This window comes from Thermobia domestica, chromosome 4 (assembly GCF_964235325.1).
Source record: "Thermobia domestica chromosome 4, izTheDome1.hap1.1, whole genome shotgun sequence".
NCBI classification, from domain to species: Eukaryota; Metazoa; Arthropoda; class Insecta; order Zygentoma; family Lepismatidae; genus Thermobia; species Thermobia domestica.
This window is the reverse complement of record NC_137457.1, coordinates 279,439,930-279,569,005: the sequence shown is the minus strand read 5'-3', so window position 1 is coordinate 279,569,005 and position 129,076 is coordinate 279,439,930. Positions and strand designations below refer to the sequence as shown.

The window sequence follows — 129,076 nt, the reverse complement described above, 5'->3', positions numbered from 1 at the left end:
TTACTCGACCCCCTTTGCTATTTGAAATGTTTAGAGGGATGGGTTTGGGGTGGAACTTTTACAACACACAATTGCAACTCCTTTAAATAATGACGGACGTGTTTTTGCGTTTTGTCATATTCCCAGTCGTTTCGAAGATACATAGGGTGGCAACGACTTTATGGACATCCTGTATATTATATTGTTCTACAGATCTTGGTGCAAGTTAGTTGTAAACTTGGGATTCCACAAAATGTTCCCAACCGGGCCCCGCATCTCCTAAGGCCAGCCCTGCATGTGTGGTGTGGAAAACATAATCAGATGGACGTGCTTTATGACGTGACTGGCTGGACTTTGTTTTTTTTAAAGGAAACACAGAGGCCAAGTGTCTAATTTCATTCTTAAAAGCCAAACAATCTATAAAGAACTTGGACAACACGTGATATGCGCTTGTCGTGTTAATCTTGATATTGCTGGATTCGAATCAACATCCATCAGCTTCAATAGGTCCGTTCCCATGGTTTCAGTATTACTTTGTTTCCCGCTTTTTTTCATTTTTTTGTTTTCTCGCTCGAGTATTAGATTTTTCTTTTTTATTTGTGTCTCAGTCGTTGGTGTATTTGATATTTCGTTGCATTTCACTGTAATTGCTTTCAAAGCTTCGGTTTCCCTTTGTTTACTTTCTGGTGACTGTGACTTCGAAAGTATCACTGGAAACTTTTATAATATCCACAAATGCACTTTAATTGAAGCTGTCGTTGCTACTTGTCCCTTCCATAGCGTTTAGGATGCTGCGCCATAGGTTAACCACAACGAAATGACCGCCCGACAGATGGGAGAAATGAGTAATCACTCTTTATATTGATACGACTCTCGGCTACGCACAGAGGAAACTCGCAAGTAAACATTCATAAATCTGGAGCAGTCTCGACCTGAGTAAAGACTTGTTTTATTGATACGAAATTGAGGGAGGAGATTACTCCAGTTGTAGTTACTCCGATTCTCGAGCAGGACTTCTCAGGACTCATTTTATTGATATCACCCATCGTCTCCCTTGCCTAAAGGGCATAATCCTGGGACGTTAAACTGAAAGATTTGATTTTTTTTTTACTTATAAAACAAACATTTTCTAAAAATATAAAAATAAAATGTAATTATAGCATACATAGTAATTAAGCCTTATTTTATAATCAATTTTTTTCTAATATGCAAGTTGGTTGATGGTCTCATTTTTTAAATTACTAATTTAAATAATTCTAATTATAAAAGAAAGAACTGTCAGTGCCGCACACAAATAGATGTCGCTAGCTTGCAGGCAATTTACTGACAAAATAATTGTGACAATTAAGTTGAAACAATACTCTTTTAAGTTGCAATTAAATTATTTCAAAGTGGATACTGATGATACTGAGCATATTTTGTTTGCTGTTTATTGTTAGGTCAAAGATCATAACTATTATCTAGATTGGAATGTGAGCGTTTTTATAGCTGAATTTTGGTTGGTGGGCAAACTAAAAATAAAAGTTAAATGTAACCAATTACAGCTCTTAAGTACGATTTTCACCTATAATGTACAGCGGGCCGAAGACTCGGGCGCAATAACTATGCTAAAGGGTGGCGTTTATAACGATTGAACGCGGCATTCCGAGTTCCTTTTAAACAGTGTTAGAAGATGAGAGGGCTGCGATGTTGCCACGTATTTATCTACCTTACTTTGTCAAAACAAAGAACGAGATATATTTGTCACCTGCTCACATTGTAGTGTAGTGAGTCCGCTTAGCCGCATGGCAACGTCGCTTTACTTAAGTAGTTCGCACACCATTCAATGTGTCCCACGCTTTAGTATCTACAAGATAACCAGAAAAACTTCTAGCCTTTTTTGACATTCCATTAATGATGCACTCACAGAGAGGACGAAATGAGGCACGTATCTGCCAAGCCATCGGATGCTAGTCCGACCATCGATCTTCTGTAATACAGGCACGTTACGCACACACAGCAATCATACCTCTTCCAGTGACGAAGAGAAATGGCTGTATCGAAGCAGCTTGTTCGCTTGTATTCGTTGTATGACTTTAAAGTGGGCCTGTCAGTTACTGCATGAAGTCGCCGCACATGCCAAACATTTTGGGAAAAATGCCGTGAACAAACGCACCGCCAGGGATTGGTTTCATAAATTCTGTTCGGGAGATGTAAACCTTTCGGATGGCCTCGCAGTGGACGACTACATATGTTGGATGACGAGGCCCTGAAAGCAGCTATCGAAGACGACAATGGTCTAACATGTGATGAACATGCAGAAACGTTTCATGTTTCGACTGAAACATTCAGACTGCACCTGCATGGAATAGAGAAGTCATACAAGTTAAGCAAGTGTGGTACCCCACACACTGTCGGCAGCCAACAAGGAACAATGAGTGACAAATGGCACCTGAGCACCTTACTAGGCACCTGAGCACACACATCTTGGATCTCTTGCTCACTGGTGACGAAAAGTGGATTTCTGCGACACTCCCAAGCGTACCAGACATTGATGTCGCACGTGACCCCGTTCCTCACACCTCAAGACCACCTCTGCACCCACGAAATGTTATGCTATCAGTATAGTGGAATTGATGGCAAGTTGCTTATCACGAGATCCTTCCACTTGAACAAATCATCATTACTGAATTGTACTCTCAGCAGTTGCAAAGGGTGCACCGTGCATTGCGGCACAATGAATCGGTATTGGTGAATCGCCAGTATGTTGTTCCTGCACTACAATACCAAACCACATGTGGCAAAATGGACACAGGAGACTTCTCACCAACTTCGCTGGTAGATACTGTGCCATGCTCCATATTCACCGGACCTTGCGCCAACAATTACCACCTTTACATTCTCTTGACAACCACCTCCGTGGGAGATCCTTCGCAAATGAGGGAGAGTTGCAGGATATACTCACGGACTTCTTTGCATCCACAACCGCCGAGTTTTATCACCAGGCAACCCCCCCCCCCCAGCTTGACGTGTGGACTTCGTGGTGGACAAACATCGTGCTCGTGGGTTTTCTCGGGGTTCTCCCGTTTCCTTCCACTTTCATTCCACCATTTCACTCATCATCGCCGTCTCCTTTAGCCTAACCGGCATAAGCGTGGGACGTAAAACTTAACAGGCCCGTATTTATACATTGTGCACCCCAGTGCTCTAAATAATCCCCCCCCTTGCACAAACTTATGTCTCAAACAAGGAAACAAACCGTGATTTTGCAAACGTACCAGCTCTTATTGATTAGCAGTTGAGATATTACAAGCTACAAAAGTTACAACGTAATTTTAAATGGCCTAATTCTGTCAGTAATGATTATGATGTGGGTTCTGACTGAAGGTCCCTGGGCAAGTGAATCCATGGTAGTTTTTCCATTGCCTTGCATGAGATGATGATGACATACTAAGGATGGGACCTACAGCTTGAGATCCGAACCACTTGTATCCCCAAGGGAAATCAAACCCCAGGACCTCTTGACTACTGGAGATCTAATATGGGCGTGGGATTGGCTGACATCCATTGGTGGACGTCACTGTGAGGCACCAATAACTATTGATGATAACTGATAAGAAAAATAATTGTTTACATTATTCACCGTCAGTAATGGTTTGATAGCATCTATATTAATAATACAATAATCTGTCTGTCTGTAGCGCTTTTTAACTCGAGAATCATAATATAAAGGTAACTAAGAAAGTTATGTTGCTTTCACCCATCACCTTTGAACATCGATATGTCACCTAACACGTACCTGGAACATCAAAAATGGTCCCTATCAGCATCCACGACCTTCTGCCAACTGCTTCTAGAAGGCCATGGATTCTATAGCGGTAGAGCTTGGTGGGCCGTGAAGCGAAGAAGCTATCAAGTGCATTTTGCACCTCTACTAGGGATTTGAACTGGTGTCCTCTAAGGTGATTGTCCACGGAATGAAACACGTGATAATCGGAAGGTGCAATATCCAGGGAGTATGGCGAATGCAACAATGTTTCCCATACAAGGCGTAGAATGGTGTCCTGGATCATCCTAGCCAACGTTTTCCTGTAACATGAGGGCCCTTTTTCGATTCAGAAGTGCTGACTCCAGAGTTTTGAGTTTTTCTAGAACACGGCTTAACTGCTGACAGTACACAGTAGCATTAATGCTCTGACCAGCTGGTAGCAGTTCACGAACACACAAGAGGATCTTCTTCTGGTGTAGTGCTGGTTTCGGCTGTTTTGGAACCGGTTCATAGGATGCTAACCAATGATGATGGCGCTGTGGAGCTTCGTTCAAGACCTACTTCTCATCCATGTCAACATCCTGTCCAGAAATGGCTCCTTCCTCAGACGAGACAGGAAAGAAACACAGGTGTCTGCTCGCGTTGCCTTCTGGCCCGGAGTCAAATCATGTGGGACCCAACTTGCAGTGCTTCCGAAGTAAATGGAGGTGCTGCCGACTGGTTTTTCCACTCACATCGACTTCCTCACATGTGTTGGTCTTCCGGCACGTAGTGCGTCTTCGAGTGTTTCGTCACAGTCTTTAAACTTGTTAAACCACTGCTTCACTGTCCGCGTAGTCGGGACCCCCTCACCAGACTTGGCATATCTTTCGCCCCGCTGCAGCGGCGTTTGATCCCAGTTTGAACTCGTACAGCATTCATGTTCTTATAACGCTCCGTGAAGGTCTCATGTTCACTCTGTCCTTACGCAAGTTTACGTTGTAACTTACCTGCCACAATCAGGTAGTATGTTGGGTATATCCACACCAACAACTGACCTTTTCCTTATCTCCATTCGCATTTAACTCACGGTGTGAGGGCCAATTAAACACAGGCCTTCACAAAAAGCGAAAATACATTCTTGATTACCTTTATAGATTAAAGCTCTCGGAGAAATGATCCAAATGACCTGTTCCAGGTCCCACCTGAACTAAGATATGGAGGTGCAAAGTACCCTAAGAATAACATGGGAGCATTTTTAAAATAATCGAAAACTACCAATATTGAAATTGAATTCATATTTTTTGGGGTCGCTGAGATGAATAGTGACAGTTTTAACCGACTCAACTTCAAGGTTATACTCCACTCCCCAGGACGGGGACGAGATTTTGAAAGTAATCGAAAACTATACATATTAGCGTTTAATTCATAGTTTTCGAGATCGCTGAGTTTAACGGTGTCAGTTTTGATGTTCAAGTTCATCGTCACCTCTTCGGGTGGGGTGGGAGAGAATGACTTTTTAAAAATAATTAGATAATCTAGCTAATTAGTAACTTCTGTAATCAGAGCTAATAAAACACACCAACATTTTCTCGCGCTTGTTCAGGACTCTGCGGGTTGCTAGTTTTAAATATTACTTTATTGTGAATCTTTTAAAAAAATCCAAAATTTTGCCGCCCGGTGCTCGAGCACAGACTAGCACTTACCTAAATACGGGCCTGTCACCAGGGTATTGTGCTACTGCAGGAGTGTTGGATGGTGATTGAGAATACTTCGAATCCTACAGATATGTACCATCCACTGTATTGCTCTTCGTCTATTACTGCTCTAGAACGGCAAGAACGTTTTTGGTTACGTTGTATTACAAGATGATATATTTAATCCATTTTCTTTTTTATAATACTGTAAGAAATTACTTAAAATATAATAGAATCTTTACGTGTGCATTTACCGAGAGCATCGCGAAAAATAACGCTATTTTTATATAATCCATTTAAATCCAAATTTAAAGAAAACATACGTAAAGTTGACGCATTTAACAAAAAGCAGAAGCATCTTTAGCAAACAGAAAGTATAATTAATATATGTATCGCTCATGGGATGCCATATTTACTAGAATCGGTAAGTCTATTTGTCTATGGGAATTTCGATAACTATCGACAATAGCTTTCAGAGAGTTTATTTACAAATTTGCTACATTTGTTATTATTCTTCGGAACTCAAAAATGTTAATGTTAACAATTCTTTTCCTTCAGATTTTGTTAGTTTTCACTTTCATATGTTTCACCACTTTTCAGTGCGATATTTTTCAGTATTGGCAAAGTGAAATACTGACAGTGTAGATACTTTTAAAAATAATAGGTTAGATTTAGTGGTTTCTCATTTAACAACTTATTTAAACAAACAGAAAAATGTCTTGCTTCAAACACGTTAATCACGTCAATTTTGTAATATGCTTAACTATCTTTAATGTGCAAACCAGAATCATTCAAATCTATTGTTTTAAAAACACAAAATGTATTAGAATACGAATCGTATTTTATACATCTTACTAAAATTCTATTATGCGCTCTTTTTTAATATATTAAACTTTTATTTAGTGAAAACTCATATTTAAGAAAAAAATCGCAAGCAATTCATTATATAAGATTTATACTATTATATATATATATATATATATATATATATTAGTTTAAAAAAAGCTCAAAGCAATTTTGGATAACGATTTTTCTGCAGAGAGCTAATAGTTTAAACATTCTTAGATCTAAGCCAAAGAGTTTGAAGTATGAATGCGAATAAAACCAGTCCATTAAATTCGAATTTTTCTTTACTTTTTATTGACGTAGCATTCCTGGTCTGTACACCACTGGAAAATATACACAAAAATAGGCATACAATTGTACAGTTTTGGTAAACAAAACAAAACAGTATTGTAACAAATACTAACAAAATATTACCCTTATAACATGTGTATTTAGTTAGTTCCTGATATATATAATCCTGGTATTTATAGTGCCTTGTACTTGCTCATTATCTCGTGAAAAATACATGACGAAATTCAAAACAAAGAAGTACATATATATTTCACTTCGATAACGAACAATGATTAAGGTAATAAAATAAAAATTCATGTGGGGTGTAAATAAACATTAAAATGTGGCAGTTTGTTTTTTATACACGTAAGAAACGGTAACATAATAACACAAGTCCATTATTTCTTGAGTAAAAAAATGATTGAAATAACGGTTTTCTTTTAACAAAACTTTTAAGTTACAAAACAAAAAAATATACATATTTAATATATATAATATATAGGAAGGTAGGATTCATATCACTTGGACATGATTTCAGATATCAGGCCACCTTGCCGATTTTTTTTTTTTTTTTTTATGTTAACATTTTATTCTGGTATATACATATAAAACCATTAGGAAACACTTAAAAAAAAATCAGTAGATGCAATCAGACTTCTACCAGTTTAACTTTGAAGTCACAGCAAGGAAAGCAGAAAAGAAAAAGAAAGAAAAAAAAACTACTTATCTGTAAGCAGGCAATTTCATTGCAATATTTTATCACACTTTCAAAAACCAAGACACTGGACCATGATTCTTCCTCACATTACTTTTTGTACCTATTTAATAGGTACAAAACGTTGACAACTATACAGGAAGCATTTAGTTATCTAATAAATGTATTTTTACAATAGCATATAGAATTATTATTATTATTTTTTCAAGAAAAAGAATAAGTTTTCGTTTAAATTATTTGAAACTCATACACGCAGTTTCCACTGCGAGAATACTAACACTGAAAAAGTTAATAAACTTAGCTCAGGAACTAATTAACGATCCAATTAGATTTAAAATAAATAAGATTTGCTCTGTCCCTTCCGTTTGTATGTAAACGACGATGAACAGAAATCGGAAAAATTGACCGCATCATCACCGGGATTATTTTTTTATTTTTAATTTACCATTATATCTATATACAATCGTTCTACAACAATAGTAATAAACAAATATTACTTTCTGCTGTCGTACAATATGTCCGAGCTAAAAGGAGTTACAAATAATGCTCTTCTTTAGTACGAAATACGGTTTGTCATCCCCTGTAATAGTGTTGAGTTGAAAATGTATGTAAATGTTTTTCATGATAAGTGAATAGGGAGGGTGAGGATCACAATGACTTTCAGCGCCTCTCGATTGTCCTCTCAGAAGTCGTGACAGCACGTCTTACGACAACTGTCTGTGAGGTACTATCAGGGAATGTGTCTCCCAAGAACGTCTCTAAACAACTCAATAGTTGGAGGAGGCTGTTAGGTAGAAGTTAAGTTTATTTCGGAATTTTTCTAAATCCCCATCCGGAACCACACACCCAGCAAACAGAAACACTACATGGCTTAATGTTAAAGACCCATTTTATTAAAGTATTCAATTACGGCAAGGTTCAAGAACTCGCGCAAATTTCAAAAGCGGGCAACACTTAATTAGTCAGCAAAAGATCTATTTCAGACTTCTTCCTGCTTGTGGGTCTACCTGAAAATGCGACAGACCATTTCACCATTAAAAATAAATAAAATAAAACAAACACGAATCTGTTTCGTGGGTGTAAGCTAAGACTGTCGCCGAAAATGTGCATAAAATATGGTCATAGGGTCCATTACGTAGTCTCGGACCTCATAATCTTGTATCTTTAGTTGGGTGAATCATTGCACTAAATAATTTTAAATGATTTTCTATAAAGTTAGAAACCTTCTTTTTACCGCACCATGTTATCTGTTGCTTCAGGCAGAGTAACGAGATATTTTAATCTTAACTTACTTTTATATATATATATATATATATATATATATATATATATATATATATATATATATATATATATATATATATATATATAATCCGTTTAACTTTTAATAAGATGGGTTTTTAAATGCAAGGAACTCTTTACACGTAGAATGATTTACACTTGTTTTGAAGGATTTTCGTAACTTGACTGAAGGACACGGAACAGAAACTTGGGCTCTGCTTGGTTAATATTTTATATTCGAAAAAAATGTTAAGCGTTTTCGCTCGAAGCCACTGTTTAAGGGTTAATTCAATCCAACTTTTTGTCCAATCTGTTGTTTTTGACGTGAATTTTTAACTTCCGTTAAACCTTTACTGTACACGTTTTAATGAAAGTGATGGCATGATAAAAAAAGTTTGAGGTAGGTATGCTTAAGAAGTTCATGTCAATCAGTTGGCATGTCAATCGGTTGAACCATTCGGTAATGATACGATCACAATTAACACTACATTCATTTTATTAGTATAGGTATTAATCTATATATTAAAATGCTAGGGTTGTATATTTGTGGTCAAGAAAAGTTCATGTTTGTGGCCAATCCTTTCAACAGAGAGTTCTCAGAAGCCATAGGATCTAGAAAGATGCCGTTTTCAGTGATCGATTGCAAATTTTGTGTAGATTATTCAGTGCTACTTGTAATAAAGAAATAACGGCCAATTTTTAAATATTCAGTTTTTACGTGTACATTGAAAGTATTGAAATTTTAAGCATTATATCCTACGAGTTATACATTCCAACACCACACATTTCTATACGGGGTTAACATCTCTCTCCCCGGTGTTTCATTCATGGCCAAAATTATAATGAAAAACGAAGGACAGCCATTTCCCCAGTTTAAGATGAATTTTAATTGTTTGGAGTGTTTTGCCCAATGAACACCATATATCACTGACATTATAATTAATTGTGTGTGTAATGTATTTGCTTATTACATACTGCGTGCAATACAAAAGAAAACACTGATCATACACGCATTAGAAACAACAACCGGAAGTAGGCTCAAATCTTGCAAACGATGCGAGATATTGAAAAAATAATTGAAAAATATTTCCCCTTTTATAATACCCCTTGACAAGATTTTTATCAAGACGTCCTTCACTTGTATCTGCAAAGGGACATGTACAGATGTTGTGAGAAGTGACACGGAGATTCATGCTCGTATGTGAATGGTACGCTGTGTAGACAGGGTAGGTTCAGCTAGTATTTGTTTACTTTTGGATATCTCTTAGTTCGGACACACATCTGTTTATGTTCTTAGTGCAGAGCATTTTAAGTACTTACTCATCAGGTCTACAAATTTAGAACATAAAAATTATTATTAAAATTTACCATCTAATTGAAACCATCTTTAGACAGAGCTGAAGTTTAGCTTGTAAGAATGCACGGAGTGTGAAGTATTCAACCACACTGCGAACTTAACGATTGTAAATAGATATAAATAAAATATATCCGTAACATAAAACAAGTGTTTCGATTTGTAAAATATGTTTTTTTTTTCTTTAAGTTATCAGTAAAAATAATTTGAAAGCTGCAACCGAATATAATAAAGTAATACTTAAAACGTAGAAGATAATAAATAGTTTCATATATATTGTACGCTACAGCTCTCAATATTATTATACATGGTACTAATTTCATTCGTAATTTAAAAAAAAAAAAAAAAAAAAAAGTGTTCTTGAAAACAAGTGTCAGTATGTTAATGCTGGTTTAACCAGAAACTTTTTCTTTTAAGGAAAAGTAAATATCATTGATTTTAAATTCGTTAAACGAATCTCTGAGGTAGCGATCATTTTTTTATTTCCTTTATCTACAATTCCCGTCCCCGAGATAGATACTCAAAAATAACATTCATCTTCTACAACAGCTTTTTTTCGTAAATAAAAAAAGCACCAATTCTATCAGAAAGCGTACATCAATGCGGGGAAAAAAAAGACACAATTATGCGTTATAAAGTATAGAATTTAACAATGTAAAGCTCTGTTGTAAACACACTGCTTTTAAAATGAAATTCTTAGAAGTTAAAAATTGTATAGAAGAAAGAAAAAAAAAATCTAAAGGAACTATTCGGACCACAAAATTCTCGGTTCACAACAACAAAATGAAAAGATTTCCAATGGATTAGCGCTTATTTCGAACTTTTAATTAAGTCCTTTTTGTGCCTATCTTTACTAAGTCAAATAATACGCGCATAATTTGTGCCATATTCGCAAAACAGAATTATGACTATTATAGACAGTCTGAATTGGCGCGTTCACTTCCTTCTTTTTTTTATCTATTTACTTTCTAGACTTATTATTATTTACATACTCTTTTCTTTATTACCATATTTCTTTTAATCAATAGCGGCTCTCCAGGGAAGTTATATGGTTGGAGATTAAAATTCTATTGCTACACGCTACGAGAACAAAACTCACCTAACGTTCTAATTCTTGAATTAGGGCATTTGGTTAAGTTTTCTTCTTCCCTTAGTTTGTACAGATAAAATTTTAATTTTTACCGATGTTGACTTCCCTCAAGATCCGTCACTACTTTTTAATATCTTTTTCATAATTTATGTGAACTCCTACGTGCACATTTCACACACATTTTGAATTACACTATCCTCATAACACTTTCTTTAAAAAAAAAAAAAGAAAAAAGAATGAGTAATGAAATTGCACATTTGTTACCTAAGAGACCATACTCGAGTATTATTGAAATTATAGTAATAGACAATATTGCATAATATGTAGTTATGTGAAACTGGCAACACTGACGAAGATGCACGTGCACGCAAACATGCTCTAGTATTCTGTGCCTGCAACATAAGTATAATTTTCAGTGTGGAGTTGCGTACATGCGAGTAGCAATAAGTTGAAATGTTTGCCGTCATAGGAAGTCCCGCCAACGCGAGGTGAGATGTGTGATTCAATTTCTCAACATAAAAGAACATAATGCAGCTGACATCCACAGGAAATTGTGTGCCATTTACGGACCAACAGTACCGAATGAAGGGAAGGCAATGATGCCGTCCTTTTTGAGAAAGGTGTTCAACATGTTCATGATGACGAGAGGAACGGCAGGCCTAATGCTCAAACGAACACGATAATTCAAAAAATTCCGATGGAACTTTTAATCACACATCTTCCACGCTAGTATTTATTCCTCCTTTCACTTGAAACGGTGCCTTGCTTCGCAGAGTTTCAATATCAGTGAAGTTCTCAAGACGTCAGTTCCCGACTGGCTAAAGTCTCATGCGGCAGATGTCTACGAAAGCTTGTGCTACGCTACCAAAAATGCTTCAGGCTTCGTAGTGACAATGTAGAAAAATAGATAAGGCATGTACTTGTACAGAATCAACAATGAAATTGTCTCCTTTTATTTTCTTCTTTGCAATAACTAGTTGGCTTTTTTTCTTTGCGCATGCACCTCTTAATTATTTTATAATACTTTTAAATTAAATATTGTTCGGAACTTTACAGTTTGATTTCTTATAAATACTGTAATCTTTGGAACAAAAAAGAAAGAAGAAAAAACTAAATACTTCAATCTAACCGTTCTCCCTCACTCCGTGATAAAAGGTATTTGAAGGAAAAAAAATGTCTATGAAATTTTGTTAAAGCACACATATCTTCGAAGAAATATAAACATAATTTACTAATATTAAATACAATTCTCATCACACTTCCCTGCTCATTTTGAGAAACACGAAGAAAGAAAGACAGAAAGAAAGAAAGAAAGAAAGCAAGTTTCAACTTGCTGATATAAGTTACATTTGAGACAAGAAATTCCACAATCTATCTTTAATATTTGCAGCACTTTACGAGCCCTAGTTATTGAGAAATAAAAATACCGCTATTTTTACAGTAATTATATGATATCTTCAAATAGATAAAAGATAATTGAAATGTTGAACTAGAGCGTGCTAGACAATATTATTTTGCATGACGTACTGTTATCACGAGTCACCTAGTACCTTTCCGTTTGCAGCCATTTAGAAACGCGAAAATAAACGCCGATTTTCTAAATGGCTGGAAATCGAAAGCACATAAGTGACACATGATAACGGTATCTCATGTAAGATAATATTGAGTAGCGAGCTCTTGTTCCACTTTTCGATTATCTTTTATCTATTTGAAGATATCACATAATTACTGTAAAATTAGCGGTATTTTAATTTCGCCGTGATGAGGCCTCTTTAAGTTTTTAGATAATTTTATTCATACATTAAAGCAAGTTAAGAAATATCTTTTCAGCTTACGTACCAAAGGCATTATTATACATTCTTCTTTCTCTTCTGCTTGCGAATATTGGCACTTTTTTTAAAAAAAAAAAGTCACTAGCTTCTTCATTTTTTTAAATGCATATTTCGAAAATAATTACCTGCTGATAGTATGCCAATAACTGAAGTGAAAAATACAGTTAAATTCTTACATTACTCAGCCACTACTTAGAAGTCCATATCTTTAAGTAAGGAAAAACACAAAAGAAAACAGAAAAAAACTATTAGAAAAAGAAAAAAAATGTGGGGTCCGATACTGAGCAAACTTCACCAGGACTTTTAGTTCTAGGTAACATTATTTTCTTTTGTTTTCTTTGTAAAAACTTTTCCGCCATTTCAAGGACCCTATGTCATTTCTTAACCTATATGTTCACTGACAAAGGTACTGTACTCTTTTAACATGGTGGAACAATGCAGTTTGAATGAATGAATGAAAAAAAAAAAAAAAAAAAAAGATGCTGTGGTATAATTATATATCACTGCAGACACTCGTCGAGGTCAAAACAGCAGCAAGTCCGTAACAAGTGTGCTATTCTCACAGTAACGTATTTATCTAAAAGGTCTAAACACCGCGATTCATACTCTGCTTACGCGGTAAGCATTCCAGAATATATATAGATATATATATATATATATCCCTCTTATTTTCAGTGTCTAACTTTTCTTTTAAGTGATGTGGTCACATTTCGTAATCCTTCACTTTTGGCAAAGTCTATTTCGGCGTAACTAAACTTTTCCCCCTGCGCCCCTTCTGTTGCACAACTCTGCGCTGCTTTTAAGCTCCGCGGACTCTTGGTACCATCATCACCTTCTGAGGATGACGGCGCAAGATCTAGAGAAGCGTAATTGAGTTCACGTTCACTGCTAACAGACGGTGGTCGTGATGAAGGGTTGGGTGAGCACGATCCGAGAGAAATGTTTTCGTACGCTGAAAAACCTTCCGCCTGGGCTACATCACTTACTACACTCGCGACAGCACCTTTGAGTTCTTCAAGATCACTTTTCATCGAATCTTGTCCCGAAGACGATGCACCGTCAGTTCCCCTACAAGATTCTGGATTTGGCATTGACAACTGTCTCTGCATATTAGCACTAGATGAAGAAGCGGGAAAAGAAGAAGAATACGGGCTAGTATTCAATCTCTTTATAGCATGTTTTTGATCAAAATCACTCTCGTTTGAAGAAGAAATGTGCAAATCGGCTAAGCGTGAAGCTAAGAAACTATCTACGTTCGCAAGTCCCTCGCGATCTTCGGATGAGTCTTCCTTGGTAACGACTTTCTGAACCTTTCCAGGAGAACTTGATGATTTCTTCGCCGGAGACGGAGTGTTTTTAACCGGTGACATAATAGCATAATCACTGTCCTCTACTACTGTCACACCTTCTACAGATGAAGCTACAGAACTACAAGAATCTTGCGGTGTAAAGTTCATATAATCGTGTTCTGCCGCTTCTTTAGCAGAATCCTCTTTGATCACCGAACTCTGAAGATTCATTTTCCGTGCTTCGATTTTCTGCAACGGTTCCTCTTCAAGAAGAATAGCATTTCTTGCTGCGAAAGATGAGGGAACAGATGTGCTCAGAGGTGGGCATGAGATTTTCACGGTTCCACTCGTTGCATCAACCAAACATTTCGGGGATGATTCATAGGACGAAGGTGGAAAACTTGTCGACAATTTAGTTGGCACTGCGTGAGCTCCTGAGCTTGTAATTACTTTAATTGGCGATGCAGAATTAGTAGGGAATATCGGTGTTATATCTCCGGTTGGAGTGGTTAACCCACTTTGATTTTGCGGCTTCTCTTCGCCTTGTTTCTTGGTCTTTTTGCTCTTATTTCTGCGAAGGGATGAGAAAGGACTTGTTGATGGAGTGTCCTTTGGTGACTGTGACTCGCTTCCCAAAGGAAGGAACGGAATTTTGGGAGGAGTTCCTGAAGAACTTTTCCGCGATATGAAATTGGAAAAGGAGAATACTGGACTAGATTTTGGTCCTTTGCTATCCGAATCACTCCTTCCGGGGCAACTGCTACTAGTACGATCCACCTGTATGGCAATAGGCTGCGACGTTTCAAGCCGGTAAGAACCCCCTTCCGCCGCTTTCTTCCCCTTTTTCCCATCACTAAACTCTTTCTCTGAGCTACCGAACGACATGTTCATATAATCCCCTGGACTGTCCAAATCGTGACACATTGTGCTAGGATTTATTTCCGCGTAACCTTCTACATCGAACGAATCTTTGGCCAACTGTGATGTTCTTCGAGACTTTGAATTCCACGACATTTCGACGTAACCATCCGGCGGCTTCCCTGGCTTTGGTGTATCGATAGGTTTCGTCTTTGCAGTCTTCTCTGGGACAGTCTTCTTGAAATTCATATCCACATATTCTTCTATAATAGGCGACGAAGTTTTTACAATAGTCATGGGCTTCGTAGCAGGCTGCACACTGATATCTCCTCCACCTTTCATTTCCACGTAAGGACCGACAGTTTTCGCAGATGCTAACGATTTCACGCTTCCCGGAGACGACGATATTTTCGCACTCCCCCCACTCATATCTAAGTAATCAGAGTCACTCACAGACAAATCTTGTTCTTTTCTTTGCCTTGAATAGGATTTAGAGTTAGTTTTTACTTGTTGCAGTGATTTCTCCCTATTCTTTGAGAAATCGATTTCCATGAGGTCATCCATAGGCTCTGTAGATGAATGATTGCTCTGATGATGCCGGAGCGATGATGAACCCGACCAGGAACTAGATAGGAGAGGAGCACTTGATGATTTCTTCCCAGGTGGAGGAGCGGTTTCTTTTGAAGGAACAGGCTCGGCGGCCAGAGGACGAGCTCCACTTTTGATGCCAGTTCGGCTTCCCACAGAAAACGCTCGTACGCGAGATGCTTCAGGATTCAGAACCTCCAACCTGTAAGAAGAAACAAGAATATTAAGAGTGCTATGAAACATAACCGGCAAAACAAGGGGAACAAGTAGACATATGTAATATATAATAGCTGGAACGTTTGTTCTTCACATGAATTCCTTTGCGTCTTAGGGTACGTAATTCAATGAAAGCGTAGTGATAAAAATACAGAAGATATTCTACTTTTTGCATAAATTTTTGAAACATCCTAACCCACACAATATGCCCTTTAATTAAACTAATATGATGAAAAACCCCAGTCGATTCCCGGCCAAGTAAGTTCGTGGGTTTTCTCGGAGTACTTCCGCTTCCTCTCAATCTCATTTCACCAATGATTCCATAATCAATTTACGGTCAGACGTTTTCCCGACTCTGAAAACTATGAATTCGGCACTAAGTTTTTTTTACATGTATTTTCACCCCCCTTCTCCCCCTCCCACTCTATCGATAGGCTGAACTCTAACTTAAATGGCATTGGGGGCGTCACTATTCATTTCAGCGACCTCGAAAAATATGGATTATGGATTCCGCACTAATACCAGTGGTTTTGGATTACTTTAACATGTTACCCTTTCTAACTTTTACCCTTTGGAATGTCTTACTCTTACTGTATTTTTTCCAGACTGAGTCATATGTCTACCAAGTTTGGTTGAAGTTGCTTTAAGCAATCCAGAGTTACGCTGGAAAATACTCATACATTCATACACCTACATCCAAATATATATATATATATACTATATATACACAAAACAACGCCTTGGACATTGCCCCTGTAAATTCTCAATCCAGCTGACATGCCCGTTCTTGTTCTTGCCTAAATGTGGGCTTAAATGTAATCGAAACTGTCAGCTAGCAGTTTAGCAACTCCGACTGCAGGACATTCTAGTCTGATGTTTATAATAAGGATTTACTGTGAAAAGTACGAATATGAGTTGACCTAAAATTGGGATTAAATGTATGTAATTACGGATACACGAGTTTATCGCAAGGCATAATTATGGAATATAAGAACAGCGTCTTCGTAGCGAACATCTGAATGTAAAGGGAATTGATAAAGAATGAATGAACAGAATTCGTGACAATGGAGTCACATGATATAAGCATTACTGCTATCATCTCATTGGTTGGTCTGGTCCTCGGTGAAGATCGAACCAGTGTACTTTGATAGGTAATTAGCATTTGCGACACAGAGATAAGCCATTTCGAAGACGAACCGATAATTGAAATAAGTTTAACCCGATACTGACGATTGCATTTTTGAACTTACTCTAATAGGTAAGCTTCAAGTAATTCTTTTTTTATATTGTCGATTGCACTTTTGAACTTACTAATAATATACTCTAGCCTATTATGTATTCTGGAAGAGAAAAAAAGGATTCAACATTTGCTCGATTAACTAATGAATAAATAAATTAATTTCCCTTTCCTTACAATAATCTAATTATTTAAATTAACTTTACTAATCTTGTACCTTGGACTCTTCATGTACCTTGTAAATAAATAGTGGTTTCTAAATATTTCAAAAATCAGCAAGATTTTTCTTTATAGGCAGACAAAGGCTGCTATTCAATCTATAATTGAAATCACTGGTCTACATTAATATAAGTAGTCCACCAGTGATTTCTGAAATGAAAACTAGTCTTCAAACCTAAAAAAATTTACCACCACTGAAATAGTATTATGTGCATGACTTATTATTTTTTTTTTTAATATAGCATAGAAAAATCCATTTTTATGTAACAAAGAAGCTAGTAGCATAAATACTCAATACTGTTACACGTGCATCCATGATATTCTACACTCACAAACAATTTATCATGTGCTGTAAACTCTCAAGGAATTTCCATTTAAATACGAAAATTGTACGTATAATCATCATCATAGGTATTCTACCGTTATTGGCAGGTCACTTGCCGCAACAGAGAAGCTTCCATGCTCCACGGTCTTCCGCTAAACTCTTCGTCTTCACGTACGATTTCTCTGTTTTGATATCGTTCATTAACTGTAGTCTTCTTCGCCCTCCCCTTCTCTTTCCTGCCACCATACCCTGTCAAACGTCCCTCATGGTATAGCTCCTTCTTAGCCAATGCCTTAACCAGTTTCTCTTTCTGTTAATAGTAATATCTAAAATTGTTCTTTTGTCCCCAACCATTTTTAACACCCTCTCATTAGTTTTCCGCTCGATCCAGCAAATTCTTTCTATTCTTCATTTACTTTCGTCCCACATTCTTCAGAGCCCTTCCTCAAGTTTTCTAACGTCTTATTGATTTTCTCTTCAGATTCTGCAACAAGTGCCATATCATCTGCGAATCATATACACCTAATCATTCTACTTCCAACTGAAAAGCTGTTTTTATTTTGTAGGCTCTTTTTAAATAATGAAGGCGAGGGACAGCAACCTTGTCGAACTCCCCTTCTAACTGCACTCCACTCTGTCATTTCCTCTCCTATTCTAACACTTACTTGTTGGTTCATATATATGTTTCTTATGAGTCTTCGATCTTTCCATTCCATCCGAACAACTTCTTTATATGAAAAGTGGATTTTTCTACGACTCTAAAACAATTGTATTCATAATAATCCTACTTGATTAATATTTACCTTGCTAGGCAATTCCACAAGAAATTAATTCAGTACCCCCCCCCCCCAAAAAAAAAGTAATTTTTTTCCATCATAGGCTTGATTAGAAGCCTTGGTCTACTGATAAAGAAAAGTCATGCTGCTTTTCGAAATATTTAGCAGCTATTAATAATTTAGCTATCACAAGGACAATAGGGGTGAGTAAAATAACTTTAAATACAGGTTGCTTACATTCTGTAAGTAACCTAATTATTTACCTGTTTTTCTTCTTGAGGCCATCCGGGCGGGAGCCTACAGAGTATGCTCTGATAGGCCTCTCTAAAGATGACGTTTCATCCTCCTCCGACGGAGTAAAGTATGAGCTCACTTTCTCCAAATGATACTCGGAGAACCTTAGATCTGTCGAAGGAGTACCAGATGTAATGGAACAACTGCTTGCAGGAGACATTTCACTATGGTGATCTGAGTTAAGAAGAGAAAAAAACATCACGGATTAAACACGAAATACTGTATTTTTTCCTATTACGCTCTAATTTAAGCTAACACTTATTTATTCAGATAAAAACTCTTAACCTCGTACACCCATTATAGCTTTGCTTTTCAATTATGATTTCAAGATACGACTCGCCCCTTCGTCAGTGTGACTGATCAAGTCTCGCTCCTAAACGAATATAATAATGAAGAAATTTTCCATTGTCATTATTCCTGAGTTTTTACATTTAACTTTCCGGAATAATCAAAATGAAAAACTTCTTTCTCATGATATTCGTTTGGCAGAGATACCTCACCAGTTACATTGACGAAGGGGCGAGTCGTACCTTGAAACCGTAAGAGAAAAACAAAGGTTTAATAGATGTACGAGGTATTTTTTTTTAAATACGATTAGTATGTTAGTAATTAAAGCTATTAAAGCTTATTTACTTTAACTTAGTGAAACAGTAGCGTCATATGAATTAACTCCCGGAAAGTTTCGACCAGAAGCGTAAAGAAAACTTTTGGGGTTTCAGATATGTAATTATTAAGTTCAAATAATAATAAGTGTTTAATTAGTAATATAAACTTCCCAATTTTTATCTAATAATAAGTATGACCTGAACTTAATCTTTTTATATATGATGATAACTCTTGCCATTCTACAAACATATTTTGGTGAATTCAAAAATTATGTTTTATAAATTTAAACAAATAAATGATTTCTAACAATAAATTAAATTTTCAACAGTATAAATAAAAATAATTTTTTTTAATTCGTATAGTTTAATACTACTGTACTAATTTCATCTACCCTATTGACAAACGGAAGAATGTTTAAAGTTGCTTTATGAGGGCTTTTGTCCTCCCCCCTAACCGAGTCGCTTCCTCATCACCACTACTATCACCATATGCATATATATATATATATATATATATATATATATATATATATATATACACACTTTCACTCACTCACTCACTCACACTCACACACACACACACACACACACACACACACACACACACACACACACACACACACACACACACACACACACTTACTTACTTACTTACTTTCTAAAATGATTCTGCGAGCCCAGTTCGGTGAATTACATAGTCTAATTGATCCAAAAGAAGAAACTGAGCAAAGGGACACTACTTTCGCACATGATTGTACAGTGAGTGACAAAAGTGCTTTCCGTTTGATGAAATTAGTTTCGCAAATAACTTCAGAATGGAAGGATAATTTGAGTACAGTTTTCGATGAATTAAAAAGAATGTAATTTTCTGTACGTTCTAGTCTTGAAACTCGATGAAACTGTGAATGAATTTTACCAAACGGAGAGAACTTTTGTCGCTGACTGTACAGCTGGCAATAAAGGGAAAAACAATGGACTGCACTTACCATCTCCAATACTTCTGTTAGAATGCATAGGATCCATATCGACGTATCCGTCGTCGCTAAGGACTGGAGCAAAAGGAACGTAACCATCAGGGGTTTCCTCTGCAAGGCTGCTCGTCCGACTATGGTTGGCAGAACTTGACAGAGGGATGTGGGAGCTGCCAGTAAGAGACCTTGTGAAGTAAGGGATGCGAGAATTGAGTTCCTTTGGGGGTTCACCTGGAAGAAAGATGAAAAAGTCAATTTTATCTTATAATAGTGAAACCATGGTGTATGCTAGAATAATAGTTACCATTTATCATCTCCAAGAACTTTTATCATGTTTTACATAGAAAAATCAAACACGAATCAATTTAATTACTAAATCAATATTTTCTGTAGTGTCGAATTATATTCAATGATCATCTGGATTCTGCAAACCACATTTTTATCCTTAGCAGCATTTTTCACGGAAGCAGTTCGCGCGACGTTGTTGTTAATACAAGTCGTTTCAAGATATCAACTTTGATTCCTAGTAAGAGCTTATATGGTTCAGATCCTACATTAAGCTGTAGGTTCATGTTTCACATAGCCTCGGCGCTAAATTCCAAATCAATCACCCATCAAAAGGTACTCACCTTTCTTTGCTTTTTAACTGGATACAAAAGAGCAACGATTAGTAAATATATATATATATATATATATATATAAAACTTACTGATTTCAAATGCACTTTAATTGCAGTAATCTGTTTCACCAATCTCTGTTCCCCTCGTCGGCACTCTGAAAACTCACATAAAAGTTTCTTTTACGTCTCAGAACTTTACTTTCTACTTTTTCGTGTGCTCAAGTGAAAAATCGATGAAAATATATGTCCGGCAAATGAGAACAAGTAGTAATAAACTTATATGCACATCAAACTAGTTGTTAATGTGTGGTATTTGACCGTAGTGGCACAGAAAAGGTATGGCAACGATTGCAACCTTGTCCTGGGTTGACATCCCTCTGCTGAAAACAACTGAATAACAGCGTTTCCTTTTCTGTGTCATCTTAGGCAAGCACCACGAATTAACAGCAGGTCTGGTATGCATGCAGGTTTATTACTAATTGTTGTGTCACTCTTCCAGCACACCCTTTCCTTGATACTCACTGGAGTGCGCAGTGTTGCCCGGGTAGGTTTCATTTGGACACGCTTTGTAGCATCGTAGTGAAAAACACTTGTAAAGTTTTTATTATCAACTTGCATGAAAAGGCATAGTAAGGAAATAAAACAACTAACAACAAATAAATGAACAAATCAAAATTATTTCACAACGCTTTCTTGACTTTGAAATAATAGTTCCTCTCACATTTATTCCCCTTTGAGAAACAAAACAATAGTAAGTAAGTTTGATCTCATATATTTACATATTAGTTTCATCTGGATTATATTAAATTATATTACTTACCAGGACTCATTGGCATATAACCTCCAGGCGTTTCAAGAGGAGAGGAACCACACGGACTATACATTTCCATATAAGAACCCTGAAACAATGGAAGAATTATTAAGTAAAATTATAACAATAATACTGACAACAAACCTTTACACCAAATTTTTCACACCCACACAGCTCAAATTTCAACTCAGCCCCTGAAAAGTTTTTAAGTTCCTTTCATTATTCGTTGCTTCAAGAGATTATATTCATATATTAGTCAGTTGATCTACTGCGAATGCTATTTCTGTCTTATTGGATCACAGCTAGTTACCTCTCAACTAGTCAACTCCACATTTAGAAAAAAATCTTACCTCTGAAGCGTCTTACTTTGCAATCTCCGTACAGTTTCAAATACTCCTTTCGAGAATGAATGAATGTGTGATATGAGTAAGTGTGCTTGTGTATAAAACAGTAATTAGTCTCAGTCAAAAATAGTAATTAGATTCGGAATATGGGTGAGAACTGTTTCAGTACCTTATTAATGAGAACACAATACGTGAAAATTAAGAGTTATTCAGCAACTGGTATTTTACGACTCATCAATTTATTTTTAAAATGACCAACAACCATACAGTTTTAATTGTTACTGTTTCACAAGGTGTGGTAAAAGCTACATCAGGCTTTTTGAACCTATTTTACATCACGACCCCTTTCCTTTTATTACATTCTTTTGCCAGAGAGCCTCAATAAGTGATTTCTGGTATGTAATATCATTACTGCTTATCGCTTACAGCTGTGTATGTCTTTATAACAAATAAATAACACACACATACACATAAAGAATAACAAAGGATCTCAAACGAAACCAATCCCTTTTCAACTGTCAACGAAATAATTCCTCCACTGGTGATCTATCTATTTTTGTTGTATTTGCATTTTCCTTGTATTTTAGTATGCAGTTTTTCACTAGTTTTAAACCTCTTTTATTCCAATTGTTTTTCTAAACGATTCTTTGTTTGATCAAAATTTTGTTTAATATTCTTTGTTATGTTTGACAATAAGTATGGAAATAAAATAAGTCGTATGTTAGCAAAATAAGAAATTCAAACGGCATCGGGACTGTCACTAGTCATCTCAGTGGCCCCGAAAACTATTGACTGAACATTATGTCACCCCATCTCATCTCACACCTCCATCCCAATGAAGGATGAATTTAGACTTAAATGGCATGAGGAGTGTAACTATTCATCTCAGCAACTCCCAAAACTACGAATTGGACACTAATATCGGTCGTTTTCGATTACTTTTAAATGTCATCCCTTCCGGACCCAATCTCAATACTCCCCTTGGCGAAAATTATCAATATGTAATGTCATAAGATCCTTAGGAGCACGAAGGTTGATAATCATGCATGCATCATTTAAATTGGTTCAGTAATTATTGCGTAATGATATAACACAAAATTTCGCATTTGTTTCTGAGTATTATATTGTAATGTTCTGTTTAATTTATGTTTAGCACAAACACACAATATATAGAGTTTGCTTTCATTTAAGTGTATATAAATCTTTTTACCGGACTCTGTATGTCTGTTTACTACTTGTCCTTCTAAAGTTTATGTTCGAACAGCAGAACCTCCGCAAGATTAAGTCAATAATGTCCGGGGACTTTTGATTCATCCTGGTGTTACGAAATATAAATCAATGAATAAGGAATATTAAATTTTACCTGGGAAGGTGACGCTGATTTAAACCCACTCGAGTTGAGAATGGGTGAGAATTTGGGCTGCATTTTATTAGCAGTCATGGAGTGAATTGGAAGAGTCAGAACAGTCGATGCCTTGTCCATTCGCATGTAACTGCTAGTGTCATCGACCACCACACTAGACACACCTGAAATAAAGTGCAATGGACGTCAAATTCATGCTGTATTATACTCTAACCATTCAATGATTTTTCTCCCCCTTTTTTTTAAAAAAAAAAAAATCCTTTCTTTTAGCTTTCTTTCTGTAAGAGAGAAAAGTGCCTAATCTTGTGTTGCTTGAAAATCGATGATAAAATATAAGCGATTATTAAAATACTATTGCAGGGTGCAGTGCCCTAGTTTAAACAACCATATGTTTTATACAGAATATGCTGCTTATGTAAATTTTCTTATATCAGGTTGTCTAAAAAGTGATGAACCTTTAGAAGTCAAAATTGAGAATATTCTTATCGTGCTTTGAAAACAACATAAAACCACATATCCACCATTTTGTCCGAGAACCTTCCGCCATTTTTCTGGCAACACCAAAATCCCGTTACTACAAAACTTCTGTGGTTTCTAGAAAAAACATTGTGACGCGTGACTTTCACAGACCTCTCTTGAAACTAACTTAACAACTTCACAGAGTTCTACGGAGATCGAAGTAAGCGAGACCGATGGTGGTACGTCCAGGTTATATGGTGGATATGTGGTAGGTCAAGCTATTTCAACTCCTGACAGGTTTGTTAAAAATATATGCGATCTGGTGTTATCAGCGTGGAAAACGACACCCTTTTTATTGACCAGTTCCGATCGTTTCTTTTGCATTGATAGATTCAGATATGCTAATTCTCGACAGTACAAGTCTGAGTCGATCGTCCCCCCCAGCGACAGCAGCTCGTGATGCACGATGTCTGATCTTCCAGTCTTGGACATCGAAATTTCCAAAATAAAAGAGTCTGAACAATATTTTGGCTATTGCTTTTGATAACGTATCTTGCCCATAAACAGCACAAATTTCCTCATGGGCTGCACAGTATTTACGGCTTTATCGAAATAAAATTGTAAAATGTAGCGAACTCTTGCGGAAAATTCCCTCATCTTTACAGCGCAATACCTTACTCTGATTATAATAATTCCAACACCTTTTAAACATATACTAGCTTCAAGCTGTCATATGATGTTAGGCCTAACCCGATGCGGCTTATTGGAGATACTAACGCCATCTCGTGCGCAAAAGGCTCAATACTTTTTAAACTATCTGATAGTATACAGATGAAACCACTTTCGTTAGATTTTTTTTTTTTTTTTAAGTATTGAGACATTCCATGTCAAATCAACAAGTCATCAGACCTGACCATCTCAGATTTTTGTAAAAATTTGTCCACAGCTTTAGTACAATGAGAGATGAAAAAATCCTAAATATTACCCCTCTCCTCCTGGAAGTGCCCCCATACAGGGTGTTCAAAAATTTCAAAAAAGGCCATTTTTTCAGTTACAGTGATTATTAAAAATTGTCATAAAATGGTTAATATGTGCACTAGAGACATGGAACAAACACTACTGGAAAGCTTAAAGATTGCTCTACAAGTTGTATCATACTGAAAAAACCTGTACAATAAAAAATAACATTTCAAAAATTCAAATTCAAATTAAAATTTCGAATTTCATACAGAAATCTTCCTCTGAATTTGTTCAAAATTGTCCAGATTGTAGTCTTATATGTGTACTAAAACACCACAAAATTGCATTTAGGGCACTCAATGGGATCCGATTCAAAATTCAACATAAACCAAACATTGCAAGATATTGACCATGTGAATATCTGGGTTCAGATCGATAACCATTTGCCTGGAGCTATTTATCTGCAGCATCAAAGGAATTTATATTCAACTTCATTTGTTTCTTGATGTATTCATTTGAATTTACACAATTATCCACCTTTCGATTATTTAGAGAGGTATTACGTTTCCGAACATTACTCAATAGAGGTTATTGTTCTTGTTGGTCAGTATGGATATTTCTAAATTTATATTGGCTACATTGATATATGTTATTTTCATTCCGTTGTTTCAGGATTGCTGTTACAGACATTGGGAGGTGCATCATTGAAATAGGAAAAATAATTTATTCATCAATTGTTTGTGCTGAAAGTGTGTGAAGTGATTTGAACAGTGCCCCTGAGTTTCATAACACATTTGATACAAATATTGTCAAAGGGAAGGAAATATATCCCTCCCTTTCATAATAAGGTTTGTAACAGCAATCCTGAAAGAAAGGAATGAAAATAACATATATCAATGTAGCCAACAGAAATTTAGAAACATCCATACTGACGAACAAGAATAATTATCTCTAACTGAGTAATGTTCGGAAACGTAATACCTTTCTAAATAACTTGAAAGGTGGATAATTGTGTAAATTCAAATGAATACATCAAGAAACAAATGAAGTTGAATATAAATTCCTTTAATGCTGCAGGTAAATAGTTACAGGCAAATAGTTATCGATCTGAAACCAGATATTCACATGGCCAATATCTTGCAATGTTTGGTCTATGTTGAATTTTGAATCGGATACCATTGAGTGCCCAAAATGCAACTTTGTGGTGTTTTAGTACACATACGAGACTACAATCTGGACAATTTTGAACAAATTCAGAGGGATACTTCTGTGCAAAATTCAAATTTTAATTTGAATTTTTGAAGTGGTATTTTTTATTGTACAGGTTTTTTCAATATAATATAACTTGTAGAGCAACCTTTAAGCTTTCCAATAGTGTTTGTTCCATGTCTCTAGTGCACATTATTAACCATTTTATGACAATTTTTAATAATCACAGTAACTGAAAAAAATTGCCTTTTTTGAAATTTTTGAACACTCGGTATCGGGACACTTTCAGGAGAGGGGTAATATTTGGGATTTTTTCATCTCTCATTGTACTAAAGCTGTGCACAAATTTTTACAAAAATCTCAGATTGTCAGGTCAGATTTTGTCATTTTATTGGTTGATTTAACATGGAATATCCCTATTATATTTTGTATGTACGAGGGTATCAAAAATTATCCGCAATATTGACGTAACTCTTCTTACGTTGTTCATACTGACCTCTATCCTCGTTTATTTTATTGTTATGCTGTTGTGGTCATGCTATGAAAGTTTGATCCTAATTCCTCCATTTGTCTTCCTTTTGTTGCAAATATATCATGGCCGCTCCATTAGAAATTTGGAACAAAGAGGAAAAACGAGCAGTGATCCGGTTTTTGTGGTCAGAAGGTGTTTCAGGAACCATGACTAATTTCCAGACGATATGCCACTTCATCAATAGTAATTTGTCTGTCTAACAGAACCATGTCACGTGCACGCTCAATGCTGTCACGATTTGTGGCAGGAGAAGGTCGTCTCGCTCCTTCCTCGTGTGTCACACTTTTGCGACCATTTTCGAAATTTTCAATTCATTTGTAGACACTCTCTTGCGGCAAGACACTGTTCCCGTATTGTGCCGAAAGTCTCTGATGGATGCGGCCCCTGATAATCCTTCCGTCCACAAAAATCGGATCACTGCTCGTTGTTCCTCTTTGGTGCAAACTTGTAATAGAGCAGCCATGATCTACCTGCAACGAAAGGAAGACAAATGAAGGATTTGTGACCAAACTTTCACATGACCGCAACAGCATAACAATAAAATAAACGAGAACAGAGGTCTGTATAAACAACGTACGAAAAGTTATGTCAATATTACGGATAGTTTTTGACTTAGCCTCGTACTATATGTATATAATAAATTTACATAGTACCGTACTATGACTATTTGTGTAGGCGTTGAATTAGGAGCAAGCAACGTAGTCTTAACTTCATCACATTAAACAAGGATTCAATAGGAGTCAGTAGCAATATCTCAAGATAGTTGTCAATAAAATGACGGACACAAATCATTTCCGGTACCAACAAATAGAATATCACTCATTTGCAAAGTATAAAGCACATTACTGCTACTAAGATCCACGAAGAAATATGATTGAGCCATTGCCTTTACATCAGTAATGACACGATGTGTTTGTTTATTTACCTCCAGATCCAGGCCATGGATCATAGTCATCGCTGTTTTCTTCGAGGATTGCCGGTTCATCCGGTGTGAGGGAATGGCCATAGCGGGTTGAGCTCTGAATCGCCTCTTGAGCAACTTCTCCATATACAGCTTCTCCATCTTCTATGGAAAGCGACGAACCGGCTGAATCGGTTGAACAGGGTCCAGACGCTGGACTGGAAAGAACAGAAGCATACATTGAATGAAGATCAATTACGTCACGATATAATCACAACATTGGCTACACCTCATTTAAACTCCAACTTTATCTATTTTCCAATATATCGAGTAAAAGTAGGGGGGCGCGGTGGCTCAGTGGTAGAGCGTTCACCTCCGGTGCTTGGGGTCCTGGGTTCGATCCCAGCTCGCGCCGTGTGGACTTTGTGGTGGACAAACACCGTGCTCGTGGGTTTTCTCGGGGTTCTCCCGTTTCCTCCCACTTTCATCTCTCATCATCACCGTCTCCTTTAGCCTAATCGGCATAACCGTGGGACGTAAAACTCACAGATTTCATTTCGAGTAAAAGTATATATTGTTCCGTTAAATACTAACACATCACAAGCTATCACCACAAGAAAACAGTAAACAATTACTTTCAAGAAATCTTTCACCGAACTGATTTGTTCAAAGGCAATACCACATAAATTTATAAGTGTAGGAGGGGCGTTCATATCAATCCGGGACTTCTACAGTGAATTCGAAAAATCGCTTTGCAGTGAATTATGGCAAAGACATACATAGAAACACTCCACTACAGTAAATGTTCAAATCTGTTTATCTTGCTTGAAGGAACAGGTCAATCAACCCTCCATCTCGACTCGACTTCGAAGTTTGCAAACACTCGAATTAAAGATTGGTGATGGATTAATTGTAATCATGCGGTAGTGTCCCACAGTGCTTTAATACAGTTTTAGCTCAATCCTGATATTGTTCAACAAATACTGTTGAACCACTTTTAAATGAACAGTGTTTCGTATGTTCTTTATACTTGTCACCGTGCTCTATTGTTAACATTGTAATACATACTTGTATTATTCTATGCTCAGAATTTTGACCGACCCTTGAGCACAACAACTGGTTACAAAATGACGCGAACCGTCTTTATTGTAAGTATAAGTCTTTATTAGTTGAAAGTAAAAGTCTAGCTTCTTTCCCGTCTATATCAAACATTTGTGTTACATATACATAAACAAGCAGAAAAATGAGTATTTCAATTCTCCTCGTTCATATTTACTTTCTGCTTCGTTTTCCTAATAAAATAAGGTTCATACACATCTTCTCTATTGAGATGTTTCATAGATATCTTGACTTAACATTATTATTGAACATCTCTAAAGGTTTTGACAAGCAGGAAACAGCACAACTCAGAAAATCTTGTATTATTTAATTCTAGTATTGTTCCTCTTGTTCATACCGATGTATGTACTGCCACACCGAGAAATAGCTTCACAGACTTTTGCATGAACCGAATTATTTACTAAATACTTTTGAAATTCTGGAAACTGTCTCAATATTGAAAGGTAATGCACATATTGATCTAGAATGTGCAAACTGAAAGAAAACTACTTTATAGTTCGTATTGTAGTTAGCGGTTATTCGATTAGGTGTAGCTTCAGCGGCAGAAACGTGAATTACTGGATAAAGATAGTGCGTGTGTTACAGTCGTCTACTTGTGAAGAGCAGAAAGGTGTGGTTCGATTTTTGTGGACAAAAGGACAAAACCCAAGTAAAATTCACAGGGAGTTGAGTTAATTTTAGTTTAGCGCCCCTTTCAGCAGCGAGGCTATATGAGACGTGGACCTACTCATTAACGTGGAATCCGAAACACATGAGCTCCCGCCGGAAATCGAACCCGGATCTCCCACGCCAAAGGCACGTACGCTAACCGCTTAGCCACGAGGGAGCTCTGAAATTCACAGGGAAATGGTGTGCCTGTATGAAGAAATTCATCGTAGCAACATCTCCAGGTGGCGCAAATTCTTTAAAAAGTGCCGTGTGACCTTTTCGGATTTGCCACGTGCCGGGTGTGCAACAACATCATCAAGTGAACTTGAGAACTTTGAGCGGGAGTTCCTCGAACATGTGTCGTATGGTCCTGACCTGCCACCTTCAGACTATCATCCTTTTGGCCTGACGAAGAAATTCTTGTCCGGCCAACGTTTCAATTCTGATGATGAAGATGTGATATTCCCAAAAGGCATACTCGTATGAATAGAATATTTGGAAATTTCTATCACGACGGAAGAAAGTGTTGAGAGACTTGGTGGCTATATTGAAAAATAACCTTATGATCTTTTAATTTGTACATATCCGTGTGTGTTATCCATTACACTTTTTTCTTTATAAATTGTTCTCTCTTACTTGCTCATTTAATCTCGTATAACTAACCTTGAAACCGTACTTTTTGCCAGTTTGTTGATAAAATTGAATTTGAAACTTTTCAAGTTAATGTGTCAGACTTTTTTTCATTATTGCTTAATAACTACGAGGTATGGTCAAAAAATACGGTGAATAATTTTATTCGCAACAAAATAACACGCTTACATGGAATTTGATTTGATCTGCTTCAAAGTACTGTATTTGGCTAGCAATGCACTTATCCCAACGTTGAATCCATGACTGGAAGCATGTCTGGAAGGCTTCTTTTGGAAGGGCATTCAGCTGCTCTGTTGTGGCTCTCTCAACGTCAGGAATGGTGTCAAAATGTTTTCCTTTAAGCACAGTTCTAATTTTTGGAAAGAGACAGAAATCGCGTCATGTTATATCTAAAAAGCATAGCGAATGTGGATAAACAGGAATATTTTTTTCGGCGAAAATCTCGCGAATCAAAAGTAAGGTGTGGCACGGTGATTTTCTGTGGTGAAGGAAGCCATCTGCCCATTTAATCGGCGGTTAAAATGCTTTTTATGGACCCTTGTGGGATGCTTAGTTCTTCGGAAAGCTCTCGAATAGTCATTCGCCTGTTTAAATAAATCATTTGTGACACTGTTTGCATGTTTTCATCTGTTTTTTCACGTCGAAGGACGTTTCGATCGTTGCTCGTTTTAAACCGAGTTCTTGCTGCTTTTGAATCGCTCATACCATTTGTAAACAGTCTTTAATGCCACCACTTCATCGCCGTACACTGATTTAGACATTTTGTAAGTTTCTTTGATTCTTTTTTTGCAGCTTGGAACAAAACTTAATGTAGGAGCGCGACAGACACTCTTAACATGTCCTCACTCTTCTGTCTCTGGAAGCCAACTAACATGTCACAACTTGTTCAAACTCGACACTGCCTGTACAAAAGGTTTAGGCTACTGGGCTTACTAGTTCAAATGGATACAACATCGATAGATGGCATTCTGCAACTACATTCACTGTACTTTTTAATCATACCTTGTATATTTTGTTTCTCATCTAAAATACTAGAAAATCCATAAATAAACAAATATGAACATATCTCTATTTAAGTATAAGACTTACCTAACGGGACTAGATCCCACAGGTGGGGAGTGTGAAATAGTTGTCCTAGAGTACATGGAATGAGGACGACCACAGCCAGGCGTGAGGTGGGTGCTGCGATTCGAGTGCGGTGGAGGGGGTGGGTGACCCTCACTAATTGTTCGAGCTCGAGATGGGAGGCTGTCGCAGCGCTCGCGACTCGAGGAGCCTGTAATATTACAATAACATTGTTATTAAACAGATTTTTACTCATTTCACTCTTATACTACTGTTAGTTCTAAGAACTTTAGTGTAAAATCGTCTTCATGGTTTAATAATACTTAGACTACATTTCTAACATGATTATAATTGTCCACTTAATAAGCAGCAACAGTTCTTTTAAATATAACGCTACGGAAACTATACTGTAAACTGGGGTTACTTGGAAAATCTGGAGCTATTTGGAAAACTGACAATTTTTGTGCTATATGGTATAATACTGAGAGATCTATGAGGGATATGTAGTTTTTTCCAGACCAATTAAAAGTAGGTGCCTAAAAAAATCTATTAATGATCGTAAGTGTTGTGTCTTATTTATAGACTGGTCTAAAAGTTCTCTTAGCAATTGATACTTTTTTGTTTTCTGAATTTTCTGTAAATTGTCCCTGTGTTTCCGTAATGAAAATTGATTTTTACCTGGTTGTGCTAAATATCATTGCTTTAAGAAGCTTCCAAATGAGACGAATTAGGTTTATATTTCCACTTCCTTTCTGGGACAATCTGTGGTCATTTTTTAAATTTCCTTCTGTTTTTCTACTAAAAACGGTGGTATTGATCAGGAAATAGACAACGATGACATTATTGAAGTTTTGCCTGACTACAACTGCAGAGAATAAGTTGTTTTTCCATATGATTCAGCGAAGAATTTCAATATGTGAATTTTTGTCCTTATCGTACTGTGTTACATTATTATTATTATAACAATACCATATGATATTTTTGCAAAGAGTTAACGTAAATGTACACTTGTAAAAATGGTACCAGCTAATTTTGTAAATTAATGTAAGGCAATTACTAATCTAATACATACATAAATTTCATAAAATTATGTAGAGCATGTTTTAGTGTCTTAAAGAAAACTCAAGAGCTTGTGCGTGTGTTGGCATTTGCCAAAATTTCCCTTGCATTGTTTGAAAAACTACCCTTTACAAAAGCATATTGCAAGAAAATAAATAAATAAATAAATAAAAATAAAAAAATACTGGTTCTGTAGGCCTTCAGGAAGACAAGCTTACCACTGTAGTTAGTTTAGATTGGTTCAACAAATTATTGTGTTTACCTAAAAGGGTGTGCAAAGAAAGTATATATATTTTTAATAGCCTAGGAACACATTACTATGAAAGAAACATAGACATATTGCATATCAACCTTCTCAGGAAAGTGTGATCTTGCAAGTGGTTCTTTCTACATAGCCCCCCCCCCCCCATTTTTTTTACATAACTCTTACTATTATGAAAAGACATATTTTCCAATTAGACCACAGCACATTTTGGCTCCTGGGTGGCTTCAGTCTCAGTAAAATTTTGTTATGACTGCAGGAAAAGGTAACATGGACTAAGCTTTAGAAACATTACAAGAAGAAAAATTAATTGCAATAAATAACAAGGGGTAGTATGAAAAAGAAAAAAAGGAAAACTTTCCAAGTAACCCCAGTTTACGGTACAGAGTCAATGCTTCTTACAATAACTAAACGAATCTGCAATTACTGCAAACAAGTCTAAAGAACCGTATCCCAAAGGGAAACTGACCCTTATTATATATTCACAAACAAAAACTGACCTCTTATTAAGTGAAATCTGTTCTAGCAATACAATTAATACTTTAAAAAAAAGTCAGTTATAGCCTCTCTAACATACAGATCAGTGTAACAGATGAATAATTATGATCATAGAATATGTCAAAACTTCGTTATTTAAATTTAGTTTAGAAGGAATAATGCATTATTTACTCGCATTAAAGATACAAATCTTAAACCCATCTAAATTACAAGCATTGAAACTCAACTTACGGAGTTAATTGCATACTGGGATCTAGTTTATACAATCCGTTTAAGATTTGAATATTTTAAGAAGCATACAGAACATCGCCTACCTCATCCCCTACCCTATTTACATTCCTGCTAACCTCTGTATAAAAATTGTGTTATGGCATCTGGTTTCCTGTTATACGATGGAATATATAACATAATACATTTACAATCTTACGACAATAAATGTTAGCACTTAGTTTGTGTCAACAGTGATTTTAAACGCTGCGTATCGAACGTAATTACGTTTCTCTTCTTTTTCGCGCTGAACCAAGATATTTAAAATAGGGGCGAGCTAAAAATAAATAAATAAATAAATAAAATAAATAATAATAATTAAAACATAATACTGAAATTTAGATTATTAGTACATTTTTTGAAATGAGTTATTAAAGAAACAAAGTAATATTAAGGATTATATAGATTAATATGCTAATTTTAAATGATCTATATATAATCAACCTTCGTTATAGTAATTCCTACTTAAAATAACAATTGATTTAATAATATGAAAACATATCCTGGCACTGTTTTAATTATAATGGATTTCACTTCGATACCAAAACCATCTTCACGAAGAAATTAACTGTAGGCAAAAACCAGAGAATTCATGTTATTTTTCAGTTCAAAATCTTTTGTTGTCGCAAATTCTGTCTAGGAATTTAAACCTTAAAATATATAAAACGATAACCATGCCTGTTGTTCCATATGATTACGAAACATGGTCGCTGACTCTCTGAGGGAAGAACGTAGACTGAAAGTAAAATCCTGAGACGAATATTTGGACTCAAGAGGAACGGGAATCGGGAATGGCGGAAAGTTCGTAACGAGGAACTGCATAATTTATCCCGTTTACAAAACAATGTTATGGTCATTAAGTGTAGGAGACTAAGATGTGTAGGTCATGTGGCCAAAATATAAGTAGGAACGCTTTCGAAGTTCTAACTGGAAAATCCAATTGGAAAACCACCATTAGGAAGACCTAGGCGTAGATGCCAGGACAAAATTAAGATGGATCTCGCAGAAATAGGAATACAAAGTACAAATTGGATCCAGTTGGCTAAGGATAGAAATGAAATGAAATCTTTGAGTTTTACGTCCCACGTGGCTAAGGATAGAAGTCAAAAGAGAGGTTTTGCGAGCGCGAAATTGAATCTCGGGGTTTCATAGGTCATAGATCAGTTCAATTAATCAGTTTCTAGTATTGCTTACGAAATAAATGTTACAATTCATATTCATGAAAAAATTCTGAAAGAATAGCATAATGAATATATCACTTTCTTTAAAGATAATAGATTTCGCAAAGTTCAAGAACCAATCGAACTACGAGAAATATACAAAACGTTCGTGGCCTAATAAAGATGGATAACTACTGATTGTGAAATAATTTTTTGTGCTTTCCTACCTGCAATCGAACCCGGAATAACCAAAGGCAAGATCCGTCGACCCTACTGTTCCTTTCCTCTTTTAAGGTCGCGTCATAACTACCCTTCTTTGAAAACCGAAGATGCAGTAAAATTGTGACGTCACGGCGGGAGCAGAAACAGCTTTCGCCCAAGGTCCTTGTCATTCACCCTTGCTTGTTTCTTTGATTTTTGCAGGAAAGTGAGTGATTCTTGCTTTCCTGTATTAAGGAAACATTAATTACTAGACGTGCTCGTGTTAGCCTATAAGCATGTCGAATTGTACACTAAGTACTTGTCACAATTATAGTAGAAATACTACGGGTTCCAAAGTTATTTATCATGTATTTCCCTCGGATCCTTTGCGGAAAGTTTGGCAAAAGAAATGCTATCGGAAAGACATCTTTAAAGTTGAAAACGCCAGCGTCTATTCCGATAATTTTATTCCCGAAGCTTATGGACATAATTTAAAATGTGAGCTTCTAAATATTCTACCCAAGAAAAAGTTTGAACAAGATGTGCCTTCACTAAACTTACCATTACCATACGGAACCGTGTTGATGTAAATAATGAAATAATTAAATGTACGGAAATTAGGTGTTTAAAGAAAAAACAAATCAGACATTGGGGTGCAGCCAGATGAAATAACTATTGTGACTGAAACAAAAAATAACTCTTTGTTTATTTATGTTATTTTCCGTTTGTACTGTGGAGAGTGAGGGGCATAAACCAAAAGAAGAGCTCTCCTTTTTTTTGCGTAAAGAGAATGAAAAACTGAAGTCTACTAGTGTGTACAAAGCCAAAATAATATGTTTACAAACGAAGGTAAAAGAATTGGAAAGCAAATATAATAAAGAATTAATTTCAAAGGCCAGTTCTAAAATATAATATTGTGATCGTTTCAATATAGTGGTTAATAACCGGGTGATTATATATTACGAAAAAGTTTTACACTAGGCCAAGTATATATGCTAATAAATGGCAAGAAAAAACTAAGATGGATTGATTAAGATATCATTCGTGCATTAACGCAATACGCCTCATTGATGAATTATACGATCATCTGCGGTTACAAGTTCGAATCCCCGTACCCAATTTGTCAACATTTCGACGTTGTATGCAGAATTACCGTTTTTTTTTCCCCTGGTATTCTTACCCCAGTTTTGAAAATTTCGACTTAGCAAGGGCACTACTTAAAGAGTGTGGAAACAATTTCGGTGCTTATATTTGATGAATTGAATGTTAATAGGCGCGTATGCCATGACCAAGAGGTTTATTTATTTTTAGGACCCCACAGAAATGTCCAGGTGGCAATGATTCGAGGCTTAATAGATGTGTGGAAACAGCCAGTGCATTATGATTTAGATAAGACTATGAAAAGTAAAAAATTACTCTTCGAAATCATATCGAAAGTTGAAGTCTCAGGATTCAAGATAGTTGCGATTCTTTCGAAGTTCAATGGTGGCAATATGAGGCTATGTGGTGGTCTCGTTTCACCTTCTTCCAGGTGGATGGAAGCAATAAAATAGTATAAAGTTATTTCGAACATTTCACAAAAAACTGTGAATCGAAGAAAAGAAAAAGAATGTGATTGGCCGACCGTTTTATGTCCTAAGAGAGACAATTCGCTCTTGAAACTATTGGACAAGGCTAAGACATACTTCAGAATTCGGTTTTTGAATAGAAAAACACAGGAACTCCGCAGGAGCAATGTTCTTTAAGATAGTGGATGCAAAGCTATTCTTCAAGTGCTACTTAATGCTATAGTGAGTACATATTGCATCTGTATGTAGTCTATTTTTATTGCATTTAAAAATGTGTTTTCCTTTGCAAATTGCTACGGTGGAACATAGGCTTAGCACACGATATTTGTCCCTGCTTCACCGCGGTGACGTCACACTACAGCTGGAGAAAGTGGCTACGCAGAAACAGGGAGTTATGAAGGGACATGTAAAAGCGTGGAACAGTAGGGTCGACGGACCTTGAACCAAAGGCACATGCGATAAGCACTAGACTTGTGGGGAGGTCTTCTCCAGGCACTGTAGAGTGAATTGTTGGGAGGAACCATTTTCCCTAATTTACTATGTAATTAATTCTTCAGTGCGATGTCTTCTACCCAAAAATTTTGGTTCTATTCGCTATGATAAATTTTACTTCTGCCATGTTTTCTAATGGAACAAGAATATGAAGTGAGCCGCGAGTGGGAAAATTTGCTAACTTTTTTTCTTTTCTTACGTCATGCCTTTGTTTTGCTGGTGACAACATGTGAGAACATCCGGGGTCTCATTCCGTATCAACTTTCGCAATATCTGCGGAGCGCAATGCAACGCAATAATGGATAAAATATTAAAAAAAAAAAAAAAAAAAAATTATTGCACTCCCAGAATAAGATTCTCGTAACTCAAAACAGATCTTAAATTGTTATCAATTTTTAATTTGTAATAACTGTAATATGTATGTATTTAAGAAAGGTTTTCCCTACATTAATACTACTATACATATTGAAATAATATTACAATTTCCAAAAACATAAAAGATCAAGTCCCTTTCGATACAGCAATTTTTTTCTCATCTGTAAAAGTGACATTTTAGAGATATGATAGATAATCTTATTCGGGTATATGGTAATATATTAACACAAACTGTTAAAATAAGGCAATTATTTAACTTCATACTAATGCAGTTTTATCAAAACACAATTACGAATTTACACTGAAATTATCATTTAAAAAAAATGAGATACATAATTCGGAGAAAAACTTTTTTCTTCCACTGTTACTCTAACAACTACAACAGTCATTATCATCAGAAAACGTAAAAAGATATATTATTCAGCATAGAAGAAATAGATAATATTTGCCGTACCCCTTTTCAATACTTACTTTGGGATTTTCACTCTTAACACATCATCCTGCATAACAGTACTTTGTACGTAGAATCTTACACATAACATATGAAAATTTAAAATTATAATAATGTATATACAGATATTTATTTTTAATAACAAAGTCACTGTGGAAAGAGACGCCCATGCCACATTAGTGAATAAGACAGCATGCAAGAATATTTTACAACATACACATGTAAAATATTTACGAAAGCCGACGACAAGCGGTCTGATAATAAAAAGAGAAGCATTAAACAAAATAGTAACCATCACATAGCAGAAAGTATTCATAAGCATACAGGCAGACAGCGTGAACCCATCACGGTATTTTATACATGGAACAGTAATAAGAGTAAATTCAAAGATATCAGTAAGACACACAACTGATGAAGTTTGATAAGAAACAGCGAATTGATTATGCCAAGCTAGTTATTCGAAATGTTACACATAATTTTATTTTCTGACAACAGCGAAATTTAAGTTACCAAATAAGTAAACGAACATTATGTTTACATACAGCCAGCTCAAAAACGTGCATATGCTCTGTCAGCGAATTATCTGTTCAATATATTCACAAATGAAATAATTTTTGTGTTAAAAGAAAGAGAAGAAACAAATGAAACAGAAACTGCTGTTAAATTAGTCAATCTTTACGAAAATATTGATGTTTCGAGCTTAGACAACAATGGTAGTCGTTTTACAAGCAAGCTATAGAAACTTCATGAAATAAGACAGTTTGTCCTTGGAGCTGTGTGTTCTTTTCCTATTCGGACTTTAATCTGCATTTCTAATATTTCCTTCGCTGAAACTTTCTTACGAACTACTTTTGAGTAATGTAGTTTCAAATAGCAGGCAAGTTCGAACTTTTTACATTTTATTTTAATTCATGTTCTTTTTTTAAATTCCTAAAATAAACATCAAAACTGTGAAAACAGTACAGTTATTTGAAACAGCATTGTCCGTAAAAAGTTCGCAAAAGTTTCAGCAAATGAAATATTGCAAATGCAAATTGAAATTCGTATGGGAAATGAACATGCACCTCTCACGGTAAAATAGTTTCATTTTATGCTAGTATACGTTGCGTAAAGTAAAATGAAACGAAATTATTAACGTTTTGCAGAAATGTTATTTTAATTGGGATGATCATTTGATAATTTTGGATCTGAAACTCAAACTATAGTTTTTACTGAAAATTATTGGTTTACAACGTAATGTGAACCACGAACTTAACGGTATATCATCAAAAGGTTTGGCAAATGGTATTCAATACAAGGTTGAAACTAAAAGTCCCAGAGCATTGGACTAGAGTATAAGAAATGCTTATGAGATACTTTTTGTTTAAATTTATCCCAGAATGTCAAACAGTAAATTTAGACATCTATTGTACGTAACGAAAAACCCTATATAATATTCTGAAGGTGTGCTATTATGTTTTGGTAGATCGGTACTTGTAGTAAAGTAATATGCTGGAAACTTTACAGGGATTATTTAGTCTCACACGTACGGTTAATTCCGCACAGTAACTTCCCCGGCCGAGTAAGTTTGTGGTGGACAACATCGCATCCGTGGGTTTTCTGCGAGTACTCCAGTTTCCTCCCACCCTATCATTCCACAATTCTTCCATCATTCATTTGCCTTAATCATCCGTCTCCGTTAGCCTAAAGGGCATAAACATGGGACGATAAAGTTAAATATTTCATTTCATTTTATTTTCCGCAAAGTAACTACAAATTTATCAGATGAGCATAGCTAATACGCAAAAATGCTGCTATCACCTAAACTCAACGACTACTACATGACGATATGTGCCGATTTTTCAGGTAGAAACTTCACAATGAGAAATTCAATGGTTCGCTGGTTCCAATTCTATTGATCTTACCCGATCTTATATCTGATGGAAAATTCAGCTACAGAGACCGGAGCCGTCAGAGGGTATTCGAACATTACACTTATATATAAATGCGATGTGCTTGACTTGATAATTTTGCAGTCGTCTTCTCTGTCGCTGGGCTGAAGCAGAAAGCTGCCACAAAGTGATGCTGATACACAAAGGTAATGCACAAAGGTATGCTTTGTTGTAACATTGTTCAGGGAACGAGTGACGTTTGGCGAACTAAGTGAAGACGAGACACGATGCAGTGAAAAATATGCGTGTACAAGAGGAAACTTCATTATTGTTAATTTAGCGATAAAGCAAAATACAAGTGATGCAAATTAAATTCTGAGCTGTTGTCGTTAATAATGAAACCATAAAGCTAGTAGGATTTCCATCTTTAGACCGTTCGCATACAACTCACTGAAAGTGTGATCTGTTCGGCCAATTATCTCAATACGTGTGCAGTGTTTGGTATGTAATCACATCTGAAAACCCAGACTTGGTGGAACCAGAAGGGTGGATTTACTTGGACACAAACGGCTAATCGAACTCGTTGAAGGCGCTCGAACGGGATTTCCGCATCATTTGTGGCAACTATCTCGACGTAACGCAAAGCTATCTGTAAGGATCGTATTTACAGAGTGCAAATGAGCGGCTTATTTCCTCAACGTGCTCTCACAACGATACACGAACGGTAATTCCATCACGTCTGCATACAGACTAGCTAACTGGATTAGCAGTACGATAAGCACAAGAGCAAACCTGATACTTAGATGACGGACAGCATCTAGTTACTTCCGCAAGAAATGAATAAGCTGAAGAATGCGCAACGCAACTGCACTCCGATGTCGATTGGACCAGGTAATACAAAATGGTCAGCACTACAACTGCGGTGTAAATAGTCAAATTCTTAATGCGAATGTGTGAATACTTACGATCAGCATATTTTTCTGGCAGTTCATAGCATTGCACCAATTTTTTTTTTTTTTTTTTTTTTTTAATAATTGTGGTTCATCTGGCGATTTCTTTGTTCAATTTAAATAAAGTTGAAGATCGCCAGAGTATATTTAACGCATTTCAAAGGCAATACGATAAACAAAAGATGGTAATAAGTGCTTAATTTCTCCTATTTGCTCAAATTTTGACACTTGCCTTCTCAGCCAGTTACAAAGTGTAAAATAACATATTCGTGATTAGCACCGGCAGTTTTTTTTTTCCCGTAAGAAGCACTGCTTATGATGACGGCGGTCGTACTAAACGACGGAAGAAACGAAGACCAAGAAATAATCAGTCTTTATCAACAAAGCAGGGACGAGTGCCATCCACTGTTCATTACAGATAAGCTGAAAAATAATCAAAATAAAGTCTTCTTCTCCCCACTCCTTTGCCACCGCAGAAGGAGGGAAATCAAATCGCTAATCTTTACAGGGATGGAAAATTTTCACAGATACAGTATCGAATAAAATCTACATTTTTTTACCACAATTCGCTTGCACTTTATGTTGAGAAGGCAATGCTATTTCTTTTCGTCACTATCAAACCCGACTACCAACGATTTATCATTTTTAATTTGTTTTTAATAGTAGTATTGATTATTATTTATGTACTAAATGTTTGACTACTAAACGTTATGTACTAAAGGTCGTAGTAGTTTTAAAAGTTAAATTTCTAGAAATAAGAATTCTTTCGCCATGTTAATCTCCATGATTCTTTCATTTAAGATTTTTTTTTTTCTTTTTTTAATAAATACAAATGTAAGAACATCTGTTTAGAAGAGGACCGGAGGAGATCGTGCTCATTTCTTATTTCAAGTTTCATCGGTATCATGTTAGCGCTCTGGTACTTTTTGCATACAGATTGTATTTTTATTTGATTACGCATAAATGAGGTGTGATCAAAAAATACAGTGAATAATTTTATTAGAAACAAAGTAATAATAAGATTGCCATTTCTGGAAGAGCATTCAGCTGCTGTGTCGTGGCTCTCTCAGTGTCAGGAATGGTGTCAAAATGTCTTTCTCTAAGTACGGTTTTAATGTTCGGGTAGAACCAGAAATCGCATAGTGCTATATATCTGGAGAGCACAGCGTATGTGACCAGACAGGAATATTTTGCGGATCAAAAGCAAGGTGTGGCACGGCTCGTTTTCGTGGTGAAGAAGGAAGCCATCTGCACATTTAATCGGCAGTTAAAATGTTTTTCACGGACTCATACGAAATGTTTAGTTCTTCGGAAAGTTCTCGAATAGTCATTCTTCTCTTTGAACAAATCATTTGTAACACTTTTTGCATGTTTTCATCTGTTTTTGACGTCGAAAGAAGTCTCCATCGTTGTTTGTTTTCAACAGACTCCTTATCGCTTTTGAATCGCTCATACAACTTGTAAATAGCCTTCAATGCCACCGCCAAACACTGATTTTGATATTTTGTGCTTCTGTGGCACTTTTTGCAGCTTAGAACAAAACTTAATGTTGGCGTGCGACAGTCACTCTTAACACGTTCTCACTCTTCTGCCTCTGGAAGCCAACTAACATGTCACAACTCGTTCGAACTCGACGCTGTCTGTACAAAAGGTTTAGGCTACTGGGCTTACTAGTTCAAATGGATACAACACCGATAGATGGCACTGTGCAACTACATTCACCGTACTTTTTGATAACACCTTGTATATTATTGTTTCAATATATGTAGTAAGTACCCATCCAGTTCCCTGCTCTGTTATTACTTACAATTTCAATATCATTTTACAACCTTGACTACCAAGAAAACAACAACTGTTCATTTAAATTCATTATTATACTAAAACGTGTGTTACTTTTTTTCATTAATACTGATAAGAGTTTTAAAATATGTAATGAATTTCAGAATATGTACTGCTATTATGGAAGTTTTGAATATTTTTTACATATATTTATATATATTCTATCATTCCGTGTGTGGGAGTTGATGGTAAAAAAAAAAAAGGAACATCAATGTTCATCAGACCACGTGCATGGAAGTGATGGGAAGAAAATATGTTTTGATCTCCTATCGCTTATCTGGAATGAATCGTAGATAGCAAGTTCAATCGATGCACAAAACTAACTTTTACAGAACATATAAACGCTATCACTAAACAATTGATGCGTCTTCTAGGTACAGATTAACAGAAATACGGAACCTCTCTTCCTTAGCAACGTTATACAAAGCAATAACTTCTCCTAAAATCGAATATTATTCACCTATCTTTATTTCTTTATTTAACAATCACCAGATACAGCTCAGAGGCCATTTTATATCTGATATCTAACAAAATGATAACAATAACGATGAAAAGAATTTGGGAAGGTATCGGCCAGGGCCTGTTTAGTAGGTACCATCCCGGCATTTACCTAGTAGAACTAGGGAAAACCCAGGAAAACCCCAGTCAGGATGGTCGGCATCTGGCATCGAACGCACGCACGACCTCCCGAATCCGAAGCCAACGCTCTACCACTTGAGCTACTTTGCTCGGTAAAGCTATCTGGACAATGGGATCACCTACAAACCTATTCCGACTAAACTCATTCTAAACTTCTTCCTGACAATAGTACATTTCAGAGTACATCGCACATGTGCGATGACAAAGCACGAACTGTTACGAACACGAAATATAGAACTACTTGACACTCGTCATAAAATCAGTGATCTCAAATATCTACGAACTCATATATGGCTAGTTCAGATTAGAAACGTTACTCTCAGAACTGTATTTCCATTCAAACACGGAACAAACATCTTTTTTCATATAGTACGACCTAGAGTGTCAACAGTTCAACGCTCTCTGTTGTACACGCTTCCTAATTTATAAAATGACATATCGCATACACCCGTACATTTATTTAACTCTGAAACTACATATAACTGCACTACGAAGTCATTTTAATGGATAAATTCTAGTCAGCTATTGTCAACTTTTCTTGTACTACTTAGATATTGTTATTTATATTATTATAATAATTATCATTATTATTATTATCTTATGTTATCATCTCTTAGATCTGTTAGATATTCCAGTGTAAACTGGCGTTCAGATGTATGTGGAATTATGTTCGTACATAAATCAATAAGTAAGTATTTTTCGGTGGAAATACCAAAATCTGACTCATTTAACTCGCAAAATTGTGGAGTTAGAGCTGTCGTAATGCTTCAAACCTACCTAATGGAAAAGACAGTAACTAATTAGATCAACATACAGTAGATCGAAGAGAGGAATCCGAATCAGTAACAGTTAATGATTTGAACTTCCAGGACATTACCTATTGTTTCATGTAAAGATCGATAGGAAATTAGAAAACTTGCACCCAGTCTACCGTAACGTTCACATAATAATTTTGTGAAAAGAAGTCATACGTCAAAGAAAACCCCAGTTGCGATACATATAACAATAAAAGAAGGAACTTTGAATCTCGCTCTCGCGAGTAGCCAGGAGTGGAACGAAAAGATCGGAAGTCATATTGAAATTCGATCAAACTAGCATTCGACTCTAAATGCCAACCACACTGGTAGTCATTCATCTTAACGTCACTTTCACAAGTTTCATACTCTGAAGAAGCCAGAGTTTTAGTCGAAATATTGTGTATAAAATAAATTATAAATGCCTCAAACAGTGAACTTCGCTTTGTAATTATTATTATTATTATTATTTTTTAAATGAACTTCAATAATATTTGCAACGAACAGAGTCTTCGAAAACCTTTGCATATTAATATACAATATTCATTACTTTTACGTTTTGACGTTATAATCTGATGCTTTCTAATTTAATTTGTCACTATGGTCCAACATGTCGTGTGAGTGAGGAATGGCGTTTCCTTCCCTCACTTCAAGAAAGTCAAACTACCTATATTTTTTCATTTTAAGTCGTCTTCTAGCATTCTTCTGTGATTGAAAAAATAAAAGCTGAAAAAAGTCCTCAGTTTACATTCATAAGCATTGATATTAACAACTGGACTACATGGATCATACTACAGCCACAGTATTATTATTATAATTATAATAATAATAATAATAATAATAATAATAATAATAATAATAATAATAATAATAATAATAATAATAATAATAGAAAAAAGTCTTGCCGAAAGATTCAGTGATAATATGTTCCGTGTAACCCATATGGCATTGTTTCGTTTTTAATGCAAAGTCAACTATCTCATAAAAGAAACGAAAACCATTGTATTAAAAATTTAGTACAAGCAATTGTCTTCACACAGACAACAGCTCCAAAACTACAGTTCAACGAAAATACTGTGGCTTATTTAAATTTAGTACTTTTAAAACACAGATTTTAAAGCAGGATATTTCACTTCGCAAACTGACTTCAATTGCGCTGAAACTAGAACTAAGTGTGGTCCACGGACACAACGGAGAGTGTACACAATGAACTTAATTGTTAGTCCTAGTTTAACAATGCACCGTAACTCTAACGCAGGGATATGAAAGACAGAATGTCTTTATACGGAGACAGAAAAGCTAGAAAAATAGCACTTCAAAACATTCGAATTTCCAACATTCATTGGCATAAAGTTTTCAAATGTACATTTGAGAAAAAGAAAAGAAAACAAGTGTTTGTTTATTATAATTTAGTCAAGAAAGAACACACCTCTTTAACAAAGCTTACAAAACATTCTTAGCAGCTTCACTCTCTGTTAGGCATTTCCAGTTTTTCAGCCGTATATATTCAACAGAGTATAGTAGATATCACGAAAATAAATAAATGACATGCAATTAGGTATATAATCAGTTAGTTTAAACTTTTTCCATTCCAGACGCGCCAAGCAACTTTGTGCTGATTGTAATTCCAAACATAAAGAGCAAAGACTGCATTCCGACTTTTTTTTTTTTTTTAATTTAGCGGCAACATTCATTTACTTTATTATGAGCTTATTTCGAACAACATAATGCACAATATAATAAATTAAAAGATGGTGATAATGGATTTCTTTTCATGCAAAGCCTTATGCCAATACCCACAAGCTATACACAGTTTTTCTCTATTATCTTCACTAGAATATGTATGATTAAATTGTGCAAACGAAACTATTTTATGTTTCTAATAACGAAATAAATTATTCTTTACAAAAGAATATACATTGATAAAACAAGAACATATCTACTATTAATAAACATTTTATAACCACAGCTAAGGTGCACAGAGTTTGACAACAACTTGCAATGTGTGTGAACTGTTGAGAAATCGCTTATCCTTTTGTACAAAATATGTACATAATAACACAGCCAGAACGCATGCTAAGGAGTTGATTAATAAATGAAGCAAGGTAGAAATTGGACAGGTTTTGATACAAAAAATAAAAGCTCCGCCCTAAAGTTTTCTGTTCTACGGTAGTTTTTGTTGTTGTTGATGTAATTTGTATTTTATTTTATTTTTTTTAATACCTGACACTGAATGACGGCGCTGGGACGCATGGGCAGTTGGAATATGAAGGGCAGCGCGATGGCCTGAGCTGGGAACACTTCCATATATAGAGGCTGAAACAACAACCAATGCGACATCTAAACATTACTTTCATTACTCGTGCTCCCTTTCGCTCACGACGCTAGCGGGATTTACACCAGTATGACAACAATACAAATCAAAAGCAGTTATCAATCATCAGCTACTCACAATAAGGATAAAAAGAAAATCACATTTGTATCTTCCAAGAAAACTATGCGTATTTTCTCGCGTTCTCCTGACGGTATTAGTATAGTACGCTAATACTGTTAAGTATAATTTTAAGAGGTACAAAGCCAGGTTGATTTTTCGAGAAGTAGAAAGATAGGTTACATTTCTGAATGAAGCATATGCTTCGTTTACCGCATCTAAATTTTAGAAGATTATTAGAAATTAATATGTATTACATTTTATAAAATTGCCACCCTAGCATATAAAGAGATTGTCGACCATTACAAAATATGTTTAGCACATACGATAAATACATCAGTAAAGAAACAGCGGGGATTTTCAAAATTATAAAAGAACTGCTTTTGTTCGTGATTTTATAAGTTTTTCATGTTTGTTCTTTACTTCCTTCTTTCTTAACTTTATGTTTACAATTGTGAGCTCTTTAATTTCTAGTTTTCTATCCATCTTTTCTCAATTCAAGCTGCTTGATTTCAAAATTTCTATCAATCTATTCCTCAATTCCAGGTTTTTAATTTTAGTATTTCTATCAATCTATTCAAATCAACCCTAGCTCCTTAATTTTAAGATTTCAATAGATCTATTGATCTATTCCTCAACAGCAGTTCTTTAATTTCCAGTTTCCTACTAATCTATTGCTATATCCAGCTCCTTAGTTTACAGTTTACTATTATTCTATTCCTTAACTCAAGTTCCGTAATTTCAAGATTGCTATCAACTATTTCTCAACTTTAACTTCCTAATTTCCAGATTTCATTCAATCTATTTTCCTCAACTCCAGTTCCTTAATTTCAATATTTCTATCCATCTATTCCTTAACCTTTTCTTTTTAGTTACCAATTTTCTATCCATGTTTGAATCTCATGGAAAAAGAGCTAGTCAACCTATTTCCGCTCTACTGGTCTAGTGTAAGCAATAGCTAAATTAGGTAAATGGACTAAAATCTGCCTCCGAACGGAATACTCAGGCCAGCAGCATAAACACATATTCTAGTGAGCACATATATGAGAATAATTAAAATAAGATACGCACAGCAGTATGCTTTTATTGAATTTCATAATAATAATAATAAAATACTGTTTCAGTAATTTCAATGACTTTTTTTTAACTCTCTCTTGTTCCACAATGAAATATGCTGACGTTTGGTCCTGTCACGGTTAAATATATATATATATATATATATATATATATTCGTGTGTCTTGTAGATAACAGAAGGCAGAGGTGCCCGCAGAAGGGTTTTAAGAGGCCTAATCATTGCAAAATTAAAATACAGCTAATTTGACAATAATTATGTGATATCTTCAAATAGATAAAATAATAATAACAATAATAATAATAATAATCGAAATGTGGAACAAGAGCGCCCTAGACAATATTATTATCCATGAGGTACCGTTATCACGAGTCACCTAGTAGTTTTCCGTTTGCAGCCATTTAAAAACGCGAAAATAAATGGCAATTTTCTAAATGACTGGAAATCGAAAGCAGATAAGTGAGCCATGATAACGGTATCTCATGTAAAATAATATTGTCTACCGAGCTCTTGTTTCACTTTTTTTTTTTATCTATTTGAAGATATCACATAATTACTGTAAAATTAGCGGTATTTTGATTTCGCCGTGATGAGCCTCTTAAGGTGCCTATGAAAATATTTGGGAGAAACAATTTTTCACTGAAAATGGAACGATCAAACTGGAGAATGATAAATTTGGGGAGGAGGAAGACAAATTTGTGGGAAGAAAGGTAAATTTGGAGGAGGAAAATAAATTTGGGGAAGAAAGGTAAATTTGGGAGTATAAAGGTAAATTCAGGGGAAGAAAGGTACATTTGGGTGGTATAAAGGTAAATTTGGGGAGTATAAAGGTAAATTTGGAGAATATAAAGGTAAATTTGTGGGAGGAACGGTAAATTTGGGGAGGAGGAAGTTAAATTTGAGGGAAGAAAGGTAAATTTGAGGAGTAAATTGGTAAATTTAGAGGAAGAATGTTAAATTTAAGGAATAGAAAGGGACATTTGGGGAGGAAGAAGGTAAATTTGCGGGGGTGAGAAAGATAAAAATGGAGAGCACAAGGTAAATTTGAAGGATTGTGCTCACACCTGTAGGTGGTGGGGGATAAATACTTCTGTTAAAGGCTTTACTTTCTGAACATCCAATAATCTTCATTGTCGTTTGAATTATTCACGAAAATTAAAAAAAAGAGGTGCTGGAAAGCACACAATACAGCATCTGATAATACCGCTAGCCCCTTTCTTTTCCTCTTAAAGAAAAGATAACATTTCTACTTTTGTCAATATGAAATTCAGTCGTATAGTTTTGATATTCTTTTCACCTTATTGTGAGTAGAAACAACATTAAATTGATCAGAACTACATAAAGAAATGATTTCCACTTACTTTTATCAATGAGAAAAACTCTGCATTAGCAACATATTAAAAGCTATCACAACATATTCCATCTAAATGAAGTAATATACGTAGAATAAAAACATCAAAATTACACAATCACCCATGCTTGTAACATGGACATTTACCAAGCACAAGAAATATTCCACCAAGAAAATACAAACTTATTAATAATAATTATAATAATAATAATAAGGATTACTAATAATTAGAGAAACTACAGCGATAATAACACCAAGACAGAATCTTCATTCTTGGTCATATGCATGTGTCTTCCATCCTGATCGTTTCTTTTTTTTTTTTTTCTTTTTTTTTAAAGTTGTTTCCATTGTATACATCGGTAAGTGACGCTACTTTTTCACCAAACGTTTCAATGTTATTTCTTTTCATTCAGAATTTTTTGAGTTCTAGCACCCACCTTTCCCTCTCCACTGTTCAGAGCAATCAATTGTAAGGAAGATCATACTGATAGTTATCTTTTTATAACAACAGTAGTTCAATAGCCTGAGACAGTATTACTTCATATTTTATTCTACCAGCCAAGTAATCACACAAACGCTACCTTTTACACTTTTTTTTTTTTTTTAAATCACGGATTTCATTGTGATATGTATAAATAATTTATTTGCAGTTAAATAGACGGGAACAAAATTAATTTCTTCTTTGACATTACCAGCGATCAGGTGACCACACGCAAATATAGCTCAGTCAAACAACCGGTTAAAAGGAACATTAAAATATACATTTAGATCATCCAAATTATATTTCTTTTACTTTTTTTCTTTCTTTTTTCTTTCTTTCTTTCTTTCTTTCTCTCTCTCTCTCTCTCTCTCTCTCTTTCTTTCTCTCTGTTCCTTTCTTTAAACTTAGTATCCATACTTTTGGTACGGAAAATAATTGCAGCGTAATCAACATTGCTTGGCGGCTTACGAGAGTGGCTCTGTAATTTCAGGTTGCACAACTGTCTATAAACTTTAATATTCAGTGGAATCTTAGTAACAGATTCAGACGAATGTATCGAACCCAAGGCTTTGAATACACTGAGGGAGTGGAGAATATATAGTTGCCATCATTTTTTTTTTCTATGCATTATAATAATAATGACTAACGTACGAGTAAAGTCTTCTCTTTTCCCCATATATATATATATATATATTGAGATCTTTACGCAAAAAATTTTCAATAAGCCCAGGATTCTTACTCATTACTCAAATACTAGTTTCCAATTTTTTACAATCACACAACATTTTAACACCTATTAAGCAGCAATGCCTATAGATGGGTTTTAGGGCGCAGGTAGCACCCAAGAGATGATTTGGGTGCTAAATCATAGAAAATAGCTCAATCAAACTAGAAAATGATAAATTTGGAGGAGAGAAAGGTATATTTGGAAGGATGGGCACTACTGCTATCGAACCTAAGCACGGACATAAGACACCCGAGAATCCTTTACAGCAGCAACTGTAATCATTGCTGTCCCAACAACAATTAAAGTACTTTCGCGTTCTTTCTGTATGTATACACACACCCACAGCACATTCGTTAGTACAAAATTCATACAATGCATTTTCTTTATTTCTCAGAGGCTGCGCTACCATCTACTGATGAAAAAAAAAATACCATTCACTATTTTATTTATTTGTCTTCAATTAAAATATTCTTAAATAAAAACGTACGTATCAGTAATCGAAGAGAACCTACAGACCGCCAAAACTGTTTGGTAAAAACACACATCATAATCTTCACGACTATTCTTTATAGTTACACTTCTATGAGAACAAGCTAACTTAATTATCATGACGAAATTAGTATGCAAATTTCGAGACAGTGTTTTCAGACATACATACTAACTAAACTTATTATGATAATCAGTGTCTGCATCAGGAAATTTTCTCATTGGGTCTGCAAAAAAAAAAAAAAAAAAAAAAAAAAAAATCGTCCTTCATTGATTGTTTAAGCGTTACTTACTTTCTTTCTTTTCTTTTTCTTTAAAGCTTTGCAAATATTTCTCTAAGTTCAAACCCCAAATTTGATAGCCCATTAACTCGGGAAACAAAAGCTTATATGTATGCCATACCATTTCACATACTTGTACACCAGGTCAAGGTTACAATCATGCCTAGTTTCATCTATATTCGATGATCAAACTTAACTCGTACGAAGGGTCCCGAATTTGATGCCCTATTAGTTCGGAAACCAAACGCCTATACACAATATTATTTCATATTTGTACTAACATTTGGTCAAGATCGGATAAGTTCCACAGATTGTGAAGAGAAATAGTTTTCTGAAAAAAATAATAATAATAATAATAATAATAATAATAAATAAAAAAAACTAGGTTCACTAGGTTCAGACCCCAAATCTAATAGTTCTTAACTCGGAAACCAAAAGCCTGCACACCATATTATTTCACACACTTGTATAGTAGGTCTAAGTGTACCACTATACTACGCTTTATCCAGATCGGATGACTTCGGTTGAACTCGTACGATATATAGTGTCCTTGATTTTTCAAAGAAAAATCAATGAAGAACGAAACTAAACATCTGAATTTTTCGCGGACACTCGGAAGTTTTACTTTACTATTATGTAACGAACGGGTACGTTAAACAAAAAATGAAATGAAATCTTTGAGTTTTACGTCCCACGGTTATGCCGGTTAGGCTAAAGGAGACGGTGATTATGAGAAATGAATGAAATGGTGGAATGAAGAAAGTGGGAGGACACGGGAGAACCCCGAGAAAACCCACGCACACGGTGTTTGTCCACCACAAAGTTCACTTGGCAGGAGCAGGGTTTGAACCCGTGACCCCATGCACCAGAGGTGAACGCTCTACCACTGAGCCACCGCAGCCCCTACGTTAAACAAATGATAGATCGCCTGAGAACTGTGAATAATGTTACAGCACTTACTTGCTAATACAACCCTTACCTTAACAAAAGCCCTCATCATTTACCTTAGAAATTCACGCTTTTCGCCATATTACTAACGGGTGATGCAGCAAAATCTGGACTATGTGTTGCGGTCTGTGACATTTAATACTAAGTATTAGGGACAAAATTAATATATGTAATATGTAGAGCGTTTCAACTAGTATTGATATGTTTTAGTTTGTGTCTTCAACAGAAACCAATAACTAGAACAATGGCCTCAAGCGAAGAGACCCTCCGTTCCCGAGTGTACAAGTTCTACTTCACCAACATCCAGTCTGGAAAATGGTCCACTGTACGACACTTTATGTCTGAATGAGTGCCCAGAAGTACTATCTATGGTATTTTGAAACGTTTTCACAACATACCAGCGTTTCGTGGACCTGGCTCAGGTGGATCCAACGCCAAAATTACTGGAAGAAAATTGACCACCCTTAAGTTTGACAGTTTTCTTCGATCACAAGGACGGGATTTCGCAGCGACAAACAGCTCAGCAGCTCCACTGTCATCAAAGCGCGATCTGTTGGAAGTTACAGAAGGTGAATGTGAAGGCATACAAGAAGAAATGTATCCTACAACGTACTGACAGGCAGAAGTCCGAGGCGAAGATGATGTGTAGGTCGGCTGTATCGAAAGTTTGCAAAGGTCTCCTGGATCCTCGATGATGAATCCTATTTCACGCTATTCCAGTCCACCATTAACGCCAACAAATTTACACTTCGAACAGAGACGATACTCCACCTAGGGTAAAATTCTATCCCAAAACTAAGTTTGAGAAGATTCTGGTCTGGCTTGCCATCGGACCACACGGATGGTCAGAACCGCTGATCAAGGAGTCCAACTTCATCAGCAACGGCAGGGTTTACCTGGAGGATGCATTAAGAAACATCCGATTACATACATTAGAGTGTACTACGACGACAACTACGTGCCCTGGCCTGACAGCCAGTGCGCATTACGCCAAAATGGTGGTGGAGCACTTGGAACAAGAAGGCATCCATTTCGTCGCCAACGAAGACAACCCTGCCAACCTCCCGGAGGGCAGATGTATTGAGGACTTTTGGGATCTATTGAAAGCTTGACTCTATGCCAGTGCCTGGAGAGCCGAAAACACTCGCCAGCTCATTAATCGCATCAAGTTATGCCTGCAACAAATGGATGTCGGACGTGTACAGCGCCTGGTGGAGAGCACTAAGAAGGGGATCGATCAGATTAAGTGCAATGGTGTGTAGTTGAGAGTTGAGTAAATGTGTGTTTCGTACAACTTGTGTTACCCTTTCAATTGCTCTCTTCCTTTCTGTTGTATGTTAACAGCCTGCTACTGATATATTTAGTTGTGTGTAGTCCAGATTTTGCTGCATCACCCGTTAGGTACGAGGGTTGATCCAGAAATAAGGTTCCCATAAATTTCACAAATAGACAACACTGTTTATTCTCATAGCAATGTACATCGTTGGAAAGAAGACACTTTGTTCTATTTTTCGACATAATCACCATCTTTTTCTACACATTTTCGTAGACGGTGCTCCAATTTCTGTATCTCAATGTCGTAGAACACCGCCGCCAATTCGTTGAGGAAGCGTTTCACCTTGTCTTTGAGTTCATTGTCGCTCCGGAAGCGTTGACCACTCAAGTGTTCCTTTAACTTCGGGAACAAGTGATAATCGCTAGGCGCGAAGTCCGGACTGTACGATGGGTGGACCACCTCCGAAACTGATGGTCTTCCACTCCGTTCTTCACCGTGGACGTCCTTCCCACCGGCACTAAACTCCCTGCACCACTTTCGGACGTGTTGAACAGACATAGACATACACTTGTCGCCATACACCTCTGTCAGCTGACGATGAATATCCACGGCTGGAGTCCCTTTGGGGTGCAAAAAGCGAATTACGGAACGAATCTCGCACTTGACGGGAGCAACAACAGGCACCTCCATCTCGGACGGCTGCTGAGCCAAGACTGAGTGGCGCAGTGAAGCGCGGCCGGGCGGAATCAAGAGGAGGAGGAGCAGCCGTGCACAGAGATGTTGCCAGATTTTTGCTTCGCACCTTCCCATGCGGCTGGAGCTCATTGGAACATTATTTCTGGATCAACCCACGTAGAATTCAGCGCTACTAAAACTACGATTATTTAGTAACTGTAATGACATTCGGAGTTGTAACACATATCAAAAGCATTACAGCGGCAAGGCTCAATAGTTGCCGCTCTTTTTCCAGCACAAATACATCAACACTAATCCCATAACACTTAGGTGCACTGCGAATTTAATAGATTTATACACATGCAAATTTAATCAGCTAATCATGCAGTTACTACTTTTCTAAGCAACAAAGTATATTTAAATCACATAGAAACGCAAATGCTATTTCTTTATCAATGCGACATCGAAATAATTTTCCGTGATGAACTTTATTAGTAAATGGCTAATAACTGTAATGTAAATCGAACAATTACATAACTAATTGAAGAACTTTAGGATTCCAGATAGCTGAATAGCAACAGCATTATCGCCTGTCATCCAGGAGTATATTTCAAGGTATTTTCAGTGCAATATCATATCAGAAAAAATTTTAAAACCAAAATTTGTTAACTAAGTTGTTTATTCTAAAATTCCATTGTCTAAATTGTCTTTATCTTAATTGAATTTAGGACTTTCGTTCTGATGTAAGATTAGAATACAGATTTTCAACATGGAAGGAGTTTTGTGTAGAATTTTTACGTTCTTATGGAATGCTCAGATATTTTGAGTCTTGATGGTGAATTGTTCTCTTAGACGTCACTTATGTGTTCATTTATCAATATTTATGTTTCAAATATCGCCAGTAAAATTAATATCACGCGTTAAGATAAGAATTACACGTTTATTATCGAATTTTGCGTACGATGCGTACATTAACGTATTAGTGTCACACTTATTTACACATTTGTTTCAACGAAACAGTAAGGCATCTATATCAAATAGGCTTGTACAAACCGTATAAGTAGCAAGTTACGCTTTAGTAAGTTCGCAATGAATTTCGGCTGATGAAGTGCCATTTCGACACACAAATCTGATCACAATATACGCTTCAATGTTCAACTATAGTTCCGTAACTTCCGCAGTTGTTGTTGGGAAATATAACTGCGATAAATCACCATTTAATAGGTAAAAGGCAAAGTACAGGTCAACGGCTCTAATCTGACGGAAAATAATAATAAAAGGAATACTACATCAGAGTGAAGTCTTATCTTACTTATTGAAACATCCTCACATAATATGCGAAGACAGGCACCGCATACTTATGAAAAGTGCTTCTACTAGTAAAATTGAAACAAAATGTTTATTTCCTGCAGCACTTGCCAATATAATTTATGAACCACTATGTATGCGGAGACTAGTTCACCAGTTTCAAATAAATTATACGTCGATAATTGGAAGCGTCACTGCAATTTTTTTTTTTTTTAATCATTAAGTTGGACTCGGTTATAACAACAACAAAGAAACCTGTCATTCTAAACGACATGTGTAACGTCAGTATCACATATTGAAAACTGGAAACGATTAAGTATCTAACCACTTGATCAAGCCTTTATTACAGATACGAATATGATACACATTACTGTATATGTGAGTTTGATACTTTTGTGAATGTCAAAGCAAACAGGTGTAAAATAATTTACCGTATGGAATGAGAGCTTTCAATTTAACGTCCCACAATTATGCCCTTTAGGGTAAGTGAATGATGATGGAAGAATTTGGTGGAATGAGAATGTGGGAGGAAACGGAAGTAACCAGAGAAAAACTCACGGACACGTTGTTGTCCACCACAAACTAAATTGGTTGGGATCGAACCAGGAACCTCATCCACCGTTCCTCCCTCATTTCCCTTAAGAAGAATTAGCTGGTTCCACTGAACACTGAACTGACGCAACAGACGAGGTGTCGCTCAAACAGTGTTGTCATAACCGAATTCAACTACCTTTAATCTGTTTAAACTTCCGCCCTTCTACACACACAGATAATCTAAATATAATACCCACAAAACTTAAAATTTCTTGTTTTTTTGCTTATTACATACACAGACAACGAAGCTGCATGCTATTACACTAACAAGTTCGGCTACCTCAAAACTCATGTATCTTACCTATTTTTCTTACAATTAGTCCGAACCACTGTAAAGGATTCTGTCACTTGCTTTCCGGTTTACGACATTCGAAATACAACACACAAGCCATATAAACGTCAACACAGATACACATACAAATAGCCTACTCGTAAAGCCACGAAGATATTTTCAAATACACTAATTATACCACAATTCGTTAGGCACCATAGCAATAAGATGTAAGCACAGATACACACATCTTACACATGCTGAATCAGTTGATTCGCTGTACGAGGAAGCTCAGAACTCGAAATAAAGTGCAGTAATGTTTGGTTATATTACATGTTGAGCTGTATTATTTCGTAGCAAATTGGAGATCACAGTGGCGCCTAGCAGAAATTTCTGAGTATAGATTCATATATTGTACCATCCTGCAACCAGACCCCAAGCGTCACATGAACTGGTACTTTCATGACAGCGTAGGGACTCCATCATTCTATATATTTTCTTGCTAACTTATACATGAAAATAAGACTTTAAAATATCGATGAGCATACGGTAACTATAAACGAACGTCAAGTCATCTGAACAATCAACGGTGAAATTTCACAATTACGTCGAGACCTCCTTGTAATACTGAAACCATCATCTCGTACGTAGTTACCGACCAACACTCACCTGAAATAATAAGCGTATTTCTCGCTTCCTGCCTTGAAACGATCGAACACAATACATAAAGAATATTACCCTACAAGTCAGAAAACAAATTAAGAACATACCATGAGGATGACTCTCTATAGAAGTTGGGTGTGTAGTTGTAGAAATGTGTTCACCGTAGGACACCGAAGGCTTGAAGTGAGAATGAGAAACTGGGTGAACCTCACCTATAAGAGTAAGGAGATTAAAAAAAAAAAAAAATAAAGTACGTAAAAATAAATAAGTTCAATTAAATAATACAATTAGAAATTATGTTGTGAACTCACAAATGTACAGGCACTTTACAGTTATTCCAACCGACATTCCTTTATGATCTTCCAATGTTACATGAATAGTAAGCGTAAATGTGATTCATTTATTCAACAGCAGAAACTGTCATGAAAGAAAGAAATACAAAATGGATTTGTTGAAATATCCATCCTTAACCCTAGATTAAACGCGTGGAAGACAGATGTCCCCCAGTGATCTTCGTCTTAAACTTGCAACACTGTGTGTTGATATTCGAAGTAGCGCCTTTCAGTAGCTGAACGTTCATTATTAGTGTTTGATGTGGAGGCAGTAGTACACTTCTGTTTCCCGTCTACAGTTTGTAAGAAATAAATTATCTCTGCAGCACCGTCTTTGGGTGACAATTGTCAACCGCGCGCCTATATACGTAACAAGTAAAATACCAAAATGCCGGAAGACAGAGACAACAAAGGATGAGAATGTTGTTCTCCAGTGGCTTGAGGAGGAAGAGGAGTTGGAGGTGTGTTCTGATGAAAGTGATTATGAAACTGATCACGTGAGTGCAAGTGACCACAACACTGAATCGGAACAAGATGGCCTATGATAATATTTTTTGATCTTATAAATATATGTGCAATTAGTGTACTTTGTATCCTGAAATTCAATACCAGTTCACCTCAATTGCCACGAAGGAGTTTTTTGGGGAATATAGATGTAGCCTGGAAAATGATCAAATCTCATATACAACGCGGAAAAGGGAATAATCGATTTTGACAAACCATCAGGCTCCAGTGGACGTTGCCATGCTTGTGGAAGATCAAGACACAAAATTACAAGGATATGGTGCTTGAAATGGAAGAGATGGTATGAAGAACATCTCAAAGGCATTTGTGTAACGTGCCTAGTAGTCATTAAAACAAGTCTGTAATATTCAGTAGAATACTGTGTACAACCAAAACTATAACCTGTAATAAACAGTTTATCAAATAAACGAAAGAATCGTTATGTAAATATTATTTTACTTATTCTAGATACTTTTTAACAGGTGGGTAACACCTGGCACCCACGCGCCTAATTGTGCAATACAAACATATGCGCCTAACGCAGGGTTAAGAAGAAACAACAGAATTTTTTCCCCCCAAGAATAATTATCTGACGAAAACTCTTGTTGAAGAAATAAAACTCAGCATACAAACTTATTATTAAAAATAATTGAACACTTAACCCCAGAAATGGGAGAAATATATTGACAAATACTTCTACGAACAGAATATGTGTCAGTTACAATTAGTAAACGTAATTTTATGTGTGTGTATAAGAAACGAAATGAAGTGAAATGTATGGACACCAGAAAGGGTGCTTTAATAATACGTATGATATTATAGCTCGTCTAGAGCTACGAGAGAGGACTCGTATAATTACTTTTAAAATTTTCATAAATGAGATAAAGACTCATTTCTAACCATCACCTCAAGTTTTTTTCTTTCACTCATCATATTGTAGACTGTAATTATTCACGGACTTATATTTACCAAAAGTTAAATAAAAATATATTTTTTGTCTTCTTTTTATCTGATCATTACACTGCTATTGTTTAATCTCGTGCGTGGATTGATATGTTTATATTTATGTTTATTGCATGTTTATAAAATTCTGTGTTTAACTTCTTAATAGATGTAATAATTGAACACTTCTTTTAGCGTTTTCAAAAATTCTGCTCTTAAATAAGAAAAGAGGGCCATTTCTATAGAGGAAGGCGTGAAGTGAAATTCTGTACATCAACTTTTAATTAAATATATGGGAAAACACCAGTATTCGAAAATTGCGCTCTTAACGGAAACAGGAAAGATTTCTATAATATTCGAATTTTAAGATTTTAATATTTATAAAATATCCAATATGAAAATGAAATGAAATGAAATCTGAGTTTTACGTCCCACGGTTATGCTGGATAGGCTAAAGAAAGCGGTGATGATGAGAAATTAATGAAATGAAGAAAGTGGGAGGAAACGGGAGAATCCCAAGAAAACCATGTACACGATGTTTGTCCACCACAAAGTTCACTTGGCGTTAGCTGAGATCGAACCAGGTACTCCATGCATCTGAGGTGAACGATCTTATCACTGAGCCACCGCGGCCCAAAATGTCCAATATGAGTTGGCTTAAACTGGAGGTGCGGAATTAGATATAAAAACTCTTAATTAAAACTAAGCTAATACAAGTTTCGGCAATTTGGTAATTCAGTTCTTAATGGAGTCAATTTCTATAATATTCTTATTTCTATTTCTTTATTTAGAAAGCGTCCAACATGAGGATTCACCTCATAAGTAGAGAGGGGGGTCTTGCTTAGTACATAAACTCTTCGTTAAAATATTTAATAACTAAAATAAAATAAAATTTTAAGAAATGAGCTAAGCATGTGTTTTCTACTATTGTACAATAGTAAATTTTACGGTTTTATATTCATTAAACCTTATTCTTCTCGTGTGAATATCATACACAAAGAGTAAAAAACTGTATCATCGGATTGAAATACGAGTTCCAGGCCTCCCACTTACCGTACCGATGCGTTAACTACTACGATACCCAGTCTGCTTCCTCAAATGAAAAGCTTCCTTCAGGAAGCAGATTGGGGTAGCGTAGGTATCGAAATGGTGAGCCGGAGAACCCGGTTCGACTCTTAGTCCAGTTTTATCTATTTATTTATTAATAATCTTTGTGTATCATTTAAGAATGTGGTATTTATGTCACCACCAGTTGAAAGAAAACCAGCATAAAGAAATTTATAACGTCCTAATTTAACTGTACAGTTGTGAAGAATTACTTGTGAACCTGGCAAATAAAACAGCTTCTCGTTCCTACTTGACAGTAAGTAGTGTCGCCAATTCATACACTAAAAAAAGTACAACCGTTGTTGCGTAAAAAGCCTATTCCAATAGCTACATTTATTGTCACGATTTCAGCAGCAACTATCAGTCACATAAATTATTACACATCCTAAACAAATCTCTCCTACAACACGAAATCACTGGTATTAAGCTTTAGAATATCACATACTAATAAAGTTTGGTGACGCATACATGAATAAAGATTGACTGAACGGGGCGCAAGGATCACTGACGCATTTGTAAATGCTTTCTCGTTCCCAGGTGTCTTTCCCTGACGGAGGAAAATGTTCAACAACATTAGTCCAGCGAAGTTTTAGCATTTGAAAGAAATATCCAAGCTGGAAGCACTTGAAATGTGGTGTTGGCGCAGAATGCTGTGCATATCATGAACCGAAAGAAAAAAGAATAAAGACGTACTAAAGGAAGCCAATGAAGGATGACAGATCATGAAGATAATAGGAAAAAGAAGAAACAGCATGCTTGGCCATCTTATTCGGCATTCCGATGGGATCACCGTGTTGATCAAAGGCAGAAGGAAAACCAGGAAGAAGACGACCACGGATAGAATATCTAGATGCAATTACGAAGAAGAGATCTTATCAAAGTATAAAACAGCATTTCAAAGGGAGAAAAAAAGATTTAAAATTTCCATGTTGCCCATTAACCTATGGTTGAGGTGAGAAAGAAGAAGCCATCATAGTTATCTAGCGCATCTTCACTTGACAATCTTTCATATCAATGTCATGAATTCTATTAATCATTTCCTCAGATATGACCTCTTTTCACACTTTGAACGCTCAGTATCATTCATACTCAAGCAAAACTTCAACGAAATTCTATGAACCACTTTTGCATCATTCCATACGACGGAGAAGTCTTAATAATACTTTTCAAGCTTTGTCTCCAACATCAGCATTCACTAATAGTTTTCACCACAAAAAGTAATGCTTAACAAGCACATACTATTAACTTTTTTTTCCATTTCAAATATCAAACACGTATTTATCCGGTTAAGAATGTTGCTAACAACAGTGTATCGAACAAAAGACAATCCAAATGCTCAGTTAATTTATTAAAGACCGCCAATTTCAACTACAAAATGGAACTTGCAATTGGGTGTCATCTCGTGAGAAGTCACAGACTTACCAAATGTTCCTCGTACATCACTACAATGCACGACTTTGTAATAATTTCTTCAAGGAACTTTAATAAATATATCTGGTATATACATCACCGTAACTTATATAATGATAACATTAATAAATCTGTATAGGTTGATATGGACAATAGTACGTATCGTCTGATATCATTTTCTTATATGGCCAGATCTGAACATTTGTGTTATGAAGTTGTGTGGCCAGACATGTGTAAACATGTTGGTTTAAACAGTTCAGATAGAATATGCAAGAAACCATTAATAGTGGATGTATTCTCAATTATAAAGAATAAATTTTGTAGAAATAGAAAGGTAATTGTAGAAAATCTTCGAAAAATACACCAGTTTAAATATATTCTATTTTGTGTGTTATCATTGAAACACTTAGTAAGTAAACTATGTTTTAATTAGTTTCAGAAATTCTGATAAAACAAACTTCTGATAAAGGGCAAAGTAGATGTTACACTTACCAGCATGAGTCGTCTGCCGCCTCTGAAGTACGCTTATAGGTTTCGAAGCTTCATTTGCTGATGATGATCTTGTTCGTGGTCGCGGTGCCAAATCATCTTTGGGACAATTATTCATTGCGCTACAAAAAAACAACTTGTTTAAGTAATTAAATACCAGTAACTGACTGACAACTTATCAACAGCGAAAACAAAAATTAAGAATTTAACATGGATATTATGATAAAAAGGCCTTGTGTCCATCTTAAACACAAACTAAATACAACTTTCTTACAAGGCTGTCTATAATCTTTATTATAAATTAATTAGAAATGTTACAGTTTCGGAAGTATATCACTTCCTTCTTCAGACTACTATTCCAACTGAAATCATAAATAATCCAACTGAAAGATTATTTATGATTTCAGTTGGAATAGTAGTCTGAAGAAGGAAGTGATATACTTCCGAAACTGTAACATTTCTAATTAATTTATATTAAAGATTATAGACAGCCTTGTAAGAAAGTTGTATTTAGTTTATGTTTAAGAATTTAAAGCAATCATACAATATTCATTATATAACGTATTGAGAAACTAACATAAAATACCAGAACTCCTTCTGTTACTTCTTATAATTTGTTAATTAGCACTAATCATGGTTATGTCCTGTAAGTTGTGATACGAGATCTCATAGGGTCAGTTCAACGTGAGTTCACGCTTGGTTAGTTGAGAATACCTGTATATCTTTTTGGGCCTATTAAATACATAAAAAGAAGAAAAACAGAAAATGAGAGAGAGAAAGAGAGAGAGAGAATTCCTTTATCACAATGCCTAATTTAGTATCAAACAACTCTGACTCGAATATATGTGCGTAACTGACCTATATTGGCGCAGGTCAGTAGTCACATTAACCCATCGCTTTTCCGTCACGTAAATAATTTCGTTTCCTCTCTATAATGGCTTCATCAGATGGAACGTCAAAAGTTGGAGGAATTTTTTTGGTTACCTTATAGATGCACTCCAGTGACGCTAGAAATGAAAACACCAAAGAGGTACAAAGCCACCGGCCCCTGAACCACGATATTACATTGCATCAGTTTTCTGAAGCCGGATGTATCGAAACGATCTCTCTCCTTGTAGGAAAAATACAAAGTTCGCTGGACTGGTGGGAAATTAAACTAGCAAGTAGACGCTTTATGACTTTTTTAACCGGTTCTCTACACATTGGTACATTATGTGAAAGTGAAAGACTTCTTATTTATTTTTTCAATGGGACAATTTTTGGCTATATAACATCAGCAGCATGCTATACACTTAAAAGTGCGCTATATCTGTATTTTACAAGTCAGAAGAAGAAAGTAAATTATATATAGGAAACTCATTACTGAAGCACGAGTTCACACTCCATTCCATGTGGTTCTTGTACTGGGCAAAGATCGTACATGTGTGTAAAAAATTGGCTTCTATCTTACTAGAATACACAACTCCAAATAGCAGATAGCAAGTAATAAAACAATAGGCAACAATCTTCGCTAAATTTCTCAGAACCAAAAAACAACTTCTAATTCTACTGACATCTGTCACTTCCAGTCACTGTGTGTGTTGCTGATCCGATTTTAGTACAGTTTTCTCTAAATTACGACAATAATTTAATGCAAGAAGCACTCTACAATAAATTCCCTGCAACATGATGAACTGTGGTCGACCACACGGATTTATCTGTTCGTTCGGACCTCTTAGACTGAGATTCCATCTCTCTTATTCAAGTAGTCTCTCAATTTATTCCGAGGCTGGGCCTAATTCAACGACAATTCTTTGCCCACAGCTAGAATTGAATCCGAAAACAAAGTGCTCATCATTCGCCTATATTTTATAAATATTTTCCCCTCTTTCGAAACCTGCGCCGTAATGGCGAAGCTAATCAATACAGATTGGTTGATTTGGAGTTTAGCGACCCGTTCAACACCGACGCTATATGACACGTGGCTCTACAATTTAACGTGGAATCCGCACCACATAGACTCCCACCCAGAATTGAAACTGACTTCGCTTCGCTAACTATATATCCACGAAGGAATTCGATATTTATTACAATCAGTGTGCATGCATGCGTACATATATATGCCAAAACTTTTTTTTTTATTTATTTTTTTTTTTTTTTTTTTTTTATTCAGACAAACTCATGATATCAATGTTTGGATTCCAATTTCTTTCTTTTTCTCCTCCCCCACTATCATTACTCTCTTAATTACTTACATTTTTAATCCGTTGACTTCTGGATTGACATGAGGCTACACGGAAACAAACATTATTACTAAAATTACTGTACATGAAATACTTATTAGGAACACATGGAATCCACACGGAACTGAATCTAAATTTTAAGCAAACTTCATTTTTATTATACTTACTGCAGTATGATAGAATGCATATTTTCTGCGATGTTCGTATCTTCCGTTTCCATCCAAAGGTCTCCTGCACCAGTGACTGTCAGCCTCCCAATCTCCATGTAGAAAAAGCAATCTGAGTGACCGCAGCGACGAATGCTATTAAGCTGAAAAAACGGAAAGAAACTTATTTAGTTCTCTCCCCTGAGTTAAATTCTATAACATATAAAGACAATGACAAATATATACTAATGACGCAGTAGAAAGCAAGCAAAAAGCTTCTCTTCTTCTTTTTTAAACTTTTAAACTTGAATATTTTCATCGCATTACCCTTCACCAACTTGAAATCTTTTTAAGTTTTACGTCCCACGGTTATGCCGGTGAGGCTAAAGGAGACGGTGATGATGAGAGATGAGTGAAATGGTGGAATGAAGAAAGTGGGAGGAAACGGGAGAACCCCGAGAAAACCCACGAGCACGGTGTTTGTCCACCACAAAGTTCACTTGGCGGGAGCTGGGATCGAATCCGGGACCCCAAGCACCAGAGGTGAACGCTCTACCACTGAGCCACCGCCCCCCCCCCCTTCACCAACTTGAATCCCAACTAACATGAGTAATTCTATTAGACTATTTAAACTTCCCAAGCAATAAATTTTTTAATTGAGGAGGGAGGGGGTAAATTCACTCAAACATCACTGACTGATTTGAAACTAATACAGTGAGGAATGTGGGAAGGCCTTAACAAATACACGCACCACACATTGAATTGAAAGAGAATAATTTTTACGAACTGTCGTGGAATGATTTTTAAGCCGAGAGGTGAGGGGAAACGGGGACGTTAGAGCCACTCAATAGAAAATGAGGACTGCTAACATCAAGAAATGTGTCACTGGACGTTCCAAAACGATTTATTAAGACTCTAGTGTGGGGCGTGGTGCTTTACGGATCAGAGATGTGAACATTGAGAAAAGCTGAAATATCCAAGCTGGAAGCATTTGAAATGTGGTGTTGGCGCAGAATGCTGCGCATACCATGGACCGAAAGGAAAAGAAATGAAGACGTACTAGAAGAAGCTAACGAAGGACGACAGATCATGAAGATAATAGGAAAAAGAAGAAAGAACATGCTTGGCCATCTTATTCAGCATTCCGATTGGATCACTGTGCTGATAGAGGGAAAGGCAGAAGGATAACCAGGAAGAGGAAGACCAAGGATAGAATATTTAGATGCAGTTACGAAGAAGAGGCTTTACCAAAGTATAAAACAGCTCTCCCAAGCGAGAGAAAAGTTTTAAAATTTCCATGTTGCCTACCAACCTACGGTTGAGAAGACAAAGAAGAAGGCTACTCTTTCATTCATTCTCGGCAGATTTTAAATCCAAGCAGTGGGGGAATACATTTTCAGAAGGGGGGATGAATAAATTTATCCCTACTTGCAGATAAATTCACTCTTAGCCTTTAAATGATTTTACCTCGAAGTTGTAGGGATTGTGAGAAATCCTCGAAAACATATGCAAAGTCTTATATCAAAATCAAATAATTTTTACACTAAAGTTAACGTAGGACATTAAATTAAAAAGTACACGAATAAAAATCAGGGGATAGCTGTGGGTATGATTTTGAAAGCCTCACAGAAAATATGCGCCACATTTCACCAAAACAAAAAATATACTTTTCACGAAAATTTTGGTAGAACTGCAGAAGTTAATTTACCTCTTCAAACTTCACGGATTTCAGCGTCAGGAAGTGTGAGTGATTAAGAAACATCAAAGAAAATACCCAGTGGCTCAAGAAAAAATAAATAAATAAATAAATAAAAAGGATACACTATTTAATTGTGAATTGTGAATAAGTCTACAATGGATTGATGGAAATGTTCCATTGTTGATAGTATTAAATTTTAATGTTTGATATTCTGTCAATACATTGCAGCCTGATAACAGTTTCATTTTCTTCTTTTGTGTAGGTGGCGCGAGTAAAGCAACATAGCTGCAAGTCTGACATTTGAAGAAAAGGAGGCGGTCTTGACGTAGTATATTAAATGATGTAATTATATTAAATTATTACAATATTTATGGGGCTTTCATCAGTACCTCTTCTCTCGCTACTATAAGCATTTTTGATTATTAATTTATATGAGGGATATTCTTGATCCACCAAAATTAATACTATGGAGGAAAAAGTCACGTGTAGAACCTCACACATTTTCACTTTTTGAGATACAATGTTAGCATTTAATTTTAATATAGTCAGTTCTTATTTTTTTTAGAATTTATAAACTGGTTGAGCCTTAGATTATGCTTTCATAATGTGTCTGTTGTAGAAACAATAACACAGATTAGTACATAATAATTATTATTATTTACTTTGGTTAAATATTATTTTTATTATAAGTAGTCCCACATCTAGAATCAGCAGCACTCAATTAGTCTCTCCACTGTAATAACAGTAACTTTATTTCTTTCTTTACATCCGGCTTAGTGGTCCACTCTCACGCTCCCTTTGCCTCAAAAGACAAAGTTCGGGGTAATGCCCTACTTAAGGCCGGTGCCGTTAAGATTGCCCAGGCTGTAATTGCACCTACCTGTGTTGTAATTGCTATGCACGTATCTTCAAGGTCAGTCCCTCGAACATTTCGTCATACGGCTGTAACCCCATGTTACTAAAGTGTGATACGTCCACTGCGCGACCGGATCGAAGTCGTCTCTCCTAGTTAATATCCTACTCAGTGGCGGATTTAGAAGGTAAAAACTGAGGGGTAGCCAGAACCCAGATTATGATAGGTATGTCATAAGTTTACTATCAACTTTGACAAATATATAAATAATAGTTTCAATTATTTTTGACACTCAAAAAACTGGGAGGCTTAGGCCGCTGGCCCGTCGAGCCGCCACTGATCCTACTGGTGGAGGGAGCTCCCCTAGCGAGCAGGAGTCTACCAGCATCTGCAGTGTTGACATCTGAGGTGTTATAAGGCAAGCTCACCTCCCGCCAGTACAAACATTATTATAATTGCTATTACTATTATTATTATAAAGAAATAGAATAAAGTGCTGTAACACTTACCGAGAAATCGAAAGTATCTGGATTTTCATCCTGAGTCATCTTGACTAGACTAAGTGTAGTAGCTGTGAGGCACAAACGATATGCACCGTAAATGTTTTTGCTGCTTCCTAAACCTTTCTTCTGAACATTCACCTGCCACACATGCTCTGCAACAAACAATCACTTAATCAATTCATGTACCGCTAATTAATGAACATGCATAGAAAAGTACATGATTACATAATTAGAAAAAAAAAACTACTTGGTAGAGATGAAGGACCTCGGAAAACAGTTTTTTTTTCCTTTAATACAAACACAAAATGAGAAATAACCGTATAAGCCATCTCACAATTCTTATTATATTACAAACACTTATTTTAATGGAAACACGTCAGATGTCTTGGGTAACAACGACGGGTGGTCGCCGGGCTGGGCTGTGGTTGTTTGGTGTGTGAGGGAAAACTTTATATTAGAGAAGGACCAGTAGAACGTCAGTATGCAGTGAACTGAGCAGATGATAAAATGAGTGACCTCACTGATTCCAAAGATCCCCACTGTTGGTGCTAGGTTATGTGCTGGGAGTGTGATCAAAGTGACAAGTATGTTCGGTAGGTTGCACGAGACGTGTTCAAGGTGATCACGGCCTACAAAACCTCATCGGCGAAGGGGAAAAGTCATCACAAGAAAACGCTCAATAACAACTCCCGTCGAGTATTAAAGCGGACTGTCACTCAGAATTGAAGTGTTACTGCTGTGTAAGTGACGAAGAAACTCAAAAAGCACTTCCCATAGTCTGTTTCGACAATCACAGTTCGCCGCGCATGACATAATCATGAACATACGAGATCGGATTACACTGGTAAATGCAAAACCGCTGTTAAGGGACTATAACGCTTTAGCACGATGCTAATGGTGCAGCGAAGATGAAACATAGACAGCTGATGGTTGAAAATGTATAATATGGTCAAACGAGTCAATGTTCACCTTATTCCAAACCACGGACCGGTTCATGTATGGCGAAAGCTCAAAGAAGCATATGATCCCAGTATCTCCGTCCAACGGTGGAAAAAAAAAAAGGATCTGTGATACTATATGTCGCACTACCTTAGTTTTCTGGGTCCAGTGTGCTAATATCTACCGTGATTATGTCGCCATTCTAGGGGACTATGTGCATATTACTTCCAGATGTTTATGGGCAGTGACTGATAATGTATCCATTTACACAGCTGGAGCTGTTGCGGCATGATTTCATGAACATCCCCTGGCCCGCATCATCTCCAGAACTGAACCTAATTCAACATCTTGGTGCTTTGGAAACATGAACCCGGCACAGATTTCCGCCTTTGTCCTCTTTCACGAAACTGAGTAATGTACTGCATACGGAATTGTTTAATATTCCAACTTTATCATTCACAGCCTCTATGACTCTGTTCAAATCGCATCAGAGCTGTTGTGAGGTCTAAAGAGGTCCAAGGCCATATTAATTTGGCAAGCTGAACTTTATTTAGGTGTAACTTAATTAATGTAATAAACGTCGGGAGGTGATTCCTGATACCGTGATAAGTAAAAGAGTTTCTATCAACATATAGCATATTGGCAGAATTAATGAGGGCCAAATGAGTGGGAAACTAAGTTCGAAGCGGTAGGTATCTATGTACAGAAAAACACAAACGTACGTTCGTCAGGACATCATAGGAGGTGTTATAAGTGTCTGCCTGGACAGCAATGTATGCATGACAACCGCGAATCATGAATTGGCGAATCCATGCGAAGATTCTAGTGTCATGGCCATCAATTGCAAAGGCGTTACGGATATGGTTTCCAAGTCGTTGACATCGTTGACAGGAGTGGCATACACCACACTTTTCATGTGTCCCCACAGATAAAAATCCAGTGGATTCAGATCCGGAGACCAGGCAGGCCAATACACTGGACCGCAACGCCCAATATAACATCGTGGAAAACTGTTTTTCCACCAGTTCACATTCATACTGAAGTTCATGGGAATCCTATCATGCATGTACCACCTATTCCGGCGAATCACTAGGTAAACATTTTCTAGTAATTTGGGTAGTGTATCCTGCAGGAAGGTCAAATATTATGCTCCGCACACTATAAGTACTGATGCTTGAAACAGCATGATGTGTTGAATGGACCACCAGTAGAAAGGTTCATGTAGCTGAAAATCCATTTCTGTCAGTCCTCATAGTCTTTGTATGTGGTATGGGTACAAGCATTTCCATGAAACGCACGCCAAACAGTCATGTGACTAACTTGCATTTCACGGCTAATTTTCCTCGTACTCGAACCTGACTCATTGTCCAGTTTCTAACACGCTTTCGTCCATAGCAGGTGTTCGTATACGACAGGGTCGACCAGCACCCACATGGACAGGTAGTACGGTCCTGTATAATGGTTGGCGTCTGTTAAGAAAACGCTCCTGATAGAGTCGAGCTGCTTCACTCCCGTTGCTATCTGCACGACCGTACAAGAATAGCATGTCGACCTGGTCGCGGTTTGAATAATGCACGATGTTTTATTCGAGCACTGCCACTTATTCTATTCAACATTCACAGCACAATGATAGCATTCATGTACTGTAGCATCTTGAACACAAGTGCCACCTGTGTGTGAAAAGAGCAACTACTATTGAACACAGCGCAACTTCTAGACTTTTTAGACCACCATCTCTAAGCTTATTGGTTTTCGATACCTACCGCTTCGAACTTTATTGTTCCCACACTTATTGTTGATTTTAATATTAAAAAGTGAATAGCTCGCCTCTTGATAAACTCGTAGAAAGAAAGAAAAAAAATGCAGATTTCTTAGTGAAAGTCCGACGGTTTTATTAATTTTCTAAAAGCATGAACTGTGTTTGAGCCTCACATGGATTTCTCTTATAATTTTGCATATAACATCTAAAAATTAAGGGGGGGGGGGGGAGAGACAGAGTTACAAACCATTTTGTACACTACAACTCTACGCCAATCTTCTTACGGTAACAACTGTGTATGTCTTTATTTTAAACTTCTGTTGTAATTTGTAAAATCTCCAGTCCTTCGTCAAGGAATATCTACAAGAATTCTTTACCACAGAGACAAGAGTCTCATCAAGAGATCAGCTGTAATATTCAACTTTAGAATCCTTGTTTTCATATAGTGATTCAATTTTCATCTGAGTGATTTCACCTGTTGAGAAAGTGACAAACCATACAGAAAACTCTTTTAACTCGCAATGAACAAGCCAGATCAATAATACAGGTTGACATTAAAAAATTCACCCATCGGTAATCCAGTTTTTGTATATATATATACACAACATTTATAATCATTGAAAATTCAGCATTCCTTTGGTCCGGAGACTGCCGATTTTTAAATACAAACCTGTACCGCTTTTTACTATTTATCTACTACTACTTTAGGTTCTTACGTTTTATCTCGCTCAATTACTTTTCTCAGCCAAGAGGAATTTTGCACTCATGAGAAACAAAACAAACAAACAAACAAAAAGCTAAATAAATACGGAAACACTTACCAAAGGTAGGCTTAGGACTTGTTCCATCAGGAACGTCCTCCCCATGTTGGAGAGAGAGCAGAGCTTTCAACCAATCTTCCAAGTCTTCTTTGGAGTCAAACACTATAGAGAAATTCTCATCCTTCGTATAAAGAGCTATCACATTTTTGTGTTTTGTATCCGTACGACGATTAATGTTGAAACAGGTTTTCAACGTAATGGTTCTGGAAAATACAATATAAATTCAAAATATTAAAATTCTGTGAGATAAAGTTTGTCCCAGAATTTCCATTATGCAGCAGTGAATATCCATGATAAAATAATACTACTAATAATGATAAAAATAATAAATAAAAAAGTTTTCTTTATTTCCTATTAGTCGATCTACAATTCTATGAGTTAATAAAAGTGATCTAAAAATTAAAAAAAAAAAAAAAAAATAACTAATCACAGAAAACAGCCAATACTGCTCCATCACGCATGATGCAACAGAATATGAGCAGACATGCACGGTAGGTTTAGAACTAAAGAAGTCCAATGTCTGCATTACGGAGGAAGAAAGGAAATTTTGATTTTCATGATCCAGTCTTTATAAATGAAAACTGGCCCTTTCATTTTAAATACTTGTTAAAAAGATTAGGGTGTTTTTTTAAATACTCAATAATCTGTTTTTATACTCAGTTAGGACTACTTTAAAAATACATCTTCCTATTTTGGATTTTGATCAATCAAATAAATATGCTTTTTTGAACATGGTTTGATCTTATTCTGAAAGGTTAGTGTTGTTATTAAGAGCATAACATACAAAAAATAATGCAAATTTTCCATTTTTCTTTTGCTTCTTTTTCATAAGTAAAAGGAGATAATGAAATATAACTTCCACAATCATAAATAATGTTATTCTACAACAGAAAATATGACCCCGAAGAATTTTCAATGTTGCCATCCAAAGAAATTATAATGTTGCCAGAATAACATTTCCCACAAAATCTAAGTTAAGGCAGCGACCAGAAGAACGAATTCAACTGCATTTGATTACGTACCATGTTGTTTTAGAATCCTATGAACTACTTTTTAAAAAAACATTATTATCTAATTTTCATAACTGTATGTTAAAAGTATTTTGTTTATTACAAACTAAATACAATTATTATTTTTTTAAAAAAAGTTCACAGGATACCAAAACATGATACGTAATCAAATGCAATTGAGTTCATTCCTCTGGTCGCTGCCTTAACTCAGATTTTGGAGAAAATGTTATTCTGGCAACGCTGTAATTTCTATTGATGGTAACAGTGAAAATTCTTCAGGTTCATATTTTCTGTTGTAGAACAACATTATCTATGATTTTGGTAAGTTGTATTTCATTACCTCCTGTCATTTATTAAAAACAAACAAAAAAAAAAAAAAATGGAAATTTTGTGTTATTTTTACTAAGTCAGGCTCTTAATGTCCTGGATGTACTCTCTGATATGCGTTTTCATGTTTTGCATTAACGTATCAATACAATCATCCCTGCAGTCGCAGAAAATTAAATGCATACACATTTGAACACATTTCTTGCTATACGGAATGACTTCTGTTGCCTCTTAGTGATTTTTCGATATAGTTGTTTGAACAAGAGAACGCGGGGTAACAATTTTCTATCACATAATTATTATTTAAGTTCTTGTAACTTTTTATAGAATTATAAGAACAACAATTCTTAATTGATTGCTTGGTTAATTAATAGAAGTTTAGCATCCTTTCTCAGCAATGAGGCGGAATCGACACATTAAAGTGGAATCCCAGCCACTAATTTTGTTTGTATCCTGCGCAATCCCACCAGGATCAAACCCGGGACCAACATGAGAAACCCCTTTGGTCATGAAGGAAGATAAACTGCATTCTTAATTTGGATTCCTATGTCCTCTTTCGTTCGCACCTTCTTATATGGTAGAAATGACATGAAATCTTTGAGTTTTACGTCCCACGGTTCTGCCAGGTTAAAGGAGACGGTGATGATGAGAAATGAATGAATGAAATGGTGGAATGAAGTGGGAGGAAACGGGAGCACCCCGAGGAAACTCACGCACACGGTGTTTGTCCACCACAAACTCCACTTGGCGCGAGCTGAGATCGAACCTGGGACCCCAAGCACCAGAGATGAACGCTCTACCACGGAGCCACCGCGGCCCTCTTATATGGTAGAATTACAAACTAAATCAAGTTTTCTTATTAGCAATAGAACTGTGAAAAGGGCATTATAGCCTACGTACAGTGTGTTCATGAGTTCAATGTCACCATTACGAAGAGATAGTCACTTGCCATTTTCTCCAGGAAAAACAAGAAGTTTGACCAGCTCTTTCCTTGAATAATAGCAAATATAGATCTTGACTTTTCAGGTAAAAAAAAAAGGTCATTCTGTTTGTGTGCGAAACGGCGGAAACTTCATAATGAGGAATTGCATAATTTAAATCTTTTACCAAACATGGTTAAGTTTAGGAGGCTCGACTCGGCAGGTCATGTAGCCAGAACGGAAAAAAGTAGGAACGCTTTCAAAGATTTACCGGAAATTCAATCGGAAAATGAACACTAGGAAGACCTAGGAGCAGATTGGAGGATAATATTAAGATGGATCTCGCCGAAATATGAGTACAAATCAGAAACTGGATCCAGTTAGCTAGGGATAAAAGTCAATGGAGAGCTTTTGTAAACGCAGTGTTGAACCCCTGGGTTCCACTGAAAATAGAGTTAGTTTCATATATATGGAAAGAAAATGGTGGTAAGTTCCATATATATACGACTTGGAGGAAGGAAATGGTGTGTCACATTTTCTAATTTTAGAGTAAACTGGAAAAATAAAGTTTAACACACTCACGCAATGATGCATACCAAACAAGCTTCCACTGCCACCTGTAGATATATTTTCTAAATTAAACTACCTACATACTGTTCTGTGGTTCGATCCCAACCCATTCCACCTAATAACTCAATTTCGCAGGAAGTAGCACTTATTATCTTCCTCGTTATACACCCTTGCATTGATTAAATACAACATTCTCGTTTACGGATTTATGTGTTTCGACTGTTGCGGGCTTAAGTTGTAAGTAAAAAAAGACGTTAAGAACAAATAATAAAGAAACTAGGTCTACCTGTTTGATAACAATAAGAAATGATATAAAATACAGTGAGATGATCAGTACGGGACTGTCTGCCTACTTTTGGGCCACCCTGTATATACATATACATATATTGTTCCTGTTTTGGATAAATTGCTTACATGAATTTTTCCGAGATAGTAGCTTATACTTTGTTTTGTTCTGAAAAGGCTTTAATTTTTGTGCATTTAATACTATTGACTTTAAGATATACGTCTAGCATAAGTTTTTTTCAACGTACATCATGACAGACAAAGTAATACAAATTAGTATTATTAACTCTCACTCTTGTTTCACGGGAGATGAACAATGAACACACAGAAATCATATAGCAAATGAAGGCACCAACTGATTTTTGCCCCTCACACCTTGTGTAACAATTTTCAGTAATTTCAATAACAAGGCCCCTCTGTATTTAAACAATAATTATCAATTCGCTGCCAGTCACGGCCGCGTCACTAGAGCAAGTAATTCTTTGCTACTCCCTAAACATCTCACAGAGACATACGGCAAATTATTCGTGCCTACTAGTATTCGTCTCTGGAACTGTTTACCCCCCAGTGTGAGAAACTTAAAATCAAAATCAAAATTTGCCCTAGAAACGAAAAACTTGCTAAAGCAGAACCGTCCCACTTAACATAGCCACACTCTGATAAACATAACACAAAACTTTCGTAAGATTCTTTGCAACTGTCATATTTATATAGTTTTGTATTGTACTAGTTATTCTTATATTGTGTTCCTAATAGACATGCGTGTATAACGTGAATCAATGTATTTTTTTTGTATGAAATAGTTTTCAATTTTTGTTAGTAGTTAGGTGCAAGAGAGGGCCTTACGACCTTAACCTCGCTGCTGTAGAAAAAAGGCAATAAATAAATAATTTTGAAACAAACTTCCGTTATTTCTTCATAACTTTCTAACAATATTTCCACATTATGATGTAAAGAAACCACTATTAAATCTAATAAAAATCCTTATTATTTTCTCCTTCGTTCCTAGACAAACAATTAACACTCGGAATACAATATAATAAAAGTGTTATTATTAGAACTAGCAGAAGATAAATTTAGACATTTTATTTGATTATATTATGTTAACTAAGTCTTTAATGACTAATAAAACAACTTCTTAAAGGTTTATACCTTTTCGGTGGATGATTAGCTTTCCACTTCTTCTCACTATCATAATATTCTAGTCTAGCAGGAACATCTGATGAATCACCTCTTAGAACGAAGAACTTCTTTTTCATAGTCTGAAAGAAAAGAAGAACGTCATAATTATACTTCCAAATATTATATCCGGTTTTGAAAAATTTCCTGAAACATGTAATATTTATTTTCAACAGAAGCTTTGAGAGAGTATGAAAATAAATGCATTTTATTTAATCATTTTAGTACTTATCTAATTTCAATACAATTATTCATATTTTGTAAATACACCATGTTATCATTATCTAGCAGATCTTTATAGCCTTACACAAATTAAACACACACACATATTATATATATATATCGAAACGAGTGCTCTTACTACCGTATATACTAGAATCTAAGACGCACTTTTTCTGCAAAAATTTCAGGTATAAAATGGGGGTGCGTCTTGAAATCGCACTCAAAACCGCACACAAAGTGATAGTGAATGTTTGTTTTTAGACAGTGAAAGTGTTTAAGAAGGATGTCCTCTGTTCACGCTGTAAGATTGTAAACAAGTAAACCCGTATGATTTAATTTGTACTGTCAGATTCTTAATTGCTTCACTGAATATCCAGGATGCGTCTTAGAATTGACTATAAGAAACTGGCACAATTGTTGAAGTTTAGAAATAGAGGTGCGTCTTAAATTCGAGCATATCTACAGGTAGTTGAAGCAATTCAGCGTCCGAAGAACAGCTGATAAGCTACATACCTGCTTTGAGATTAGCAATGACACCACATCTAGACAAGAAAAACTTCAGTTTTCGTAATTTTGAAGTAACTTTACCAGTTATTATTTAAATTTCTCTAATGAAAAGATGATTTGATTTTTTCAGCATTTATCTATTCCATCTGTAAATTACTTATTCTGGCTTTGGAATTAACTTTAGTCAGAAATAAAGGCATGACAAACAAAAACAATATGGTTCTGTTTCGGCAGTTTTTGTTTTAATCTGATTTTGAATATTTAAGATAAATCTATTTCATATATGTTGACAAAAAAAAAAAAAAAAAAAAAAAAAAAAAAAAAGCCGAATAAGTCAAGTATTTTTAAGCCATGGATAAAACAGTTTTTTTAAAAAGAAAAACTGATATTTCGGTTTTCTCCAAAACCGGTTCGGTAATTTCGAAACAAACAGGATTTTGACTGTACTGTAACGTTTCCAAAAACCGGTTCCGGTTTTCCGAACAATTATCTCGTGCCTTCAACCTTTTTAAAAACAAGTTGATGATAAAATTAGAGCTTATTTTAAAAAGTGGCTATAATTACATTCATCAACTGTTGATTTTCCCCACACATGGTGAATATTTTATTGCTCGGACATTTAAAGTTTATACATACATTACGAAGGAAACATCATTCGCTTCAGCCTATGATTAAAAAAAAAAAAAGTAAAATCGCACTTAAAGATGGACATTCTGGTTGATAAAACTTCCTATGGTAGGAATAACAGTACAAGAAGTGCACGATATGTAAGTCCAAATGAAATAATATCATAATTTAAATGATACCTTTTACGTCCCATGACCATGTTCTCAATGCTTAAAAAAATTGATAATTAATGAAAGTGAATTATAACAGAATTAGCGGAATGAGAATGTGAAAGGACACGGGAAAACCCCGAGAAAATGCATAAACACGATGCTGTCCACCATGAAGTCACATGACCAGGGATATGTTGCACTTGAGGTGAGCGCTATCATTGAGTTACAGTAAAACTCCTGTAATATAAGCAAAGGATTTGGCAAATAATACGTTTTACGGTCGTTTCTCGAACCAAATGGCAATAAAATTATAGAAGCTTTCATCACAACTACAACACAGCAGATAAATAACTGAAATACCTATTGAAAAAATGAAAATATTTAAGTTTTACGTCCCACGGTTATGCCGGTTAGGCTAAAGGAGACGGTGATGATGAGATATGAGTGAAATGGTGGAATGAAGAAAATGGGAGGAAAAGGGAGAACCCACGAGCAAGGTGTTTGTCCACACGGCACGAGCTGGGATCGAATCAGGGACCCCAAGCACCGGAGGTGAACGCTCTACCACTGAGCCACCGCGCTCCCTGAAATACCTATTGAATCCCATGTACTGTATATATTTTAGGATTTAGATAAACCGAATCTTGCGCTAAAAACACGTCTCTTTCTATTTCTCAGATTGCGGTCTAAACAACAAATAAATGTGATCTAATAGTTCTGAAACAAATTTCTAAGGCGGTTTCTTATAAGAATAACGAAAATGAACAATATACTATCGCACATGGTACTCCTTAACGCATGCTCCGTAATTCAATTACACTGCACACCTGACACGCTAGATAACCACACGCTGATTCTATTTTCTTCAGAACAGCAAAAATAGCTTTTCAAATATGTTCTCTAATTCTAGAAATAATTTTGAAGTTAGACAATCTTCTGTTGAGTTTTAATATCCCACAACTGTGCTCCGAGGCTAAGGGAGACGGTGAATAGCAAGACACTGATTATAATATTTCGATATTAGTGTATATTTACAATTATACAAGGTGGTCAAGATAAAAGAGACCCCATGTCTCATAACTCGTTTACTGTAAATATAGATTACAGAATAGTAATAGTAAATTATTATTATGAAGCAATGTATTATAATCGAGAACAACGTACTGATCATTCAATACGTCAATAGCTCACAGGAGGTCCTGGAAATGTTCACCTTGAACTTCGAAACACAACTCAGTACGTCTCAACGTATTTCTGGAAACTTTTGACACTTCATCTTGTGTGATTTACGTAATCGCATTGCGAATGTTTATACTCAACTCTTCAATTGTATGCAGTTTGTTACTGTAGTCTTCACCCTTTAAATTACCCAAATAAAAATCGCAGGTATACAGATCGGGTGATCTGGGAGGCCATAAATCTACGAAAACTATACGTTCTTCTCCGAAAGCTTCATGGGTGTATGACATTGAAACCGTGAAGCGTGCGCTGTAACGTCATCTTGTTGGAAAAACGCATACTATCTCTGTTAATTGCGCTATGAACGGTTGCAACAATTTCGTTACATACACTTTAGAGTTTATGTTGTTATTAAAGAAAATGGGACCTACAATCCTTTGCCCAGAAACTGCACACCAAATACATATTTTCAAATCACGCAGAGGCACCTCAAAGTGCTCCCTGGGATTGTCTGTTGCCCAATAGCGTGCGTTTTGAGAGTTCACGTAACCACTAATGTGAAACCGCGTTAATGTGTGTGTTTCGTCTGTCATGAAGTAAAGATTTGGATCCAGATAACCATCAGCGATATGCGTAATCCACAGGTTGTCATGCTTGCATATTCTTACTTTGTATGCTCGTATATGTAACTGCTTCAATATATTCTGGCATGACATTCGTTTGATGTTTAGTTGGGAGGATAGACGTCTAGTTGATGTCCATTGATTTCTTACCATAGTCTCTTGAAACACATTCCGTATTTTTCGGCGAACAAACTGTCTTTGCACGGTTACGTTTGGCGTCAGCAACTGACCCTATTGTTTTAAATTTAGTGATCAACTAGCATATATTACCCGCTTCGCTGGATTGCAGTGTTTAGTACCCTTGAAATACGCTGTTTTCGATTTTAATGGTATCGGAAAGATCATTGATCATCTCGACGACCCCGAAAACTATGAATTCGACACTAATATTGGTCATTTTCGATCATTTTATTATCTCCCCCTTTTCCAAGCTGCGGGGCTGAATTTTGTTTTAAACGGGATCGGAAATGTCACTTCATTTCAGCGACCCTACAAACTACGGATGATACTAATATCGGCCATTTTTTTAAAAATCATTTTTATATATCTTCCCCCTCCTCTTCCATGTTGCGCGGCACGGCATCGGAAGTGTCACTTCAGCGACTCCGGAAACCATGGATTCGACACTAATATGGGATATTTTTGATCAGTTTTATGTATTTCCCTTTCCCCCTTCCAAGATGCGGGGCTGAATTTGGATTTAAACAGCATCAGAAGTGTCACTGTTTATCTCGGCGATCCCAGGAACTATAGATTCAACACTAATATCGGTCATTTTCGATCATTTTTAAATTTCTCTCTCCCTCCCCAAACCCTACGTTGCATCGTCAAAGTGAATAGCCTAAAGCAATCCTTGCTCCTAAACTCATGTATGTTGAAAATTTTATTGAGATCGGTCGGGTGGTTCACGAGTGATGAAGTCACAAATGCAGTTATTTTTATTTTATTTATTCTTTACATATATATATATATATATATCCCCCCTCCCCTCCCCTAGGTTGGCTGGTCAAAGTGAAACGATAAAAAGAACCCAAGGCCTGACCCTCATATACAGGTACGTTGAAAATTTAATCGAGATTGGTTGGGTGGTTCAAAAGTTATTAGGATCTCCCCTCCCCTTCCCCTAGGATCTACCGTTAAAGTGAAATTACAAAAATGTTTCCAGATCTGAACTTCATGTGTCTTGAAAATTTGATTGAGATCGATCGGATAGTTCAAGAGTTATTAAGTTACAAATATAGTCACTTTCAGTCTTATATAAATTGATTTTTATATATATATATCTCCACCTTCTTCTCCGTCAAATTTAAACATAAAAACGATCCCCGGCCTGAACCTCATCTATGTTGAAAATTTGATCAAGATCAGTCGAGTGGTTTAGGAGTTATTAAGTTTTATTAATTTTTTATACCCCCTCCTCCTCCCCCAAAGTTCTACCATCAAAGTGAATAGCCTAAAACCAGCCCAGACTCGAACCTCATTCATGTTACAAATTTGATCGAGATCGGTCGGTCGGTTCAGCAGATTTAGTCACAAATAAAGTGATTTTCAATTTTATATATATAGATTGTGGGGTTTTGCACAACACTTTTTGCAGGAGTAGCTGTCTCTAGATATATTATCGTGAACCTTTTATTTAACGTTTAAACGATTTACATGCAAAATAAGTTTCAACAATAAATGCTCTTTGTTCGATTGAAAAAGGCATTCTGCAGAACTGTATTCACGCACACAAGCTTCAAACTAATTACTGACAAAGCAGCACTCACTGATCACTCACAGCCGCTCAACATCACGTGACCCCACTCGAGCGCCGCACTAAAGTTAAGAAATCACAACACTCAGAAAGCTATAAATTTCAAGTTCAGTATGGCACGGATCCTCTTTTACCTTGGCCACTATGAACAAATCCTCATGTCCTACTGGTGTTCGTTATTCAGAGGTTTCACTGTAATAATTTAAGTGCTGATTGGGTGTTACTTCACCTACCTTGAGCTTTCGTAAGTATCCTTTCTTGACCACCTCTCCATGTTTTGGTAACTCTCCATCCTTCCCTCCCTGGTGGCCCATAGAGGAGAGGCTTTTCAACGAGGACATCTTCACAAGGATACATCCAAAGTTTTAGGAGAAACACTCGGAGCCCATCTACAGGAAACAAAGAAGGCAGTATAGTACAAATGGAGATTAAAAAAAAAAATCGACTAAACAAGTAAAAAATAACAGTAATATTTATAATACATCGAACATTAATTTTAAAACTGTGTCTAGAAGCTTTTTGCAGGTTTATTTTCCGCGACGGTTATGATCATCCGTGGTTACATGAAAAGGAAGCAAATTACGAACGTTTTAAGGGTGAGGCATAATGTACCAGAGACGAGAAAAAGAACACAACTTTATTTTGGCACATATTTACAATGTTACCATATCGAAACTTTTGTCCAGAATTACAAATACTAAGTCAGTCAAACATTATATACATAATTACGGGTCAGCCTGTAGATACACATTTTTCATTACAGCTTTACAAAATAAAACTGATCAAAGCACTAAATATATTAAATTCACTGTTGAAACTATACACAAATGTAATTAATATATTTAATGTTTTGATCACTTTTCTTTTTTAGATACAGGTAGAGACAGTTAATTTGTTATTACAATTACTATTGTACAGAATCATATGCAACAGAATGGGGAAATTATTGAATGTGAATTCCAGTAGTGCTCTGTGTAAAATAACTTGTGAAATGTGTGCCAATAAATTGTATTGCGTACAAAATGAAAGAATGGTGTATCGGTTACTGAATATTTATGACGAGCCAAAAGCACTACAAACTTCGTTGAATGCATCACGTTATTCACAAGCAAAAGATTAGCATTATTTCTAGTCTACCGTACTATTCAAGAAAGTTTTAAGTAATATCAAGAAAATTTTTGGAGTGGTTCTGGAGAAGTTCAAAAAATTTTTAAAAACTTCAACAGGGCTCACAGTCTCTTGAAAATAGTTGAAAAGTGACCAAAAGAACACGAAAAAGTGACCAAAATCTCATCATGTCTCTTTTTTACTTTGTCAATTTCTCCATCACCTCTCTCTTTGTTGTTTTGTTTCATCTTTTCTTCTTTGACACACAATCATAGTCATACGTCTTGCAAATAAAATCAGAAAAATAAACACACTACTGAACAAGACTGCACTTATTTAATATAAAAACACATTTACACGTGACGTTTCGATCTTCTAGCCAAGATCCTCATCAGACGTACACTCAGATGAGGATCTTGGCTAAAAGATCGAAACGTCACGTGTAAATGTGTTTTTATATTAAATAAGTAGTCTTGTCCAGCAGTGTGTTTACTTTTCTTCTTTACTATTTTTTTTTTTTTTTTTTTTTTAAAGCTTCCTCCTTTCTTAGGTGTCTAAGTATGCTTTGTAGTTACGGTAAGCAGACTTAGCAGATGTAAGAAGCTTCTGAGTAAGTGGAACCACTTCTAGCCTATTTCCAAATTTCTTCATCCCAGACATTATATTTAACTTAGCATTGAGAGTTTTCAAAGCCATGAAATATTCAAATTCATCACCTACTCTTACGAACATATTATACAAGCATAAGACAACACGAACATGATAAACCACACAAACCCACACACATACAACGTTAAGCGGAGCGTTAACTATTACGAGAGAAAACTACAAGACTATTATGATAGAAGAATAGACACAGAAGGGTTCTCAACCCCACCTTGAGAGCTTAAGCATCCACCAACCATCCACTGTGCTTTAGAAAGAATAAAAAGCTGAAGTAAGAATAAAGCTGACTGTTTCACATGTGACAGCAAGTATTGAAGCTTTCAGAAGAGTAATGAATAACAAGTTTCTGCCTTTTTCCATTTATTTTCATATTTTTCTTAGAAAACTGCCAATGCAAAACATAAATCACACGAAAAAGTCACTTTACCTCCCACAAAAGTAACTTTTAGTGACAAATTTGAAAAAAAAAGTAACTTTTAGTTAAAAACGTAACTCGCTATGAGCCGTGCTTCAACTTTGTTATTGACAATATCGAGGTACAATATTTGTACATATCTTCATTATTAGAAGGAACGTTTTTGTTTTGTTCATACCACAACGATGGATCCCATATGATGTAATGAGTTTATTGTAGAAAGTTTAAGAAAACTCTGCCGATGGAGATGGGAGTTCCTATTGAAAACTTTGGAAATTGCTAAATGACGAACAAATACCAACATTAATTAAAGTGATTATTCATCATCATGCATGTTCGGATCCTTAAGTTATGATTTTAAATAATAATAATTATCATTATTTAATTATTGTTATTAGCTTATGTTGAGCTTTTATAGCTTCCACTAAGGCCCGAAGGGCAACTTTAATCTGATGGCATATACCGAGTTGAATTTTATACCAACTATCTGCTAATGTAATGGTCACCATCTGTATTACGTTATTGAAAATGCAAATCTTATTCCGATTTACTAAAAAAAATTACGGGAATAACGCTCTCGTTTCCCAGTAAATCTCTGATATTTATTAATGAAATATATCCAGCTGTACAAGCATCAAAGAAAACTGTAATATGGAAAATTATCTGTATGATCATCTCAAAATTAATGAGGAAGACACAGACGAATCTGATGTTATTTAAAAAACAAATAAAAGTAGTGTATGTGGTTCAGATATCATTGTAAACTATAAGCCATCTCATAACATCTCAGTACTGAAAACAGACCTGTATTCAGGTGCTAACAATAATGAACAATCGAAAGAAATGTTCATACGAAATCACTGTATGGTCAGGCTTTAGTATGTACAAATGAACATTAAAGCATAAAACGTTTTGAGGGATAAACGGGATAAAAACAAAAAAATAAAGTACAAACAGCTAACACTTTTCCAAACAGATCCCTCCTCCAACATATACCTTAGGCTGAGTGTGGTCTGTCAATCTAGGGGCACGAGTTTTTCGCACTAAGAATTTGAAAATTTCGCGTTTTGTCGCATTTTCCAAATAAAGTTTTACATTTTGTAGCTCTTGTGAAAAAGATATTCCCTGACATCTTTACAGTTGTTCCAAGGTTTTATTCATATATCACTACGGAAATAAACCATTAATTTCCTAAACACAAGATACACTGAATATTTTACTTGATATTGTAAATTTCACTTATAGAAAATTATATATTTTTTTAAAAAAAAATCAAACTGAAGGAAAATCAGTAACTAAACTTACTATGTGTAGAAAAGTGTTGCTGTCTTCTGAAGACACATAGGCACAAGTTACATTTAAGTATAAAACATAAGCATGTCACATATTTCTACATTTTCCTCCTTCATTGTTGTACGTTTGTCACATATCACCAGTACATACTCACAATTGGCATTGTTGGAAGCAACACATATGTAAGTGCATTTACAACAAACTTCAAACAATCATCACTTCAGGTGATGGTGATGGCCAACGCGCAACTTGTTCTCTATAGCCGTGTCCGAATCACCCAAAATGCACCGTTCATGCCACGTTTTACCGTTCCGTCAGCGGAAAACTGGCGTTTTTAAATTAATGAAAACATATTTTTTAAATGTCGTGTTATTTCGCGTATTGTTAGAAATTTCGCGCAAAACTACGAATTTCGCCTTTTATCGTGCAACGAAAACTAATGAAAATACACATAGAATATCATAAAACGTCAAGAAACTGAAAATTACTTAATTCTGACACATTTCAGTTTTATCGCACATTGCGAAAAACTCGTGCCTCTATGTACCACCTGTCACCAAAATGATGTTACGATGTTCCACTTCGAAATGAGATCATTGTCGAGAGAATAAGCAAAGTTCCAAAACTTCTTACCACCACTACAATGCGTTTCTAATAGAAGCCGCCATGTGTCCGTTAGCATTAATAAAAAAGATTATGGCGTTGTCCAACAGAGTTGGACGTTTCGGCCGCAGATGGTCCTGCGGAAATGACCTGTGGTACTAGGAACTGACACTGTGACCCTTTACGGACATGATAACACTCAAGAACACCTTGACTATCAAAGTCAAAATGATCATTACCATCTTAGAGGATGGAATGTCTGTCGAATGTCGTGTTTTTGTGAACCTAGATGATGTTTATTAGACCGTTGCTTGCACTCAGATTTGTACGCTTCTGCCCAGGTTTCATGAATGGTGACAATTCACTTGATCCAATATGTCTCGTACCGAGTCCACTTCTAAGCTTCTTTTAAATGGTCGAGGATCCCTCTAGAACAAATCTTCCGTATTTTTAATCCTGTCGTAAAATGTAGAGCACAATAATTCTTGCAACAGTCCAACCAACTGTTAAACATTATTAAATCATGGCCACTGATAACTTTATATGAGTCGACATGGGACGTCTACAGAACGACAGATAATCGGCTTCTTCGCATCCACGTCTGAATGGCCCACTCAACGCTTCTCGTAGATCCGCATGATCTGCTGCTACAAAGAACTGTAATCTTTGCTTACTTTTATTTTATTTTATTTTTTTTAAAAATTTAATGTCCCACGTTTATGCTCCGAAGCTAAGGAAGACAAGACGGTGATGGCTGATGATAATGGACGAAATAATGGAAAGAAATAATAAAAAGAAATGGGAGAACTACGAGAAAACTGACGCACATGGTGTCTGTCCATCACAAAGCCATTTTGCGAGAGCTAGGATCGAACAAGAATTCCAGCATCAGAGGTGAATGCTCTACCACTGAGCTACAACAGCCGCCCCCGCCGCCCTCTGCAAACTTCGAATATGAACACTGTTCCACTTTACTGACCTCCACATTGTGGATCACGGCCCGAAGCACGCTACCATTTGCATGTGCTGATACATCAGCACTCCTGCACGCAGGCGCTGTTAGTTGCAAGTACGACGCACCTTCCGGTCCGTCCAAACTTATGCAATGACCCTCACATATTATATGCTACCAGCAACATTGGAAATCCAGGAATCCGAATAAAATGGAATTTAGTTACTATGGTTTTGATATTAGGAAATATTATTGAGATTGACATATGACACGTACCCTGTTAGCCGTTGTCAGATTGGCCCTGTTGATAATGAGTAGTTACTATGTCAGTAAATACATAATATGCGTGTCGAAGAATACAATTTATTATTAGTACTATTATTACTTATGAAAGTTATTTATACTTCCCGTTGTTGACTACAAAACATATTTCCCCATCATAGCTGACACAATAAAACAAGAACCTTAATCGATATGTGTATTTCATGACCGAAAACATGCAATGAATCAATTAGATTTGAAGACTGATTGACACAAAAGAAATGAGGCAGGTAATAATAAACAAACATAACCTTGACAGCATTAACAGCAATAGCAATATTATTGTCAATATTTTACTTCCACTCTACAGTACAATTACGCTCCCACTAAAAGCAAGTCTAGAAAATATTCTGTACAAAAAAACACAACGTTCTGATTTATGCTCTTAAAGTCAAACGTGACAGTGGTGACTAAAGGTCGCAGTGGGCAGTTTCATCGAAACAGCATCTAATGGCTCGAATTCACAACATTTTCCATAATTTTTCTGACCAAGAACAGTCAATATTACCATTTGTTGCTGCGTTGGGAAAACGTGAAAACCGTCTTGAATTCTAGTTAGAAAGCCTTTCAAAAGGCCAAGGAAGAAATGAAAATTTATAGTTTTCCGTTGAGTTCATAGTAAAACAACCAAAAATATCTTGGAATTCAATCCCATAACCTAAATAAACATCTTGATTAAGTATGCATCGGAAAGAGAGCCGAAATACATTTCGACACATCGGACCTGTTACCAACAGCATTCGGTCTGTTTTGAGAAGAGAATCGAAATACATTTCGACACAATCGATTCTGTTTACAAACAATGATTCGGTCTGTTTCCAGAAGAAAATCGAAATACATTTCGACACATCGGTTCTGTTTACAATAGCATTCGGTGTTTCAAGAAGAGAATCGAAATACATTTCGACCAGGGCTGGCAAAAAGTTTTTTTTTACTCCTCATTTTTTTTTTTTTTTTTTTTAAACCAGGTTTGTTTGGTTTAAATGATCTGCTCTATGTATTTATATTATAAATGAATAGAAATACAATTGTTTCACCTTGGTGTTATTATGCAACAACGGGGTTATGCTGGAAGGAGTCATATAAGCTTAAAGCGGAATCCAAAGTGCTTCTCGGTTTACATCCGAGTAATTGTCCCCCATTTGGACTTGACACCGGAACAAATTGGTTACAAATACGATGAGTCTGCTGACTCACTCACGAAGCACTCCTGAAAAAAGCACGTTGTACTGATCTTTACATACTTGTAATATAATTGTCAAGAGTCACTTCAGAAGGACAAAAAGATAAACAGTTGCACAAGTGAAACCATTTTACAAAAAAATGGGGAAACTTTCGCCTTAGCCATTGGGAAAATTCCGTTATTGCTTGGTATGTAAAATTTTAAGGTAATGTATCATAATCAGTACGTTAAAACTGAAAGTTTAATCCAAGCTAATGTTGGAAGCTACGTAGGCACTCGATAAATTTTGCCAATTTCTAACTAATATATTTAAACAACCTTGGTTTCTTTATAAAACAACACGCATTCAAGCAAGCACAAATATGCAATTTGGTATCGCATCGTATATTTAGGCTTAACACCCTTATGTAATAAAGAGGTTATCAAGAAGACTTTCGCTTAAAGTGATACCCGAACCGCTACTTGGTTTACACTTGGAAGAAAGGTTATGGTTCTACCGAGAATTAGAAATGGGATGCCTTGATTAAAAGGTGAAAAGAAGATAAAACCAATGCAAATGGTTTGATATGTGGAAACGTCACCATGAAGTTCACACGATTTAAAGCATTTTTTTTTTTTTTTTTTTAAACGCCTTGGTTTAAACCAGCCAACCCCCATTTCGACAAATCGATTCTGTTTACAATAGCATTTGGTCTGTTTCAAGAAGAGAATCAAAATACATTTCGACATATCGATTCTGTTTACAGAACATTCGATCTGTTTTGAGAAGAAAATCGAAACACATTTTCACGTCATGATTTGCGAACTTCATTAGCAAGTTGGGCAACTGCGAAATAACTCAAGATCACCATCTAAAATGGGACTGTTACAAAATCCATTCCCCGTTTCTCCGTGATGTTACTTCCACTTCGATATTTGTTCAGGTTCCAGAAGAAGAAGTGATTTCCTCACAAAACCAAATCCGGTTTTGTGTCTGGAACCGAAACTCAGCTGAACCCATTTAGCCTATCGCTTCCGTTGCCGTTTAAAACTCTTGTTTTATATTCCACGCAGGAGCGTAATTTGAGACTTTACTGAAGGGGGAAGCAATTGCCCCTTCCTGCCCCTCCTAAATGACGCCCCTGATTCCACGGTCACTGCCTTTAAGCTAAGCAAGAAAGATGATTAATAAAAGTGAACGACTATAAAAGAGCCAGTGGAGTAACAATATGGGATACAGAATCCCCTGAAAAAAAAAATGATGGTATCCAGTACGAACTCACATGGCCTGGTACCGAAACAGGGACCCTATTCACTAGAGGTGAGCACTCTACCACGATTGAAAAGATGTGAGGGTGATGTCGGATAGATGGCCTGAGTTACTCCAAAGTGAGCAGCCTTGATCTACTGTCCTCCCTATCACTTTTTTTTTTTTTTTTTTTTTTTTTTAAGGAATTTTCCCGAACTAAGTTAAAGAGGCGAGGCCATATAATACCTACAAAACTTTATTGAATAAAGAAATAATTGTATCCAGACATTTTCTTTACGCTAGAAATCTAAAGATAATGTATTTAAAGTCATAATTGCAGGCTTTCCAATGGTAATGGACAAATATATAGGAAATCACCAACGCAAAAATAGAGGTGGTTTCGTAAAGATGTGAAAAAGGAACATTTCAATTATCCAATAGGTAGAAAAAAAATTAGAAATTACACCAATTGTTATATGAACTGGGTAATTATCTCGTTGCAAACTTTTACATGAGTTCTTTAGTGTCTTCATACGTAGCTCACAAGTACTAAGCAACGACCATAAGGAAAGTGTAAAAGAGGATCTGCGCCACAAAACTGATGTCTTTATACGTCTCCACGATGTGAATAATTTCATCACATGCAAGATTGTAAAATAAAATCTAAAATGTAAACATTCTGCTGGGGCTTTTAAGGTAAGATTTGATTAAATGTAAGTTATTCTACAATTATTTGCCTACATTTAGTGCAAAAGGTATTGATACACCTAAATAAATTATTTATAAGGCTTTAAAATCACTACTTCATAGAACTTTTTAATGAATATGACGAAACTACTTTTTTTTTTTTTTTTGAGAGAGGGGGTCATTTTGTAGGTGTATGAATACTTTTTGCGCTAACTGTATACTGTTTGATGTAATTATCTTTAGACAACAAGCAGGAAAGGACGAAAGGCAGAAAAGTCTCCATTCAACCACCCTACTGTGGAGACAAAAGGCCCTTCAACCACCCACACCTTATTTCCTTATGTTATTTTCACAAGTGGAAGTAGCAATGCCACAAAAATATAGGAGGTTTCGTTAAAACATAGGAAATATAGGAGTTTATAAGAAGAGACGCGTATAGGAAAAATAGGAAATACAGGAGCACTGGAAAGCCTGCAATTGTTGGACATGAAATGAAATGTAGTACGTCCACATTCAAGTGTTCAGGCAAACACTCCGCCTCCAACAGAACACAAATACTGTTCGCTGGTGTTAAGAGTGAAGTCGGTTTCTGCCCGAACTTCAAAGGAATGTTCGTGGAACTGCATGTACTAGATAGAGTGGACCACACGTGTCCAAACTCGCTGAGCTCGGCACGCGCTCAACCGAGCTCGGGTTCAATAACTGAACGCGAGCCCGAGCCCAGTCGAGAGAATTTGAACGCAAGCCCGAGCGAACAGATTGCAAAATGGCTATCTACAGTTCTGCATGATTTTTTTAATCTGTTAGGCGAAAAAGGTTGTATAGAATTGTACACATGCTGATTTTAGTATTGGCTGCTAGGTATTACTCCGTGGCCCTGAGAAGCCAATCAGGAAGATATGAAGAACGGATGATGCAGGTTAATATACAAAAGGAACGTAATTGGAATACAATTTGTAAAAGAGGATTAAGTATATAAATATTATAGATGAAAAACAGAGCAACAAAATAAACAAAGATTAATCAGAGAATGTAAGTGTATTTGAGATTCATTTGAAAGCGAATCTAAGATAGGCTGATTATTTATGGAATGTAAACAGTTCACCATTGATTATATTATAATCGCTTGTAACTATGATTTTTTTTTTTTTTTTTTTTAATACGCGACTACAAGATTGTTAACTAAGAAAATAATACTTCCTATATAGGTGAGTATATCTTCCTAATAATAATAAATTAACCTTAATAATGTTCCCTTCATGTGATTTTAGTCTATACTTCGAAGTGCTTCCCGCGGGCACTCTTCATCGGAGCTTACACATAAGACTTTATTCTACGCAGATCTTGACATAGTTACATTGTTACATGTATATATACACAACTTCTTATTGGTATATATATATATATGTATATATATATCACAAAAATGTTTCAATATAGTATGATTCTGTCAGTTCTCTAACACTTAAATGAAACATTTTTGTGATATATATATATATATATATATATATATATAAAATCTTATCCTGTAATCTTTTACGTTGCATACAATTATGTCTTTCAACATGATGTAAGTTTAAACCCCTGTATAAGCCATGTTAAATTACACACTGTTACCAATTTATGTTCAAATTCAAACCTTAATCTGCATTTTTTTTTATGGGCTAAAGAATGTATAATGGAAGTATTTACAGTCTGAAAATTTATTTTTATTAATGTGGTTGGTAATGATAGTACGTTTAGTCCTTGTATAATAAGGTTCAAATGTGTCCTTTTCAATATTAGTGGTGTTCTGATATAAAATTTCTACCTTTTGAATTGTTGAAGGATTGAATTTGAAGCCCTGACCACGACTGGCCGCGGGAAGCACTTGAAATATAAGCCAGAAAACACACGAAAGGAATATTGTTCAGGTTAGTTTTAATTATTAAGTACATCTTTACTTTGTATTAGATCTAAAATTATAAAGAAATATAGATTTGTGAAAATACTGAATATATATATATATATATATGTACTGAATCATCACTACGTACATGAATATTTCTACATTATTTTAGGTCCAACATAAAGTAGATGTACTTACTCATATAGAAGTTAGAGTAGAAACTCATTCTAAGGAATTTCGGGCCTCGGATGATGCCCGCAGTACAAAAGATGGGCGAATCATGAGAAAAAGGAGATAAATCCACGCAACATGTAAAATTAAATATATATATATATATATATATATATATATATATATATAAAAGTTTAAGTACTTTACTCAGTAGCGCTTCATGTGTACTAGACAATTACAAAGAAATATTACATCGTATCTTGTTCCCTGCAATACGATGCCGAATCAACAAGTAATGCACAATTATTTCTCCATACGATATTATTTTGATTTGGGACATGAAAATTGAGAGTACTTTGAAGTCGCACGGTAGTCGGCAGTTGCTCGAATAGCGGAAAAGCAAAGATGATGCGTGAGTTACAATCGTCTACTTGCGAAGAGCAGAGAAGTAAGCAAAAGGGCAAAACCCTTTGGAAGTCTGTGCGGACAGTAGCATAATTTTCACGTGATGTAAGTTAAATTCCATTAAATGAAATGTATAAACCGTGTGGGTTTATCACGTGCCAGGCGTCTAATAACAGCATCAAGCGAACAGGATGTCACGCTCATTCGTATGGACCGGCGAACCTTTAGATCATGTTTTAAGTCGCTGAAACATTTTAGGACGGCCAACGTCCGATAACGAAGTCAAGTCGGTTATGTGCAGATGGCTATACTCTCAAATGATGGACTTCTATGAACAGGATATTTTAAAACTTGTACCGTCATGGAGAAATGTGTTGAGATATTTGACGGATATATTGAAAAGTAGCTTTAATATAAGTTTTAACTTTGTATATATTGTGATACCTATGGCACTTTCTTCTACGTAAATTGTTGGGCGTTACTTATTGATTCTTCCTCGTACTTTGAACAAAATGAAAAAGTGGAAATGGATTGATGGAAGCATCTCACTACACATCTTCCTTTCTTTGCGAAATCAATGCGTGTTAATCCGCTTGAGAGAACTGATCAGGTCTACACATAATAATTAATGGAGTGGCGGAAAGAATGCTGTGGCATCTTAACATATTTTTTCGGTAGTTCGCAGTTAGTACTTTCAGTATTCTACATAAGCAAAAACGATAAAATCAATTAAAGTAGCCATATATACTTATACACATAAAGAATATCAATTCATAACAAGTGCTCCGTTTCATTTGTATAAGAAATTAAATCAGCTGTTATAGGCAGTCAACTTGTTAATAAACCTTCCGAAGTCTAGTTTTTACAATATTTTCCTCTATTGATACTACAGCTAATGCATTAAGAAGATTTTGAGTTATGACACTTTTTTTTTTAATGCCTATATAATTTTCAACGTGGTCAAGCAATTTGCAGTTTCCGTAGTGGACATCGTAATGTTTACTATGATTTTCACGAGCTTTGTTATGTCTTGGAAGATTCATAAATCTTTATATTTTCCACGAATTCATAATTAATCTCACGACGATACACTAATGGCATCTGCATTTGAGTAGAAACATCTGTCTCGTATACTTGAATTGCTTTTTCATTTTATTTTTTTTTTTTTTTTTTTATCAATATACACGAAACATGCAATACAGCAAGTTATTATGACAGTTGTAGAAGTGTCTTTAATTACAAACGCGTTGTTCATGTATTCTTGCATTGCTATTTTAAGACTCTTCATGACTGTTAATTTTGTATTTACGCTGTCAGAGCTTAGGTTATATAGGGCGAGATTTATAATTTAAACGTGAGATTACTGTAATGTGTTCGATACTCCCCCACCAGGGACTGAATCTGGGACTTGTGCACCAAAGGCATACATCAGTCGCTAGACAAACAAGGAGGGCAAGAAATTTCATGAAGTCAACCAAACCACGGAAAACTCGGACTCGTAACAGAGATATCAAACACCCCAAACTTCGATACAATCATAGCAGTCTTGATAGAAATGATAATACAAAGTTGTGATAATACTAAGTTGAAATATAAAGTTGTGATAGAATTATAACCGCCACCAGGTTATACAAGTATTTTTTGTGGACGCTCTGTATTTCGTAAAGACAGTGATCTTTTCGATTTATACTTTATTCTGCGACGCAAATAAGTTCTTTCTTTAGTGGGAATTGCTTCCTTCCCACGCAACTGGATAAAGTCTTCCATCGTTTTTTCATATATTTAAAACATTGCTTTGTGGTGAGAACGTATCAGTGAGCGACGAACTTTTTCAGTGTTTCTCCCTGACTTATTAATATGCAGTCTATATTCTACAGTTATATGGAACTGAATTAAGTGCTTTCTTTAATCGTTTATGGAAATACTGCGATTCGGAGACATCAGGTGCAGAAGCGACTGAATGGCACCAGCCACATCGCTTTAGCAGTTCGTTATCTGTTCTTTCACACGCCTGAGTTATCGCAATGTCTCGTGCGCCGTGGCCAGTGGACTAAAATTGTCGTCATTTCTTTTCCATATTCTGTTTGCATGTACATACAGGTGATTTAACGTGAGTGCTTTTAAAAATGAACTGCCATCAACTGATTAATAGACCATTGCAGTTCGTATGTCGAACCTCTTGGTTTGGGGAGTGTTATTACTCCATGTTTCGAGGCGCAACCACGCACGTCGCGTCAAGCATTAAGTATACTATTGTGCTAAGGGGAACAAGCTATTAGCCGGTGAAGGACGTTTTCTTACGGCTAGCCCCAATCAATAAGTCCCAGGTTCATATACCTAGTGCGCCAAAAAGTTATAAACGCGCTCCCCAACATTAGCATTCCACTGCGAAAACTATTTAATTTTGCTGAAGACTCATGTCGACTCTTCAGGACTGTTTGGAGCAGCAACTAAATTACTACGTGGGATTAATGAGGGCGATACTTCCCCCAGTGCGTCAATGGAGTGAGAAAAGTATTTATAGTGAAATCTCAATTATAATCTTTTGCATATATATATCAAAGTGATAAGGGCTACAAGTATAGTGAAAAGTAAAGTGTGATATTAATAATGAAAATAATTATACGTATTCAGTGTTAAGTGTTGTGATCGTTCTCTTCATTATTTTTTCTTTCTAATAGTATTCTAATAAATAAGTATAGTGTCATTTAATCCAGTGTGTTTTCGTTGTGTGTATGAGTGATGTGTGTGCGTTAAGGTCTGGATGACCGCCTGTGAGGTTTTCGAGACGAGACATTCGAACCTCTCGGCGCCTAATGCCCATCTTATCATTGAGATCGACGAGCAATTTGGGAACAATTTCGTAATCCCTTCTTGGAGAGGTCCTTCAACATCCTACTCAGGTAAGTCCAGGTCTCAGGGGAATACTCATTGGCAGGACCACGGAGGACAGACCACGACCAGGCGATTACAGAATATTCGGCATACTTACCAGGTGCGGACCCATTTTTGTTGTTGTTGTTAGAATGGGTCCAAAACTACAAGACACTATATCTATGTACTATTGACCCGGTGTAAATCTAAATCGAAAAAAAAAAACCCTAAGAAATTGTCAAGTTCTGTTTTGTATATTTACAGAAGGAATTGACAGATTGTATCTATATATATAAAAAAAAGAAAGAGTACAGATGAAGTGTATCAATCATTCATCTACTAAACAATTATAGATTAATTATGAAAGTGTACAAATGTATGTCGAGGTACAAAGTTCTGAGACGGCGGGAGGGGGAAATCCGGGTCCGGTGAACCTCTCGCGTGGTTGCGTCCTTGGTGTTCACATTAGATAAATTCAGCATAGTGTAAATATGTTTCTTCGAGTTCGTATGCTTCTTTACTTTTTCAATCAAATGTCCCAAGCATATTACATCTTTCAGGTTCACTGCTAATCCCCGTCAAGCAACAGGCAAGGAAAGCATTTTGGTTGATTATATTCTAACTTATCTTTGAAATCCGTCAATGCACTAAATGATACACAGTAGCTTGCAATCGTTCAACTGAATTCTTTACAGAATATATAATATACGATTTATGTTAAAGAAATCTTCGGAAAAATGCTTCCATGTCAAATAGACCTTCAATTCAATAGTACTGCGAGAGTACTGTAGGAAAACCTACACTACGAATCTATCAAGGATGTAATGGAGGGTATATAGGAGTATGTGGCGTATACCCACCTAACATAGTTCATCATATATTTTCTTTAATTCAGGGATGTTATGGAGGAAAATGAGAAGGTATATGCTAAATTTTTGAAAACGGTTGAAAGTATACCTACCAAACATTCTAGCAATACATAAGTGGAACCTATGAAAAATAAATAATAAATACTAGAAACGTTTATAAAAGACCACTATACCATCATACATTATACCATTATTACTGACGCAGTTTTGTCAGAAGTATGACTAATGAACGCAAATAACGACTCTCCTCTTTATTATTATTATTTTGCATGTGTTAAAGAAGAATGTTGAAATAGAAAATCAGTTCAAAATTTCATTCAGTCTCATAATACAGAAGGTAAGGTTTAACCATTGTAGCAATGTTACAAAGTACAGTATGTTTTTTCGCAAGCTATTCGCTTTTCCCACAGCCAGTCAGTTTATTTATGTAGGAAAATCGTACCCAAAAGAAAAATAGGAGATTATAGTATTAAAACCAAATAAATAAATAAACTGAAATGCAATTTTATTTTGCGTTAACTTAAGAATTTCTCAGGAAAAGTTCTAAAACTCCCATTCCCCTCGGTACGACCTCGAAAAGCTATAATTTTGTTTGATCCATTTGTTTATTATAAGAAACGAGACAAAAACAAATACAGACAACTGATTGAGAGAATAAGTTATATACTACTATGTTCTATTCTCAATTGCAAAAGTTTGTTCGTTGATTCTGTTTCAAGTGTCACGCTACTGGAAAGTGGAAATTAGTCAACAACAGCTGTCAACACTGCACATTAAAATCATCTTTTGAACGTCGATATTATTAAATACCTTAAGGAACAATCAACAACGTACAGGTGGTTCACGTGCTCTTGTGAACAGGATAAGTCGACGCCACTGAAAGAATGTCCACGATTTCTCACGTAATTCAACGAAAACTGCAGTACTCCTACGGGCTAGTCTATTGGCTACCGTGAACCCCTGTTCGTAGTTCTGGGTTCGATTTCCAATGGGAGAGCACTTAACATATTATGGCAATTCGGATTACACCTTAAACTGTTAATACACGTCTTATATAGCCTCGGTACTGAACTTGGGCGCTAAACTTCAATAAACAATTGACAAAACATACTTATCTTAATTTTATACAAACAAGGACGTGTGTGCCGTGCGATACCAGCTAATGGTTCACATACAACCAGTGGAGTGCAGAAATATCTCCATTTGTACGTGTGTATACTTTTCTGTTTGAGTCGATACTCCGGAATTTTGCAGGGAACAGAACTGCATAGTCTATGCCTAAGTATTGAAAATTATATGTTCCATAAACAATGGCAGGGAACAAAGGGCGCCGATTTCTCTGTATTTTTTTTTGGGGGGGGGGGACTTTCAGATGCAGAACGCATATTGAGGATTTTAAGACAAATTGCATGCCAAATATTGTGAATTTACAAATACAATGAGGGGACCCACATGAGCTTGGGGGGCCGGGCCCCCTCGGCCCCCCCAGAATCGACGCCCTTGCAGGGAACCGAGCTCAGCCTCCTACTTGCTACAAAATAAATTGTAAATGTCATTTACTAGAAAAAAAATGTTAATTCAGTTACATGTATAAAACATTTATGTTCTGCCATTTAATTCAGACTGGATTCCCAAAAACAAGCAGACTTCAACTTAGCTGAAAATCGTAAGTAGATACAATACGGATTTCACCTGTTCTAATGCTTTATATATATATATATATATAAATCAATGTGCGAAGTTACATCACTATATGAAGATAGAAAGGTACTTTTTCAGAAACGTCCACACTTGTTACTTCCTAAGGTTTGACTGCAGCCTGGAAATTTGCCGTTCAGCTCATGACTGAAGCACTGCACCCCTATATAACAAACAAACTCAAACTTTCCAAGACATCATAAGTCGCACTGTCTTCCAAAAGCATGAAATAAAATAAAATTTAAAGTTTTATATCCCAGGTTTATGCTCCTTTATATGGTGATAAGACAAGCGAATGATGAATGGGAAGAAATGGGAGTACCTCGAGAAAAGCCAACCAAACAATATTACCTACCACAAACTTATTTCGTAGGGGGTTTGAACCAGGAAAACCACACACACTAGAGGTAAGCGCTTAACCACTGGGTCTCCCATGGTTGATTAATGAAAATAAATGGTCATGAAATAATTAGTGTTATGATAACAAGCTGTTCCGCCTGACCCTTCAGCCTCTGTATACTATACGTTAAAATATTGCTTCACTGAAAACTCTACCTAATTATTTACATTTTAACACATTAATTTATTTGTTTAATTATTTTTTTTAAGTTGCCCCTCCAAACTCATACCATATTTAAGCAATTATTCAAGGACTTTGATACGCAGGCAAGAGATACAACATGTGACTTCTATTAGCGTGGCTGTACCCCTTTCAGCTTAACATGGGATCCGAACCATATGAGCTCCCACCGGGAATCGAACCCGGCCTCCCGCGCCAAAAGTGAGTACTCTAACTATACAGCAATGAGGAAATTCTGTGCGACTGTTTATAATTGGGGTCAGCGTGATGCACAGACTGTGCTGTTTTCCATTTATTAGGATGTTGGTTAAAAAAAATTAAAAAAAAAAAAAAAACGAGAGAAACTTAACCAATGGACATGTTACTGTGCATCACAAATTTACATGACCTAACATCGAACCAGGAGCCACTCGCATCAAAAGTAAGCGCTTTATCACTCCAATTTCCAATAATGTCTATTTCTACATCTATACTGCTCTATCCCTCATAAGTTACTCAAGGTCGCTTACTCAGGCTCCCACACTTTCGATATACGAAACAATCGCGCAATGGAGTTTTAAAATTATTACTATTATTTTCCTTTCAAAAGATAGCACATTTATAGTTATTACGTGGCTTTCTATTGTTCACTTGCATTACGCACACTTTTAATTACTTTTTAAAAGTAATAACCTAAATAAAGGGAGTAAATCTACAAACAAATACGTAATAGAACGATAAAGCTATCTTTTTACACTATCAGCTTAAAAAATATTGCAGAAAGCGAATACTTACGATTCTACATATACGCTAATCCAAATTTCAAACCATTCTAAGCAAAACAATAACAGCACAATATGAAATAACTAAAATTATATGAGGAATGTACAGTACGTCGTCTCGCCTCGACGTCCTGCACATAAACACAAGTCACGTGCCTATTATTTTATAAATACATTCCTTACCATTGTAACTCGCGTGAGCCAATCGCTGGAATAAGTTGTTTACATGTCAAGAGATTTTTTTTTTTCTTGTTATAACCGCTCATGAATTTACGTCGTCAGCACACATTTTATCGATTACTACTGCAGCAAAAAATTAAGATTATACTAAGCCTATATATAATTATTAACAGTTTTAAAAAAGGGCTAATATTTAGCTTAGTGTATCGTAGACTTACCTCTTAATAATAAACGATGCTTCCACTTGGAATTACAGTCTTATGTATTTCAGTTATTTTTTTCAACGCAGTAACGATTTCTATCAATTCCATTACTATATGCGTTACAGCATTGAGCTCAACACTCAGAACGTAGCACTCAGTACTACATGCTCATCAAAAATACGAGAAATTAACTGTTATTACACTTCGTATACAAGAGTAACCCAGACCTATTTCATTCATTATACTGCAGGCCTACGCGAAAAAAAAAAATGCTTAGCCTACGGTCTATATCTACGACGTAGCAGTTATCTTTCACTATATAATTTCTCTCTTTCTTGTGACGATGTGTTTTCATGTAACATTTCACCATTCCTCCCTCTTGCACAATATCAGACACTCAACATCAAGGAAATACGCAACACAAACAGACATATATACACACACAGACGTAATGGTAAAATTGCCACCCCGTTCATTCATTAACTTACAGCAAATGAATGATATCTCCTGCTTCTCAAGTATGTCCACTTTAACCACATATGCTACACTACCCAAAATGTAACCAAAAATCTAAAAACTTGTTGTCTGAAAGCAAAATTCCAATAATTACAATCACTAAATAAAACCAACACATCAGCATCCATCTTGAAAAAGGTCATGTGTGTATGTGTGTGTGGTTGGTACACTTGTAAACAACTCGTACGCATGCGTCATGCTTTGCTCTTCGATTGAGAATCAAATCGACTCGATACAGCCTACAACCTACGACTCACTGTCAGACGTCGCGTAGTGGAAAACGCGTGGACGTAGTAATAACCACGCTGTGTGGTTCTTGTAACGGATGAAAGAATGCCTGAGATATTACCTGCAATATGCTTTGACAGCGTATGTGAGCTAAATAAAACCCACGTGTTTTCTGCAGTAATCGATACTGAACAACCTTTCTATCGACATGTTTGTTTTCAGAGGCAGGATCATTATACAAGTTGTTTTACTATAGTTTAATTTTATGTGTATACTCACACACCTTCACAAATCTAAAATTAACCTGTTTAAAAATAGTAGGCGCCGTAATTTTCTTGATATTATGTAATCATACAAACTTGAACGTATATTCTAATTTAAAAGAAAAAATATTAAATTATAAAATAGGTAATACACGTGAGATAGGAATACGGTTATTGAGATGAACTTGGCTAATTCGTCTCAAAATAACTTATTACATTATTTAATAAATTATTAATAGTCAACATCTGATATTTTATGTCTATGTAAACACTTCCATTATTTTCTGAAAGATGTTATATTTTGATAATTCGTAGATACATTCATAATTCTGGGGGGCGCGGTGGCTCAGTGGTAGAGCGTTCACCTCTGGTGCTTGGGGTCCCGGGTTCGATCCCAGCCCCCGCCAAGTGAACTTTGTGGTGGACAAACACCGTGCTCGTGGGTTTTCTCGGGGTTCTCCCGTTTCCTCCCACTTTCTTCATTCCACCATTTCACTCATCTCTCATTATCACCGTATCCTTTAGCCTAACCGGCATAATCGTGGGACGTTAAACTTAAAGATTTCATTTCATTTTCATTCATAATTCATTGATCAACACTACTTATTTTTTTTTCGCTACTGGGTAAGAAATCAGTTAATAAGAAACGTACTCTAGTTCAGTGTCTCTACCGACAAAAATAAATAAATAAATAAACGACCCCAATATAAAGAGTATTCTTTCTTTACTTTAAAGTGAAACCAACTTAAAAAAAAAAAAAAACATTTCTAGGTTTCCGTCTCAGACGCCCTCTAACGTAAAGATAGTGGGAGGATTAACGAAAGTAAAATAATTGTGAATGATTTGGTGGAATGAGAATGTAGGAGGAACCAAGAGCCCCAAGCATTATAGGTGAGTGCTCTACTACTGAGCCAGTATACGCCGTAACAAATTCTGGTATAAAAGACAGTAAAAAGGATCACATGTTAGAACTTTCTCTTTTGTCCGGTAGATGTCACCTGCTGGAAGATGTTTGCTGCCATCTAACGGCGAGATGTGTAACTTCTACTACTTTTGCAAAAAAGAAACTTTCGTTCAATAGTTATCATGAGAAGTAACGGATGAACGTTAGTTACAGTTACCAGTTAAGACCAATGGCGGCCGGTGGATAGTGGTTTCGGGTGTTGCAGTACGAACGATAAGAGACAGAAGATATAAGTTGATTCATTGACTAATCAGCATAACTTTAGATGCAAATGCTATGTGACATGTTAAATTAAATAAAATAATGTTTTTAAAAAATAAAAGATGCAAAACATTTTATCCGATTAATCACCTTCATTAATTAGTAAGTTCATTCTCCTCTCTTTGATTGGAGCAAATATGTCTAATATATGCTGGTTGAACTCTGATATTCTTATTGTCAGGTTTTTTCGATGGAAAGCATAACCAATGGTGATAACCTTTCTTGGGACATTCAATTCCTTGAAAGTGTCAATTCTTTCTCATGTGGATAACAAGTTTTCGTCTTTTGCTGACGCCATAGGTACAGTTAATATTAATTTCAGAAGCTTTGTAGATTCACTAAATATTTTTTCTAGATTATTGCGAACGATTCATTCTAGCAAACTCAGTCCCTGACAGTGATCCGAATTCCTCTTCAGCGTTGACTGAAGAGAGTTCGTAGCAAAGATTAGTGTTATAAAAAAAAATGTACATTGAACACACTTTATTCACAGTTTATCCAGGAAAATTTAAAATAAATTGAGGAAATGTATCTGGTGCAAACAACACTACTGCCATAAGATATCCTGTAAATTTAAACTGGATTATTTTTTAATTTAATTTAATTTTATTTATTTATTTTTTTTTTTTTTTTGAACACTCTCCTGAATTGCCCTTTGCTTGTTTTGTCTAAGCCTTAATTGCAAATTTTTCCTCAGTTGAAAGCTGGTCAATGTTTTTTGTAAGTTATTTGCAGAAGTCATGGTATACAATTCATTCAGAATTTGTAGGTTATTTACAGAATTAAAGCACACACAATAAAATTAAACCTAATAATTAAAAACCAAAACAGCTGATACAAAATAGGTACTGGTATATAAATTTCGAATGTCACATATTCATACATTCACACACACACACACACACACATGTGCGTAAAAGAAAAAAACTACATTCCAAATCAGTGTGCGAATTAGATAATCTATATTGGGGGGGATAAAATTAGGCCAAAGGACATAGTCTGAAGGTTCAAATTTCAAAATGAGACAATACATGCCTTACCCCCATATATATATATATATATATATATATATATATATATATATATATATATATATATATATATATATATATATATATATATATATATGTGTGTGTGTGTGTGTGTGTGTGTGACATCTGTAATAAATAAGAGATTTATTAATTTAATAAATCTACCAACAATAACTATGCACATATATATTGTCTGACATACACACATCCCACTAAACCTTTCTGAACCTGTTTTAATGTTGTACTCACTCTTGTCCCCGTAGCTCTCTAAGGTTTATTCAGTTAATAATTTGGCTCGAGCGATAGCCATGATCACAAGCATATGTTAATTTTTCCACTCATATTGAAAGCTTCCACTTTGCATTAATACATACAGGTTGCGAAAAGAAACCTACTTCAGTCTTGTGAAAACCACTAAAATTATCAGTTAAACCGGACATTTTTTTAAAAAAAGAAAATCTAGATATTAGCCTATCAAATAAGAAATGGATTGTTGCTGCTCCCGATTTCTCACATCAAGGTCAAATCGAAGCCCAAATATTTAAAATATCTCAATTCAAATTTCGAGCTTGTGCTTCTACTTCCCGCTAAAGCTGTGCTCATCACGACTTTTTTTCTCCAAATATCGATTCCGTGATTTTCACGGAAAGTCAACACTTAAAAATTACTTTACTGTTAGGTTGAAGATGAGTTGATTCACTATGGGCTACGTTATTCAAATAAAGTAAAACATTACACTGAAGTTTTTCAGACAACATTAATTGCGTGGACAGCAAACTGTACAGCGAAAAGATGGAAAAATGAAGGGTTAACTTTAAAAAAACCCGCTCCAGTTGAAATGCTTATACAGACACGGACAATGACACGGAGAACCAGTCGTATTAACAAATGCTGAAACAAATCTTGAATTATTCGCTTATTCACCTAAAAATCACCTTCATTGACATGTCTGCTCACTAGGAGCGTATCCCCTAGCCTGTACGTTAACATATACTTACGAGAGAATACCCATATCTCAGATTTTGAGTACAGTTTCAAAAGTTCATTTCCGTAAACTGTAAAAGCAGTGATTACTATGCTAATTATCAGAAATTAAATGCAACTTTTGAGTTGCATACACACAACCTACTAGGGAATGAAGACCATGTGCTAACAAAGAGTACGCTGGAAAAAGAAATAACATGTTATAACAAAAATTAAAATAAGATGATAATCGATACAAATATAGAGGATGAATATAATATATCCGAACTTCGCCAAGTATGGTAGAAGAAGTTATTTGTTTACTTCTTGGCCAACCGCTAAGAACATTTATAAAGCTATATGTGGCTTTGTTATACGCAATTAGTACATTCAAATTCACAAAGGATGACGAACTGAAGGGTACGAAGGTACAGTTGCAAGTAACAACCGTAGTCATAATAATATAGTTCTACTAAACGACGTTGAAAATAGTGGATAATTAGGTGGTAAGTAGAAATGACCAAAACTGAACAGTTTACATCGATCATTTCGAAATACAGCTAGAAGATTAAATTTACAAGAAATAACAAAAATCAGTGAAATTTGGAGTTATACTAAGCATAGTTTGAGGGGGAAAGCGAGCATCCCCGGTGGGGATACTTCAGCTGACTTCTTTGGGGGGGAACAAAATGTGATTGAGGGGGAAAATCCCCCTCATCCCCCCCGGTAATTCGCACCCTGTTCCAAATCATCCGTCTTGGTTGTTACGCAATGCACGATCAACACAATATACTTCCACATGAGGCGAAACAATGCTTACCAATGTGATATGTTCTGGAAAGAAAACCTCGAAACCCGCCAGATGAAGGATCAGCATGTAATAGAAGCCAAAAATCAAAGAACTTCAAAACAAACAACAGTTCTACACCCAGAAATTTTAACTGGGAGGGGTCCAAAGTATTTGAGAGAGGTCCAATACGTCTACATAATATGGAACCTGTCTTATACTGCACCCGAAAAGACGATAAGTAATTCTTACTTACTGTCATCTATATTTTTAGAAAAAATGATAGAACGATTATTTTTATAAGAAAAGAAGAGTACATGATGAGGCGTAAAATAAAATATTTAGTCTACATCAATCGTTTCTCTGTTAAACAAGTATAGTTCGTTAAGAAAGTTTACAAATGTTAGTCAAGTTTCGAAATTTATGGGAGGTTCGGACCCGGTGGACCCCCCTCGGTGCTACGCCCCTGAGCATTGCTAACTAGTTCCAAATTCAATGTGGCGTTCCCCATCATACAGTTTTATGTGAAAATTATCAAGAGTATAAAATATACTTATTTTATTTAAAAAAAAAAAAAACATGTTTATACTAAAATACTATCCACAGACGGAAGGGGGGAGCGATTTTACATACTGACTTATTAATATTTGATTCACAAATTACTGTAGAAGAAGCCTTCATTATCAATATAAGCTAAGAATTAACTTGTAAATGCGGGTCTACTTTCATTTGTTTTCTCCTCTACTAGATATTTTCTTTCTTATTTTGTAATTCTACAATCACTTTTTTAAATTGTCATTATATTGATTTGATTCAGTATGGTCCCGTAATTTAAAAATATGAATGCATAAAACCAAATTCCATTTGTTAATTGCTAGTGAAGAAAAAAATTCAGAAATCTTATTTAGCGTGAAAAACCTTCTCGTTCACTGGAAATCGTGCTGTGTTGCAGAAGCACTGCAACGACCAGTCCCTTTAACTTCTGAGACGGGGGAAAGGAGACTTAACATTTGCTCCAATTGCCGCGCTGAAGGAACCTGGTCGTTGTATGCTTGCTGCAACACAATATAAATTAGAGACTCTGTGACGGATTATTTTTCGCTTTTTAAAACGGATTAACGGAACGGACAGTTACAGAAGTAAAAAAAATATGTTATTTAAAGTGTATATATGCAAGTATTAAAAAGTATTTTTTCTGTTCTTTGCTACTGTTGATAATAATATTTTTTTCTTGAAATACTTTGGTCGTTGCGCAACGCTGCAACACTAACATTAGCCGCCACTGGTTAAGACATTAACAGATGGACTACATTAGACTCCTAGCCAGGGAGGAGCTAGAAGGAGCACTGATCCCTAAATTATTTTTTGCTCCCTCTAAAAATATAACACTAAAGAGAATTTTCCAACTGACTCAAAACCAATGAAATTCTTGCAATTAAATTTACCTAATTAAATTCAAGTTTGCGAATTCTACTCATTTCTGTGTAAAATTATGTTTCCTGCTAGATGCACCAAACATCTTTCATTGCCTTTATCCATTTCAAGAATTTCAAACCGTACCTTATAATGCAGCCATGACAAGCATCCAAGGATACCAGGTGCACTTCCAAACAACAGTATCATGGTCCACAACGTTAGTTGTGAATATCAATAAACTGTTGTGTCTCGCTTATTTTGGAAGATTGAAAATTGAGTGCAAATGTTGAATAAAACATATACTTCTATTTTCTATTGATATAATCTAAAGTTGCTGTAATATAATTTTGTTTCTAATGTTTTTTTTTTTAATATTTCAATTTTAATTATTAATATGAAACAAAGTAGCTCGTGAAGAGCTTGTATTAAGCACACAAAAATGAAACAAAAATTTAGTTTCGATAATTCAATAATAAATACAGATTCTGTAAATAATAAATAAATGTACAATTTTATGGTGTTCTTTGATGTACACTCCCCCTCGGTCTTCATTTCTGCCCCCCCCCCTAATAAATCAGGCTGGCAACGGGACTGGGCTACATTAGCGAACTCGGTCGAAATAAGGGGCCGCGGTGGCTCAGTGGTAGCCGGTGGGTGTAGCCGAGCGGTCTGAGGCGTTAGGCTGATGATCGTTAGGTGAAGCCCATTGGGGGTTTGAGTCCCTCTGTAGTAGCAAGGGTGGAATTTTAACTGTCCTCGATGTTTCTGTGTTCGTGTCCCTGTCGTGTCTAGTAGTCCTGAAAAGTGGTTGTAGTAGGAAATAAGTCAGGAAGTTTTTTAAAAAAAAGTGGTAGAGCGTTCACCTCTGGTGCTTGGGGTCCCGGGTTCGATGCCAGCCCAAACCGAGTGAACTTTGTGGTGGACAAACACCGTGTACGTGGGTTTTCTTGGGGTTCTTCCGTTTCCTCCCACTTTCTTCATTCCTCCTTTTCATTCATCACTCATCACCGTCTCCTTTAGCCTAACCGACATAACTGTGGGACCTAAAACTCAAAGATTTCATTTCATTTTTCGGTCGAAATAATTGTACTACTAATCTAAAGAGAATTCAAAACCTTTGGTTATATTGAAAATTATCGTATGCACTAACAGACAAATGTAGGTCACCACTATCCGTTAATAGGTTAATGGGTTGGCTCAACAAACTCAGTCGAGAAAATTGTTCTATCTATTCATTGTAATAATAATAATAATAACAACAACAATAATAAATTCACTTTCGTTCAAGAGTTATCGATTGCACTAACGGACAACCATAAATCATCATTACCCTTTAAGATGTTAGCGGATTGATTTCGTTAACAGTTATCGAGAGGAGTAACGTACGTTCTAACAGAGTTGAACATAATAAACAGTTATAAATTGCAAGTTTAGAAATAATGTGAATATTATTATTATTATTATTATTATTATTATTATTATTATTATTATTATTATTATTATTATTATTATTATTATTATTATTATTATTATTATTATTAGTCAGTTTGTGCCTGGAAATGTTTCTTCCACGTTTCTCGATCTTCAGCTTCCTCTTCTAACTCCTAATATTTTCTACTGTTTCTCAAATCATCGATCAGTTGTGTTCTTCTTCTTCCTATTCCTCGCTTTCCTTCCATCTTTTCTTCTATGGCGGTATGAAGAAGACAATTTCTTCGCAAGATGTATCCAATCCAATTAATCTTTCTACGAAGAGTGGTGGCTAGAGAACCGTGCTCTTCTTTTCTATCCGTTTTGAAGCATCTTCATTTTTTACTCAGTGCCGGACTGGCCACGTTGGCTACTTGGCAATTGCCAAGGGCCCGAGGCACCAGGGGCCCCGCAGGGATCACGAAGCGCATGATCTGTAGGCCTTGGTCGAATTTTGATTGTCTCAGTATTGTTGTAACTTTCTTTGCGATCTATTTTGTACTACATATTTATTCAATACAGAAAATGATTTTGTCACTTATATGATTTGCATTTATATAATATTATATAATATGGGGGCTTTAAGGATCCGCGCCAAGGGCCCTCAACTTGGTCAGTCCGACACTGTTGTTACTCTTTCTGTCCATTTTACCTTCTTCATCTTCCTCCAACACTACATTTCGAATCTCTCTAAATATTTCTTCTCAACCTTCCGTAATATCCAAGTATCTGAACTATAAATTCCAATACTTCATATATAGCACTTGACCAATTTCTTCCTTAGTCCAGTATTTAGGCTGCTAATTAAGAGTGATCTTTTGTTGTTGAATGCTTCTTAGGCTATGGCGATTCTCGACCTGATTTCTATGGTGCAGTATGCGTCTTTCGTCAAAAATACTTCGCAGATATTTGAAATGATCGACCTCTTCAAGTATTCTTTGTTCTACTTTGACCCATAAGGGCGTATTTCCACGTGATATTCTCATGACTTTCTATTTTTCGATTTTTCCATGTTGATTTCCATTCCGAATGTGAAAATATGAAGAACAAATCTAAAGATGACAGTAAAAAAAAAAAAAAGTATGTCATTTCTTGGCTCTTCATGCTACTCATCGGATGAATAAACCACAAATAGGCTAAGCATTAAAAAAAAAAAAATTGGTGATGGGAAAGGCTTCAGAATTACGTAATTTTTATTTTCTCACCGATTTCTCGTTGCTTTATGTATGAGAGTGTTTAAATTCAATTTAGTACGAAAATTTTACTGCAAATGATAATTTAAATAAAATCTAGTCAAGACAGTAGAGAGTGATCACAAACAAACAACGTCTATGCCAATATTGCCCAAAAAATATAGAAATTGCAAGTACCACTCCCTTAACTTCGAAATCTTGGGAAATACTTGTTCATATGCAGGGCCGTGCTGTGGAAAATCAGCGCCCGGGGCGAGAATATACGACGGTGCCCCCATACATATATTCCAAGCAATTTTTCCTATCTTTTTCCTTTTTCTCCCGAATTTTTCGCCCCCTTACTTCGGCGCCCGGGGCCGTTGCCCCGCTCACCCCCCCACGGCACGGCCCTGTTCATATGTCCATTTATTTGTAATGAAGAGTTTATATACATATTTCATCATCAGGGCTGTAACTTGTGGAGGCAACTTCCCCCTAGGGAAGCTCCACGCGGGGCCCATTTTAAGACAAAATTTTCTTACTCCAACACGATACGAACATGAAATTATAATTGAAGCATCAAACAGGTTCACTACATTACATAAACAAAACAGCACAGAAAAGGTAAATAAAACAAAAATAAGTCTCGGGTCCATTTCAGTAAAAGATGTCTACTATTAGGGGCCCTAGAAATAATATTTATTGATGTGGCTTTGATATTTGGCAATATTGTACCCTTAATTAATTTGTCATGTATGGAACGGGCCTAGGGGCGTAACTAACGGCCCTGCAGACCTTTCCGTGCGGAAAGGCCGCACAGCTCCCTGGGGAGTAAGAGAAAGATGGAAAGAGGGGACCCAAAAATTATAAAAACAATTTTTTCTAGGGGGCCCAAATAAGCGTATTAATACTTGCCTCAGAAAAAAAAATCTGTTACGGCGCTGTTCATCAACCTAACTTGAGGGGTTCATGATAAACTCTATTAACCTCACTAATTTTGAACCTCATACCCTTTAAGATACCCCCTTTAATCAAAGTGGCAATTGAAATCTAGCTCGAGGTAGATACTCAGTAGGTTCCAAAATTATTTTTTAAAAAATCAGCCTTTTTTGTCGAAGCAATTACAAACAACACACAATATTGCTTTCAATACGGGGGGGGGGGAAGATAATAGAAAATGTCTCTTTCCCTTTAAATAGGAATTTGGAAAAAACGCTAGGACACGACTCTGCTTATTTTTAACGAGGAATTTTAATGCAGAGTTTCATCTTCTTAACTTCATTGATTTGTGTAATATTCTATTCTGGATAAAAACCTTTGAATCACCTTTCAATCTTTACTTCCCTTGGCATGTATGTGCCTTTAAAAAAAGATTCTTTGTTATGGATTGCTCTCGTAATAATAGGACTTTCACTCCAAGTATCACGTTTCTACATATCGTAACATGGACTGAATTTTCAGTGAAACGATTTCATTCATTCATATAATCATACATTTTGTCCCCTTCTCCTTTAACAAGTGAAATTTTCTTAAGATTTTATATAACGAATTTCATATCTCCAACTTAAAAGAATTCTTGCATAAAACATTTACGTATTTAATTTTTATTTAAGACTTAATATATCGATTTTCACATCTCACACTTAAACAAATCTTTACAATGAGAACTTTTTTCAATAATAAAAAAAAAAGAGAATTTTAGATATAGAATAGATCCCCGTTTCCTTCCATAGCAACTTAATTTTCGAAGAGCTTGAATACGTCTTCACTTATTTTGATGTGAGTTTATAAACCGAATACCACATCTTCAACTTAAACTAACCCTCAGATCGGACACCTTCTAAAAAAAGGAAAAGAAAATTGTAGATTTTATAGTATCGACCCTAGTTTCCCCTCTTAGGAGTGGAAGTTTCGAAAACGCTGAAATATGTGTTCCCTTAGTTTCATATAAGATCATAAACCGAGTTTTTCATCATCAACTTAAGCAAATTCCCATATTCGGCACTTTTGACATAAATAAAGGCACGGTTAAAAGTGAGGGAGAACGAGGGGGACGTCGCCTTCCCACTTTCAGAAAATATCTGTGGCGTCCCTCCACTTCCTAAAAGATACAATGGACAAAGATAGGCAGGGGAACGGTGTGACGTCTTGCGTCCCCTATCTTTTCAGATTCACTTTTACCCCTGAATAAAGGGAAATTTCAATATCATAAAAATTGGCGCTACCTTCTTTAGGAGCAGAATTTTCATCTTCTGCCTCAGTTTCACAAGTAATGGGATGAGGTGATATTTATAATATATAGACTTTAACCCGGCTTCTCATCGAAATATGCATTTCATATTAAGTTCTTAAAGATTCTGAATGTTTACTTTTAAAAATATCGTTACAGGAACTGTATCAAACGTTTATCTTCCCGTTTCAGCGCCGAGGCTGTATGAAACGGAAAGAGGGGATCTACTGAGCAAATGCCCATCAATGCATGGCAGTTAGAATGGTCCTCCAAAGTAAATTACAGTTTACTGTAATACCTTCTGAGCGGATTCATCTACAGTAGATTACTGTCAGCTATTTGGTTTTCTCTTATTGATTCATGATTGACACCTTTTAACATTTGACTAACAAGGAGAGGGCACACTTTGGTAAGTGAACTTCAGGGCCATTTTTTGCGAGGTGGTAGTGCACATTTAAAGAGAATATTACAAACTGGGAGAGCGCAATGGGCAAAAATGACGGAGAGAAAAAACGTCTTAAAGTTTTCTACTCGACGCATATATCGTACGACGCGCAAACTTACAAAGTGACGGCGTGGCAGAGTGAGAAGAATCAGCGACTCAAGTGCAAAGGCTCCCACGTTCGATTCTCGTTCCAGTCAAACCTTTTTTTCTTGTTTTTTGCTTCAACCAATAAAGTAGGCATTTGTAACTATAAGTAAAATATTAATTCACCATATGTTTATAATGAATAAAACAATAGAAATTTTCAAGTACTTGTAAATTCTTTTGATGTTCCATGTTAACTAGGAACAAAATTTAATCTCTTCCGTAATATTATTGTTACTGCAGTCGTTGTGTAAAAAATGTTCTTGAAGCTTCGTGTCTACATCTGTTGACAGTGTGAGAATTACAAGGGGAATGAGGGGAAAATCTGCTTTGGTTATAGCAACATCCAGTATTAGCAAAGGTGATTTCCCTCCTCAACTCCTTTGTAAATCGGGGGCCGCGGTGGCTCAGTGGTAGAGCGTTCACCTCTGGTGCTTGGGGTCCCGGGTTCGATCCCAGCCCCCGCCAAGTGAACCTTGTGGTGGACAAACACCGTGTGCGTGGGTTTTCTCGGGGTTCTCCCGTTTCCTCCCACTTTCTTCATTTCATTCATTACTCATCATCACCGTCTCCTTTAGCCTAACCGGCATAACCGTGGGACTTAAAACTTAAAGATTTCATTTCATTTTTCCTTTGTAAATCGCACACTGTCAACAGATGTAGACACGAAGCGTCAAGAACATTTATTACACAACGACTGTCGTCAAGGGCGCCGATCATGGGGGCCCCGTTCCCCCAAGCTCATGTGGGCCCCATGTAGTTTTATGAATATGTATTTTCATATGTATTTTTTGTTGCATGTATTGTATGTATTTTTATGAATGCCCCCCCCAAATTTACAGAGAAATCGGCGGCGTTGACTGCGTAACCATAATACAACTTGTGAGTATATTTACGGAATATATTAAATTTTCTTGCTAGTTAACATTGAAAAATTTTACAAGTGATTTTAAAATGGTAATTTAATATTTTACTTATAGTTACAAATGCCTACTTTATTGGTTGAAGCAAAAAATAAGAAAAAAAGTTTGACTCAAACGAGAATCGAACCCGGGAGGCTTTGCACTTGAGTCGCTGATTCTTCTCACTCTGCCACGCCGTCACTTTGTAAGTTTGCGCGTCGTACGATATATGCGTCGAGTAGAAAACTTTAAGACGTTTTTTCTCCGTCATTTTTGCCCATTGCGCTCTCCCAGTTTATAATATTAACTCTTTAAATGTGCACCACCACCTCGCAAAAAATTACCCTGAATTTCACTTACCAAAGTGTGCCTTCTCCTTGTAAGATTTGGCTGATTAATTTCACGAACGCATCGACCACGCTGTCTTATCTGGAGGAATTGTTCAGTTTATTACTGTTTCCCAATTCCTTGGTGTCAGTAGTCATGAATTTATAGAGTTGAGTTGAGTTGATTTTAGTTTAGCGTCCCTTTCAGCAGCGAGGCTATATGAGACGTGGACCTACTGATTAACGTGGAATCCGAACCACATGAGCTCCCGCCGGGAATTGAACCCGGGTCTCCCACGCCAAAGGCGCGTACGCTAACCGCTTAGCCACGGAGGAGCTCATATGAATTTATAGAATATTGCAGGAAGATTGAGATTACGCTAGTGTTAGCTCGCCACACTCACCAGAGAGCAATGATAATACTGAAAGAGCTGTCCAGACGTTAAAATCTGTATACTCTATTTATTAAAAGGAGATATGTACAGAATTGTTATAGAATTAATAGACACAATATAGTGAATTAGAGAGCAGAAATTAATTGTTTTGTCGTACACTCAAACTAAGATCATTAATAGATCACTAGCTTTTTAAATTTATACTTTTAGGCTATGCACTTGGTATAATCTTGTATTATACCTAAACTAACTGATAAAAAGTCAGAAGAGCAAGTTGAGGCATCAGCAGATAAGAAGGATTTGAGTATAAGAACCCTGTTTTGTTTTGAAATCATTGTGCGAATTTGCCTAAGTTTGTTAAAGTTTATGTGGTGAAGTTATGTGGAAAGAATGCGTTGGAAGTATTTACAGATGGGGTTGCCAGGAAAGTACTTACCAAAAAGGAAAAGCATCTCAGGTACGACCAGCAAAGATTGTGTAAAGTCATGAGCAAGAGGGAAGTTTAACCGAACAAGGCTGCATGTTGAGAATATCTCAAAGGGAAAGAAGGCCTCCAGGTAGACGGAGATACAGACGTTAGTTTAAACGAATAAAAGGAGGACTGTGCTGGGATATAAAAAGTGGATTGGCAAAATAATTTGTATTGTTTTTAAGAAGCTGTTTTTAGAGGAAAAGGATGTTTTTAAGAAGCTCTTATTATTGTTAGTATAACGTTTAAGATACGAGAATAGGTAATCTGGCTCAAACATTTAGAATAAAATATTTTTGTGATTTTCGTTTCTGGAAATACAGTATGTTGTAAGTCTTTATTTTAAAGATTTGTACAACAGATTTGAGATGTCATTAAACACTGTAAATAAACGTTAGAAAGGCAAAAGTCATGGTGATTGGAGCGAAGTGATTAGTGTCAAATATAGAAGTAGGAGGGGAGAAAATAGAACAGACGATTAGTTTTCGATACCTGAGTAGTATTGTTAATGATTATATGAAGTGGGAACGTGAAATAAAAGTAAGGATATGAATGGCGAAAGAATCATTTAAGAGGAAGAAAAGTTATTTTGTGGGTCCTTGAATAAGGAATTGAGAAAAAATAGTTTAAAATGCTTCGTTTGGAGCATTGTATTCTGAGGTGCAGAAACATGGGCTTTACGCAAAAGCGCACTGGGAAAAATCCGTTATCTGGACAGCGGTATATTGTACAAATATACGGAATCCTTATGTTTACTTCAGAAATCAGTACGGACCATATGTTATCCATATGCTACATACGCATTGCCCTTAGATGTTACAACATGGACTTTACGCAAAAGCGCACTGGGAAAAATCCGTTATCCGGACAGCGGTATATTGTACAAATATACGGAATCCTTATGTTTACTGCAGAAATCAGTACGGACCATATGTTATCCATATGCTACAAACGCATTGCCCTTAGAGGCTACATCATGCCTTTGCAGAATGTCTGATATCTAACAGTCTTCTGTATATGAAGTACGTCAGCTATATGTTACATACTTTTATCTGTATATGAGATCCTGACCACTTATATACAATCCTGTCGTTCGTACGGAAAGTACATGTATTTGGAACACTTATACGGAAAGTGTGTATAAAACATATTTTCAGTTATATGTTTAATGCATGACGTTGCATCGGGTTGTACGTTAAGTCTAAAACTTACAGGATTTACGCATGTATCCAACGTTTTTACGTATATATATATTTTTCTCCGTGTGATGAAGAAATACTAAAAATTTAAAAGCCCTCGAAATGTAACTGTGGAGAAAAGTGGAGAGAATCTTCTGCGTCGAACGGAAAGCAAAATGAAAAGATTTTAGAAATAGTGGGTTAAAGAGACAATTTTAAATGAAATTGAGAAGGGAAAGACAAATTGATTGGGACATTGGCTGAGAAGGAACTGTATCATGAGGAACGTGCTAGATGGTGTGTTGGTAGGAAAGAGAGGAAGGGAGCGAAGGAGTCTACATTTTATGGACAGTAGCCAAACATAAAAATCGCACTTAAAGGCAAAAAGATTAGCAGAAGGTCGTAGTGCATGGAAGCTTCTCAGTTGCGCAAGTAACCTGCCAATAATGGTAGAATGCTTATGATGATGATGATGATGATGATGATGATGATGTTTAAACACTGACACAATACCACTAAATAAATCCATGTTATTTTCAAGATCTTTCATGTGGTGCCCAAAATTTCAGTGCCTACAGTTATATCATAAAAATTTTCTTCCTTACGTATGATGAAATATCTGAAAGCCGTAATTAGTTCATCAAAATACAGTTTTCTAAACAGAATCTGACTCACTTTCTAACTATTATTTTCTAATAGATGTTCTTTATTGTTTTTAAGTTGTATCACTTTTTTAAGTTGGGAGGCATAGAGAAAACCCATAATATAACAATGGGATGAAGAAAACCTTAATTTATTGATAAATCGTTACAGTTAGCCTGCACAAATGCGAATATCTGCATCAATATAGCATTCTATGTATGTATTCTTAGTTTCCGAGTGGATTACGGATAAAATTCTGGATATTCGTGAAAAAGACAAGCACTTTCGTGATCTTCGTTTTGATTTTGATTTGATGTGAGTTCATCAACCCTCCCAGCAGCAAAGCTATATGAAACATGGACCTACTGTTTAACGTGGGATTCAAACTACGTGAGCTCACGCCGGAAATCAAATCCGGTCTCCTAGCCAAAGGCGCATATGCTAACCGCTTAGTAACAAGGGAGCTCTGAGTGATCTTTCTCCTAAACAGTATTAAGTATTGATGTCTTGTATTAAAGTATGATTACCCTTTTGGGGTAAATTAAAAGCAAAATTGTATTTCGTAGGATTTTCTTTTTATTTGTGTTCAAACTCTGTAATAAATATGAAGTACCAAGTTTTTGTTTCAGGTGGTTTATTGTTATTTCTGAACAATCTTGTGCCTTCATTTCACCTTTATCTTCTGGGTATCTTGTACAATGTGATATCTCACGAATAGTGATATACAAAATAAATTGCAATTTGCTTTGAAGTTAATTGACAAATATAGCACTACAAAGTTGACAATTTTGTCAGAAATCTGCGTTTCAGGAGACCTTAAGTAGCTACTATGTTTTCTATTAATTTCGTAATTTGTGTTAGCATGAGAGTAAATTCATTTTATTTAGTGTAGTTGAGTTACAATAGAAAATTATTGCATTTAATATTTAGTTTCAATTTCATTGATATTTTATCACAGAATTCACAAAATATATAAAGGAAATATTTACAATTACACTAGAAACTATTTTTCAAAGCATAATTGTCATAGAACAAATTAGTTGGATGTTTTTGCATTCGCATTATCTGCGTATCCAAGTACAGATAAGTTTAGAGAAGTTGCGTATGTGAGTGCGGATAGAAATACTAGGGATGCGATATGTAACCAGCAACACATCAATTAATTACAGGTTGCATTTTGCGCCTTTTAACTTTTCGATATGTGTGAACAAGGTTCTGTAATTCCATAGAGATGCTGCGGATGCTGTGGAGATGTGATAGTTGTGTAAAAACTAGTGGTGGGCACAAAAACCGGTTTTTCGGTTTTCTTCAAAACTGGTTAGGTTTTTCACCGGATTCGGTTTCGGTTTTCTTCAAAACCGGTTCCGATTTTTTCCAACTTTGTTCTATTTCTGACTAGAATAGTGTTTTGTTGTTCCCCTGAAAGCAATTCCGTTTCCACAGAAATAGTTTTGTGTGTTTTCCAAAAGTTTTCACCGAAAGCAGTATCGGTTAAAACCGAACCTGTTTTGAAGAAAACCGAAACCGGTTTCGGTGAAAAAACTGAACCGATTTTGGAGAAAACCGAAATGTCGGTTTCTCGGTTTTTCTAGAAACCAGTTTCCGGTTTTTATATTAAAAGAACGGCTTTGCCCATTACATCCCTATAAAAACTTCTCACAGAAACCCTTAAGGTATGCAACCAGCAACACATCAATTACTTACAGGTTGCATTTTGCGCCTTTTAACTGTAAGAATAGGTGTTGAAACAGGTTCTGTAATTCGATTTTGGAATTTCAACAGATCTACATGTTTGATTACTCTTTACACGATGTACAAACCATCGTATTAAACGTTCTTGTTCTCATTATCTAAATTATCACTTATATCACATTGTAGAGCAATTAACCAAATATAAAAATATAAACAAAATCTTCATAAGAATTTTAGAAAAAAAATGTTCGAAAAAATGTCACAAACTATCTCTTGTGGATTTCTTTTTCATTAGGAGTGACCTACACCATATTCTAGAGTTGTAGATGGAATGTTCATTTACGAAACACTAACAAAGACACCTGAATCGTTTCTGAGAAAATTGCCCGTAAAAATCACGCTAAGACTAAATTGTTCTTTGTAGAATTTATCAGGAGAAATTACTTTCTATACTGTACGGTAGTTAATGGAATTTAGGATTTAGATTTCTGGGTTTTCGGAATCTATGGCCATGTTAGCCCGTCACGTTTTGAGGGATGACGTCCCTCGGCGAGTACACTATCCGGGGAAAGGGAGAGAAGAAAGCTGCCTGGCACCTATATGTTAGTACCACCCCGACATTTGCCTGGTATAAAAGAGGAAAACCTCATTCAGGTTGGTTGGCCTGAAAAAGCTTTTTACACTTTTTCGACCGGATGCATCCCCCGGGAATCGCACCTGGGACCGATCGCACCGAAGGTGAGAGGGTTAGCGACTACGCTACGTGGGGCCACAGATAAAAATTCCAGTAACCAAAGTATTCACAAGAAAAGTTCGAGATACCGAGGTTCTTCTTTCTTATTAAAGGTGACCTACAACCTCTATAACTCGAAGTTTTATTCATTCAACCTTTATAACTCGAAGTTTTATTCATTCAACTTCTATAACTCGAAGTTTTATTCATTCAACCTTTATAATTCGGAGTTTTACTCATTCAACCTTTATAACTCAAAGTTTTACTCATTCAACCTCTATAACTCGAAGTTTTATTCATTCAACCTTTATAATTCGAAGTTTTACTCATTCAACCTCTATAACTCGAAGTTTTATTCATTCAACCTCTAAAACTCGAAGTTTTATTCATTCAACCTCTACAACTCGAAGTTTTATTCACTCAACCTTTATAATTCGGAGTTTTACTCATTCAACCTTTATAACTCAAAGTTTTACTCATTCAACCTCTATAACTCGAAGTTTTATTCGTTCAACCTCTATAACTCGAAGTTTTATTCATTCAACCTCTATAACTCGAAGTTTTATTCATTCAACCTCTATAACTCGAAGTTTTATTCGTTCAACCTTTATAACTCGAAGTTTTATTCGTTCAACCTCTATAACTCGAAGTTTTATTCATTCAACCTCTATAACTCGAAGTTTTATTCATTCAGCCTCTATAACTCGAAGTTTTATTCATTCAACCTCTATAACTCGAAGTTGTGAAAGATCCTTAAATTAAGTAAGATGACTTGTAAAAATAAAATACTAGACATGAGTAAACACAGTACAAATTACAATACACATTAGCAACAATGACAATTATGCAAAAGCATCGATTTATAGCTTCGAGTTATCGAATACACATCAAGAGGAATTCGAGTTATAGAGGTAAACTTCGATTCGTAGAAGTTCGCAGATACGAAAGTTCAAGTTAGCGAGGTTTTTAAATATGATGTATGAAATCCTTGATATTCGACTTATCGAGGTTGTAATTTTTAAATATTGGATTTATAGAGATTATTTTAACTAACATTGAGTGTTATGGATAGTTCAACTTAATGTTAAAAAAAAAAAATCGAGTTATCAAGGAATTAAATTTATCGAGGTTCGAGTTATCAAGATCAACTGTATTAATAAAATCGTTAGTAGGCTTTCCGTAAAACTGCCGATCTTTTTATTTTTCACCCTTCTCTAACTACTCTTATTCTTTTTTGGGATGGGAGGGGGTACAAAGCAAATTCGGAGAGGAAAGAAACTAAATCTTACAAAAACCTTCAGTCTAAAATTTGGTCCGAACATGTTGAATGGCATGACGACCTCTAGACGAATGTAAGTACGTCTAGACGAATGAATGGACGAATGTTAAAAAGAAAGAGAAACTAGTTGAGAATGCTCCAAGAGCATTGCCAAAATGAACTTAAAAAGTCTTATTAACTTCTACAGGCTTTATACCAATTGTTCTAAGTATGTACTTTATTATTATACTCATTCAACAATTCTTGCAATATACCTATCCATTTATAATTTCCTTGAGTACTAAATTTTTTCCATATGTTTTGTTTAAGAGTTCTGTTGAAACGTTCTACTATATGTTGTATTACGAAGAAATGCTCAAAATGGTGGGCTCAAAATTGAAAAATTAGGAAAATATCATATCTTTATGACTTACGGTTCCCGAGATGTGGTTCCTTGCTCTCCCGAAATCCACAGTTTTTGGCCAATATCTAGGGAACGGTCGCCAGTTGAACAGTGGCCATCAGTTAGTACCAAAATGTTCACCATCCTCTTAGGTATTTATCAACACCAATATGATCTCTCTGTATGACTTACGGTTCGCGAGATACGGCTCATTAAATCTCCCAAAGTCAGAACTTTTTTTGACCAATATCTCGGGAACGGTAAGAGTGATGCGAAAAAATCCATCACTTCTTTAGATAGTTTTTGATGCTCTATCGCAGAGTTTCTCAACCTGGGGTCGCGAGAGGGTTTCATGGGAGTCGCGAAGATAAGCGCAAGAGATAAATATAATTAGAATCCAATACCGGAAAATATTTTTAAATATTATTTTGATTTTTTCTGAGAGGCATATTTTTATTTTTATATATACTGTTAAGAACGACAAAAATTAGGTCTACTAAACATTTTCAACAACTGCAGAGTTGTTTAAGAATCAATTTAAATAAAAGAGATGATATGAAACTAATGAGAATTGCATATTGAAATATAGCAGAATAATACAAATGCAACAAAACCTGCATAATGAAATACAATTAAAATTGAAAGCTAATGACATACCTAAGCATAGTGTGATTTCACTAGTGCAGCAATGTCCGGTTCAATATCAAGTCATTTTCAACTGATAAGCAATTTCTTGTATTTATTTTTATGCTTACCATGGAAGAAAAACCACTCTGGCCAGTGGTATTCATTTTGAAACAGTATGACGGATCGGATACGATATTTGTAATACGAATGAACTGACCAAATTTGGTTTTATCCATTCGCTTTTAGGGAAGTTACTCAAAATAAATGGATATCGTGAGATCTCCACAATAGATATATTAAAAATCCCACACAAGCTTATTACAAACCAGAAATTATAAGGGGGTCCCTGATAGGAGGATGTGATAAAATGGAGTCGTGCTCTATCGAGTGGGAGGCTCAAAATTGAAAAATTCGCAAACAACAGAAACACATACACACACACAGAGACATAGAGAATTCAGTAACGAACTTAAAATAAGTTTCGTTGAAAATGAACTTTTTTTTGGTATGTATGGGCAACGGAATGTATAAATCTGTGAATTACATTGTTTTTTCGTGATCATTCCCTGCTATCGTCAGTCCAATGGATAAAGGATATGTGTACATTTCATTCTATTGATTGATATGGGGGAAACCACTTTTTCTTTCTTTTGGATTGAAGAATTTCATTGAAGTGGTTGTTCTTGAAATCCATTTAATTTTCCATATTTTGTTGAAGAATTAATTTTAAATCAGATTTCATTTAAGAAATATAAAATTTGTATACAATGCAGTTCGAAAGGCCCTGAATTTTGAATTGAATTAATTCAAATTTATTTAAGCAATAGGTTATGCATAAGATACATTACATACAACAAATATCTACATTTTACAAGGAATACAATACGTTTTACCTACGAAAAATCTTGCACATTAGTTATATAAAATGTTGAATATGGACTCCATTAACTTCCTAATCACAAATTGACCTGGTGATACATGTTGGTTGCCTTTTTTTATTATTGTATTAGCAGGGATGTCTCTTACAGCTTTGATTATGTTGTATAGTACGTTTCTTCAATCGGAGTGCAGTTCATATATAAAGAATGCTAACTGTTGCGTGCGGTAACTCGTGCCATAAATAAGTCATCATTCGTGGGAACATGTGGAAAACTCCCTCGATAACTAAATGGGCAACCAGAACCCTCATTTCAAACAATTGACAGTCGTTTTTCAACTCCATGTGGAGTCTTAGTTGCCATAAGTCCAAATGTTGTCCTTTAAGTTAGTGCCCTGTTCTCAAGACCAGCTTGCCTGACATCTGTTTCATATTTGCCATAATATTGGGAAGAAAGAACGCAGTGGATGCTAAAACATTGTAACTCACCCTTCAAAGAAATTTGCCGAACTGCACTCCTATTGAATAAAGAAACTGTACTGTAAAGTTTAGAGTATCCTTCCAGATAACCTCACAAATAAAAATCTGGTTGATTTAAATCAGGCGATCAAGAAGGTCACATATCTTTCGATATCAATATATCGTGGAAGACTTTGCGGAAAATCTCCACGCTCATGAATGATATCTTTTTGTCTTGTCCTATGGATGCAACATCTTCCCCAATCATAGCCGCTAGCTCAATGACAATGTCAACGTAAATATGTGAATTGTACAGTTCTGTTAAAAAGAAAGAAAGAAAGAAAGAAAATAAATGGCCCTACAATTCCCTTCTAGAAACTGAGCTACGCGTCAATCATTTTCTTGTGAAAACAGTTCACTAGTACAAATATAATTGCCATGCTGTTTTCACAAAGCAAAGAACATTCAATCTTTCGGTACGCATGCTGTTGGAAGAAAGTATAACAGTGACACATCTGTTGTAACTTATAGATGTCAGTCGGATGCTGACTCTACCCCTTATCTGTTCTATAAAAATCGCGATACACTACCGCAGGGATGCAAATGAGCAACAAAATTTTACCAGCCCAAGAGAAAAACTGCTAGGCCAATCCCATAATAGAAATCATTTACTTACCTTTGGTATGATATTAAATACTCGCCCTCACGGATGAACGAGTGGTTATTTGTATCCCTGCACTACCGTATTTCTTCGACGCAACCATAAAATTTTGTACGCTAGTCTTGTTAGTCTGTCAATACGTTAGTATGTGACACTCCTCATGGTTTTTCACACAGGATATTTGTATGGTGAAAAAATTTTGACTGAAAAACTTCCCACGGACTTCTCTTTCTATTCGCTCTTATTATTTTCAGAAGAGAAAAACTGTGTTTGACTTGTTCCTCGCGAATCACTGTATTTATCTGAGGTTAACTGGTATAGAATACTGTTCCAATCTAGTTTCAGTGCTTTTATACAGTACACAATCTCGCCTGAATCAATATTTTCTATTACACAAAACGAGGCATTATGTCCTAATTAGAGTGTATTAGTTATTTCAATTGCACGTGGACAAAAGTAATATTGAAATTCCATATTACTAACCAGAATTCGAACACGATGAGAGCTCCTTCGTGGCTATATGGTTAGCGTACGCGTCTTGGGAGCGGGAGATTCGAGTTTGATGCCCGGTGGGGGCTCATATGGTTCGGATCACATATAAAGCTTTAGGTCCATGTCTTATATAGCCTTGGTGCTGATAGGGACGTTAAACTCAAACTCAATCCAATCGAACTAGGAATTTAAGATTAACTTTTAGACTAGAAATTAAAATTAAATTAAATACTTGAACATTAGTTTCTTCTTCCATTAAGGGAAATATTTAAAAATGTTGAAACACATATTCATTTAAATGAGAAATCCATATACCAAATTTCGTGTCTCTATCCTTTAGAGATTCGGAGATGTGGACATTTCACTATAATAATTGCATCGTCATTCCCTCTTTCCCAGTTGAATTTCCACAATTCCTTCCTTAGTGGTACCTTACGTCACAAATCCTATACACTATCAAAGTTTCAAGTTTAGCCTGGGCACTGATTGGTCAATCAGTAACTCATCAGGAGCTCTTTTGAATAGAGAGATTAAGTTTAGAAGTTTATCTTTTATCATCACTAGAAATTAAAGAAAATAATCCGACACACAAACCAAACTTCATTAAAATATTGTATTAAATCATCGTTGCGATGGTTTAATCCCTTCTGAACACGCCAAGAAATTTCTTTATTTATTTCAACTTTGATATTTGACTTACCTTGCGATCTATTTTGGCTGCAGATGTTTATTTATTGTTTATAGTTGGATTCATCTATATTGCAACTAACGACATGAGTATGATCATGTTTATACTAGTCTAGAAGGAGGGTCTAATTACCAATAAAACAAGCTTTTGTTTCTACGATCGTGAGCCTTAGTTCGTTAATATATAATATATTTGTGTTTTGGTTGTTGGATCAGTATTAACAGACCAAAACTATATTCACGGAGAAATTAAATGTCAACTAAAAGCAGGGAATTCGTGTTACTATTCAGTTCAAAATCTCTTGTCGTCGCGAATTCTGTCGAGGAACTCGAAGCTTAAAACGTATAAAACGATAATCATACCTGTTGTTCTGTATGGTTACGAGAGAGAAGAACATAAACTGAAAATATTTGGGAACAAGATCCGCGGACACAAGAGTAACGGGAATGGGGAATGGCGGAAACTTCATAACGAGGAACTACATAATTTATATGGTTTACCCAACATTGTTAGGGTCGTCAAGTCTAGGAGGCTTAGGTCATGTAGGCAGGTCATGTAGTCAGGATGGAAGAAAGTAGGAACGTTTTCAAGTCTTAACTGGAAGTCCAATCGGAAAACGACCATTAGGGAGACTTAGGCGCAGATGAAGGCAATATTAAGATGGATCTCGCTGAAATAGGAATACAAACTACATAGGAACTGTATCCAGTTAGCTAAGGATAGATGTCAATAGAGAGCTTTTGTGAACGTGGTTTTGAACCTCCGGGTTTCGTAAGCCATAGAGTTAGTTACTTAGTTGTGTGTTAGTTAGTTAGGTGTTGTGTAATCTTAAAATATTCTTCATTCAATTGGATATTATTCTCTATGAATTGATATCACTTATTTGTAATTCTTGTTAATGATATGCTTTTTCAGTGTCTTATTTTAAAATTCGCGTCCTTTTCCTAATATTTCTATTTCTTTTCAGTATTCTCTTTGGATTCTTCAGCAATACATTTTTAGCATCTGCTCTCCATGGCCTTCGATCGATGCATACTGACGGAACAATTACAAAGACTGTAAATCAACTGCTTTCCTAGGCTTACGGTTGTTTCACAGGCTTCTGGAAATTCTCCTTGTAACAAGTAACATGCGCCGGTTCTGACGTTAGTTACTACAGTGCCCATACCGGAAGGTTAATTATAGTTGAAAATTAAATCTGCACAATTAAACCATTAAAATCCATGTACATTTAAAACAAAATAGTCTATACTACTTACCTATATAAGTCAATGATTAAAAACATTGGTAGGTACTCACCATCTTTCATCACGTCCAACAAGTGTAGTCTTTTCTTTCTCTCCTTTGTTTTCTTTTCATTTATCATTCGTAGAGGGGCACGGTAACCTACTGATTGCATACTCGCCTTTTCTGTGAGGAGTCTCGGCGGGCTCGATCTCAGACCATGAGTTTGTAATAGAAAATATTGTTTTTGGGTAGGACACTCGTTTCCTTCCACGTTTTCATTCTATCCTTTTTTCGAATTATTTTCTTTTACCAATCACTCGTTTCTTTTATCCTGAAAAGGCAGATAAGCGAAACACCGTGTTCTTCGCAATTCGGAAGATGATTTCTTTTTGAACATTGTCATAGTTATTTAAAAAAATACTAGTAGGATTATTTTTTTAAAAAAATACTGCCTATTTCTTATTACTCTTTTCAACCCTGCAAATACTATAAGGGGAAGGGTGAGTTTTGACCGGTGTTCAATTTTTTAATTATTTGCAGAATAAAGTGTTTCCTAACAGCTCTTGATTTCTTTCATTGTTCATTTGAATGTAACGTTCACATTTCTCAGTTTTGTAATGTCATCTATTTCATTTTTATAAAACAAAATCAATTTCCCGTGGCATATTTGAACCCCCTCTTTTGGTAGTAGGAATAATTGTCCTTTATTTTGTCAAAATTTATTTTTATTCCAAACATTTTTTGAAGTGTTACTTCTGTCTGTTATTTAGACACTGAAGCTTACAAGAACGGCATAAATTTCATTCTAAAAGTGGACGTAAAAATATACTTACATTGCCAAGACAAAAATCAAGGTTCAGATTGTAATATTACATACAATATGTCCGTGCTTTGCTTTAATAATGTAAATTATCATGTATGTAACCGTTTACGATAAATGTAAAGTATAACTACTTCACATTCTGTTATTAGAGGCCGTAGTGCTATTTTTGACCAATTTTTACCTCCTCCTCCCGTTTGACACACTTTATAAAGCAAGGGTGAACTTCTTCCCCCTTTTGTAGCGCTTATTCTCGGGGTTATTAAAACAAAAAACTAATTTTAATGGCAGAACTTTTTATTACAAACTGCTTGTATTCTCAATAATTTATATTGTTTTTCCGCCAACAAATCAAAGGATTAGAATATGGTAGAACCGTAATAATACAAGGTTATTATAAATGATGGACCCATTTTTAAACATGTGTATTTATTAAAGTACAAATCCAAAATGAACAATCTTTATACCAATGGAAAGAGGAAGTTTCAAAGTTTTTATGCAATACATTATAAATGTTCAATGTGTCCACCGTCTGTTGCACGGCAAACATCTATGCGGTAGCTGAACTCGTCTCACACACAAGTAAGTGTATCTACTGTTACTGAGTGCACGGCAGCTGTAAACCAACGCTTAATGCTTTTTCTAGTTGGTGGTTCAATACCGAATTTTGTACGAAATGCCCACTGCACTACAGTTTGTGACTCACTTCTTGCGAACTCAAGAACGCAGAAAACCTTGTGCTCCACGGTAGCCATCTCACGCACAACTGAGATGAAAACGAATCAGCGTTGCCAACCTGATCAGAAGATATTATCGTATGCAGCACTTAAAATTATCGTTTTTGTCGTAAAATTATCATATCTTTTGTTTCCAGTCTCAATATCAAGCTTGATATAATAATAATACTACTACTACTACTACTACTACTACTACTACTACTACTACTACTACTACTACTACTACTAATAATAATAATAATAATAATAATAATAATTATTATTATTATTATTATTATTATTATTATTATTATTATTATTATTATTATTATTATTATTAACAAGAATACTTACAGCTAGAACAATATTTAACAATCTGCAATAGGAAACAAGATCAAAGCTTAATTCTTAAACAGTATCGAAAACAAGTCTGATTTTCTTTCAACACTTTATATGTTTACCTAGGAAAACTTATCTACATTAAGTAGCTAGTAAATACCCCTTCTCGATTGGTTTCTTCTGTACGTGGTAGTGGTCCCTGATTTGATTACAGGTGGGATCATAGTTTGGATCAATGTTACAATATCTTCCATCTCATACAATCTAACTAGCCAGTACTGTAACAAAATTATTATCCGATTAAATTTAATTTGCCTGCATTATTTACCTTCTCGAGACGTTTGTCGCCTTTGTAATGTTTTGCATAATTTTGTCTGTTGCAAAATTTAGATCCTTTCTTACGCAATGAATGATTTTTTTTCTGGAATTTCAAATACTTCCGCAGTTATCTTTACTTCTCACCAGGACTTGTTAAATTATCGTATATTTTTCTTTTATCGTATAGCAGCTATCGTACATCGCACAGAGATCAGAATTATCGTATGATTCGATAATTATCGTACATGTTGGCAACGCTGAAACAAATGGCGGCCTATTGCCACGCGCGAACTCTACCAGTCGCTTCGAGAACCATCATTACCCACCGAAACTTTCAACCTTTCTCTTTCCAATGGTATAAAGATTGTTCATTTTGGATTTGTACTTTAATTACTACGAATTTTTAAAAATGGGTCCATCATTTATAATAACCCTGTATTTGAACCCCATTTGGTTGTTTAATTAATCAATCTTAATCAGTGGCGTATTTAGGGGGGCTTCCGGGCTTATGCCCCCCTCGAAATCTTACTTACTATAGTAAAGTAAATGAAATATCTTGCAGAATTTAGACATTTCCAGGCAAAGTCCTCCCCGAAAACTAGCAAAGCCCCCGAAACAAAATCGTAAATACGCCACTGGTCTTAATTATTCGATATTACATATTGTCTTTCCCCAGGGAGATTGCACACATTCTTTTAGGTCACCGATGATTGGTGAGGACGAAGTACTGTCGGACGATGAAGGTGAAAAAAAAAAAAAAAAAAAAAAAAAAGAGAGAGATTAACCTGTTTCGGGATCCAGAATGCTTCCTGTATTTGAAGTTCGTCAGTGTTGACGATGAAAAGTAGTTCTCTTCTTTGTCGAACACAGATTCGAAGTGCCTGCACTCGTGGAGGAGCAGGGGCACCTTATTTGTGAACAAGCTTTCGAGCATCTTCTTTGGACTTCGGGTTTCAGTTCTCCCTTTTCAAATTATTCTTGTCCTAAATAAATGTCAGAATGCGGATGAATTCAATTTCTAAAGGAAAATTCAAATCCAAAGAGCAAAAAAATCAGTATGAGATAAATATCCGACGAATTAGGTTTTTAATGTTATTTTGCTCTGCAAGTCGCGGATCGTTCCGTCGCGGAAAATATTATTTTACGAAAAAGTTTCTTCTATTTTACACGCAAAAATGCTTAAAGAGAAGTATCAATGAGCTCATATCGAAACCTACCGTAAAATTTCACTCAGAGGAAGGAAATCCCACAGCAAGACCACACACAAAAATCAGCCGCGTTTCTGAAGTGGAATTAACCAAAATGGCAGATTGAAATGTCGCGTATCTATGTCGACAATTGCACAATATGTTCAGTACCGCCCCTTGTAAATGGCCTGTTAATAATTAAAAGTCAATAACAACAATGTGACTACATACTATACCTAAGGGGAAGTCGTACGGTAAGGTGAACCTTGACGGCATCCATCTTGAATTCAGGTCGAGTTTTGTAAATAGAAATAGGGCAATATGATACATGATTTTGGGCTAGAATTTAAGCAGAAAAACAATGGTAGCAATAGTTTTAAGATACGTGCATTTGGTAAAAAGTTACAGGTATATTTATTGTTTATGTTTCCATGTGCACAACTCCCGAATGAAGCAGCTGTCCAAAAATAAGTTGTCGCTATTGAAATATAACTAAAATTTGTAACTAAATGTTACTAAAATTTGAGAGAGATCAGAGGAAAATTGCACATACAGCATTTACTATATGGATTTTGTTATCAGCGATTTTGGCTAAATTTTCTATTATGTGGTCTATCTCCGCTCCTATTCAACCGATTTGAACCAAATTTTCAGAGTAGTCTTTCAAAAGTATTTAGTTGTGACCACCATAATTTCAAACAAATCATCAGAAAACATCTACATAGTGTTTAAACTATTTTGTACTTTTCCAATGGAATTTTCGTTTTGTCCGGCTTGTATCTCCGCCTCTATTCAACAAATTTGGACCAAATTTGCCGACTAATCTCCTACAAGTGTGTAGCTTTGCTCAACAACATTTGGGACAAATTGGGAAAATATAGAGGGTGTTTACTATATTTTTGTATTTTACAAATTGTTGGACAGCTGCTTCATTCGGGAGTTGTGCACATAGAAACATACACACTAAATATGGCTGTAACTTTTTACCAAATGCACGTATCTTAAAACTATTGCTACCATTGTTTTTCTGCTTAAATTCTAGCCCAAAATCATGTATCATATTGCCCTTTTCCTATTTACAAAACTTGACCTGAATTCAAGATGGCTACCGTCAAGGTTCACCTTACCATACGATTTCCCCTTAGGTATAGTATGTACCCACACTGTTGTTATTGACTTTTTATTATTAACAGGCAATTTACAAGGGATGATACTGAACTTATTGTGCAGTTGTCGGCATGGACACGCGACATTTCAATCTGCCATTTTAGTTAATTCCACTTCAAACATGCAGCTGCTTTTTTGTATGTGATCTTTCTGTAGGACTTCCTTCCTCTGAGTGAATTTGAGTTGAGTTGATTTTGATTTTAACGTCCCGTTCAGCAGCGAGGCTATATGAGACGTGGACCTACTGATTAACGTGGAATCCGAACCACATGAGCTCCCGCCGGGAATCAAACCCGGATCTCCCGCGCCAAAGACGCGTACGCTAACCGCTTAGCCACGAAGGAGCTTCTGAGTGGATTTTTACGGTAGGTTTCGATATGACCTCATTGATACTTCCCTTGTTAGAAAGAATAGAGTGGATAATGATTCGAATCAAAAGTCTTGAATCACATTCTCAGAGATAGAAAAAATGAAATCTTCAAGTTTTACGTCCCACGATTATGCCGGCTGGGCTAAAGGAGACGGTGATGATGAGAAATGAATGAAATGGAGGAATGAAGAAAGTGGGAGGAAACGGGAGAACCCCGAGCCAACTCACGCACACGGTGTTTGCCCACCACAAAGTCCACTTGGCGGGAGCTGGGTTCTCAAAAATAACGATACAAGTGTGAACGTGAGGGTAATTTTAAGCGGTATTTGCGATCGCTAACAACTAACTCCAGAAAAGCTTCCTTTGCCGTAAATGATAACCACGAAACAGAGTTTTATTGTATTATCACTCATGCTGGTGTCTAGTAGCGTCTTCGAATCCCTTCTGCATGATTCATTTTAAATAGAATCTAATTTCGAAATTTCCCAAAACAATAGAAATATTTATTTATTTATTTATAAAAAAGAACATTTTTAAAGTGTTTAAGACTATCGTTTCTTATCAAACATTTAGAAGTATCTAAGAGTATCGTTCTTATAGAAACATTAAAAAGTGTCCAAGGCTATTGTTTCTTATAGAAACATGTTAAAAGTATCCAAGACATGGTTTGTTATAAAAACATTTTAAAAGTATTCAAGATTATCGTTTCTTATAAAAGCATTTAAAAAGTGTCCAAGATTATCGTTTTTTATTAAAACCTCTTGAAAATGTCCAGGACTATCATTTCTTTAAATACATTTCAAAATTGTCCAGAACTACAGTTTCTTATAAAAACATTTTTAAAGTGTTCAATACTATCGTTAATTATAAAAGCATTTTAAAAATGTCCAAGACTATTGTTTCTTACAAAAGCATTTTAAAAGTGTCCAAGGCTATTGTTTCTTATAGAAACATGTTAAAAGTATCCAAGACATGGTTTGTTATTAAAACATTTTAAAAGTATTCAAGATTATCGTTTCTTATAAAAGCATTTAAAAAGTGTCCAAGATTATCGTTTTTTATTAAAACCTCTTGAAAATGTCCAGGACTATCATTTCTTTAAATACATTTCAAAATTGTCCAGAACTACAGTTTCTTATAAAAACATTTTTAAAGTGTTCAATACTATCGTTACTTATAAAAGCATTTTAAAAATGTCCAAGACTATTGTTTCTTACAAAAGCATTTTAAAAGTGTCCAAGGCTATTGTTTCTTATAGAAACATGTTAAAAGTATCCAAGACATGGTTTGTTATTAAAACATTTTAAAAGTATTCAAGATTAACGTTTCTTATGAAAGCATTTTAAAAGTGTCCAAGATTATCGTTTTTTATTAAAATCTCTTTAAAATGTGCAGGACTATGATTTCTTTAAATACATTTCAAAAGTGTCCAGAACTACAGTTTCTTATAAAAACATTTTTAAAGTGTTCAATACTATCGTTACTTATAAAAGCATTTTAAAAATGTCCAAGACTATTGTTTCTTACAAAAGCATTTTAAAAGTGTCCAAGGCTATTGTTTCTTATAGAAACATGTTAAAAGTATCCAAGACATGGTTTGTTATTAAAACATTTTAAAAGTATTCAAGATTAACGTTTCTTATGAAAGCATTTTAAAAGTGTCCAAGATTATCGTTTTTTATTAAAATCTCTTTAAAATGTGCAGGACTATGATTTCTTTAAATACATTTCAAAAGTGTCCAGAACTACAGTTTCTTATAAAAACATTTTTAAAGTGTTCAATACTATCGTTACTTATAAAAGCATTTTAAAAATGTCCAAGACTATTGTTTCTTACAAAAGCATTTTAAAAGTGTCCAAGGCTATTGTTTCTTATAGAAACATGTTAAAAGTATCCAAGACATGGTTTGTTATTAAAACATTTTAAAAGTATTCAAGATTAACGTTTCTTATGAAAGCATTTTAAAAGTGTCCAAGATTATCGTTTTTTATTAAAATCTCTTTAAAATGTGCAGGACTATGATTTCTTTAAATACATTTCAAAAGTGTCCAGGACTACAGTTTCTTATAAAAACATTTTTAAAGTGTTCAATACTATCGTTTCTTATAAAAGCATTTTAGAAATGTCCAAGACTATTGTTTTTTATAAAAGCATTTTAAAAATGCCCAGGACTACTGTTTCTTATAAAAACATTTTTAAAGTGCCCAGGACTATTGTTTCTTATAAAAACA

The 129,076-nt window shown here is 35.7% G+C and overlaps 1 protein-coding gene across 3 annotated transcripts; it reads right to left on the bottom strand.

Annotated features, from left to right (window-relative positions):
- Positions 1-9,821: 9,821 nt before the first annotated feature.
- chico (insulin receptor substrate 1 chico) lies at positions 9,822-98,032 on the bottom strand. 3 transcript variants are annotated; one of them, XM_081755977.1, is made up of 16 exons: positions 97,024-98,032; positions 79,158-79,313; positions 73,832-73,941; positions 69,568-69,770; positions 66,055-66,200; positions 63,015-63,157; positions 60,629-60,747; positions 55,949-56,053; positions 45,500-45,592; positions 30,875-31,061; positions 27,392-27,585; positions 23,307-23,470; positions 21,609-21,687; positions 20,185-20,400; positions 18,563-18,767; positions 9,822-15,728 (listed from the first exon to the last, which is right to left on the bottom strand). In XM_081755977.1, the coding sequence occupies exons 2-16, from the start codon at positions 79,263-79,265 to the stop codon at positions 13,463-13,465; spliced, it is 4,338 nt and encodes a 1,445-aa protein (XP_081612103.1). In that variant the 5' UTR covers positions 79,266-79,313; positions 97,024-98,032; the 3' UTR covers positions 9,822-13,462. The 3 variants fall into 3 exon arrangements, with proteins under 3 accessions (XP_081612103.1, XP_081612104.1, XP_081612105.1); XM_081755978.1 differs by having other exon boundaries at positions 97,497-98,032; XM_081755979.1 differs by lacking the exon at positions 45,500-45,592 and having other exon boundaries at positions 97,024-98,029.
- Between the last annotated feature and the right edge of the window lie 31,044 nt (positions 98,033-129,076).

Bases quoted from the DNA above. Each gene is read 5' to 3' on its own strand.
- chico (XM_081755977.1), bottom strand. From the start codon at position 79,265: ATGTCCTCGTTGAAAAGCCTCTCCTCTATGGGCCACCAGGGAGGGAAG. The intron at 27,586-30,874 runs GTAAGTCTTATA...TGTTCTTTCCAG, and splicing joins GTGGGATCTAGTCCCGTTAG to TCCAGCGTCTGGACCCTGTT. The intron at 18,768-20,184 runs GTAAGTGCAGTC...TTCTTAACTCAG, and splicing joins TAACAGAAGTATTGGAGATG to ATCACCATAGTGAAATGTCT.